This window comes from Lacerta agilis, chromosome 15 (genome assembly GCF_009819535.1).
Source record: "Lacerta agilis isolate rLacAgi1 chromosome 15, rLacAgi1.pri, whole genome shotgun sequence".
In the NCBI taxonomy this organism is placed as follows: Eukaryota; Metazoa; Chordata; class Lepidosauria; order Squamata; family Lacertidae; genus Lacerta; species Lacerta agilis.
In genome coordinates this window covers 19,440,293-19,542,671 of record NC_046326.1, presented here as the reverse complement: position 1 = coordinate 19,542,671, position 102,379 = coordinate 19,440,293, and the positions used below count along the sequence as shown (strand labels likewise).

At 46.7% G+C, this 102,379-nt stretch overlaps 4 protein-coding genes across 7 annotated transcripts; 1 reads left to right on the top strand and 3 right to left on the bottom strand.

Annotated features, from left to right (window-relative positions):
• Window positions 1-2,614: 2,614 nt before the first annotated feature.
• On the top strand, window positions 2,615-12,198 carry CCDC153 (coiled-coil domain containing 153). Of its 2 annotated transcripts, XM_033172028.1 has the most exons (6): window positions 2,615-2,726; window positions 3,452-3,508; window positions 6,123-6,242; window positions 10,180-10,272; window positions 10,965-11,095; window positions 11,595-11,972. In XM_033172028.1, exons 1-6 carry the CDS (start codon window positions 2,615-2,617, stop codon window positions 11,721-11,723), a joined length of 642 nt encoding a protein of 213 aa, XP_033027919.1. In that variant the 3' UTR covers window positions 11,724-11,972. The 2 variants fall into 2 exon arrangements, with proteins under 2 accessions (XP_033027919.1, XP_033027920.1); XM_033172029.1 differs by lacking the exon at window positions 10,180-10,272 and having other exon boundaries at window positions 11,595-12,198.
• Window positions 12,199-12,224: 26 nt separating this feature from the next.
• Window positions 12,225-28,014, bottom strand: PDZD3 (PDZ domain containing 3). The gene is made up of 10 exons (XM_033172021.1): window positions 27,968-28,014; window positions 24,587-24,614; window positions 24,150-24,214; window positions 22,795-23,006; window positions 21,357-21,543; window positions 19,913-20,049; window positions 19,504-19,708; window positions 18,173-18,369; window positions 16,707-16,913; window positions 12,225-12,325 (listed from the first exon to the last, which is right to left on the bottom strand). Coding segments are annotated over exons 2-10 (1,242 nt in total). The 5' UTR covers window positions 24,589-24,614; window positions 27,968-28,014; the 3' UTR covers window positions 12,225-12,295.
• A 3,802-nt stretch (window positions 28,015-31,816) lies between these two features.
• On the bottom strand, window positions 31,817-51,172 carry NLRX1 (NLR family member X1). 2 transcript variants are annotated; one of them, XM_033171933.1, is made up of 9 exons: window positions 50,909-51,172; window positions 43,210-43,359; window positions 42,079-42,160; window positions 40,048-40,145; window positions 38,352-38,968; window positions 36,139-37,559; window positions 34,080-34,166; window positions 33,278-33,529; window positions 31,817-32,162 (listed from the first exon to the last, which is right to left on the bottom strand). In XM_033171933.1, exons 1-9 carry the CDS (start codon window positions 50,943-50,945, stop codon window positions 31,844-31,846), a joined length of 3,063 nt encoding a protein of 1,020 aa, XP_033027824.1. In that variant the 5' UTR covers window positions 50,946-51,172; the 3' UTR covers window positions 31,817-31,843. The 2 variants fall into 2 exon arrangements, with proteins under 2 accessions (XP_033027824.1, XP_033027825.1); XM_033171934.1 differs by lacking the exon at window positions 50,909-51,172 and adding an exon at window positions 45,610-45,865.
• Window positions 51,173-61,586: 10,414 nt separating this feature from the next.
• Window positions 61,587-99,944, bottom strand: ABCG4 (ATP binding cassette subfamily G member 4). 2 transcript variants are annotated; one of them, XM_033172299.1, is made up of 14 exons: window positions 99,710-99,944; window positions 84,424-84,541; window positions 83,645-83,777; window positions 81,925-81,975; window positions 81,605-81,750; window positions 79,613-79,736; window positions 78,549-78,663; window positions 77,999-78,138; window positions 76,731-76,829; window positions 67,539-67,707; window positions 66,274-66,374; window positions 65,540-65,698; window positions 64,491-64,609; window positions 61,587-62,105 (listed from the first exon to the last, which is right to left on the bottom strand). In XM_033172299.1, the coding sequence occupies exons 1-14, from the start codon at window positions 99,936-99,938 to the stop codon at window positions 61,880-61,882; spliced, it is 1,929 nt and encodes a 642-aa protein (XP_033028190.1). In that variant the 5' UTR covers window positions 99,939-99,944; the 3' UTR covers window positions 61,587-61,879. The 2 variants fall into 2 exon arrangements, with proteins under 2 accessions (XP_033028190.1, XP_033028191.1); XM_033172300.1 differs by having other exon boundaries at window positions 61,991-62,105; window positions 64,550-64,609.
• Window positions 99,945-102,379: the final 2,435 nt, after the last annotated feature.

Below are 102,379 nucleotides of genomic sequence, written 5' to 3'. Positions count from 1 at the left end.
AGAAGCACTTTATGGATGCTATAGAGGCATATGCAAAGTTATGCAAATTTCATAAAAGCAAGGATTGATGCCTCGGTTCTTGAAGGAAGCCTAGCTGGCGAACCTGAGCCAGCTGGCAGACTACCTCATGAGGAAGTGAATGCCCAGCATCGGAAGGGAGAGATTTGGACAGGCATGCAAATAAAAGATGCAAAGGGTGGTTTGCTGGGACCCCTTTGTCTTAAACTCCTTAAAGCTGCATGCAGTTACAACACCATGCATGTGAAATCGATTTTTTTTGCAAAGTTGTGAAAACCTAACTAAGAGTATTTGTGCCAAGGAAGGGGAGGGACTTGGGAGTAGTAAAGGGCCCTGTTCCACAGTAGATAAGGGAACTAAAAACACTCTTTTAAACAGGAAAGCAGAAATGGAGAGAAGCCTTTTTATTTTGAACTAAGTGAGTCATTAACGTTACCAACAACTAAGAGGAATCAATCCAACAGAAGATCCTGTTTAGATTCCTACCCCGCAGGAAGAGGGTGAGGAAGAAGACTGTTCTGTGGCAAAGGAGGGAAACTCCCACGACCCATAGCCTTAAATTGCAGAACCTCAGCATAACCTCAGGGGTCAGAGATCAGCCCTAAAATGCAGCACCCAACTGTTGAAACATCACAAGCTCAGGAATCTTTTCATGAATTGGAGCTGTAGCACCAAGTGGAACAGCCTATTTGGATCCTGCAGCTTTGGCAGGGATCATGCCCTTTCTCACTGAGCCTTTGTGGTCCTCACCCCACATCTGAACCTGAGACCCCACTGGAAGCAAACAACAAAACAAATCCCATGTGGCAAGTTCAAAAGGGAGCAGACAGGCACTTTCCTTTTCTCCTGTAGCCGCATCAATGTGCTGTTTTTGCCTAACCATGAGTCCACATTGGCTATGTCATGCTTTCTAGCTGTGATCTTAGCTGCTAAGTGTGTGGACCTAGCCTGGTCTGATCTTCAGGAGTTTTGGTGAGTGGAAGATAGCTGCAGAGTCCTTCCTGAGCCAAACTAGTGGTTCATCTAACCCAGTATTATCTGCTCTGACTGGCAGCTGCTCTCAAGCATCACAGGATGCATACAGTCATGACTGGCAACTGTGTGCAGTGTGGGAATTGCCTCCAAACCCTACTTGAGCCTCCCTTAACTTTCTAAAGCAGAGGCTGGCAATGCAGGACTCTACTCATGTATCAGACCATTAGCCATGAGGGCTGCTGCTAGTGTGAATTGTAGTCCAACAATATCCAGGGGGCATATCCCGAAAACAACTAGACAGAAGTATCATAGATACTAATAGCAAATTCATTTGCTGAGTGGTAAGCTTTGTACACACATTTATTCATTATATTTATGTAGCCAAATCAACAACAACCACGCACAAAAGGAAGAAATCGGCAGTCTTGGGGGAACCTGCAGGTGTGCAGAAAAATGGGGCAAGTAAAAGGGAAAAGATCCCCCCCCCCCAAAAAAACCAGTCCAATGAAGACTGAATATGATCAGTGTGCATGGGATGCTGGCTGTTAGAGTGGGGAACTGGGAACAGAATAGAGGGCCATACAAGAAGACATGGCTGACTGCATCTGTTTGAACAGGAGCAAACTACATTGCAACATTAATTGTACTGTTTTATCACGGATGTGTTTGCTTCCATGGGCTCCTTTGGGAGGAAGGGGAGGCTATTAAATATAATAACAACAACAACATTTAGTTGCAGGGGCCACTTGGGTGACATATAATAATAAAATATAGAACTGCAACATGAGGGGTAACATAAAAAGCAAAATCATAAGAAACCCACAACCCTCCCCAAATGATCCCTGCCCCAAAGATCCTCCAATTTAAACTTCAGCAGCGGAAGAGAACAAGAGGGGAAATCAGCAATGCACATGTGGAAATCTTGTTCTATGTACTCAGCCTTCAGTTGTAAATGAGGACCTGGGTGTCAAAGCTGAGCCAAATGTTTTATGGGGGGAAATGGGTTTGCTCTAAGAAGCTCTGTGCATAAGAGAATTTGGGGCCTATTTGATTCTTACTCCCTCCCCACCCCTTTCTGTTTCTGCAAAAGAAGTTTTGAACATGGGCCTGAAAATCCTCCAACCTTTCTTCTTTCAGGCCAATGGATACAACTTTGCAGACCTCCTTTGCTGGAGCACTGGTGTGTCTGCCAAGCTTCCTTTGGTCACCATGGCAGCGAAGAAGGACGGTTGCCTAGCGACACAAGGAGCCCCAACCTGTGCCAGCTGGGATAGGCTTGCCGAAAAGCCAGCGCCTCTTCCCCCTCCTTGCGCATTGGCTGCTTGGAATGACACTCGTGCAAAGAGTGTTTAGTTAACTGCCCACAGATTAACTTGTGAGAACCTGGGAAGGCAGAAGAAGCATTTTGCTCCCAGGTATGTTTGCCTCCACCTTTCTCTTCCACCATACAAACGGTTGTTCACTTGTCCACCCAAACAGCAGAGACCACCCTCACTCCGCTGCCAAGCAATGTATGCCTCATGTATAAAGATGGCCCTCCGGAATCCCCCCATCAGTACCAGTTTTAAGATCCAGCTCTTTTTGGAACGTCAGGAGTTGGAATGCACCAAAAAATATTACAATGTTCGTTCATCTTCTCCCTTTTGCAGTCTGTGGAGAACGCGCAAGGATGGCCCCCGCCAAAAAAGGGAAGGGGGCGAAAGCAGCAAAGCAGAAGAAAAACACTGGGCCAGGTAAGGCTTTGTGCAGCATGCAGGAGATTCCAGCAGCCCCACGCCTTGCAAATTCCTGTTTCCAAGTGCCTTGCATCTCTTGGGATTTGAGACTTGCTTTTACATACGCCATTGTTTCAACTGTTTTTGTACCTATGCAACTGCTTTTTTGTCAAAACGAAATAAAAAATTCCTTCCAGTAGCACCTTAGAGACCAACTAAGTTTGTTCTTGGTATGAGCTTTTGTGTGCATGCACACTTCTTCAGATACACCGAAACAGAAGTCACCAGACCCTTATATATAGTGAGAGAGTGGGAAGGGGTATTACTCAGAAGGGTGACTTCTGTTTCAGTGTATCTGAAGAAGTGTGCATGCACACAAAAGCTCATGCCAAGAACAAACTTAGTTGGTCTCTAAGGTGCTACTGGAAGGATTTTTTTTGTTTGTTTGTTTGTTTTGACTATGGCAGACCAACACGGCTACCTACCTGTAACTGCTTTTTGTGTTTATCTGCGCAATTGTTTGACTTTTTATATGTGCAATATTTTTATCTGTTTGTCATTGTTTTGTGAAAGTGCTTCGAGTTGCTTCATAGGAAACAATTCACAAATGAAATAAATAATAAGGATGGCATTGATCAGGAGGCCTTGGTATCAGAGGCGATTAGTACCCAGTCGAAGTCTTTCAATTTCTCTCTCTCTCTCTCTCTCTCTCTCTCTCTTTCCCTCTTTCCTTCTCCCCGCAGATGAGGAAAGGTACAGAAAAGCAGTGCTGGAGGTTGATACCCTAAAGCAGCACCTTGGTGAGGAGATTTTGTTGATATTGTGTAAGGGCCTTAAGAGATTGCAGCAGAGGCGGCATTTTTGGAAGGGTCAGGTAGAAGGACTGCCAAGCTTTCTATGCTAATCTTATAGGAACCTAGGAAGCTGCCTTATACCACTTCAGAAGGTTGGTCCATCTTACTGTGTACATGCTAGGACTTGGAGACCAGGGTTCAAACAGCCTTGAAGCTCACTAAGTGACCTTGGAAGCCAGTCACTGCCTCTCAGCCTAGCCTACCTCAAAGGGTTGCTGTGAGCATTAAACAAGAATGGGGAGAACCCTGTACACCACCTCAAGCTGTGTGGAGAAAAATGGTGGGATACAAATACAGTATAATACAATATACTGGCTGGCAGTGGCTCTCCAGGGTTTCAAGTAAGGAGTCTCTCTAAGCCCTAACTGGAAATTCCAGGGATTGAGCATGCCAAGCAGGTGCTCTTCCACTGAGCTATGACCCTTCCCTGAACAAAGGTGCAAAGGGTTTGCCAGCATGGCTGCCTGGACCAGACTAGTAGCAGGACTGCTGTCCCTTTCTGATCCACCCTCTCCTCAGATGACCAATCCAAACATTTTCATGGAGAAGTGAAAATGGGAAGTATATTTACGCTCCATAAGACGCACTTTTTCCCTCCTAAAATGGAAGGGAAAATCGCTGTGCGCCTTATGGAGCGAATGCTTCGCTCCAACTGCCTCCCCACATCCCCTGCCACGTTCGGCGGGAGGTGGGGGGAGGCAGCAGCGATGTTGCTGGATCATGCCAGCACCTCCGTTCACCGAAAGAAGCTTCTTTCGGCGAGCGGAGCTGCTAGCACGATCCAGCAACATCTCCGCTGCTTCCCCCGACCTCCCACCGAACGCGACGGGAGATGGGGGGAGGCGGCCAGGAGCGAAGGGGATGTTGGTGGATCGTGCCAGCAGCTCCGTGAACGGAGCTGCTGGCACGATCCACCAACACCTCCGCCGCCTCCCCCCACGTCCCGCCGAACGCGACGGGAGATGGGGGGAGGCGGCCAGGAGCGAAGGGGATGTTGGTGGATCGTGCCAGCAGCTCCGTGAACGGAGCTGCTGGCACGATCCACCAACACCTCCGCCGCCTCCCCCCACGTCCCGCCGAACGCGACGGGAGATGGGGGGAGGCGGCCAGGAGCGAAGGGGATGTTGGTGGATCGTGCCAGCAGCTCCGTGAACGGAGCTGCTGGCACGATCCACCAACACCTCCGCCGCCTCCCCCCACGTCCCGCCGAACGCGACGGGAGATGGGGGGAGGCGGCCAGGAGCGAAGGGGATGTTGGTGGATCGTGCCAGCAGCTCCGTGAACGGAGCTGCTAGTACGAACCCCCAACATCTCTGCTGCCTCCCCCCATCCCCCGCCGTATTCGGCGGGAGGTGGGGGGAGGCAGCTGCGATGCCTGCTTTTGGGATCGGTGGGCGGCAGGGAGGTTGGTAGAGGATTTCCTCCACCACCCCACGAGCTGCCCTCCAATCCCAAAAGCAGGCTTTTGGGATCGGTGCAAGGCATGGGATGGTGGAGGAAACAGCGGGGATGCTGCTGCTTTCTCCACCACCCTGCGCCCCAACGCCAAAAGCAGGCTTATCCCCTGTTTCTTTAAAGGGACATGGGGAGGAGGGGAGAAACCTTCTCCCCTCGTCCCCATGTCCCTTTAAGGAAGCGGGGATGAGCCGCTGTGAAGGGAGAAGGGGCTTCCCCTCCAGCGCTCCCCCCCCCCCGTGTTTTTTAGAGGAGGAAAACCAGGAAAATATTTTTTCCTGGTTTTTCCCCTTTAAAAAACAAGTGCGTCTTGTGGTCCGGAGCGCCTTATGGACCGAAAAATACGGTAGTTTCCAAGTGCATTGCGAAGCAAAGTGATTGCTACACAGTCCCTTTAATAAAGGACTCCAAAATGAGTCTCTAATCTGCTGGGAGTAATTTTTAAATACTTTGCATTATAATTGCGGCAGACGCAGCTAAGCAGAGCACATGCAAAACATGGGCAACCACTACACATACTAAACCACTGGGAGTCAGAAACTCTTGCCTACATCCTGAAAATTACCCAGGTATTGGTCAGTGGATCTCAGCATCTGCCCACTCCTGACCTAGACCAAGGGGTAAGCTTTCTATATTTACATAGACCCGGGATTCCCTATTTGTGGGAGTTGCCTTTCCCCCATTCTATCGCATGAAGAGCTCTGTGTAACGCAAAAGCTTGCATGCTCAAACACTGAGATCATTAGCAGGAGTGTCATTGGCTGTGTCTCAAGTCCAAGAGGCTCACTTGTTCACAACAAGAAATGGAGCCTTTAGTGTCACCAGCCAAGTATTTTGGAATAATCAGCCAACAGGCACTTTCAGCAGGCACCCTCCTTTTCAAAACCTTTCTCTTGCATGGCCCCTGCGAATGGAGTATATAAGTATTCATATAGATAAATAAAGCAGCCAGTCCAGGAAAGGTACACCTTTTAGTTGTTTTGCCCTCTCCGATAAGGAGATAATCATTTGCACAAAGGGTCTGGGGTGCCAAATGAGAAAATAGGCATTAAGCCTTGATTGGATAAATTTGCATGTTTGCTGTGTTTATCCTTCTGACCTGCAGTTCTCCGGAGGGATATCGCCAGGCAGGCAATGGCTGACAGTGAAGGACTCAAGCAGAGGCTGCTAGATCTGGAGAAAGAACTGGAGGAGGCTCGAGGGGACAAAAAAGATATTTATGAAGGTGGGGGGCTTTTCCAGATGACCTCTTCATTGAGTATTGGTGTACATGCCCCAATCTCTGAGCAACAAGACACTCCAGGGATGCTTTCACCTTTCCAGAGTTTGGCTGCCTTGGAATGAAGGCCAATGGAAACATTGGTATCTTTAGGACATATTGTTTTATTTACACATATGTGCAACTTGATCTTTCCTCCCCTTCAGGTTCTCTGGGAGATTCCCCAAGCCATAACTTTGGGTCCAGAACACAGCAAGACAAGTCTCTTATGTCTCTAGCTTCTAACATCAGCCAGAATATATGCATACACAGAACCCCTTGGGCTATTCTCCCTCCTAGGACGATGTGGCATCCAGCCAGGTGAGGTGGGAAAAGGTCCACCCACTTGTCTCTATGGCAGCAGGCAACCTCTTTGGACATGCAAATGGCAGTACTTAACTGGCCAGCCAAGGCCATTACCTTAACAAAGGAACCGGTTGGGTTGGTTCAGCTGGTTTCCTCTTATGGATTCTCACAGATACAGGATCACAGGTCTGGAAGGGACCCACAGGCACCATCCAGACTGACCCCCTAAACCTATAACAGTACTCACCCTGATTTGTTTGCAGGGAGATTAGGTGACGTTGTGTCAAAGCAAGCATTACCCCACACTTCCCAGTGCATCTTCCTATCACTTCCCTTATCACAAAACTCTGGTCTTTGGGGGAAGCGGGTTTCTTGTGCAACACTTTCCAATCAACCTGAATTGTGCAACTTGCAATGCGCTGCTATGTGACTGAATTCCACCCCCCAAATAGTAACTTTCTGAAAGTGCAATGTGTCTGTAGTTGAGTGCCGTGCCCAGACCCTGCAATGAAGAAAAGAGCTTCAACAGAAGATTCGAAGCAGCATTCAAGGGTCGATTTTGACCCTTAAGGGGCTCAGTAGTTTTTTAATTACCTTATTTTGATTTTCCTCTTTGGGCATCAAACCCTTTACTCTTGTTGTTGTTCAGTCGTTCAGTCGTGTCCGACTCTTCGTGACCCCATGGACCAGAGCACGCCAGGCACGCCTATCCTTCACTGCCTCCCGCAGTTTGGCCAAACTCATGTTAGTAGCTTCGAGAATACTGTCCAACCATCTCATCCTTTGTCGTCCCCTTCTCCTTGTGCCCTCCATCTTTCCCAACATCAGGGTCTTTTCCAGGGAGTCTTCTCTTCTCATGAGGTGGCCAAAGTACTGGAGCCTCAACTTCAGGATCTGTCCTTCTAGTGAGCACTCAGGGCCGATTTCCTTGAGAATGGATAGGTTTGATCTTCTTGCAGTCCATGGGACTCTCAAGAGTCTCCTCCAGCACCATAATTCAAAAGCATCAATTCTTCGGCGATCAGCCTTCTTGATGGTCCAGCTCTCACTTCCGTACATTACTACTGGGAAAACCATAGCTTTAACTATACGGACCTTTGTTGGCAAGGTGATGTCTTTGCTTTTTAAGATGCTGTCTAGGTTTGTCATTGCTTTTCTCCCAAGAAGCAGGCGTCTTCTAATTTCGTGACTGCTGTCACCATCTGCAGTGATCATGGAACCCAAGAAAGTGAAATCTCTCACTGCCTCCATTTCTTCCCCTTCTATTTGCCAGGAGGTGATGGGACCTGTGGCCATGATCTTAGTTTTTTTGATGTTGAGCTTCAGACCATATTTTGCACTCTCCTCTTTCACCCTCATTAAAAGGTTCTTCAATTCCTCCTCACTTTCTGCCATCAAGGTTGTATCATCAGCATATCTGAGGTTGTTGATATTTTTTCCGGCAATCTTAATTCCGGTTTGGGATTCATCCAGCCCAGCCTTTCGCATGATGAATTCTGCATATAAGTTAAATAAGCAGGGAGACAATATACAGCCTTGTCGTACTCCTTTCCCAATTTTGAACCAATCAGTTATTCCATATCCAGTTCTAACTCTAGCTTCTTGTCCCAAATAGAGATTTCTCAGGAGACAGATGAGGTGATCCGGCACTCCCATTTCTTTAAGAACTTTCCATAGTTTGCTGTGGTCGACACAGTCAAATGCTTTTGCGTAGTCAATGAAGCAGAAGTAGATGTTTTTCTGGAACTCTCTAGCTTTCTCCATAATCCAGCGCATGTTTGCAATTTGGTCTCTGGTTCCTCTGCCCCTTCGAAATCCAGCTTGCACTTCTGGGAGTTCTCGGTCCACGTACTGCTTAAGCCTGCCTTGTAGAATTTTAAGCATAACCTTGCTAGCGTGTGAAATGAGTGCAATTGTGCGGTAGTTAGAGCATTCTTTGGCACTGCCCTTCTTTGGGATTGGGATGTAAACTGATCTTCTCCAATCCTCTGGCCACTGCTGAGTTTTCCAAACTTGTTGGCATATTGAGTGTAGCACCTTAACAGCATCATCTTTTAGGATTTTAAATAGTTCAGCTGGAATATCATCACTTCCACTGGCCTTGTTGTTAGCAAGGCTTTCTAAGGCCCATTTGACTTCACTCTCCAGGATGTCTGGCTCAAGGTCAGCAACCACACTACCTGGGGTGCATGAGACCTCTATATCTTTCTGGTATAGTTCCTCTGTGTATTCTTGCCACCTCTTCTTGATGTCTTCTGCTTCTGTTAGGTCCTTTCCACTTTTGTCCTTAATTGTGGTAATCTTTGTACGAAATGTTCCTTTCAAATCTCCAATTTTCTTGAACAGATCTCTGGTTTTTCCCATTCTGTTATTTTCCTCTATTTCTTTGCATTGCTCGTTTAGAAAGGCCCTCTTGTCTCTCCTTGCTATTCTTTGGAAATCTGCATTCAATTTCCTGTATCTTTCACTATCTCCCTCGCATTTTGCTTGCCTTCTCTCCCCCGCTATTTTTAAGGCCTCGTTGGACCCTTTACTCAGCGGTTCCCTTTTCACTTGACTGGTGCAGTCATGAGATTTTCTGCAAATCAGCAGTATTGCCTTTCCAAGGGGGTCTCTGGCATCTACCTGCCACTTTACTCAACCTCCAAAGGCTACATTCGCATGGCCTTGGGGTATGGGGGATGCTTCCTATTAGTAGGGAGAGGATCGTTCATTTTTCGTACCCCAATTATCAGCACACATTCCTGCCCCGCTTAACTCCCTGCTCCATGACTTGTTTTGTTCTCCATTGCACCTTCACGATGTACAGTGGTACCTTGGTACTCAAACAGCTTGGCTTCCAAACAAATCGGCTCCTGAACGCTGCAAACCCGGAAGTGAGTGTTCCGGTTTGCAAATGTTTTTTGGAAGCCAAACATCCAACACAACTTCCGCTTAAGTGCAGGAAGCTCCTGCAGCCAATCGGAAGCTGCGCCTTGGTTTTCAAACGGTTTCGGGAGTCGAACGGACTCCCAGGACGGATTAAGTTCAAGAACCAAGGTACCACTGTACGTGCCTGTGTGCATCGCTTTCTCTTTCCACTTCATTCATCGGATGCAGGCAAAAGAAGTTCATGACGCAGTAAGCCAGTTGGTCTTCACAAGACGCTTCCTCAGGAAAATGCAATCACAGGATGTTGGCTTTGAAAAGTTCAGATGAAGGCAGCGTTTCCCTCCGCATCTAACACTGTGGTATATCATTCTGCACACAGACCCTTTGCGACTCTTATCTGCTTTTCCCCCCCCTCCCCCCTGCCCGGTAAAACTTCTCTTGTAAGCATATAGAGGCAGGGATTTCCCCCCCCTCCTGTTTACCTTCTGTTACACCAGATAGACTACAAATCAGCCGGGATGGAGGAACCTGCCCCCCCCCCAAGAGATTTCCCGTCGTTGCCCATCTTCCTTTGCCATCAGCCATGTTGACTGGGTCTGATGCAAGTGGGAATCCAACAATGTCTGGAGGTTCCTCCATCCTGGCTATAAATCTTAGTTAGGTCTGTTAATGAAGGGTGAGGGTGTTGGACGGGGCGATCATTTTCTTCTCCCATCTTGCGTTCCAGAGATGATCCGCAAGTACCAGCAGCTTCAGCACCAGACTGATACCCGGATCCATCGTTTAGAAGCGGAGACGCAGAACTTGCAGGCACAACTTGGTATTTCGCACACACACACACACACACACACACACCCTTGGCCTTGGAGATGATCACACATGGATATGTATGGTTGTAGCAACTGTTCTTTGCCCATGTTCATCTTTCAGTTAAGGACTTGGAGAGTGTTTTGCAAACTCTGTCTCTCTCTCTTTGCACCTGGAATCTGTGTGGGGGGTGGGTGGAGTGAGGATGAATCTTAACCCTCCAAACCTTGAGATGGAAATCAGTTTGCCTAATTCTGTTACAAGCCCTACTAAGCTTGCGTTAAGGGAATAGATTCTGGCACATTTTGCTACAGGTGAAGTTGGAGTGCAAGGCCACTTAGAAGCAGTAGAAAATAGATGTTCTCAAGCCCCATCACATGCCACCCCCCGAACTTCTTAGTGCTCTGTCCTGAGATGTTTGTCGCCTGTTACCGTAAGAAACGGCCTTATAACAAGTCAGGCCACTGATCCATCGAGATCAGCATTGCTACACTGACTGGCAGCAGCTCTCCAGAGCTTCAGCCAGGGCTTTCTTCTAGCTAGCTCAACCTGGAGATGCCGGGGATTGACTTTGGGGGCTTTTGTGTGCGTAGTCAGAGCTCCACCACTTAGCTGGAGGCCTTGGAAGGTCCTCTCTGTGCTTTTCCTTCCCACACATATTTGTCTCCTCTTTCTCCTTGCCCAACACTTTCTGCTGCCCTGCAGCTGCCTGCCAAGGTGATCTGCTACAAAGCCAGCTGGACAAGGCAAGGATGCTGGAAGAGAAGGACAAGGCCGTGGCCGAGATGCAGCGCAAGGTTGACGAGATGGAGACAGAATATGAAAAAATCCTGCATGTGAGTTTGGGTGGGTGGCAGGTCATAGATTGCAAAGAAGAGATCATGGGTTCAGCATGTGGGCCATTATTTAAAGAGGGAGTGTCTTATTCCCACAGGTGTGAAGCTCCAGGTGCCATGCATCCCTTCTGTGGCTCATGGCCTGCTTTCAAACACAGATACTGCAGGGTAGTGCCTCTTTGATCTGTTGCCAGCTATTGAAATAGAGCCACCTTTTAGAAATAAAATGGTAAAAAATAATAATGGTTTGCTCTGAAACATGCCCGATGAAGTGTTCTGTGCAACTCAGAAGCTTGCTTCCAGCATTCTGAGTGTTGTTGTGTCCAAACATGAAATTCCTGGGTGCACATTCCTACGTTCTCGCTGTTCTGCGGCAGCAGCTGTTCAGTCATGTGCAGCTACAGAACTGGAAGGATGCCACACTTTTGGTTGCCATCCCTTGGCGCCACACACACACACACACACCCCTCACCCTGCCTCTGACTTCTCCTTCCTGCAGGGTAGCCTGGACTGCGTCCTCTCCAAACTGCAAAGTGCCAAGCTCACCTGGGAGAAGGAGGCTACTGTCATCCACATGGACTCTAAGCACCAGCTGAAGGACTTTGGTCTTAATCCATTGCACATCTGAAGGGAGAGGTCATCAGAGCATGTGCCACCCTCCTCCTACCTAATTCTCAACTCGCTTTGATATTGTGACTTAAGCTGCTATCAGCCCCCGAACATGTGGAAGAATAATAAAGTGTGTGTCTGAGCACATGCAGAGTGCCTTTCTGTCACTAACCTTTTCTGATGTAGTGGGGGAAGGTCTACCCTTAGCAGCAGTCATTCTAAACAGAGGTTAATTTTAACACGAATCTTCCGGCTTCTTCTGTTCACAAAGTCACACCCCAAAGCAGGCAAAAAACGCAGTCTCTTGTTTGATTCTTGCGGGGGTTCAGAGGTGTCCCAGAGCTTCTTCCTCTAATCAGCATGCCTTGCTTCGAGACCGCAGCGCCCGCTTGTCCAAATCCACAGGAAGCATTTTCAGGGGTTGGAGAGACAGATTGCTCAACAAGGCAGCGGTGCGATAGGGGAAAGCCAGGCCATGTGGGAGAGAGGCTCAAACTGCAGTGCTAGCATCTGTGCAACTCCACAAACAGGAGTTCAGCTCCCTGCAGAGCCAGGCTGAAGTTGTGCTCGGTGATAATGGCCTGGCAGCTTCTAGAATGCATGGCTCAATGCATCTTGGCCCTGTGTACAAAACAAAGAGAATGCTGATCAAACCAAACCTATGATTTGAAGGCTGGGATATGCTTAAAAAGAGTGGTGAGAAATAGCTGGTCCCAGGTGATCAGGCACAAAAAGCTTGGGGGAGACACAGAGTTAATTCCATTTTCAGTCTGACAGTATACACTCCAAATGGCCATAATGCATAATTGTGTTGTGGGAAGACAAGCGATCTAGAAACGTTTGTATGGTTATTGCAGGGTTGACGTAGGGTGCCAATGTACATTTGTGAGAGCCAGCACAGAGGCTGGTCTGCCATGAGACGGGACAGGGAGGGTTCCCCCTTCGGCAACAGCTTTTCACTAAGAGATGGGCAGCTCAGAGTGAGGTGTGGAGTACCAAGGAGGAAGGTGTCTTCTGCAAGCTCAAAACAGGCAGGAGCTGTGCAAGGAGCGATGTAGAACAGTACATGCACCTTAATTCTTGTAACCTAGGTGGATCATGAGTCCTAGGGATTGTCTAATCTGTCATTTTCCTTTTCTTTCCATTTATCATTTCTCCAAACTTAAGTTTAGTATGCATCATTTTGCAAATTCTCTTTTTAAGATTCCTCACCAGCATTTTAGTGCAAATTTATCCCAATATACACAATTCTGTGTGCAAAGTACACATTTCTGAAAGCAAATTTCCTTAACGTGACACATTTTTGTACATTATGTTTACTAATATAGGCATTTCCAGCCATGTGCACTTTGCCCTAGTATATGCATTTTTGAACACATTTCTTGGCTGGAGAGTGGAATTACAAAATTTGAAGAAGTGTGGGTTTCAAAAGATGGCTGTGTTTTCAGTTTGTGTATTGTTTCAAAAAGCGCAAATTAGATTGAATCAAATGCAAACTGACTTCCGGCGAGGTCGCCATCGCGGGCGGTCGTGGGTTGCCTCGGCAGCGAGGCGACCCAGTCCAGCCCGGGGGTTGGAGCCCTGCTACCGCTAAGCGGGGCTCCGGTGAGGCGCGGGAAGAGCGTCCCGCGCCTCGGGCTCCCCGGCGGGCCCACTAGGCTCCGTACCCTTCCCTCGTTCCCCCTGTAAAGGGGGAGTGGGGGTGAAGGGACTGCGGAGCTGGGCCATTAGGGGACATGCCCCAACCGGGCGGAAAAGCGGCGGTCGCTGCCCGCGACGAGCGACAACGTTCTCCCTCTAGAAGATGAAAGGAAAAGAAGCCCGGTGGCTGTGAGTACTTGATTGGATTAATCTGTGGACTTAACGATCCGGGAGGTTTCAGGGAAAGGAAGCCTGCCTCCCTCCCTTCGGTGGCAAGAAAATAACGGTTTTTGATAGACTGCTGCTACAATGATGGTTACAATGTTTTGATTTTTTGACAAGTGAGACTATTTAGATTCCCCTTCGGGGAGGAAGATGATGGAGAATATCCCTTTTTAAAGTTGTGGTCTTTACGCCCTGGTTTCAGGGAAAATGGCTGCGAAAATCTGAGTTGGAGTGGAAAACTACTGGCATTAAGATGGAGAAACACTGAAATAGAAACTGAAATTTGACACCTATGCCCGCTTCTACCATGTTGGGCTTTGTTTTCGAACTTGTTTTGAACTCTGGATTAACCGATGAACAAAGGATTACTTTTCTGAAACTGGAACTGCTTAACCTGAAACTGATGGTCTTGAACTGGGACATGAAGAAAAATGTGCTTCCCACAGAGGAGACCTTTCAGGTTATTGATACTATGGAAGAGAGCCTTGGCAAAGAGCTGAAGGGGATGATTGAAGAACAGAGAGAGATGGCTTGGCGACTCCGGGAAAAAGAAACGTCCTTTGGGGGTGGCAGACCCGGGACGGTGAAGATTGTTATATCCAGCCCTCGAGGTGAGAGCTCGGGAGTGATGGGCAAAAAATTAAGATGTATACAAATAGAAGAAGAATGCAGCATTGAACCGGAGAAGCTGGAAGAAGATGAACTGTGTACCCTGATGCTCGAGGCAAGGACTGTTGTGGACTATGTCTGGATCTGTGGACTTATAAGAAAAGAGGACAATTTGAGGAGTGGTTCCGAAGTAAGGTGGAGAAGGACAACGGTTAGAGGGGGGATAGGGTGAACTGTATTAAGCGTAAAATATAAATGGTTTGTTATGGTAACCTGAAATCGGTGTGTCAAGATATTAAGTCTTTTTAAATAAGAAAAGGGATATTTTGAATTTTTTGTTATTAGCAACAGTTTAAGGGAAAGAAGAGGTTTGTTTTGATTTGATATAAGAATAATATGTTAAGATATAAAGTTTTGTTACTAATTATTATGAAGTTACAATATGATTTGATTTTATCCAAGATAAAAGTGAGATATTATTGTAAATTGAAAATAAGAACTTAAGAGGATTGTTTAGATTTGAATTTTTTTAAATGAATTTAATTTTTAGAGAGGTGAAGTTATTAAAGTAGAATTTGGATTTGAAACCGAAGGAGAGAAGGCAGGGGAAGTCAATTGTAAAGATTCGGAACAAGAATTTTGTGTGTGTGTGTGTGTGTATGTAAACAAGAAGAAGAATCTTGGTTATGTTTGTATTTGTTTTGTATAATTGTGGGTGGGTGATTGTTTGGGTAGATGTAGGTGTGGGTGTGGGATTATTCTTTGTTATGAAAAATACCAATAAATTCTCTATAAAAAAAAAGAATCAAATGCAAACTGAATTGAATTTCTCCCCCTATCCCTAATCATGAATTGAAAAGCACTTCCCATCTCTGCCATGCTTCTTAGACAGGTAAGGCCTTTTTTCATCACAGGAGTGTTCCATATTTAAAACCGGTAACCATGAACTCCAGAACCAGCTTGCAAATGCAGTTGTACCTTGGATCCTGAACGCCTTGCAAGTCGGAACGTTTCGGCTCCCAAACGCCGCATACCTGGAAGTGAGTGTTCTGGTTTGCAAATGTTCTTTGGAACCCGAATGTTTGACGCAGCTTCTGATTGGCTGCAGGAGCTTCCTGCAGCCAATCAGAAGCTACACCTTGGTTTCCAAATGTTTTGGAATTTGAACGGACTTCCGGAACGGATTCCATTTGACTTCCAAGGTACGACTGTATATTACTTTAGACTGAAGTTGGGGGGAAATTATGAAATGCTTCTCCCAACACAAAGATCATGCTTTTCGAAAGCTAGATATTTAAAAGAGGGATTCCGGTCTGTCTTTCTTAGAATCACAGAATCATAGAGTTGGAAGGGATCACGAGGTCCAAACCGCTGTGATGCAGGAATCTTTCCCCCCAATATGAGGTGTATACCCAAGACCCTGAGATTAAGTGTCTCATGCTCTACTCGACTGAGCTATGGGTAAGCTTGTTGTGTGAATAGTGTCATTCTATGGTTTAGCTAGCTTTTGCCAATATGGTGCCCTCTAGATGATTTTGACCACAGCCCCTGCCCCGTCTGAAGGGCACTCAATTGGCGAAGGCTGATTTATTCACTAAAAGGCACCAGACATTGGCCAAGGAGCAGGGCCGTCTTAAGGAGATTGGTCGCTGTGGCGCAGTGATCCCTCCGGCGCCCCCGGTGTACCGCCTCTCCACTGCCTCCCTCCCGCGCTTGTCGCCCCTTGAGAGGGGGGGTGGGTGAGCAGGGGATGAGGGGCGTGGCGCTGGAGCGGCGCGGGGCTCTGCGCGCCCTTCCAGTGCTCCCAGGACAGGAGGCGAGGGCGGCCGGCTCGCAGCCCGCCAGGGACTGACTGGCATGGGCGGCAGCGGCTGCACCGCTGGCACGCGAGCGCCCGGCCGACAGCCCGCCCTCGGGGGCGGGTTGGGTAGGGGGGCGGCCAGTATGCCGGTGGGCTCGATCCTTCCAGCGCCCCATGCATCCGGGGGAGAGCGCTGGCGGCGCAAGCACCCGGCTGCCCGTGGGGGCGGGGGGAGGCTGCCGGCGGGGCCGTGCTACTCCCCCCCCACTTGCTGCACTCGAAGACGGGGCTGTGCCGTCAGCGCGTGAGCGCCTGCCTGCCCACCTGCCCGTGGGGTCAGGTTGGAGAGGGGGCGTCCAGTATGCCGGCGGGCTCGCGGGGGCGCCCCTGGGGGCCCGGTGCCCTGGTGCGCTGCGCCACCAGTCCAAATGGACGAGACGGCCCTGGTCAGGAGTTTCCAGTTGCTGTTGGGAGAGAGGGAGAACAACATTCTAGCTTCCTGACTGGTGTGTCCTTCGAGCTTTCCATGACACTTGTGATGGTGAGGAGGATGATCAAAATGATATCTTTAATTATGTGGTCCCTCACTTGAAGCGATACAGTCCAGAAACAATATTACCACGTGGTCCACACTCTTTGCAGCGCAAAAGGCGGGAAAGGTTTAACCGAGGTGTTCAAAATGGCTGTAAGCAACCATACAGTGTCCCTATAGTTAGGCATCGTTACCTCTTTTGCGAAGGCTGACGAGCTGCTGCCAGACTGCTCCGGATGCAGTCTGTTCTCATGGAGGTCCGTTCTCGGGTGACAGAGGCAGGGCGCGAAGGCAGCGTTGCTATTTTCCTGGGGCATGCTGGGAGAGGGGGAGGCATGAACGACGTGCAAGCCCGATGGGGGCTCATGGTCATCGTAGAAAAGGAGAGGTGATAACCCAACCTGGGAAAGCAAAAACAGACCCGCAAACATCACGATTAGGGTATTGTCAGCAAACCCAACAGAACCCTTCCAATGCATGGAAGGGGTTCACGTTACCGTTTGACACCCGAAAATTACTTAGGACCCAAGAAAGATATGAAACACTTGTCTCCATTCCTACAGACCCTCTCAGGTGTTAAGACCTCCAGGAGGGTGGGGTGCTCTCTTGACAGCTCAGCTGTCGACAGAAGTGCAGGGAATGGCTGCCCAGGGTTTTCTCCATGGCTACCCCTAAATTATGGAATTCCCTCTCCTCAGAGGTACATCTTCTTTGCTGCATAGATTTTGCTGTATGCTGAAGATGCACCTTTTTGCCATAGCCTGTGACTGCTAACTCACCTCTTTCCTGCCGAGTATATACTTCTCTGCTCCATTTGGGATGACTTTGGTTGTTTTATAATCCTGCTGGTTTTATCTGTTTTTATAACTATATCTAATATTGTTGTAACCCGTCCTGGGACTTTATGATGAAGGACACCTAAGAAATGCATATCTAAATACAATTAACTTCTAAGCTCTCTCTTGCCCCCCCCCCCCCGAATGTTACAGAATCATGGAAGGAAACCAACTAATCCTCTTCCCCCCCCCCCCACCATGCACCAAGACAAAGGAATCAAAGCATTCTTGACGGTACACAAATGGCATGTGCAACACCAGCTACTGCCAACCTGGTGCCCTCCAGATGTTAGGGAGTAACACTCCCATAAGCCCCAGCATCGTACAGTCATTCTGGCTGGGGCTGATGGGAATTGTAGTCCAAAATGTCTGAAGGGCACCAGGTTGGCAATGGCTGTGCTAGGTGCTCTGAGCTATAAAGTATGTAGGTACACTCCATTGTCTTAAGTTTTATGCCAGTTTAACTGTCATGGCTTCCACCAAAGAATCCTGGGAGATGTAGTTTTTAGCACAAGTGCAGAGAATTATCTGAGATCCCACTTCCGGCCTCCAAATCTGTAGATCCCCCGAGGGAGATCTATTCAGCTAGTTTCTCTGCAGCGAGCAGGTGCTCAGAGATACGGAAGGGAATCCCACCTCGGAGCATCTTCGCCCAATTCAATAACTTTATTATTGTATAATATCTTTGGCCCATTGTGTAAGTTCATTATAAATGGTTATCTTTTCCCCAATAAGTTTGTGGTCTTTATGGTAGAGGGGAAACCTTTCTATAGGATCCCACCGCAATCTCCTTGGTGCTCTCTCATTCTCAAACTGCTGCATACCGAGTCGTAGAACTTGCTTCCTTCTGCGTCAATAACCAACAGGGCCACCCGGCTGCTGTCGGCCCGTATCCTCAGCACCACCTCCTGGTGGTCCAGGTCCTCAGTGCCCTCACCGTTCACAGCCAGGAGACGGTCGCCATCTCTCATCCCTGCCTTCTCAGCTGGCAACCCGGACTCGACCTCCCTCAGAAACTGACCTGCAAGTCATAGATGGGCGAGACAAAAGCAGCGGCGTTGATTATCCCAGTGGCTGCGCCCTGCTTCCTTTACGTTTATGAGCATTTTACGTGGCGTGTGTGTCTTACATGTGCTCCTCTAGTGAAGTCGCTATAGGCGAATAAGCAAAGCTCTCTTCTGTCCTATTTGCTATAGAACAAGGAGCTGCAGTTCAGTGGAAGAGCAAAATGCAGGAGTTCATCCCTGGCATCTCCATGTAGGTCTGGGAAAGCTTCAGTTTTAAACCCTGGAGAGCTGCCATCTCTCAGTGTAGACCAGCATTGGGGACTGACCAGGCCATGGACCTATTTAGTTCTAGCACTGGTCCTAATTTGGCACGAGAGGACATTTTCCCTAAGCCACACAGACCTGGTTTAGCCTCTGTTAAGATGGTGAATTTTAAAAAAAAGCCAGCCCACACCTTATGCAAAATTCCATTAAGTTTGTCCTGAATGGGTGTTTTTTTTAAAAAAACAAAACAAAAAACAACAACAACAACCCAAAGATGCAAAACATCCAAATGATATCTGTGAAGTTAAATAGATGACTGGCAGTGAGAGGAGTTGCTCAACCCTACCCCCCATATTTGAATATTCAAAATGTATTTATTTATCAAGACTTGCATACTGCTTAAGCATCAAAATCTCGAGGCAGTTTATATAAAACATACCTTAAAATTACCAATAAAGTCAGAAGTTAAAGACAAGCCAGCCTAACATATGTCAAAGAAAATCAGCCTTGCTTAAACAAAAACAAAAACAAAAAGAGTCCATTGGTGGACACTGAAAACAGTGCAGCGAAGGGCCCTGCCTATCAAGGGGCAGGGAGTTCCAATGTGTCAGTGCAGCTATGGTGAAATATAGATTCCTTGAAAATGTCTGTTTCCTCTCAAATCATCCCTTCAAAGTACAGGGGGAAAGATGTTGGGTCCTCCTTTTTTTCCCTTGGGGAGAAACGCAGCTGGGTGGGAGGAAACATTTTGTCTGGATGAAAGGGGGAAAGCTCAAGCAGTCCTCTGTCTTACCTCAAAGCCACCTACTCTGCTCTCGAATTTAAATACCGTGGAGCGACGTGCTGTGTGCAGTCTGGCTCTTTTCCCAGGCGAGGGGCCTCACCTCTTTCTCCTGAGCAACGTTTTTCTTCTTTCAACAAGAATCCGTATCCATCTTGGCCTCTCACCATCTGCAGCTTCCTCACCTCAAAAGGAACCCAGGAAGCGTCAGCCATGGCGGCTGTTACCTTAACGCCGCGTTGCCGGTAAAACTCCTCTGATTTGGCGTCGATCACCAGCAGCCCCATTGGGTTGCTGCTGTGCTTGATCTGGAATCGAAAATTTGGGTACGTAAGCCAAACCCAGGGAGGATACAGTGCGCTGCTCAGAGTTTTCCCTCTAGCTAGGATTGAAATTCTCAGGCAGGGAGGGGCCTTCCATAGGAAGGTGTTCCTGGATGTGACCTGGTCCCCAAGCTGTTCAGTCAGTTGGCTAAAGCCAACATTTCTGTCATCGAGTGACAGCCCTGGTACCTTTTTGTGAAGCTGTGCAAAAGTCCAACTCTCCACACAAGCACCGTTGAGCTCCAGGAGCCACGAACCATCTGGCACCCCTGCCTTGTGAGCTGGCCCGTCCTTTGGCACAGACAGTCGGAATGTGCCCTTCACCCCTGCAAAGCAAAGGATATGAAAACAGGAGAATGAGAAGGGGGGAAACTAGCATTTATCAGCCAGGACCCCTCTTTTTGCCTTCACCTACTCCAGTGTTTCCCAAACTTGGGTCTCCAGCTGTTTTCAAACTACAACTCCCATCATCCCTAGCTGGCAAGACCAGTGGTCAGGGATGACGGTTAGCCAAGACAGAATGTGGCTCTCAAGATGGAGAAGTTTGCCACCCTGTTGTCCATGTTGATTTTCACTACCAGTGAAATCAAAATCCTGCCAATGTTTCTATCTGCTTACAGTGGTCTCTTATATAACTTATAAATTTTTCCCATCAGTTTGGTTTGCCATTCCTCTCCGATAGGGACCTTATGGTTTGATATAAAAGTTAGAGGTCGGAAGAAGATGCAGTTTTAAATGTTTAAAATGGGACTCCATGGAGTGGGTGGGGTGGGGTGGGGTGGAAGTCCTGAGATTTGGAGAAATCTCTGTATATGGATATATATTTGGTTTTTTTATAACTTTGTATTGATAAAATCAAATAAAAATTATTTCAAAAAGAAGAAGTTGGGCACCTTGGATTTAGAACAATGAAAGGGGATGAAGTGTTCCAAATTTGGGGGGGGGAGGCATAATTATGTGTCAAAAAATCTGAGCTCAATTATAAATTGTGTTATTCCACCTTTTTTTAAAAAAGTGATTGTTATATATTTTTAGTGATGTTCCACTTTTTACTATTTTGTACAACTGATAGTCTTTAAATATTAGTCTGTTTGGTGAAGTGTCGATCCTAGAGACTCAAAACTGGTTTTGAAGCCCTCTCATTTTTGCAGGGTGTTCTGGGGGACCAAGAATCTCAAACAGAGATTTCAAAGGAACTTTACAAAAACTACAATTCTTGGGAATCTTTTTTTTTTTTTTTTTTGCGGCCGCCGCGCCCCCCCCCCCCGGCAACCATTAGTTAAACTGATTTAAACCCTGATGATAAGTTTGTTCTGTAAATATACCCTTAGAATCAAGTTTGGGAACAGTTTCCTGCAGTGGGTATATATTTTCCCCACTCAGAAACAGCAACCTCTTTGTTCTTCTGTTCTCCTCTATTATCCCTTGCAATAAAAACTAATAACAAACAATACCCCTTGCAATAAATCTGGGCAGCAAAATAAACAATGGGTGGGGGGGGGGGAAACCAGTGTGTGCAAAGTGTCTTGGATTTGCACAGTGTAATCTGACGGTAAAATTCTGGTTTTCCTCCTGGCAGAATTTGGTTACTCGTGGTGAAAAACACAACAAACTGCAGTGCGGGTTTCGCTACCTTCTGGAGCTGAAACACTGAAGCCGAAGCCACTTTGGTCCTTGTTGACGCAGCACAGCCGTGGCCTGTTGTGATGGGGCAAGAGCTGGCCAATGTCCCGGTCGAGGGCATTTGCCAACTCATAGGATGTCCCATCCAGGACGGTGAGAGAGACTTGCTTCCCGCTGCTCTTGATCTTCCAAACCACCTGCCGAGAAAGAGAGAAAGACATAACAGCAGAACTCCTGGGCATCCAATGAAGCTGAGTGTTGCAAAGACAGATGAAAGGAAGTCCTTCTTCACACGGCGCATAGTTCAACTATGGAACTCACTTCTGCAGGAGGCAGGGATTTGAAAGGTTTAAAAGAGGGTCAGACAAATTCATGGAGGAGAGGACTACCAGGATGCCTATGCTCTGAACATACAATCAGAGGCAGTGATGCTTCTGAATGCCAGTTGCTGGAAACCACAGGAGGGGACAGTGCTCCTGCTTGAGCTTTTCCCATAGGCTGAGAGAACAGGATGCTGAACTAGATCGGCTATTGTTATAAAAATTAGGTGCAACCCCAGAAGGGAGTCCACGAACCCGGGGGAGAGCCTTAGTAGGGCTCCCCTCCTCTCAGGAGCACTTATGAATAAATAGAGACGATACAGAATCTCCCAAAGCAAGGCGATAGCCCTTTATTAGAAACTGCTGCAGCAGGGTGTCTTGCAAGCAAAAGACCTCGAACAAAGGCGCGCAAGCTCCTATATAGACTTTTGGAATTGCCCCCCTCCAGCTCAATACCACCCCTCCATACATCAGAATTACATCACAAATTGGGAGGGTCTGGTAGCAGTGATCTGAGCATCTTGGACCCTGCCCCCATGTCTCCTCTTGCCCTCCACCAAAAACCCATCAAGTGAAACAAAAGATATTTACATTTCCCTATATCCCAGCCAAGTTAATCACACCCTTTTGTCTGGCACTCAGGTATCAGGATACCAGAGATTATCACTCAGGCAGAGGGCTGCTGAGTAGCTGGAGGGGCAACCCCCCCCCTTTGTTCCTGAGACAAAGAAATACTTGGTCAGTTGGGAGTCAAAAATGGAGTGAGGCCTGTCTTCCTGTGCTGTTTTTCAGACATGTGGCCTTATTTGTTTTGGTACATTAATAACAATTATTATATATATAATAATTCTTATGGTCATAAGTTCTTAATGAGCAGTGACCCCCAATTTCCTCCTACCCCCCTGGACCACTTGAAATTTTTTAAGGGCCTTGATGGATCGCATAAGAATTTTTCTTCCTGTTACAGCAATTGCGATGCACTGTGCTAGGTGCTGGATTGTTTTAATTTGGATTTTTCATCGCTCCTTTCTTGCGTTGCATTCTGTTGTATTAATATTTGAATTCTATGGGGGAGGAAGCCCACCTTAAATGGGAAACAGGGAGCCACCATTCCCAGCCAAACCTCACCCTGAAGTGCTCCAGGCCTTCGACATAAGCCCCGTTCACCTCTAAGATCCGGTCTCCATCCTGCAGGCCTCTGCGGTGAGCCACACCCCCTGGCGTCACCTGTCGCACGATGTGCCCGTTGTTGGCCGCCTCCTGCCGTAGCCAGAACCCAAAGCTCTCCCCGTCCTCTTTCTTCAGGAAGCAGAAGCGCACCTGAGCGCCTCCCTCTGGCTCTGTGGGAAACAAGATCAGACCCGGGGTCCCCAACGCAGCACTCGTGGGCAACAAAACATCCTCAGACACAGCTCTGCACCCACCCAGCCTTCTGACATTGCCCAATTTTTAATTTTAATTGGATTTTTTGGCATGTTGTTCTGGAAAGTCACCTGCTTCTGCTGCTGCTTCTCTCTCTCTCTCTCTCTCTCTCTCTCTCTCTCTCGCTCTCTCTCTCTCTCTCTCTCTCTCTCTCTCTCTCTCTCTCTCTCTCTCTGCTTTAGGGTGCAAGTAGATGTTTTGACTGGTGTGCACCAGCTAATGACATCCTTCCCATCCAGGTTGACCCAGGCCTTTACATCACTTAAATGCAGCCTTCCTGCCCCCCAACCCCACCCACTGATCCTGGATGTTTGGATAAAACCCACATATAAACAGGGAAGGCCCGGGACAAGACTGGGACAGGGGTGTCAATTTGAATAAAATATGGGGGGGCAGGTAAGCCCCACTCCACATAATCAATCACATGACACGGCACACACACACCATTTGAGTGGCAATGCCCATCAACTGGGGAGAGGGCTGTCCCCTCTAATATTTTATGGGGGAGGGTGAAGAGACTTCGTCCCCTATGAGTGGCTCCTATGGATAGGGAAAATATCATGTGGATACATTAATGAGGAGACAGAGCAGTGTGAAGGCACATTTTTTTCAGTATGGACAAGCCCTGGGTGGTGGTATTATTTCTGAAAAGCTTTTTGGCTGTGGAACAGGCATTTTGTGGTATGTGTGACAGTCCCTTGGTTGTCGAATGTACCAAAGAGCAGGCGTTGACACACTCAAAGATGCAAATGATGTATAATTATTGTAAATCATGCGCATTTACCTCCCAACCCTGAACAGTGATAGTTAACTGTGTTTTTGTTTTTTGTTTCGTAAATAAACAAACATAGTTTGGCAAATTAAGTGCAAATTAAGTCGATTTACATCAAAATGCGTGCCCCACTGAATGTGCTATCTAAAGGACTAGGTGGTAAACAGCTCTCAGGTCCTTGACATGGAAGAAGAAGCAACCCTCCCTCTTTGCAAGCACCAAGAGGGAAACAGCTGGTCCTTCCTCTGCCACCCACGCAGCAGCCCCAGATGCCGCTCCCCATTGTTACCAGAATCCTCTGCCAGTGACAGGGCTGGGTTATCGATCCCATCTCTGGGGTTAAATTCAAATTTCCTGTAACACCAAGAAGGAGAAGGAAGTGTCAGCCACAGCTTGGAGGCAGTCAAGGGTTCTCAGGCTCGTGAGAACCTACGTCAGGCAAAGGCAGTCCAACCAGCCCTGGCAACCCATTCACAGCCTGCATTTTTAATATGTTTCATGAGTGGGTTAAATTTAAATATGTTTGTGCCCCAAACCTCAGTACAGGAGCATTTGGCTGTGTGCTTCCAGTTTCAACCCACCATGCTAATCTGATTGTGTAAAGTGCCCCTCCCTGTGTGTGCGTGTGTGTGTGTGTGTGTGTGCGTGTGTGCCCTCGACCTGGTGTCCAAGGGATGCCAGGAATGACCACTTGTTTTCAGTGGAGTAGCTCAACTTGGCACTTACATAGTTAACTCTGCAGTGTCCCTGGGCCCTGCAAAAAAAGAAAGATTTGGGGGTTAATGAAATGCATCATACTCACTCCTGAAAGGCAGATACCCTCCTTCATCCCAAAAGGGTTGCATATCCTCTTCCCCTTTGATGAAGATACATATGTTTTACCTTTAGGAGTAACTCAGGGTAGCTACATCTTCCCATTTACTCCAGCTCCAATGCGTTCCAACTACTGGTGAAGCCAAGGACAAAACCCATAGGTATCTTGTAGGATCTTGGAAAATGCTCATGTTCGATGTGCTTTCCCTCAAACCAGCAAGCCACATTTATGGCTGCCGTGTGTGCCGTTGAAACAGCCATTGCACATGTGTTCATGGGAGAGCACAGCCCCCCCCCCCAATGCACATCTTTTGGGGATGTAATCTTGCAGGAGCCAGGTGACTCATACAAAAGCATGTCCCTGCAAACTGCCTAAATCAGGAAGAAGAAGAAGAAGAAGAAGAAGAAGAAGAAGAAGAAGAAGAAGAAGAAGAAGAAGAAGAAGAGTTTGGATTTGATATCCTGCTTTCCACTACCCGAAGGAGTCTCAATGCAGCTAACATTCTCCTTTCCCTTCCTCCCCCACAACAAACACTCTGTGAGGTGAGTGGGGCTGAGAGACTTCAGAGAAGTGTGACTAGCCCAAGGTCACCCAGCAGCTGCATGTGGAGGAGCGGAGACACGAACCCGGTTCCCCAGATTATGAGTCTACCGCTCTTAACCACTACACCACACTGGCTGGTTGAGGGGTATGAGCCACTGGTTTAAAGTGACACGATACTGCTTTGAATGTATAGTGCAGATGGGGCCCATGCTAGAGATGGTGAAGCTGGAGCCGCCAAATGTCGTTTGATTCCAACAGCCCTGGGAAGGGAGACGGTGTGGCTTTCCCCCTGGCCTGAGTGGTCACATGAAGAAGCCTACGAGCCCAGAAGCCGTATCACAAGTGAAAGAGGATATGGTCGCAGCTTCTCCTTACTGGTTTCTCTTCTGCAAGTTCCTCTTTGCTTACCCCCCCCTCCCTGACTTGCCATGAGAGCAAAATGAAAATTCTCCTGCTGGATCAACCTTTCTCCAACTGGCAGCCCACCAGGCAATTGGGGCTGCAACTCCCAACAACCCCAGGCAGAAACATAGGGCTGTGGTGGCGGGGACTCAGTCATGGGGCTTGCAGCCCCAGCGATCTGGTGGGCAGCAGGTTGGGGAAAACTGAGCTAGTTTGTGGAGGGACGGAATGGAAAGAAGTGAAGCTGAGAACTGGCTGCTTGACAGTGACCAGTTCTTTGCCTTTCTGTATAGTGCAGACTTGCAAAAGCAAGTTCTGTGTCAGATGACCAGCAGCAGAACTGAAAAGCGGCAATCCCTAGATCCCAGGGACATAGGAAGATGCTTTATCTTGTGGTCCACCTAGCAAAGAATTTTCTACATCAGGAATGGGGAGCCAGTGGCCCTCCGGATATTGTTGGACTCCAGCTCTCAGCATTTCTGACCATTGGCTACACAACAGGAGTTGGAGTATAACAATATCTTGAAGGCAACAGGTTCACTGTCCTTGGTCTACACCAGTGTTTTTCAACCACTGTTCCGCGGCACACTAGTGTGCCGCGAGATGTTGCCTGGTGTGCCGTGGGGAAAATTGAAAAATTCAAGATAATTACTTTATATATAGTCAATATAGGCACAGAGTTAAAATTTTTTAACATTTTCTAATGGTGGTGTGCCTCGTGATTTTTTTCATGAAACAAGTGTGCCTTTGCCCAAAAAAGGTTGAAAAACACTGGTCTACACAGTATTGATTCTGCAGGATGAGGAATCTGTGGCCCTCCAGATTTTGTTGGAATCCAAGTACCATCAGTCTAAGCAATCATGGCCAATTGTAGGGAAGATGGAAGCTGTAGTTCAGCAACCTCTGGAGGGCCAATTCCCCCCACACACCCACACACCCCTGTCCTATGCTGTCTGGCAGCAGCTCTTGAGGGTTTCAGGCAGGGGACTTTCCCTGTCCTTCCTAGAGTTGCTGGTGATTGAATCAAGCTGTATCCCCTTCTTCTCCTGACCCAGTCCTGGAAGAGTCATCATCAGAAGATGCGGAAGAATGAGGAAGAATGAGGAAGGGTGTTTGTGTTTTGAGCATTTGCAGAGGGCTGTTCTGCAGCTGTGGTTAAGCACAGTCAAAGGCAAACTATTTGAATTTTCATTTAACAGGGCACGGGGAGCAATTCCGGCCACACAGTTGCAGCAGATTGGAAGCTCTTGCACAAGCAATCTTCTGCTTCTCCAAGAGGTAAGACTTATTAAGATAATGAAAGTGATAGGAAAATGCACCAGAAGTTGGGGGTTAGATGCAACGTCATCTAACCTGTCATCTAACCGCAAACAAATAAGAATGAATACTCAACAGATAGGTTGTCTGCAAGCAACCTTAAACAGAGAGACAGGATTCCAAACAAAAGTCCAAAGGTGAGATGTGAGATACGTATCTCCAAACTCAAATCCAAGCAGTGGGTTGTCTTAAGAGCATTTGCCACAGTTAACTTTTGACGCTTCAGAGTTAATATGGTAAGACATTCCTCCCCTGCTTTTCAAATAAAGGGAAAGTGGGTATAAAGTAGGACATTGATCTCTTGTACAGTGGACTCACCTTCTCTCTCACTCTCTGGCTTTGTACACACCATACTTTTAAAGCACATTTAAAGTACACACACCCCAAGAATCCCAGGAACCACAGTTTGTTGTTAAGGTTGCTGGAAATTGTGACTCTGTGGGGGGGTAAACCACAGCTACAAGGATTCCTTTGGGGGGGTTGCTTTAAATATATTCAGCTTCTTTCCCCACCTTGCAAAGGCACCCGTGCTTTGCCTTAAAGAAAGCGAGGAGCATCATGACCTGGGAATACCCCAATGCAGAAAGCTCCACCTGTGGAACTGCAGCTGCTAAAGGCATAGGAGCCTGCTAGAGCAAAAGGGCAGCACCATGGTGTTTGTTTTTTTGATCTCTCTAACCTGCGAATAGCAGCCAGGAGGGCCACACACAGTCACAACCCCATCTACCTCTTGAGCTGAGTTGTTGCCGATGCTTCGTAGCCATCAATGCCATCAAAATGCTTCGTCTTAAAGGAGCGTCCCGATTTGCACAGTGTAAGCCCCGGAAAGAAGCAGCTGTTCACACATGGAAGCCAAACTCAACGGAGAAAGCGTTACTTTATAATGGTGGCCAACAGTCCCATTGGTTAAGATGCTGCCTGCTTACCACCCCCACCCTAGAGCCCATGAAAACTCTACACACCCCTTCCTTGGGGAACCCAAAGATACCACTTTAAGGGTGCCCCCCAGCCAGTCACCTCTATCAGCTCACCTTCCTTTCCTCCTGCTTCACGACTGCTTGAGTGTGTGAAGGTCCAAGGTCCGGCCTGAAGTGGCAAGTGAATCTGGGGACCCCGCCTTTTTAAAGAGATCACCAGAGTTTAATGTTTAAACTGGGCAGGAGTCTTCACTGCAACTGTGCTTACTTATTTCCACCTCTTCTCAGGAGCTGATCAAGGAAAGGAAGGCTATTCTTTCATTCCTGGGGAGGGAGTTGCAGGGGGGACGAAGACGACGATGACGACACCCAAACATTTCCAGGCTGTTGCTATTTTCAGGTGGCGTTCAGTGCCACACCGGCAAATCCAGGTTGCACAATTGAAGTTGACCTCACGCTCTTAAACACAACACACCCACTTCCCTCCAAAATCAGCCTTTTTGCTATAAGGGAGGTGATGGCGGAATGGCCTGGAAAGTGTGGAATAACAATTGCTTGGTGCAATGTGTGCTATAGCTTTAAGGCACATCCGCAGTGCATCCTTTCCCTCAAGGAATTCTGGACACTGTAGTTTGCCCTTCACAGAGTTACAATTCCCAGCAACCAATAACAAACCACAATGCCCAGAATTCTTTGAGGGAAGGAACATGCTTTGAATGTGCTAGCGAGATAGATAGGCCTATATGTGTAGCAAAGGATGAGCACACAGCACATGCTCAGAGGACCTGGTTTTGTTTCTTTGTTTTTTACCATTACACATTGATCGCGTGCCACCCTGTCCATTTTGACAGGGCTGTGACTAAGCGTGATTAGTAAAATATATAAGCAACAATCAACATGTTCCAGGGCAGGTTTCATTTCCCCTGCAGATTTCCAGATCTTTTAGCTTACAGTTGCTTTATAGCATAGATTAATATTATAATTTCACATTGTGTTGTTTACTTTTTACAAATCTTTTAACAAGAAGGGATTTAAAAAATTGCTTGAATTTTATTTTAATGAAGAAAGCTTTTATATCTTTTTACTGCCTGGAGCCCAATAGGATTGGAGTGGGAAATTTAAGTTTAAATAAATGAGGCTACTTTCCTACGGATACTTACACTGAACAAAGTGGCACTTACTTATTGAGTGAACGTATGCACAAGAGCAGTCTTGCAAAAGTCTAGCTCAGGGGAACCTTTGGCCCTCCAGATGTTGCTGAACTACAACTCCCAACATCCCTAGTCATTGGCCATGCTTTCTCGGGCTGATGGGAGTTGTAGTTCATCAGCACCTGGTGCCCCACACCTGAACTACCTAATCCAGCATCCCATTTCCTTCAATGCTCAACCAGATGTTTCCTGAAAACTCATAATACAGACATGAAGACCCACAGTCCTTTTTTCCCCCATTCCCCAGCCAATTCCAAGGTATATTGCCTCTGGCTTTGGAGGCTCTCTGTAGCTTTCATAGCAAAGAGCTGCTGGTTCCTGTCTGCCATAACCTAACCCTTTGAAAAGCTGTTTGGGCCACTAGCCATTCCTGCATCTTGCGGTATTGAGATCCGCCAGCTCATTATGTGTTATGCGAAATAGAACTTCCTTTTGTCTGTCTAACCAGCTCTCACCCCATAGCTGCTGGACTCCATACCTGCAGATAAAGCAAACCCCCCAACCCCCCCAAACCTATTTAGAATTTTTTTGATGACAGTATCAAAAAGAGGCACAGAAACCAGATGTGTTCTGTTGAAACAAAGTGCTTTTATTTTTAAGGAGGCACAATGGCGAAACAACTGTGAATAATAATAATAATAATAATAATAATAATAATAATAATAATATTTACTAGTTGCTTCCCACACAGGAAAGCGAACTCAAAGCAATTTACAGATACAAACATAACAAAGAAGAGCCCCCCACTCCACAAAAACCCACCTCGGCCCTTTTTCATGTTTGCTGCTTCCACCCCCAAGGACACAATCCGAACCCCAGCCTAGAAGCTTGGCATGAGATGAACAACAGAGCCAAGGCAATTGCTCCTTTCGATTCTTCAAAAGAATCAATCCAGTGGGTGGGAATGACTCACATGCTGCATAGCTATAGGCCAGCCACAGCGAGCAAAAGGAAGTAGCTCCAGCAGGGCTAGGAACTACCAGATTCTGCATGCTGCTAGTCCTCAGTGATAAAAAAAGAATGAACCATTTTAGTCCTTGGCCCCAAAAACGACTGGCGGATTCCATGTGTGAAGTTGTGAATCTTTGAAAAGCTGAGGAGCTGCTCCACTGAGGGGAAGAAAGCGTGGCTCATGAGGTATTTGTGTTTAGAATTGATGGCAGAGGTTGGAGAGAAGCAGTGTCACTTGGAAGGCTGTGTTCCTTCAGGCAACACAGAAGCACCCCCTCACTTTGATCACGCAAAAGCCAGCTTTGCCAGTGCACAGCTCACTGTGGTCCTCAGCTCAGCCTTTCCCTGAAAATCAGCAACTCATATTCATAGCGGGTGGAGATGCTGAGAACAGTTTCATTCAGCATCACCTCCCTTTGCTGAGCAGTCAGAAAGAGGGTTCCCTGTAGAGTCTGTATCTATACGGCTGCACTCAATGTCTTATCGGAGAGTGGGATCAGTCTGGAATTGACCCACTGCATGCTGTTCAGTTTTCTCTTCCGGGCGACCAAGCTCTGGGTAAAAATCAGTTCTGCAGCTTTTTAGCAACACTGCACAGAACAGATTGGCATATATGCCTGTGGCATCACAAACACAGCTCCCCACCTGCCTGGGAGCAATGTTTTGACTTCGAAATTCTCTTCTGCATTATTGAATTAAAAACGAAACACCAATAAGGTAGCAAATAAACATTTAAATGAATATGCATAGATGAAATACATATATATACACACACACACCGTATTTTTCTGTGTATAAGACGCCCTCATGTATAAGACGACCCCTAATTTTTTTAACCCAAAATTAAGAAATTTAATTGTTTAGCTTTTTTGGGGGGGGGGTGAGGTCACTTCCGCCAATCGCTCACCTGCCTGCCCGCCACTGCCGATCGCTTGCCACAGCCACTGCCGATCGCACATGTCGCTGCAGCCGCCAATCGCCTGCCCAATTGCTGCTGCCAATCTCCTGCTTGCTGCATTCACTATCCGTGTATAGGACGACACCCAATTTTTGCCTCTTTTTAATAGCAAAAAGCATCATCTTATACACAGAAAAATACGGTATACAGTGGTACCTCGGGTTAATAACTTAATTCATTCTGGAGGTCCGTTCTTAATCTGACACTGTTCTTAACCTGAAGCACCACTTTAGCTAATGGGGCCTCCCGCTGCTGCTGCGCCGCCAGAGCACGATTTCTGTTCTTATCCTGAAGTGTTATTTCTGGGTTAGCAGAGTCCTTAACCTGAAGCATCTGTAACCCAAGGTACCACTGTATGTTAAGGCACGCAGCTTATCCGAAATATGAGAGAGATGTGGGAGACGGACCATGGAATCAGAGTTCAAATGGTGGTATTATATCTGCCACATGCATTGTGAAGGTGGAAGGAAGCCAGGCTGCTAAGAACATCAGAAGATCCCTTTTGTAACAGGCCAAAGGTCCATGTAGCCCAGAAACTTATTCTCACAGTGGCCAATCAGATGACTCCAGGAAGCTCCCAGGCAGAGCATGAAGGCAGCAGCCCTGCTTGACTATTGCTCATCAGAAGATCCCTGTCGGAACAGACCAAAGGTCTATGTAGCCCAGCATCCTGTATCCTACAGCGGCCATTCAGGCGGCTCCGGGAAGCTCACAAGGCAAGGCATGGAGGCAGTCACTCAACCCGGATGAATCTGCTGTGTAACGACTTGTTTGTACCCACCCTGGGTACCCACATTCCCCTGGTGTTTGCCTTTTCCAAACTGGCACAAGCACACCCTTTCCCCAGGAGTCTCCAGCAGGAACGGAGCACTAGGAAGTGCCCTGCTGAAGGTCTCCCAGCATCCGCTTGACTTCGTTCTCCACGCGGATGAACTTGGCCTTCTTCCAAGGATTGGCCGTTTCCCGGCGGCTGCACCGCAAGTCCTCCAGGAGCAGGCCGAGGTGCTGCCGCACCCGGTCGCGGTCCCAGACGGGCAAGTTCTTCTGTACTACGTTCAGGATGACGGCCCAGTAGTCGGAGACGTCGGCCCCCATCGTCAGGAAGATGAGCACCTTGATGCCGTCGCGTTCCTTGCGCAGCGCATGGAGGGCTCGCTTGCCTTCCTCGCTGATCTCGTTGAAGTACAAGCTGGAGGGAAGGAAAGGGGGAAAGCTGAAGCAGGCGGGAAAGGCCTCTGTGCCCAAGAAGAAACAGCCAATTGGAGGAGCCGCCATGTTGAGGCAGTAACCAATGCCGGCAGCAGAATGTGGTGCTAACAGGGTGGAGTTTTAGAATGGGCTGCACCATTTCAGCCCACAAGAGGTAGAGGGGTGGGAGGGAGGGAGGGAGTCACATTTCTGAACAACTATTTATGTCGAAACGTCCCTGCAAATAGAAAGCCAGCTCAGCAGGCAAAGGGCTATAACCTCTCACTTTGAGATATTAGCTTTCTATATGCAGGAAAATGGTAAAAAGATAAAAAAAGACCAGAGAAGTATCCGAAAGGAGTGCCCCCTCACCTGCAGTCCAAAATGGTCCAGTCTTTTCTCCCAACCACATGCATGGACCCAGACTTAGGCAGTTAGCTAGAACGTAGATGTGCATCAACTTCTGACAAATTTGGGAGAGGAAATCCCCACCACCATTTAAAAAGCTACACCCACTTATCCTGTCCCCCCCCCCAAAAAAAGTTTGGGATTTTTAACACTGAAAATTCATGGCACATTTTATTGCAAATTTCTCCTAATATAAATGTTTGCATGTACCTTTGTGTAATAAGCACATCTTTGCAAAGCATTTTCCCCTAATATAAAGCGTATCACCATGCTATGTTTATAAGCAGAAATGTTATTTTTAGGCAAACTTTACCCTACCATATTAATTTCTCTACACACTGCTCTGCTAGACAGCCACACTGCAAAATTCAGAGAACTCTGGATTTCAAAGGAAGTTGGACAACATGACCCTTCCAACTCTACAATTCTACGATTCTATAAAGGATGTCTGCATTTCAGCTCATGTACTGCACCAGAAGGTGCAGATTCAGTAAGCTCATCTTTAAATGAGAACTGAATTGGATGCCTCCCCCATCCCTAGTAATGGAACCTAAGATCTTTTTGCCAAGGCATTGGCTGAGCAGACCGTTCAAAATATGGCCCCTGTGGAAAGTCATTCGCTACCCAGGGGCTTATTCCCCTCCCTCTGTGCCTGCGTACATAAGTATATTAAGCTAGGAAGCGGCAGGAAGGAATGCTGAGACTCACTGGACCGTTTCCAGCGTGGCGTGCCTCTTGGCCTCCTCCACCAAGGCGAGGGCAGTTGCGTCGGAGACCGAATTGTAGGCCACGTCGAGTTCCTGCAGGTGCTGGTTTTGCGCCAAGTGCTGGGTGATCACCTCCACGCCCCGGTTCCCCAGCGAGGTGTGCAGCAGCGACAGGTGGGTCAAAGAAGTGTTGCCAGCAAGGCCTTCAGCGAGGTATTGGGCACCCTGCTCTGTCAGGGGGTTGTCCGCCAGCCTGCAAAAATGAGGAAGAGCAGACAGTGTAAGTCGGGTTAGGGAAAGTTGTGACCCTACAGATAGGGTCCATCAACAGTGTCCAGCTGTTTGAGGATGAATCAATGTCACATTTCCTACCCGCAGTCTAAAACAGTCATTTTCAAAGTGGGTTTTCCAGAAGTTTTATTTTTTGCCCTAATTTATTCATCATATATTTATTGTTCAGGCTTTGTGACTTTGAAAGGAGCACGCTGGGCATCTCAACTCAAGCACCTTTGGCCCTGGAACTAGTTTCTTCTTAAGTTTTTCTTGGTTAAAAGTGTATTGTTTTATAGGTGTGTTTCCTGCTGCTCTGGGCTTCCTTACTAAAGGTTGGATAGAATAATAATAATAATAATAATAATAATAATAATAATAATAATAATAATATCTGATTCACCAGCTTTATTTGGATGAGAATTCTTTTCGTTTTGCTCTACCAAACTGTTGGGGGCGGGGTTGGGAGAGATTTAGGGACAGAGCGCACCCCCTCCTCTCTGTGGGACTTGCAGTCTCCTGTTCACACTCACCTTAGGGTGCTCACCCCGCATTTCTCGTGCAACAGCAGGTCCCTGATCTCCTTGCATGCTTCTGGCCCCAGGCTGTTAAGCTGCAAGCTGAGGGAAGACACAAACACACACACAAATCAGTTGGCTTTTTCCCTTCCTCTTTTCCCTTCCCAATCACAGTTTGCCACCCTCTGGTGAAAGGCAAGAATGCATACCCTCCGACATTTCTCCAATGAAAATAGGGACGTCTCATTCCACAATGATAATTTTACTATTTATACCCCGCCCATCTTTCTGGGTTACCCCAACCACTCTGGGCAGCTTCCAACATATATTAAAACATAATAAAACATTAAACATTTATTTAAAAATATTCTGTATACAGGATTGTCTCCAGATGGCTTGGGGGTCAGATAACTCCATACCATCCAACATTTCTACTATGAAAATAGAGACATCCAAAGGAAAAGCGGGACATTCTGGGATCAAATCAGAAACTGGGATGGCTTCTCTAAATCAGGGACACCCCTGGAAAATAGGGGCACTAGGAGGGTCTGTGATTCAAAGCTTGGAGAAACGTCCTTCTTGTGGTCTTCTCCCAGGTGGGCTGATGGAGGAGTAATGGAGCAGTCCATTCATCCTCTGGCAGCCTGCATGATATTCCATGCGTTCGCCTGCATGCAATTCCTGGTCGCCTGTGGTGACCTTGCGGCAGGAAGACACATTACAAAGAACCTGACAAATTGTTGAAGTGCCTAGGGCATGGGACTGTACCCAGCCAAGTCATACTCAGAGTAGACCCACTGAAAACAAGGAGGGGTCCTCCATAGCTCAGAGGCAGAACACATGAAGAAAATCTGCCGTCGCCAATTTCTAAGATCGCAGGAAGCAAGGGTTGGGAAAGAGCTTTCTCTGCCTGAAACCCTGGCAAGCCTCTGCAAGTCAGAATAGAAGATACTGGGCTGGACGGTACAAAGGAACTTGCTATGTTTCTACAACATGAGCTTGTCTTTGAGCAACAGCTTGGTCATGTGAGCTTGTGAACAAAGTGCTAAGTCACTCTGGAACATTCTGGGCGGTATCTAACTAATTCATTCCATCTGTGAAAGGATTTATGCTTGAGCAACATTTAATTTTTTTACTCCTCTCCCTGACTCATGCCCTGCAAAATCAGTCCTAGGGGTCCCTCCAGTCCTTCTGAGTATATGTAGGGAGGATACAGGGCATGTGTGGGGAGTGAAGGGCAAATTCCATGATGCAAACTTTAAATCCTCACCTTGACATAACAAGCTCCTTAGGGGCAATGTTGGAGAGAATCCATCATCCAACCATCTCGGACCCTATGATCAGCAGAGGGGGGCTTCTTTGGTGGTGCCAACACTAGGGTGTGCCCAGTTGGTACTGACTCATGGCAGGGCCTTTTCAGTGATGGTTCCCCAGTTGTGGAATGCCCTCCCTACTGGGACACACCTGCCTCCATCATTATTAGCTTTCAGGAGGAATTTGAAAACATTCCTGCTTACTCAGGCATTTGGTTAGCTGGGACGTATGTTTCTAACTATAATTGCTTTAATAATAATTATTATTATTTATTATTTATACCCCACCCATCTGGCTGGGTTTTCCCAATCACTCTGGGCAGCTTCCAACACAATATTAAAAATACGATAAAACATCAAACATTAAAAACTTCCCTAAACAAGGCTGCCTTCAGGTGTCTACTAAAAGATAGTTGTTTATTTCCTTGACACCTGATAGGAGAGCGTTCCACAGGGCGGGTGCCACCACCGAGAAGGCCCTCTGCCTGGTTCCCTGTAACCTCATGTCTAGCAGTGAAGGAACCACCAGAAGGCCCTCGGAGCTGGACCTCAGTGTCTGGGCTGAATGATGGGGGTGGAGACGCTCCTCCAGGTATACTGGGCCAAGGCTGTTTAGGGCTTTAAAGGTCAGCAAAGTTTAGTTTAGAAAGTTCTAAACTATTTTAGAATGTTTTTGCTGTGCTTTTGTTTCTAAATTGTCTGTTTGGGTTCCTTGGGGAGGAAAGGCAGGATGTAAATTCAATAAACCAACCAACACTCACTGGAGTTTTTTGCACCGCAGCAAGACGGGGAAGAGAATCTTCAGGCTGTTGATGTCGAGGTGGCAAGAAGCCAAGTTCAGCTCCTCTACTTCATGACTGGTGGTGCCCACGACAGATGCCACGACGGAGCACTTGAGAGGGGTCATCTTGACAGAGGAGAGGTTGATGGTCCTCAAGGACTGGACAGCCTCGGCCGTGAAGCGCTCATTCTGGAACTCGTGCAGGAAGAAGAGGTAGTCCATGAGCTCGGACGGTGGCAAGCCCTTGCGGCTGTTGCGGATGACCGTCTTCTTCATGGCCTTGGCAATCTCAAAGGCTGCCAGGTTCTTGATGGAGCAGCCGAGCTGGTCCAGGATGGCCCGGTTGCGCCGTGACAGCAGCCCTCCCATGAAGATGGGGAAGAGCTCGAAGACCTCGTCGTCCGAAGCCTCGTCTGGGTGGCGCATGGGACCTTCCACTCCGAGGATGCTGAAGTTGATCTGGTCCAATACGTCGTCGTTGAAGTAGTCCTCCTCCTTGAACATCTCCACTGCCATGGTGCGGGCGATGGTGTCGCGGTCCTTGCTGGTGAACCGGCCGAAGTAGCGGGGGAAGACCTTGATGAGGCTGAAGAGCACCGGCAGGACGCGCAGAGGCAAGACTTTGGAGACAATGCTGAGGACCACAGTCACATCTTCACTCACCTTGCCAATGATCTCGGAGACCTCCTTGCCCACCCGTTGCCCCAGGGTCTTCTTCTCGCCCAGGACCACGTAGAGGGCCGCCAGGTACTCCTGCATGGCAGGGATGGTGAAGACAAAGGTGTGCTCCTTGCCCGACTGCACGCTGGGCGTCAGGAAGAAGCTGAAGACGTCTCTGCGGAAAACATTCAGGAGGTTGAGCTCACTCTCCGTCTTCATCTCCAGCTCAAAGCAGCGGTGCAGGTCCTCTTCCGAGAAGGAGGTCTGCCGGGACATCACCCCCTTGTAGGCCAGCTTGCCCACTGTTTTGGACACGTATTTCATCATGGAGATGTCAGAGGGGTCCGTGCTGTCCAGCACCTCCCCACTGAAGTTGAGCCGCAGGAAGCTGGTGTAGATCCCGGTGAGGGTTTGAGTGGGGGGCACCGACTTGGTGAAGTAAAGGAAGTGCAACGTGGTGCACACTAGCCAGCAGTAGGATGGCAGGAAGCAGGCGGCCGCAATCTGGTTGTGCCGCTCCAAGTTCCTGGAAAGCATCTCCACCAAGTTGTCCTGCTCGTTTGCTTCCTCCGCCGTTGGAGGGCCAGAGGCCCCGAGGCACTCAGGCCTACGCAGGCGCAAATGGAAATAGAGCTTCTGGAGGTTGATGTCGGAGAAGCCACAGACCTCGACGTAGCGGCCCACGAACTTGCTGGGGATGCGGCGCACCGCCGAGGGCCGTGTGGTGACGATGATGCTCGCCTGGAGAGACAGGAGACATGGGTTGGTCAACGAAATCCAAGGTCAGAACACAAGACATAGAACCTAGGGAGCTACCTTATACCAAGGCAGAACACTCTCCCATCTAGCTCAGTACTGCTGACACTGACAGTCAGTTGAGAACATAATGATAGTTTTCTACCCCTGGGTTCTGAGTCAGACCATTGGTCTATCCAGCTCAGTATTGTCTATGCCAGAGAATGGGGAACCTTCTGGCACTCCAGATGTGTAGGACTTCAACTTCCAGCTGCCTTGGCCACCAGCATGGTCAATGGTCAGGGATGAAGGGAGTTGGAGTTTGACAACATATGGAGGGCCACAGGCTCCTCAGCTGTATTTTAACTTAATGGACCACCATTAAATGGGTTTATGTTTGCTGAAGGCGACTGCATTCTGCTGCTGATTCTCTCTCTAAGCATCTACCATTTGTGGATCTCAAGGGAAAGAGGTGAGTGGTCTCACTCAGGGAGCCACCTGTCCCACCAGCATGAAAGATGGGAAGCTGAGCTCAATCCATCAGCTTTGCCGAAGGCATCAAACCCCATCGGATGCCTCCTGCCCCTGAATTGTGCCAGCCAGTCATTATAAGAACAATTGTTTAAGTAAGAATTGGTGCCCGAGTTCGATTTCCCCCCTCTTCCCTCCCTAGCCCCCTTTCCTTGTGTGTTGTGTATGTTTTAGATTGTAGGGAATGGCTTGTTTAATTGACACTCTGGGAGCCTTTTGGGTGGAACAGCAGGTCCAAAGGCTCTAAATACATAAAATAACACAAACCTCTGGCATCATGTATTTCCTCAGCAGGTTGACCACAATGGCGGACGGAGGAATCGGCTCGTTGGGGTCGCAGCAGAGTTCTGTGTGTGCCAGGTGGAAGTCTAGATTGAGGCGGTCCAGGCCATTGAGGATGAAGAGCACCTTGAGGTGGGTGGAGCCCAAGGCGGGCACCAGCTCCCGGAGGTGAAGGTATTTCTTGGTGATCATGCGCCGCAAGGAGATGGGTGCGCTGCTCTGGGAGAGGTCCTCACAGGAGAATGGGATGAGCAGCTCGAAGCGTGGGAGGCGGCCGTGACACCAGTCCATCACCATCTTCTTGATAAGGGTGCTCTTCCCGGTGCCCACTGTGCCATAGAGGACCACATTCTTCACCTGATTCCCGCAGGCGTCCACGTCAAAGAGGTTCTGGAGGCCAATGGTGTGGCTACGGGAGGCCTGCAGCTGGTTCTGGATGGTCATCTCAGGAGAAGGCTTCAGGATCTCCTCCAGGGAGCTCTCCCGGATCACAGGGTCCACGTGGGTTGTGTCTAGTGAGAACGACGGGCCAAACTGACGCTCCTCGTTTGGCTGTTGGCGGAACCAGTCAGAGAGGTTTTTGCGGTGTTTCTGGATGGCTTCTGCGGAGAAGAAAAGTGAGAGTTAGGGCTCCTGGGCGACCTATTTATTACACATTGGTTCCGATTTGCTAGCACAACACTTATAGAGAGGTTAGATTAGATCCAGGGTTATTGAGCATTCGTTTCAATTTGTTTGCACATCAATGAACATTCCTCCTGCATTCATCCTGATTTGCTTGTGGGATGTTTACACATCCTCCCCGTCAGCCATACACAATGTCAATGCAGGTAAGCGCACAGTTTGCTCCTTTGCTGGAGCAAGCCACGTTCCTATTTGCTCATGCAGGAAAAAGCAGTTTCCACTGGAAAACTGTATGTTCAAAGGGCTGTTTGAAAGCAGTTTCCCAAACAGCCCTGCACTGCTTTTTAAATCTCCAATTTTCAGGGGATTAATAAGCAGCGCAATGATGTTAGGGGAAAGACTTTCAATCAGCCCTTTGCTAACATTCCTCCACTGCTCTTTTCTGATTTTTGGAGGTTCAAAGAGCAGCACGGGGGTGTCCGAAAGTCCTTTGTTAACATCCCTTTGCTGCTCCTTAACTTCAAAGAATCTGTAAACCAAAGGATCACCATGAGATGTTTACAAAAGGCTGTTTGAAAGCCCTGTGCTGTGCTTTGAAGTCCTGACACGCGGGGCTTCAAAGCACAGCATCACCTGATGTCACTATGGCATCCCTAGTCATTTGTCGGAACCAACCCGTCAGGGGTTGGAGAGATTAAGATCTGCCCCCGCCCCCAGCCAGAAAATGCTCTCCGTCTCAGCTTTCAAGCATCCCTTCTTATTCATCAGAAATAGAAACCTGCTTTTAAATATTAAAAATAACCAAAGCTAAGGTTCCCAAGCTGCTCCTGTCTACACCTCAATATCAAATTGCACGTTTGAATGTAATTGCAGAATTGCATAAATCTCTTGCGCATGGCTAAAAAGAGAAAACCACGAAGGGTTTTCGCCCAGACCCCAATGGCAGTGGTAGACATGTCCCACTCCACCCCCACCAGGCAATCTAGTTGTGTTCCCTGGTCCAGATTAGTGATCAGCAGCAGCATCGCTCCTTGGAAACATAAAGTAGTGGATTTACCAGAGGTTGGCACATTCTTCAGGGCTGGCTGGCTTGGTCTGGGGGAGGTTGGCTGAGATGGGAACCCCTGGGGTCCTCCCAGATGACAGACAAAGTCCCTGTAAGAGAGAGAGGAAAGAAAATGTGAGGTATTTGGCCCCGGGTGGCTAAGAAAAAGGGAACCCCCATCAGGCTGGCAGCTTTGGTTTTTTGCAAATACAAATGCATTCCAGAGTTTGAAAAAAACAAACAAAAATGCATTCAGTTGTTTCCAGAAAGAACAGAATGTGGACAGCTTCCCATGTCTGGATAGAGAGACAGACAGGTAAACAGACTGACAGATCTTCAACATAATTTTATGGCTAGCAAAATAGCAAGGGATGATAAAAGTAAATATGGAGGAAGGCAGATACAGTCGTACCTTGGAAGTCAAACGGAATCTGTTCCGGAAGTCCGTTCGACTTCCAAAACGTTCGGAAACCAAAGTGCAGCTTCCGATTGGCTGCAGGAAGCTCCTGCAGCCAATCGGAAGCCGCAGAAGCCCCGCTGGACGTTCGGCTTCTGGAAGAACGTTCGAAAACTGGAACACTCACTTCTGGTTTTCGATCGTTCGGGAGCCGGAACGCTTGACTCCCAAGGCGTTCGGGAGCCGAGGTATGACTGTATCAAAGTAATATAGCACTTTTGAATGTTCAAAAAGGCTTCCCTTGCATTGTCTCAGTGGTTCCCAATTGGTGGTCCGTGGACTCCAGGGGGTCCACATAACCCATCCAGGGGGTTGGCCGTGTCTTGAACAAGATTGTAGCACCCCAAACTGCACATTTCTTGGGCACCGTGCTCTCAAAAAGGTCACATCACTGGGACATGTTGGAGGGCATGATGGCACCATCCACATAACAAAAACTACCACAGGGGTAGTGGGTTCGTGGGTTGGCTTTTGAAAAACAGGGCGTCTACAGTACTTTGCTAATTGGGAACCACTTCTTTATCTAATCAAGGAAGGGGTGGCTAACCAGATGTTGTTGGACTCTAACTCTAATCAGCCCCAGCAGCCAGATTGACCAATGGTCAAGGACCCTGGGCATTGTAGTCCAACCAAAGAGGGCCCCTTTGTACAGCAGGCTAGCCTCTGCACCCAATCGCGGACCTCTCTCTAACCTCCGCCCAGAAAAGCAAGAGGCATTCTCAGAGATCAAGGACACCTTCCAGCCAGTCAAAAACACTTACCGTATTTTTCGTTCCATAAGATGCACTTTTCCCCTCCTAAAAAGTAAGGGGAAATACCTGTGCGTCTTATGGAGCGAATGGTGGTCCCTGGAGCTGAATTGCCCAGGGGCCAAAAGCAGATTGTGCTTTTTATTTTACAAAGAGAAAAGGGAGTGTTGAACGTACCCCGCTCAGCAGCTGATCAGCAAGAGATCGGGAGAGAGATAAGAGTCCCAGCTCCCTTTCAGCCCCGCCCTCCTTTGTTGAATGTGCTGCAGAGGGAGGTTGTTTGTTTCCCCAGGACATGTGACTGGCTGATTAGATTATCAGTCTGGAAACAGTACAAATGGCTCCCTTTCCTTAAGATTTTTCAGAAATGTGAGTTAAACCCCATAAAAATGGGGCTTTTCCTCTTTGCTTTTTCCCCCTTTGCAAAAGGAGCTTTGCTTTTCCCCCTTTGCAAAAAAAGCTGCAAAACATTTAGCTGATCCTCAAAAACAAAAAACAAAAACCAACCAGGGCTTTTCCCTTTGCAAAACAGCTGCAAAACTTTTAGCTGATCCTCAAAAAAACAAAAAACAACAGGGCTTTTAGAGGAGGAAAACCAGAAAAATATTTTTTTCTTGTTTCCTCCTCTAAAAATGAGGTACGCCCTATGGTCCGGTGCGTCCTATGGAGCGAAAAATACGGTACATGCATAGCAGGGCATATAAGGGGTGTGGCCTGATTAAAGTTCCAATGGCTGGATAGAGAAGGCTGGAGGGCTCCATTTGGACCCTAGGCCTGTGGCTCCCCACTCATGTTCTAGGTTGCCAAGTGTTCAGTACCCCAGCAGGGCATCCTTACCTGACAGGAGATGCTGATCTTAAGAAGAACAAGGTCCGGTCCACACGCAGGATCCTCTTGAGGACCAGGCGGTTCCCAGCGCCTTCAAAGAGAGATTCCAGGACAAAGTTATTACAGCATTGGTTTATGTTATATTATTTACACATTATTACTTATTATTTAGCTATTATAAACGCAACTTGAGAAACAAAGCCACAGAACCACACATAAGGTAGCTTGATCCAGACTAAATTGGCTGAACTTAGTTCTCTTAGCTGAAATGAGCAGGTTGTTGATTTCAATGGGACCCAAGTTCAGTCCTTAGGGATATGGAAGGAGGAAGGTCTCTGCCCCAAGGAGCATGCACTTGGGCTTAATTTCAGTGACAGATGAGGTTGAAGGGGACATGTCAAGGGCTTCACAGGTGGGTTTTAAGGAAAGCCTTAAAGGAAAAGTAGGGAGAGGGAAGGCTCAAGTTTAGTTTCTCTGCTTCTAATTTTTCCAGTCTTAAATTCAGTTCTCTATATTTCCATATCAGTTTGCATTAAAAAAAAAAGTTGACATGAAAATTCGTCAGCATCTTAGTGTAATTTTTTCTCCTAATATACATATTTTAATGTAATATTACCTAATACATGAATTATTTTTTATAGTTATGTATCGCTTTTTAAACTTAAGTGTCTCAAAGCGTCTTACAGAATAAAAATAGGAACAACAAAAAATGTTTAAACCAAATATAAAAACAGCAATGATAGAAGACTCCAAAGTGCAGATCTATCTATCTATCTATCTATCTATCACAAAAACAAATCCTGCCCAACCCACTTAAAAGGATGAGTGGAACATAAAGATCACAAACATAACCAGCTACCCTCCAAATTAAGGTTCAAAGGAGTGAGAAGATTATTTTTAACAAATTTTTAAAAAACAGACAGCAATGGTGCCAGGTGCGTTTCTCTGGGGAAAGCATTCCGCAAAAGGGGAGCCATCACCTCTGCACCCCCTAGGAATTGAGAAAGGGAGTTTTTAAGGATAAGGAGCAGGAAGGAAAGACACCCTGCCCAGAGGACAAACATGCTCAGAGGCACTCTTACTGCTTCAGCCATTTCCAGACTCTGAACGCAGGGCCCTGGAGAATGAACTCTGCCTTACCTAGCGCCGAGTGCAGGTGCATCGCGGAAGCTACAACGCCTCTGCCGGCCTTCTGCTTGGGCTCTATTTGCTTCAGCCTGCTCCAGCTGCTCCCCGCCTGGCACGGCCATCTCCTGAACGGCATGGTGGCGGCAGGAACCTGCCTTTCAACTGGAAGACACACGTAAAAAGGTCAGAAAGCAGAGCTGGAATTTCCACCACCACCCTGTCCCCCAAAATCTGATAATCAAAATCTGCAAAAATCTCGTCACTGAGGCAGACATAGCTTAGAGGCCAGGGGCCACAGCAGCTCCTCCTGAGCAAGCCTGCCTCAGTCACTATATCTATTTTATACTATATATTTTCTCTCTCTTTTCTTTCAGATAATTCCCTTCCTCAAAACAGCTCACATCAATACTGTAGGGTCACTTCCGGACAAGCCATTTAATGACCATTTAGCATGATTTGATTGCAGATAAGTGTTATGCTTTAATGAGCATTCATCTTGATTTGATCAAGGAGCAATCAGACAGTGTTGCATCAAACAAGCATTATCTCCTAGAGCAAATTACCTGTCACTTTCCTTACAGCAAACAATCTGACCTTTGGGGGATGGGGAGAGGAGCATGCTTGCTGCACAATAGTGCAAAATCAGCGTTAATTGAGCAACCTGAATTTGCCGATTCAGAGCCCACTGCAGATTGGGAAATGGTGGGGTGACTGGGCAGCTAATGGCAGGTGGAACCAGAGGTCTCACAGATGGTTCTGATTTTATTGTTTATTTTATTTATTAAATTTATATGCCACCCTTCATCTGAGGATTACAGTTTCCTCCCCATCCTCCTTGGTAGACCTGGGTTTCACACGCACACATTCTAGGAGTCTCACAAATTAGGAACTTCAGACAGCGGCGATAGCAGGTTTTATCTAGAAACTTGCACTCACACAGATCTTAGAATGGGGAGAATGTTCACGGCGCACACAGAAAGAATCAAATATACACATAACCCTTCCACGGGGAACAGCTCAGCAAACAGTACATTTCTATTATGGGGAACGACTCAAGAGAACGGTTTGGGAGAATTAGCTAATTCTAACCACAGGGACATAGGAAGTTGCCTTGTACCAAATCAAACAACCAAGCTACAGTATTATATACCAGAGGTCCCCAAACTGTGGTCCACAGCATGCCTGCATTAAATACCCGTGTTTGTTTCTAATTGTAATTTTATTGGTTCTTTTATATTGCAGTTCATTGCAGGGCTGGGTAATATCTGGTTTTCAACATCATGATATAATTGCCTGCTAAACATCGCAATATACTGATATAGCACAATGTCTGAAATAAGGATGGAGCTATGTAGAGGCATTGGCTGGCTCGTTTTTCCTGCTTTGTGATTTTTTGCATAACACACACACACACACACACACACACACAATTTGTGATATATTGCCAGGTCAAATATTATGAAACCGATATCATGATATGGACTGCAAACTGGTTTTGGGTGTTATATTGATATATCACCCAGCCGCAATTCATTGTATTACAAATAGAATTCTAATTAGAAATTGCACAGCATCCAGCACAGCACATTACAATAGCTACAACAGGTAGAAAATATCATTAAGTGGTCTGCCAGGAGCATCATCTATTTTCAAGTGGTCGAGGGTGGGGGTGGGGGCAAAGTTGGTCAACACTAACTGATGCTTTGGAATTATGGTGCTGGAGGAGACTCTTGAGAGTCCATGGACTGCAAGACGATCAAACCTATCCATTCTTAAAGAAATCAGCCCTGAGTGCTCACTAGAAGGACAGATCCTGAGGTTGAGGCTCCAGTACTTTGGCCACCTCATGAGAAGAGAAGACTCCCTAGAAAAGACCCTGATGTTGGGAAAGATGGAGGGCACAAGGAGAAGGGGGCGACAGAGGATGAGGTGGTTGGACAGTGTTCACGAAGCGTCTGGCATGAGTTTGGCCAAACTGCGGGAGGCAGTGAAGGATAGGCATGCCTGGCGTGCTCTGGTCCATGGGGTCACGAAGAGTCGGACACGACTGAACGACTGAACAAACAACAACAACAACCTGATAGGGACTCTAAGATTTTAGGCATGTAAGTCTCTCCTCCAGCCCTACCTGGTGACGTTGCCAGGGATTGAACGTAGGACCTTCTGCATGCAAGGCAGATGACCTACCCCTGAGCCCTTCCCTGGCTAAACATGCCCAAGAAGGAGCAAGCCCACAGAGGCCAAGAGGTGATGGAAGAGGGTGGTTTCCAAAACACACATGCACTACTGGTAGGAAGCCAAAAACAGATCTAAACACACAGTCACACATTCTCAGAGACAGGAAAGAAGGAGCAAGTTTGGAGGCTACCATTTGTTGTGAAAACTGAAAACAGGGGAGGAAGCCAAAGGTACCTTTTCAGTCCCTGTGGACAATCGCAAAGAAGGAGTCCTGGAGCTTGTCGAAAGTCCTAGGTCAGGCTGGAAACAGCAAGGGCTGCAGCAGTGCAGCAAGGACTTCCGCTTCACCAAGTAGAGACCCAGGGAAGCAGGAGACTGGAGGCAGTGGAGGAAAAGCAGGGGCGAGAATGTAGCACTAGACACCAGGGTTTCGTCCAAGGCAAAGCAATTCGGCAAGAAGGACTTCAGGCAGCCAGTGGAGGCCAGCAAAAAAGGAGCCAAGAGTGGGTTCGGGAGCCTGGTTTTTATACTGCGGGGGACAAAAGCTTCAAAGCGAATTCCAAAGTTGATTGGATCAGTGACGTGTTGTTGCTGGCCAGTCCTTTTGGTTCATGGCAATGTGGGGTGGGTCCCCACCTTAATAGGATTATCTTTGGTATCTGAAGAAGTGTGCATGCACATGAAAGCTCATACCAAGAACAAACTTAGTTGGTCTCTAAGGTGCTACTGGAAGGATTTTTTTAAAAATTTTGTTTTGACTATGGCAGACCAACACGGCTACCTACCTGTAACTGGGATTATCTTTGGTTATCTTTTTTGGCATAGTCACACCTTAGCTAGCATGATTGGATTTTAGACTAGGTGGGCTTAGAAGTGCACATTGTGAGGGTGGCTAATTTGGTTGCACTGCCTGAGGTGCAAATGGTTGTGCACGGAACAACATTACCCAGTCTGGATTATTCCCAAATTTCATTTTAGAAAATTCCCACCTCCCATTCCATGCTTGCTTCAACCCCTCTCTCCCACCTTCTTTAACCTTACAATAATCCACGCAACTGTCTCTTCTCCGCAGCCCTCTGAACACAAGCCCTAAACATGGTTCGTTATACTTTTCCACTACGAAGTAAGGAAAAAATATAACTATAAAGAAAAACAGGCAACACATTTAGTCCCAGTAACCTTACATGCGCTTTCTTGAGAGCAAGTCCCACTAAAACGAACTTTTCAGGAAACATGCATCAGACCAAGCTACATACAGTATTGTCATTCTGGGAGACCCCCAATTTGATGAGCTTCACCTGTTGACTTCTGCCTGCTGTATGTATGTAAAAGCATGTATGTAAAAGTTGCATGCAGCCATAGTACACAAGGGGCAACACTAGCTGTGCCAATGAGGAGGGGAGAAGAAAGAGAGAAAGGCCTTTGGAAGGAAGGGGGAAACAGAGGAAAGAAGAGGACCTGGAAAGAAGGTGAATAGAAGAGGGGGTCCTTTTTGTAAAATTCACACATGCACCTTGGGGGAGAATTAGCAGGTCTTTCTCACTTCATTCTCTGCCATCTCCATCGGCTGCACATCACCACAGTGCCAGCCTGTTTGTGGCTCTGCTGTGTGCCTTTCTGCTGTCACTGACAGCCAGCTGAAATGATAATCCCTCCTCCTCTCTCTCCCCTTAAAGCAGCAGGCCTCACTAAAGGACTTCACCAAGCCAGCAAAGACTGACACATTTATAGCCGGCTTTACCGCAGAGGCCTGGCCTGGAACTTGCCAGGCTGGGCACGGAAGGGCGCCTAGCAATTCCTGGTGCAGAGGCCAGCTCAGAACATTGTGCCGTTAGAAAGCTGGGGGGGGGGGAATGAAATTTGAGCTCTGAGGCGAGGCAGCTTAAAACGTTGCTCTCAGAATTCATGGTACAAATCAGTCGCAAATAAGCAAAAGAGGGAGAGAGGAGGCATGGATTTCCCCCGAGGAAATGCATGCAAAGATGGGCTCAATTTTGCAGAACCGGCTGCATCCCCATGTGCGTCCAGGGGTTTGCAACTGATCAGGAATAAATCAGCCTGGCCTTCTCTTGCGCTTTTAATGGTAGCTTTTATGTGCAGAAATCGATAGGCGGAAAAAAATACAATTGCTGTACAACCACCTCCTGCTAAAGTGAAAACTCCAATGGACACCTGAGAAGCTAAAACAAATGCACATGCTGGCAGCCCTGTGGCTATAGCTTAGCTCAGGGGTCATCAGCAACCTTTTTCAGTTGTGGGCCAGTCCACCGTCCCTCAGAACATGTGGTGGGCCGGACTATTTTTTTTGGGGGGGGGGGAAATGAACGAATTCCTGTGCCCCACAAATAACGCAGAGATGCATTTTAAATAAAAGCACACATTCTACTCATGTAAAAACACGCTGATTCCCGGACCGTCTGAGGGCCGGATTGAGAAGGCGATTGGGCCGCATCCAGCCCCCGGGCCTTAGGTTGCCTACCCTTGGCTTAGCTGGTAACAGAATCCTAGAGACTGTAGGGCTCAGCCACTGCATCTTAAGTTGAGCTACAGAGTCTGGAATCTTGGCTAAAGTTACGCAGCTGAGTCCATCATGGCAGGCACCAAAGAGTTAAGATGAGAGGCTCTCTAAAAAGCACCAGAGAGTGTGCCTGTTCACACCTGTCATTACCTGTAAATCCAGGCCTGTCTCTAAGGAATTGTGTCTGCTGCTGTTCTTTGGTTACCTTGAGATGTGTGTGTTTTCAAAGGCAAGGCAAACAGCAAGGGGAGAGGGGCAAGTAAGCTGTTGTTCCTCAGCCCAACTGAACAACACACAAGCAAACTGGGATGAATGTTCATTGTTGTACAACACCCCTCTGCAAACAAATCAGGGTGAATGTGCAATAAAGGCCACACATCACCTAACCACTGCACATACATTGTTCAAACAAATGATGAATGCTGAATAAATGGGTTATCTGGAGGAGCCTCTCATTTTTAATGCTGGGGTGTATTGCTACTGTTTCATTTCCAATAAATTTGTTTTATTGTAGATTTGCTTTACTACAAGTGTTTGAAAAGTGGGGTATACAAAGCTTTAATATGAAATTAATCTAAAGCTATTGGTTCATTTCTAAAGGAGAGATACTGGGGTTCAGACTTCTGGGAGCTACCGGTACATTCTGGGCTTAGGTTTTGTTTCTGATGCATGAAGAGGAAAATTAACTTTGTACATGCCTTCGGGTATCCTGAACTCTGATCAAACATTTGTTGCAGATGTTATAAGAATTTACCATTCTTTTATATATATATATATATATTATTGTTATTAATTTTCCAAGCAAACAGGCCACATGTCTGAGGCAGACAAGTCTCACACCATTTTGACTCTCAAAATGACCAAATGTTTACCAAATGGGTCTCTGCAAGGAAGGAGGGGTGAGGGATTTAATTGTTCCAGGAATTAAAGAAGATTAACATCTCAAAGGAATGGCCAGGCTACTGAGAAGAGACATCAGAAGGGGGGAAATCTGGGCGGCTCTGCCGCTTTTACCTGGCCCTTGACCCCGCCCCCGGCCTCTGTCCTTTGTCCCATCCTGGCTGGAGGCAGATCAAGGGCTGACCTGACCCAAGGGGAGTGGAACCTGCCCAGGTGATCCCGCCCGGTGCTGCAAACACCGCCCACCTGGGAAGGGAGGGCGAGAATTAACATCTCAAAGGAATGGCCAGGCTACTGAGAAGAGACATCAGATAACGCCTTTTTGTGCGGTGTAGGTGTGATGCATCTGGGTGATGAGTTGGTTACACCTCTTCTGTGATTGATGTTTCTGGGGGTGGGCTAGACTCCAGGAGGGATTTTGAAATGTCTTTATAAGAGCATGCGGGCTTTGTTCTGGGTCTTTCCCCTGAAAACACCGTTGTTGCAACAGCTTCAATAAAGATCAAGCTTACTAGCTGCTTTGCTTCTCAGTTTTCTCTGGTTGGCCTCTGTTTTTTACTCCTACCAATGGAGAACCTGCAGAGGACTTTGCAAGGGCTCTTGTGTACCCCATAAGGGAATAAGGGCAGATTTTTTCTTACAACACAGATATATAGATATAGGTATTTTATATATACAGGTAGGCAGTGGAGGATAGGGGTGCCTGGTGTGCTCTGGTCCATGGGGTCATGAAGAGTCGGCCACGACTGAACAACATTTTATTGTATTGTGAGAACTTTAATAAAAAATTTGGGAATTCTGATCAAACACTGAACTCTGTCATGCTGGGTTGAGTCCCAGCTCGAATTCAGCCCAGCTTCCAGCACTCCCCACCCACCTCAAAGTTTAGCAGAGAGATTGACCAAAGAGTGCACATCTGAATGGCAATTAAAAGCAAAACACTTCTGCAACACACCTGTAACTCACTTTCCTCAAAATTTCAGTTAGGTAGAACATTTGTGTTCTTTTAAAATTCGTAATCAGTTAACAGTGGAAACAGTTTAATGTGTATCACATAATGGGGCCAGTGATACTTAATAGCTTGGGATTGCTCTCTAGCCTTGGAAATGAATGAATTCTGGCCATTCAAAGCTAGTACAAACAAGAAGTTATAGCAACACTTCGGCAAGACTCTGGGGGTTCCCCGATCTCCATGGGGCTGTCAACCACCCCTGCATTTCCCCATAACGATAATGGCCTGAAGAACTTGGGTGCTCAGAGAATATAGCCAAGGTGTTTGAGCTGATCTTAAATATCGCAATAGGGAGGGATTTGTTAAATCTCCAGGAATATAGAGAGTAGGTATACTGTATAGGGAGCTAGCTTTTTGCACCTCCCTTTACTCTTTGGAGAAAAAAACCTGACAGGATTATAGTATGTTTTTGTTTTGTTGTCTGTGGGCGTTTCCAGGCTCTTGTTATCTTTTGATGAAATTCAATCACATACCGGCAAATTCAAGATAATTTGGCGCTTTTGTGCAACAAACCTGCTCCCCTCCCCCAACCTGCTCCAGACTTTTTGCAATAAGAAAAGTGACAGAGAAATGCAAAGGAAAATGTGGGACAACATTTGCTTGAAGCAACATCGTATAACCTCCCAGGAAACATAGGAGCCAACTCCTGGGGGCTGAGGGCCCTTTGTTCCCCCATAAAATATTTGAGGGGGCCTGCCCCCCACAGCTGATGGGCATTGCCATTAAAATTGTATGCGTGCTCTATGTCTTACGATCAATTATATGGGGCAGGGCTTACCCCTCAATATTTTATTTAAGTTGGCACCTCTGCCAGGAAACAAATCAGAATGAATAGTGACACCTTCCAGCCTCCCCTAAAACTTTGTGAAGCAAATCAGAACACATGCTCCATAAACAGATTTGTCTGGGACACACCTGCTGTGATCCCGGAAAACTGGAAGGGAATCGGGGCAGCTGGGATCACTTTACTGCTTCCCTTACCAACCCTCCCTTGTGCTCATTCCCCGCTGCTACAGCAACCAAAGTCCTCCGAGAAGAGCAGGAAAGCGGCTCAAAGTTGGTCCTGTGCCGACGTGACCCCTCTGACCTCCCGCGAAATTTACCTCTGGCGAAGGATCTTCCAAGCGGATGGCCGATCATGCGCCCGTGCCCTTTGTTCCATTAGGGTCTTTCTGTCGTCTGCCGTGTGTCTGTGTTTGTCTGCTTCTTCAATAGGCCTCTGGGAGGTTCGCGTTGCATTCAGAACAAGCTTCTCTTCGCCTCTCCGGCGGTTTATTTTTGTCTCTGTGAAGGCTCCTGCCCTCTCTGTCAGTTTGTTTGCAGCCGTAACTTCCTGCAACGAAAGCCCTTCCCACTTGGCCTTACAAACTGCTTCTCTCACAGCTGGCAGAGCTTCCAAAAGGAAAGAAAAAAACCAGGAAGGGGAAGATTGAGCAGAGAAGGCGAGCTGGATTACTACAGAGTGCATTTGTTTTATGGCACACGCAGAACGGCTGGCTTCCTGCCCCACTGGATTTGCTTCAGATGCAGCCACCTCTATGCAGAATTGCGCAAACGTGGAGATATCCACTCCTGTGACTCTGCATCCCCTTTGCTGGAAACAAGCGCCTGTGGGATTTCTGTCTATCCTAAACCTTCTCGAGATGTGCAAGGCATGTTGCTGGGGTTTGGAAACCCATTGGCAACTGTCTTCTTATTTCTTGGGTGTTACATCAAGGCTCAGCTGTTTGCAAAGAACCCTGGAATGTGAGAAGCAATGCTAAACAAGTGTCCCTCTGAGCATGGGCAGAGTGCTTTCTGCCTGAATATGGAGGTTCTGTTCTCTGCCCGCTAATACTAAATGGCTGTTGCTCAGTCTGAGTAGCCTCCTCTGTCTAGCACAGCTAGAGAGAAGAGTAGAGGCCTTGGGAAAACGGAAAGAACGACACGGCAGATTTTAATTTCAGTTGCATTTGTGTGTGTGTGTGGCGGGGTGGTGGTGGTGGTGGTGGTGATTGAAACAGGAACATAGAAAGCTAACTTATACCCAGCCAGATCCTTGGGTGCATCTAGTTCAGTATTGTCCACACTGACTGGCAGCAGCTCTCTAGGGCTGCAACCAGGGAAATCTTTCCCAGCCCTATCTGGAGATGTCGGAGATCAAGCCTGGGCCCTTCTGCATACAAGGCAGATATTCCATCCGCTGAGCTACATCTCTTCCTAACAAATCAGAATGTCAGGTCCACGTGTCACGGGAAGCCGAGCAGAACAGTGGCTTCCTGGCATGTTTTAACCACCCGCACAAAAAGGAAGTGCAGAGAGAATGTGGCATTGTGCTGCTCGATCAGGAATCCTTGCCTACTGCGATGAGCAAATGTCACCAGTCTAATCGGCAGTGTTTGCCCCTTGATGTGGCTCAGCACATCGGTTTCAGCTCAGCATCCCTCACCACCCACCCATGTGCCTGGCCAGAATTTGCAACACTGGTTTAAGCTGCAGCACCACTCCCTGTGAAACCAGAAATGATGGCGTTCCAGCCCTTCTGGTTTGGCCTCTTAGTCAAGCCGCCTTCATCAGCAGCTAAGGGTGGTGTTGGCTGCTGGCAGGAAGGGAGTCATTCCAGGTGCTCAGGCTGCCTCCCGAATCCATGGCAGCTTCTCCACTAGTGAAAAGCTTTTCGTCTCTCATCCGCCAAGGAAATGCAGGGCATCAAATGAGTTCATCCTTTCTTTGCCTAATGTAAAATGGATGCAGTTCGATGGGAGTATGCAACCTGAACTAACCTCTGTAGCTGCTTAAATAAGTTGAGCTTGGACCCATTTCTTACACATGGAGGTTTCTGAATACCAGTTGACGGAAACTGCAGGTGCCCTCAGGTCCTGCTTGTGGGTTTTCCATATGCATCTGCTTGGCCACTGTAAGAACAGGATACTGGGTGAGACAGGCCGCTGGCATGATCCAGAAGGCTCTTCTCATGTCCTTACCTAAATTCATGGAGATTGAATGGTCTGTGGGAGAATTATATATTTAGTCAGCCTAATGTTTCAGTACCATATTCTTTTAGAACTGTCGGATAGACGTGGATGGGAGAATTGCACCTGACTGGCGCGTAATTTACTTCCTCTATTAAGACAATATTTGATAGGCAGGTGTCTTGGAATGTATGCAACTTTTTGAACAAGTTTAAACAAGATTGAGAACTCTCAAACCCAAGTCTGGTGTAGCGGCAGAGTATTGGACTAAGACCCAGGAGACCAGGGTGCTAATCCCCACTCTTCCACTAACCCTCCTGGGTGACCTTGGGCAAGTTGCTGTCTCTTAGCCTACCTCACAGGGTTGTTGTGAGGATAAAATGGGGAGGGAGGAAAACCACGTATGCCACCTTAAGCACTTTGGAGGAAAGGTGGGATATAAACCAAACAAATAAACCAGTCTCTCTTCACTTTATTTCATGGAAAATCAATAACGATTTTTTTCCTGCAATGTGAACTGGAGGATTTAAAAATTATTTATTTATTTATTTATGGTACAGTCTTTGCGAAATAGAATGTTTGTATACAGTTTGTACCTTTTTAATATATTTTAATATTGTTTAGAAACGGGGTGGGGGGGAACAGCCCACTTACTACGACCAACACCAAAAGGTGTGTTTGTATGTGTGTTGACCTGATAATGTAAATATCGCCAAGGCGCGCCCTTTGATGACTCATTGCATCCACAGGTTCAATGTTTTTCCTGGGATATGACTAATTGTAATCCAGCATCTCATCCGTGCTTTTTGGTTTGACTCAGTCCTGCAATTTCAGAATAATAAAAACCCCTCTGTGTTACGTCTCTCGCTGCCCACCTCACTTTCCTCATGCTTTGTGTCACTTATGGTGATTTTGTAGTACTTTGTTGTCTGTGTTTTTTGCGAAAAATGTTCAACAAAAACTTTTTTTAAAAAAACAAACCAACAACACCCAAATTACCATCCAGGAATAGGTATGATATGTATTTTCAGATAATAAACATTCAAACTGAAGGGCCACCTGAGGTTTTCAAATATATTTACAGTGGTAGCTTGGTTCCCAAACTCCTTGTACTCAAACAACTTGGAACCCAAACACTGCAAGCCTGGAAGTCAGCGTTCCAGTTTGCAAACTTTTTTCGGAAGCCAAATGTGCTCCGTTTTGAGTGTTACGCTTCCAATTTGAATGCCACACTTCGGTTTTGAGTGTTATGCTGAGGTCTGTCTGTTTTTGCTATTTATTTTGCGTTTTTGTTTTGCGGATCTTTTTGTTTTGTTTTTGTGTCTGTGTGGAACCCAGTTCAGCTACTGCAATACATTGTTTATTGCTTTCATTTTATAGATCAGTGGTCTCGTTGGATAGTAAAATTCATGTTAAACTGCTCTTTTACGGGTTGTTTTTAAAAGTCTGGAATGGATTGATCCATTTTGCATTACGGTACTTTCCCATAGGAAAACACGCCTTGGTTTTGGAACGCTTTGGTTTTGGAAGGGACTTCAGGAATGGATTAAGTTTGAGAACCAAGGTTTTTACCCATAGGAGTGTAGGAAGCTGCCTTATACTGAGTCAGACCACTGGCCCATCAAGCTCAGTATTCTTGACACTGACTGGCAGCAACTTTCCTCATCTACATTCTCTCTGCCAGTCGCCCAACACCCTTAAGCAGTGTTGGGTCTTGGACCGAAGGGAGGGAATCTTATTGAGAAGTGACTAAGAAGAGTTTTTCCAGCTTTTCCAGTTCCCTGGGCCTGCATGAATGAATGAATGAACAGGGCAGAAATACATTATTCCTCCCTCCTTTCATAAATAAGGTTCTTATGCAAATCTCCACTACCACACAAACACCCATGGTTCTCTTCTGCTTTTTAAAATAAAAATCATAAGAATGTAAGGAAAGCAGTAATTAAAGCCTGCCCATCCCATAATGGGAACAGCATCAGACTAATTAAAGGAAATTAAGTGACAATTATTCACTAAATTGTGCCCCCCCTCCCCGTTTCTCTTAGTCCTTTAAAGCTGCAGTATACTTTAAGCTTTCTCCCTTATTGTGTTTTCACCTGCTATTTTATTATTTCTGATTCTTATTGATCAGCTTGTTACATTGTTTGTCTCTTGTCATGATAAACTGCCATTAGAACTTCTATCCAGAAGGTTACAAATTACAAATTTAAGAGGATGGTCTTAAACAGGAAGCAGTAAAAGGGTGGGCGGAAGCTACAAAACAGGAAGCTTTTACTCAAAGGCACAGTAGCCCTTGGAACCTCAATAGTATCTTGCCTCTGCACATGACACAGAATGGTACCACAATTGCTGTAAGAGGCTGCTTGAAATGCATATCTTTAGAACCCACCTTGTTTCTGTATTGGAAGTTGTTTTTAATGTTGCGTTTTATTTGTTAGACATTAGGGTGAAGGGCAAGTAAATAACAAGTTCCTCTCTGTTCCCCATGAAATGCCGCAGAAATTGGGATGCCAAAACCATGCATCTCGGAACACAGAAGCAGGCCTCCTTCTACCCTCATGCAGTTTTCACAGATCCTCCAGAAATGAGAGAGAACGTTACCGTATAAATATAGGTTTTATTAATGTGTGAAATCCAACAGTTTACTGGAGGCCTCCACATGTACACTTGAAACAAACAAGCCATGTCAGCAACTCTTGCAGGCCAACCTGTCCCTACATTTAAGACTCAGCTTTGGAGATCTGGAGTTCCCTGTCTGTTTGCTTTAGTGGCCTTTGAGCTGGCTCCCCACCTTGCGTGAACATGGAGAGCTCTCAGTGCTGAGAGAGACTGGATTTTCCTCCCAGTGTGGTAGTAGTTTTCTCAAGACAGACAGAGTGGCGGGGGGGGGGTGTGGAATGCTTAAGAGCCCTTCCACTGAACTCAGCAACCTTCCTTGAACTAGGCTCAAAATGGAAACCAGCAAAAAACAACAACAACCCGGCACTTTTTGGAAGTGGCTGAGCAACGCTAAGAGGGCTGTTGTGTCAAAGCCAATGTTACCCACACTTCCCACTGCTTTGCCCTGAAACTTTTCCTTATCGCAGAAAGTCTGACCTTTGGGGGAAGCCGGTTTGTTGCGTAAGACCTCCCAGTCTTTGCCAGCGTGTGACTGAAATCCCACTGGAAAATAGCAACAGTCTAGATGTTCCCTTACTCGGGAATGAGACCCATTGAACACAGCTGGACTCAATTCTGAGTCAACATGCCTAAGGTATTGTGCTGTCTTTGAATCTTTTAATCATCAATAGTAGGTGTTTCCAGTTTGGGTGTGAGCTCCTTGAGTTCCCTTAATTATTATTTTTTAAATGGCAGAAATCTCTTGCAATCAAGGTCCAGTGGATCCTTAAATTTCAGGGCTTTTTTTTTCCAGCCGGAACTTGCCAGAATTCAGTCCTGGCCCCTCTCAAGCGGGAGTCATTGCCATTATAAGAGAACAAGGGAGGTGTTTGTGGTGAATTCCGGCACCTCTTTTTTCCAGAAAAACAGCACTGTTAAATTATTTGCTTTAGTACCATCAAAGCTGAATGTACAAAGTCCCATAAAGGATTCCACCCACAAAAAAACACCACCACACTGAGAGGAAAGACAAAAAGGGAAAGCAAGGAAGGGAACCACGCATTCCCCCACCCCAGATTTCCATGGTTAAGAAAAGGATACCGTGAAGCTCACAGCGATCAAAATGTCTAGGAAGACACACACACCCCTTCCAAGGCTTGAAGCAGAATTGCTCCAAGTCTACGCAGGATGGAGAACAAAACCCCTTAAAAAAAATTATTGCCTGACTTCGGAGGAGGGAGGAATGAGTGAGTGGGCCACTTGGCCTCCTTCCCTTCTTGCATCTCATCTTCCATCCTCAGTCTCTTAGCACCAACGGGTTTGGTTGCAAATCTGCTTTCTTCTGAAAGTGTGTGCGTGTTAAACAGCATCGCCATGCAGGGGCTGCCTTTTGCATTTATTCGCCTGCCGTTTGGGTAGGGGAGGGTCGCAGTGCAAGGGAAGCTTCTTGTAAAGGCTGTCCCCATTTCAGAACTTCTTCCGGCAGCCACAGGCCTTCAGAAGCCCAATGTATTTTGCCGCCTGAGGCAAAGGACAAGATGACACGCCCACCCCTACTCTTCACAATTCCATGTATGAAAGCCGACCAGAAGGACAGCTCGGTTTTTCTTCCACACTGGCAATGAGACAGTGGCCTTCACTGAAACCGAAAGCCACAGGCTGGTTTAGGAGGCACATACCAGGTCTCATGGTATACACAGCACCTGCTGCCCGAAATGGCTGTCTCGCTCTGCCTAATGGTAGGACCACCCCTACTACAGGCAGCTTGGGGGCAGGTCTCCAATAAACCATAGATTCCCCAAACAATTCGCTCAGAACATGGGCACAATACACCCTTAACAGAGTACTGCTACCCCATAAAGGTAAAGGTAAAGGACCCCTGGATGGTTAAGTCCAGTCAAAGGCAACTATGGGGTTGTGGCGCTCATCTCACTTTCAGGCTGAGGGAGCCGGTGTTTGTCCATAGAGAGCTTTCCAGGTCATGTGGCCAGCATGACTAAACTGCTTCTGGCACAACGGATCACCATGACGGAAACCAGAGCTCACAGAAACACCATTTACCTTCCTGCCGCAGCGGTACCTATTTATCTACTTGCACTGGCATGCTTTTGAACTGCTAGGTTGGCAGGAGCTGGGACAGAGCAACGGGAGCTCACTCCGTCACAGGGATTCGAACTGCCAACCTTCTGATCGGCAAGCCCAAGAGGCTCAGTGGTTTAGACCACAGCGCCACCCGCATCCCTACTGCTACCCCATAGCACCTTTGAACCACAACTTTTGGATACATCCAGAGCTGGCCAAAGGCAAAGGGCAAGATGGCGTCCCTCCTGTTCCACGAACATAAGCTGATTAGACTGGCAGTTAAATCTCACTTCAACAATGGCAATGGGATTGTACCTGAGGGCAGTGGGCTAGCTTACAGGGGGCATGATGGGTCAAGTGGCACATACACAGCTCTGATCTCCAACAGGGGGATGGACAAGGGGCTGGCTGAGGAGGCACAACTGGGTTCTGTCGCTGCTGCCCTCCAGCATTTGCTGCTGGAGGCGATTGTCCTACTTTGCCTAATGGCAGGGCTGGCTCTGGGTACCTCACATTTCCACTCCATGTTTGTGTACTGTTTTTGGCTCCTGTCCCAGCAGCAATACTTATAAAAGGACATACACTTAATGAAGGAGGAAGTTAAAGGGCAGGCTTTCCCCCTATCCATGCATTCATAAGGTTTGTCTTGCTGGATTAGACCAGGTCTCTAGCACTGGCTGGGAATGCAGGTTTGAAACTGGAAGGGGTAATCTTTCTGGATTTGCTCATGGAGAATGCAACATTGCACACAGCGCAAAGTTAAAGTCACCTAGCGATATCCTTGCTCCGCTGGCTAAGTGCCGGCAGAACATTGTTGCGCAGCAGAATGATTAAGCAGGACGCTAGCAACTTTCTCGCACAACAGATTGTGCCGTCTGTTGCACAACGAGTTTCTGCTAGGGCAACTGTTATGTTGGATTCCTCCGTTGTGCAACATTAAAATTCCCTGGTTGGATAGTGCAAAGAGCCTTTGCACCAGTAGACAGAGAACACTGGATGCAGCCCTCAGTTTCAAGATCTGTAAAATAGGAATAATAGTGGCATGCTATTAAAATAATAAATGGGATGAGGAAATGATGCTCACCATCTCAGCATTAAATCTCTGTTAAAAATGGAAAGCTGTATCTCTGCAGATGCAGTGGGCAGCTTAGTTCCTGAAAGGTGGTGCTTAGGACAGCACATGATTGCATTAAAGTGCTGCAGCAGATTGCAAAACATCCACCCTAGCTGCCTGCTTTTTTGTTTGTTTGTTTGTTTAAAAAGAAAGAACCCCTTCCAAAATCTGCTTTACAGATAGAATTTATTCATTTCTAGCAGCTGGAAGTGCAAAGAGATAGGTCTGCACAAGATCAGGATGAAAACCACTGTGATTTCTACCTGCTCTTTCATGACTAGGGACAGAGGAGAAATCTGACTTGGTCCACATTTTAAGGGAAACCTACCTAATTCATACTTCTGGAAACAATTTGTGAATCAAAACACAGCTGCCCCTTGAAATTTACACTTCTCTGAATTTTGCAAAGTAGTTCTCTAACCAAATAATGTATGCAAAATAATAATAATAATAATAATAATAATAATAATAATAATAATAACAACCCACCCAGCATACATTGGAGGGAAGTGTGCATTAATATGCATGTACAGTATTTGTGAAAATAACAAATGCATTATAGTTCAGAAATTGTCTTGCAAAATGTGTGCATTAGGAGAAATGTGTACTAAAATGCTGATAAATTTTCATGAACACTTTTGAAAACAAAGAAACTCACAAACTGCTGCAGAAATGTGGTGGATTGAACTTGGAAAAAAGAGAAATGGGGGGAAACAAAATTGAGTCATCTCTTTCTCCCCTTTCCAAGAACTGGGCTCTCTTAAAAGGCATCACAACTAACCATCCTGATCTGGAATAAAACACAGCATTGAGATGCCTTGACATAGACACTCTCACTCTTTGGCTCACGTATCACTACCTTATCTTCCTATATAAATAAAAATGTAAGGCTGTCGTCATGCTGCAGTTTGCATGGCTGCTAATAGGTGGTTGCACCAACTCCAGTGTGATGAATGGCAGGCAGGCAAGCACTCTTAGAAGGTGACCTCCTGTTTAACAGAGGGGAGAGAGGAGCTTCACACACTGATTAAGCAAGTTAGCAGGGTTTGGCGAGTTGAGTGAGCGAGGGCAGCAGCCCCTGGTAACTATACTCAAAGCCAAAGACTTTAGTGGCCTTTGTCAAAGGGGGTACACTTCATGGGAAAGATGAACCAAGTTACCTATAAAAAAAACCATAGTAAGGGATGTTATTGCTACTACAGATGGCAATGAGCTGTGCACCCCTGCCCCTTCCTCACCCATGAGGAACACAGACAAGGTGGGAGAGCTACAGATTGGGGCATCCTCTTGACAAGGGACTACCCTCTTCCCAAGTGCAAGAGCTAGTGAAGGAAGAATCGGAGCCCAAAATGGTTCTTTGTCATCCCAGTGGCCCATCACCACCAAAGGCTCAGAGAAAGGCAAAAGCATCCTTGAGTCTGCCAATTTTTTTGTAGAGCCTGCTACAGACAAACAGTTTCTGCAAATGTAAGATTGCTAGAAAGGTAAACAGGCAGCAGGGACAGGGAAGGAACAGAAAAGAGAGGAAATAACAATTAGGTGATACACTATTGATTGTCTCAATATTTAAGATTGTATTCCAGCAAAAGAATGGTAAAGAACCTTGGCTGCACCTTGGCTTCATCGTGTTATAGGTGGCAATCCAAGAAGGACTGGGAATATGCAAAAGTTCTAGACCAGCACTTTTCCCTCTATAGCTGCATCTAGATTATGGCTTTATCAGTCAGTTGAAAGTGGCATAACAGAGCTATCATTGCTCATGGTGCGTAGTCCTTTATTTACCCCAGTTTTCTCTGGTCAAACAGGCCATCTGAGTTCATGTTGTGCTTCAGAAAAAACCCCTCTGAAACCTGCTTGACCAAAGACAACAAGGAAACAAGAGAGGAGCGCCCATGCCATGTGCATTGATGGTTCTATGGCACCAGTATTAATTCTCACTTGAGTCTGTCTCCAGCCTACAAGGGCACCAAAGTTTTGTGAAACCCAATCCTATGCATGCCTACTTAGAAGTAAGACCCAATCAGGTCCAATGGGACACTAAGTAAAATTCTGCGCCAAGTAAAAGCTAGGATTCTGCAACCTGCATACCTGAATGCAAAATTGCTCCATTTGCATATCTGATCTCATGTTGCAGAATTCTTATTCTGCAGTTTTCATTATTCTGTATTGTTTATTCCTCTCTTGGCGATCGCAGAGACGGTGAAAGAGCTATGCAGGCCTTCATAACTGAGGTACATCAAGGAGTTGGATTCTGTAGCTAGCACACAACATTCCGTGCTCATACGGAATCATGGCATAAACACAGCCCTGACTACATTCTCCAGCCCAAGAGAGGCTGTGGGTGTTCTGACACGCTCCTATGAAGTTTAAGCCTCACCACACCCTACAAACGAGGCCCACTAATCCTGCAGAATCCTCTCGGAGCCGGTTGCTCTGATCTCCTGTTCTAGGCCTGCCTGTGACTCTTGCAAAAATTGCTCACGGATTGTAATTTGGTTTTCTTGGAAAGAAAGAAGAAACGGAGATATTGGGACGGGGGGAGGAGGAGGAAAATACAAAAAATAAAATAAAATTCCCCATTGCTACAGTTATGGTAAACATTTAAAGCCTTGTGCGACACACACACACACACACACACACACTCACACACCCCTAGTAGAAGTCTTCCAGTTTCTTAATATTGATACACATGCTAGTTATGTCCACAAGCGAGCAAGTAAAAAAAAACGGCACAAAAAACGGCGGCGCTACAAAACTGTGCTTTGCAGAGGACGTGGTCGCCTGTAGCAAAACCCTCATCTTGCCCCTCGCCCACCCCACCCCACCCCACCCCTGCTTCCCACCCCTCGTCTCCTTTTCCCAACCCCACAGGGTCCTGCCCAAATTGATTCCACCATTTCCCTATCCACCTTCCATTTCTCCTCCCGGTGGAGCAGAAACCAGGTTTCTTCCAACTGCTTTGCTTTGCTTTGCTAGGGAAGGGAGTTGGGGATCCTAATGAGGGCAGCTGATATTCCCCTCCAGCTGATATTGCTCTGGGAAGAGAGTTTTGACACATTCCAGAATTTTACCCCAAAAAAGGGAGGAGGGGGGAGAGATGAAAGACCATTTTGCAAATGAAGAGAATGCCTGGAAATATTAAAACAGTTCCGAGATGTCTCATCAACTCTTCTCGACTGAGGTGACGTGGGCCACCAGCTACGCAACAACATCAACCCTCTCTGAGTCCACGGCGCACAGATTTCCCCCGTGTCCTTTGGAAAGTATGTTCGTGGGGCAGTCAATAGCATCCGCCAAAGGGCATTGGGGATTTTTCCCGAGTCCCCTTTTTATCTTTCGGACTTCACCTTGTACTTCAGGGTGAGGTAAGCCATGAGCCTGAGAATGACAAAAAAAATCCCTAGGACGATGAAGTCAAGGTAGAGCTTAGCTTCCTCCACGTCCAATTCCTGGAGTATCTTTATCGGGTCCTTGAAGGGACAATCGGGCACCTTACATTCCAGTTCTTCCCGCTCCAAGGAGTAGATGGTGAGGATCACACCTTCAAAGCCGTACCTGTATGTCAAGATACAAAACGGTGTTGTAAATATACCGTATTTTTCGCTCCATAAGACACACTTTTTTCCTCCCTGGAGATGAATTGCCCAGGGGCCAAAAGCAGATTGTGCTTTTTATTTTACAAAGAGAAAAGGGAGTGTTGAAAGGACCCCACCCAGCAGCTGATCAGCAAGAGATGGGGAGAGAGATAAGAGTCCCAGCTCCCTTTCAGCCCCGCCCTCCTTTGTTGAATGTGCTGCAGAGGGAGGTTGTTTGTTTCCCCAGGACATGTGACTGGCTGATTAGATTATCTGTCTGGAAACAGTAGAAACGGCTCCCTTTCCTTAAGATTTTTCAGAAATGTGAGTTAAACCCCATAAAAATGGGGCTTTTCCTCTTTGCTTTTTCCCCTTTGCAAAAAAAGCTGCAAAACCTTTAGCTGATCCTCAAAAACAAACCAAAAAAACAAACAAACCAGGGCTTTTCCCTTTGTAAAAAAAGCTGCAAAACTTTTAGCTGATCCTCAAAAAAGCCAGGGCTTTTCCCTTTGCAAAAAAGCTGCAAAACTTTTAGCTGATCCTTAAAAAAAAAACCCAAAAAAAAAACCCAGGGCCTTTAGAGGAGGAAAACCAGAAAAATATTTTTTTTCCTTGTTTCCTCCTCTAAAAATGAGGTGCGTCCTATGAAGCGAAAATACGGTAATAGCAATGCATATTCGGAGATCCCTGAACTTTTAGGCGACTTCCAAATGAAAGCTAAAAAACCTGGGGTGTTCACAGGATGGTATTCACCTCTGGTCCTACTCAGAGCAGATCGACTAAAGTTTATGGACACTACTAACTTAGCTTCATTAATTTCAATGGGTCTACTCTGAGCAGGACTAAGCTGAATGCAACCTGAAGATACTCCAATGACTTGTGAAAGTTTAGAATGGGACATATTTTTACATCCCCCTTTTTCAAGAACTGCTGATTGTAGCCAACCAAATCCTACTCAGAATAGACCCATTAAAACGAATAAGCCTAAATTAGCACTGACTTCAGGGGATCTACTCTGAGTAGGACTAGCATTGCTAGAACCCCATGAGTCTTGCGTGACGTGGTGCATCAACGTTGCTCAAGAAACCTAGAACGTAGTTCATATGTTTTGGGAATTTCTAATGTTGTTTTGTTGGTTTGTTAAACTGGATTAAAATATACTATTTTGAAATGTGTTTGATATTTTGACCTGGTTCGCATGACATAGTAAGGCAAACCATGGTTTCCTGTTACTGCTCAAATGTGCCTTCCTTTGCTCTTCCCTAGTCCTTTTCACTGCCACACCAGGCTGAGCTAAAACCAAGGTTTTTGTGCTCCCTTCATAGCCAAGAACAGCACGTTTCTTTAATAAAGTTTATGTCTGGTTGTAACAAAAGAAAAAAACAAAAAACCTTGAAGTGGTTTACAAAAAGAACACTGAAATTATCATTCTCTAACACTTAAAAGCAACAACTGAAAACCTGCAAAAAATAATTAGAACCCAAGATCAGCTAAAAAGCAAATTAAAATGCATGTCAACACTCTACATGTCTGAATAAAAGGTAAAGGTAAAGGACCCCTGACAGTTAAGTCCAGTCGCAGACGACTCTGGGGTTGCGGCGCTCATCTCACTTTACAGGCCGAGGGAGCCGGCGTACAGCTTCCGGGTCATGTGGCCAGCATGAATAAGCCACTTCTGGCGCGACGGAACACCAAAACCAGAGCAGTGCACGAAAACACTGTTTACCTTCCCGCTAGAGCGGTACCTATTTATCTACTTGCACTTTTGGGCATGCTTTTGAACTGCTAGGTTGGCAGGAGCTGGGACCGAACGATGGGAGCTCACTCTGTCACAGACCTTCTGATCGGCAAGCCCAAGAGGCTCAGTGGTTTAGACCACAGCGCCACCCGCTGCCTAAACAAAAATGTTTTTAGCAGGAGACAATAATAGTTCAGTGAAGGCACCTGCCTGGTGTCAATGAGCAGGTTTGATGCTGCCACACTGAAAGAATGATTTCTTACAAATGCGGAACGGGTATTATGCAGCACCTGCAACATTGCCAGTTCTGCAGATCCTGGTCCCAAGCTTGCAAGAGCTTTATATACCAAGAGTAACACCTTGAACTTGGCCCGGTAGCTAATGGGCAACTGGTACAAGCATCTGAGCAGAAGTTTCCCTCCTGTCAACAACCCTGGTGCAGCGTTCTGCACTAGCCGGATTTTCCGGGTCAAGTTCAAGAGGAGTCTTGGATTGAGCACATTGCAACAATCCCATCTTGAAGCAACCGATGCCTAAGCTACTGTGCATGACGAACATCCCCGGCCAGATTGCATTGCAGAGCCTTGGAATGCAGCAAGGTGCGCTTATGCGCGCTAGGAGCCCCACCTGACATAAGAGACATACGAACTCCACTGCAGGTAGGTAGGGATGGTCTTGAAACTCACAAAGAAGCCCGAAAAGAGGAGGACCGGGATGGCTGTGACAGGACCCACAAAGGTGGCCACCTGGAAGACAAAGGAGGGAAGGGAGAAAGAGGCACACAAGTTAAAGAGGACTTCCAGACAAGGACTTTATGCCACCAAATTCAACAGCGTTTTTCGGTGCAACTGTCTCCCAAATATACGTACATAGTTTTGCATGCGGCTTTGACTAATGTTCACACGTTTTTGCCAAGCAGTTTCTCCCCAATAGAACGCATTTTTCGTTTGTTGTTTTCACTCCTCTCTGTGGTTTCATGCACACTTTACCTTAGTATAGGCATTTTTGCCCACAACAAGTGTTTGGATTTGGATTTGATATCCCGCTTTATCACTACCCGAAGGCTAACATTCTCCTTTCCCTTCCTCCCCCACAACTAACACTCTGTGAAGTGAGTGGGGCTGAGAGACTTCAAAGAAGTGTGACTAGCCCAAGGTCACCCAGCAGCTGCATGTGGAGGAGTGGGGAAGCGAACCCGGTTCACCAGATTACGAGTCTACCACACTTAACCACTACACCACACTGGCTCTCAACACTTGGCTGTGATTCCTGCATTGCAGGAGACGGGACTAGATGACCCTTGGGTTCCCTTCCAACTCTACAATTCTATGATTATATGGAGAACTGCATTGCAGGATGGCTGCGTTTCAATTTCAGAAAGTGTGAATTAAATAGGTTCACCTTTAAATGAGAACGGAATTGAATCCCCCCCCCCCAATCCCTACAATTGGCACTCACACGCTCCACCTTTTAATCTTAATTCCCACCCACCCACCCAGATATCCCATGCACTGTTATCTATTCAACAGCAGAGGGCAGTTCTTCATGGGAAGTTTCCATGCTGTGTATTCTAAGTCCCAGCCCCATGACCACTACTTTCCCTTGTCCTCTTACAGGACTTCATCCCTGTGCTGAAAACCCAAAGCACCACCAGCTCCTTCCCTCCCTGGCCTTACTTGTAAGGAGGTGGATGCTGCTCCAATCATGAGCCCCAAGGACTGGGCCACCAGGGCGGTGGAAGTGGCCAGAGCAGAAAAGAGCAGAAATCGGGTGGCTTCCGGAGGCTGGCCCGTCATCCAGTACACAATACTGCAGTAAGTCATGGGGCATATTACCTGCAGGGGGCAGCAGGGAGCAGGTTAGCACTACTTTTTAAGTGCAGGGTTTCTCTCCACCACCCAGGGCCGGCCCACCCATGAGGCAGACTGAGGCAGCTGCCTTCCTTGGCAGAATCTTGTGGAGCAGTGCCTCCGCAGGTGCCCCAACTGCCCCTTCTGGCAAGATCCTGCAGGAATCTTGCGAGATCTCACCGGAAGCCACCGCCAGAGGACGTTTGTAAGCAAGGTTTCAGAGGCAGTGGGGTGGGCATCTTGCTGTTTCGCCTCGGGTTACCCACCCCTGGTGTAAATGGCAGCTAGCTGGGGGGAGGCAAACGTCACTGGGAGCAGAAACAGGCACAGTCTAGAATCCCCTGTGGGAGGGAGCTGAACCTGTTGAACTTCTGTTTGCCACGCAGCAATTAAGCTCTGGGTGGGAGGGAGATGGAGTCCAGCAACCTCTGGAAGGCTACAAGTTCCCCATTCATGGGTTAAAGGCACAGAGCTTCTGTTGGGGGCGGGAAATGTGGCATCCCTGGACGGGAACGTGGGCATAGGAGAATGACATGAGTACAGAAGAAGCCTAAGCTTACCTGAAAAGGAATATCCGCCATCGTTTTAGCTAGAAAATAAGCCTTCAGGCTGTACCAGTAGTTCAGATGCTCTCTCAGAAACACAGACATCTCTAGCGGGACTGGAGGAACAAGGAGACACAGCAGAGCACAGCGTCACACTTGTGGGTTCAGTATACTTCCCTACAGGAGGCCCCGGTTTCAGTGCCTGGGCAGCTCAGCTACTAGGCTTGGAAAATAGTTATCTCCCTGAGAACCTGGTGGTCTTGACCCAGGCACCCATACTCAGGCTAGATCTAAGTGTCTGACTCTTCGTGCCACTGTGGCAATTGCCCCTGGCTTGCTTGGGCGGCCCCCTTCTGTCTGGCCTAAAAATACAGAGGCACCAGTACAGCATGCAGATTCTGCAGCCTGGGAATGTGCCCATGGCGTAAGGAGCTGTCCCTCCCCAAACCACCAGCCCAAGAAGGGAGGCTGTTTCTTGGCCAGAGCAGGGTTGGGGAAGAGGCTGTCAATTGCCTGTCAGTCACCATGACAATAGGTGGCTTCACTTCAAAGCAAGGAATTGGGAGCACATTTTAAGACCTAATTCTCCCCTCTCTTCCTTTGCAGCCTGGCATGGACTGAACTGGACTGCAGGGGAAGATCTGTGCCGAAAGCGGGGCCTGTGGGTCGTTGGTTGGGGGCACTTGTGAACCCAACTCTGGCAGGGATGGGCTCCACTCAGGAGCTTCCAAGTGGAGCCACTCTTGGTGGAGCTTGGAGCTGATGCCAAACTTAAAAGCCCCACTTGCCGAGGAGGAATCAAGAGTGTGCTTTAAGGCTTATAATGGTTCCTTTGATCCTTTGCAGCTGTGCCTCTACCTGCTCCACATCTGACATTATATATGATGTGAGGTTTGGGGCACGTCAGTGTGGTTTGGGGGAAACTGCCTTACGGGCCAAACTGGGAACCCTGTCAAGCTGTATTAGACCCATGGGCTGGAGGTCCCCCACCTCTGAGCGAGAGGAAGTTGGTTCTACAACAGCTGCTGAGATCTTCCTTGGGGAAGGGATGTTGCTCAGTGGGAGAGCATGCGGTGCCAGTCAGTGTGAATTAGATGGACCAACAGTCTGACTCTCTACTTTCTCTGCTTCTTAAGTCAGGAGTTGGAAGCCACAGCAGAGGATGAGCTGCCAAGAAGGACTTGAGAGCTCCAGCCCTCCCCACACCCGTCTAAATCTGACCACCGCAACGCCATTATGTTGGGTATCGCTTCTCTTTCATCTGGGGACAGAGCGCTTACACGTGAGGACTGTGGGCATCAGGGCAGCAAACATGAGGAACAGCATGGAGAAGAAGAGGAAGCCGGTGTTGTTGAAGACCTTGGCGGCGTCATTGCCAATGTGCAGGTAGAGCAGTCCAATCAGCACACCGATGCAGATGTGAGACATGAACCGCAGGTGGGTTAGCACCTGTGTGCAAAGTGAGATGCGGCAAGTTTAGCACGACCGACCTCGCCCTTTGCGCAAAGCCTTTATAAACATCTGCAAGGTGCTTCACAGTCTTAAAGCCATAATAATAATAATAATAATAATAATAATAATAATAATAATTTATTTGTACCCCAGCCACTCTGGGTGGCTTCCAACAGAGATTAAAAATACATTAAAACATCAATCATTAAAAACTTCCCTAAACAGGGCTGCCTTCAGATGTCTTCTAAACGTCAAGTGGTTGTTTATCTCTTTGACATCTGATGGGAGGGCGTTCCACAGGGTGGGCGCCACTACCGAAAGGGCCCTCTGCTTGGTTCCCTGTAACTTGGCTTCTCGCAGTGAGGAAACCATCAGAAGACCCTTGGAGGAGGACCTCAGTGTCCAGGCAGAACGATGGGGGTGGAGATGCTCCTTCAAGTACACTTCAGCTATGTTTGTCACTCCTTTTCCCATTTCACAGATGGATCACTGAGGCTGACTGATAGCAAGGTGGCCACACAAGAAGTCCATAGCACTGGCAGGACTTGAGGCCAAGATGCTCCTACCTACATTTCTCTCCGCCTGATCAAGCCATGACTCGGCTTCGCTGCTGGACTTGGAGTGAGGCCCCTTCATTTCCCAGCTGTTGTTGCCCCCTATCAGCACACATTGATGGGAGGAAAGAAAGAAGCAGAAAACTGGAGGGCAGGAGCAGGACTCCTGATTGGCTGGAGGTAGTCACATGACAACCTCTTGCCTGCCTATAAATACTTCCTGGGTTGTCCTCTCCTCTTCAGTCTGAGCCACCAGAAGACTCCTGACTGCTGTCTGTCACACATCATTCCTGCTGAACCAGCTTCATATTGTCTTGTCTGTTGCCCAAATTCCATAAGACAGAACTGAAATACCCCATTTTTGTAGCAAAATATCCTGTATCAGTCAAGTAAGGGGTAAGGAGAGCTTGGCACGCACATCAGGAGTAGAGGTGAAGAAAAAAGTGCTACTCAACTGTTGCCTCTTTCCACTCTGTATTTTGGCTTCGAATCTGGTCCTAAGTAAAGATCTGTTTTAAACTACCGTAACTTCCTTGATTCTGCATTAAGGCTGGGGCACGCCATCCCTTTAAAGGGCATTAAAAGTCTAAGGACTTAATTTCACATTTGCAAACCATCACTGGATGTGGGGGTGGGGTGGGGAGATAACCTGAACTTACAGCATGATATATAACAATTCGTGCTTTGGCAATAATTACACGTAGAACCCGGTTTATGCAAGGAAAAGAGAAACCGCATTCATTTTATGCCACCCGGCAGAACTGAATTACATACGCAGCCAGAAAATACTTAAAATACGTAACCACTGCAGTTATGAACATTTGGCAACATTAATGCACCGTAATTTTCGCACCATAAGACGCACTTTTTCCTCCTAAAAAGTAAGGGGAAATACCTGTGCGTTTTATGGAGCGAATGGTGGTCCCTGGAGATGAATTGCCCAGGGGCCAAAAGCAGATTGTGCTTTTTATTTTACAAAGAGAAAAGGGAGTGTTGAAAGGACCCCGCTCAGCAGCTGATCAGCAAGAGATCGGGAGAGAGATAAGAGTCCCAACTCCCTTTCAGCCCTGCCCTCCTTTGTTGAATGTGCTGCAGAGGGAGGTTGTTTGTTTCCCCAGGACATGTGACTGGCTGATTAGATTATCGGTCTGGAAACTGTAGAAATGGCTCCCTTTCCTTAAGATTTTTCAGAAATGTGAGTTAAACCCCATAAAAATGGGGCTTTTCCTCTTTGCTTTTCCCCCTTTGCAAAAGGAGCTTTGCTTTTCCCCCTTTGCAAAAAAAGCTGCAAAACCTTTAGCTGATCCTAAAAAAAAACCACACAAAAAACCCCAGGGCTTTTGCCTTTGCAAAAACAGCTGCAAAACTTTTAGCTGATCCTAAAAAAAACCCAAAAAAAAAAAAAAACCCAGGGCTTTTAGAGGAGGAAAACCAGAAAAAAAAATCTCTGACTTCCGGTTAGGTGCCGAGTCAATGGCGGACGGGAGTCCGACGGCTCCGTCCTCCGTTAGGCGATAGGGAGCTCCGTGCCTGCGCCACGGGTCCCTTAAAGCCACGGGAAGAGCGTCCCGTGGACCGACGGCTTCATGGGTCCCAGACGTGCTGTCTCCGCTCCTGATTTACCCTCGTAAGGGGGAGAATCGGGCGAGCGGAGCCCCAGCACGGGACTGAAGAAGCGGCTGCCTGCGGAGGATCAAAGCAGCGATCCCGCCAGACCTGAGCACCCGGCACTTCCTACATAGAAACTTCCAAAGAAACTCTGTAAGTCAAAAATTTGGATTATTTTACAAGTTTAAAGAGCACTGCTTGCAGAGGAAACTCCAAAAGGAAGCCTGTTCCCTTTGAACTGTTTGCGCGAGCTTGGTAGCGCTAAAGGATCAAAGCCGCGGCTAACGGGAAAGTTTTGCGAACTCTGCCAAACTTTTTAAAAGTGATTTTAAAGTTGTTTAAAGTTTGTTTAAAGATCCAAAAACAGTTGATATGGCAAAAGAAGAAGCCCCTCACCCTCTGGATTAGGATTCCGGGTCAGTAGCGGGCTGGGATATATTGTTGCCATTTTTTCTTTGTTGGTGTTCCAGTGTTACAGTGACTGTTTACCAGTGGAGATACTTTGACTCTTTTACAGCCAGATACAAGTTACTTTAAAGACTTGGTGGTTACACTGCAAGTGAGAAGACAGTTACTGGCTTGGGCTATTTAAAATAGACTCTTCTTGGCTTTAAGGAATTTACAATTCTGAAAAATCTGAACTCTTTGCCTAAAAGTTGGATTAATGGACTATTGTGGACTCCTGGCTCAGCTGCCTCTTTGTTCTCGGAAAGCTAGCTGCAGGCCACCTGGTGTTTACTTTTGGGACTGTTGGTCTTCTGCTGTGAATGTCTGAGATTGTTACTATAGCAACTGGAGTGACCTTGAGATTACAGTTACAGAGCCCACAAGGAATGGAACTTAGATCAAAAGGAACTGGCTCTGAAAAAAGGAAAGGCTCTGTTTCCTTAACTCTTCAGGAACAAATGGAGAAATTGGCTGCAAGTGTGGCAGAAATTGCAGAAGGCCTGAAAAGTGTCACCGAAGGGTTGAAGCAAACACAAGAATCGGTGAATGCTATTGGTGCATCAGTGAATACAACAGTTAACTCTGCAATAGAAAAGCTCCAAGTGGATATTAAGGCCGACATTAAAGCCTCCACCCAAACGTTAGAAAAATCGATTGGCCAAATTGAGGAAAACGTAAGAAAGAACAGAGACGAAATTAATAAAATTGGGCAGGAGGTGACCACGTTAAAAAAGGATTCGGAGGAAATTAAAGTGGTCAGAGAAAAAATAAAAAAGGTGGAGGAAAAATTGGACAATTTAGATTTGGAGCAGATCGAAAATATTGGAACACGACAGAGGACTGTGGAAGAGTCTCTTGCTTTTCTGCAACTACATCAGAGAGAAGGAAACCTAAGAATAAGGGGTCTTCCAGAATTGGAGGGGGAAGACCTGAAAGCCTATATTGTGGAACTATTTTCGACTTTTTGGGAGTTAGAAGAGGTAAACGTCTCAGCACGCATAGTGAAGGCCTTCAGATTTGGACCAAGAGGTTCCAGAGGAAAGAAAAGCACTAAAACAGTCAGTGACTGTTTGATTGTGCTACACGATAGACACGACAGAGATTACTTTCTGGATTTACACTACAGAAACAACCTGGTGGTACAGCAGAATAAAGTAATTTTTTACAAGGATATCCCCAGATTCTTTTTAGATAAAAGAGCTCCCTATAACGACCTGGTGACGGAGCTAAGAAGAAGAAAAATCTCCTTCAGTTGGGAATTTCCAGAAGGCCTGGCATTCACGTTTGAAGGGAAAAAGATAAGGATAAGGTCCTTGGCGGATAAGCAAAAGTTTTTGGACAAGCATCTGGAACATTTCAAAGGAACCCCATTGGATCCAGCTCAGCTTTACAAGTTTCCAGAAGTATTTCCACCACCGCCGGGACCACCAGGACCAAGCCAAGATCCAGAACAAGATAAGAAAGGACAGGCAACTGGAGGAGAGGAATAAACAAAGAAATGGCGCTCAAGTTAATGACTTGGAACGTTCGGGGATTAAATCAGAGACCAAAGAGACGCAGAGTGTTTTACAGCATAGAAAAGAAGAATTTGGATATAATATGTCTACAGGAAACCCACATAGTTCGGCGTCACAGAAGATTGCTACAGAACAAAAAATTAGGCCAAGAGTTCATATCATCGGATAAGGTCAAGAAGAGAGGAGTAGTGATTTATGCAAAGGAGAAATATAGCCCAAGACAGCTATTTAAAGATGAAGAAGGGAGATACATCGCAATTGAAATTAACGTACAAGGCGAAAAATTTTTGATTCTGGGACTTTATGCACCGAATGATGGAAAGTCGATTTTTTACAAAAAAATCCATGATTTGCTGTTGGATTATTTGGATTATAAGGTAGTTTGCCTTGGAGACTTTAATGGGGCAGTTTCCACATTAATGGACAGATCTCAAAGAACAAAATTAACAAATGATGGGAAACTCCCAAAGACTTTTTTTGAAATGGTGGACAATTTGAATTTGGTAGATTCTTGGAGATTAAAAAACCCCACAGAAACAGAGGCAACGTACTTCAGCGAATCTCAGCAGTCATGGTCGAGGATAGATTACATCTGGATCTCGAATGAATTGGCTCCAAAATTACAAAAAGCAGAAATCGGTCCAAAAACGCTTTCAGACCATAATCCGGTACAGGTAAACCTAAAAATGATTTCCAAGGATTCTTTCAGGTGGAGAATGGATGATGCATTGATGAGAGATACCAAGCTAGTAGAAAGAGCGGCGAAAAAGATGAAAGAATACTTTCAAATTAATTGGAATTCAGATGTGGAGAAAAGGATTGCCTGGGATGCAAGCAAGGCGGTAATGAGAGGATTCCTCATTAGTGAAAAGGCAAAAAAGAAGAAACAACAAAGTGCAGAGATGGAGAGACTGTTGAAATTAATCAAAGAAAAGGAAAAAGAACTAAGAGGACATCCCAGATGTGTTAAAATCCAAAAAGAAATCAAATACTTGCAATCCCAATACGCGAATATCATGAATCAAGACATCGAATGGAAAGTGAAAATGATGAAACAAAGAACATTTGAATCTGCAAATAAATGTGGAAAACTACTAGCTTGGCAATTAAAGAAAAGACAAAAGGCAAATGTCATCAGTAAATTGGTAGTTAATGGAAAAAATGTAGAGAAACCGGAGGAAATCAGATGGTGCTTTCAGAGATTCTATAAACAACTGTACAAGGAGGAGAAGATAGATGAAGTAGAGATAGACCGATTTCTGGAGAAGAATGGATTGCAAAAGGTCCCAGAGGAAAAACTAACAATTCTCAACCACCCAATAACGACACAAGAAATAGAAGATGCAATAAACAACATGCAACTGGGGAAGGCTCCAGGACCGGATGGATTAACAGCAAAATATTATAAGACATTGAAAGACTGGCTATCACAGCCGTTAAGAGAAATTTGCAATAGAATACTAGAAGGAGATAGGGCACCAGAGACGTGGAAAGAAGCCTTTATCACACTGATCTTAAAACCAGATACTGATAAGACTCTAATGAAAAACTATCGTCCAATATCCCTTTTGAATGTGGATTATAAAATCTTTGCAAATGTTTTGGCTACAAGGTTGAAAAGAGTGTTGAAAGATTATATACATAGAGACCAAGCAGGTTTCTTGCCAGGAAGGCAAATAAGTAATAATACGAGAATCATTGTGGACATTTTAGAAAAATTGGAAAGAGACATAAACACAGATGCAGCACTACTGTTTGTTGATGCAGAGAAAGCTTTTGATAAAGTATCCTGGACATTTATGAAAAAGAATTTGGAAAAGATGGGAGTTGGAGAAAAATTCTTAAATGGCATTAAGGCCATTTACACAGAACAAAGAGCAAAAGTTATTGTAAACAGTGTGATATCGGAGGAGATTGAAGTAGAGAAAGGAACAAGACAAGGGTGCCCTATCTCCCCTTTACTTTTTATTACGGTCCTGGAAGTCCTTCTGAATATGATTCGGAAAGATAAACAGACAAAAGGAATTAAAGTGGGAGAGAAGGAATACAAATTACGTGCCTTCGCGGATGATTTGATGCTATCCCTGCAAGAACCAGAAGGCAGTGTCCCCAGAGCCTTGGAATTAATTGAACAATTCGGACTTGTAGCTGGCTTTAAATTAAATAAGCAGAAAACCAAAGTTTTAGGCAAAAATCTGAGTGCAGAACAGATCCAAAGAATTCAAGAAGCCACAGGCCTCAATTTTGTCAAATCTGTAAAATACCTAGGTATCAATCTCACAAGCAAGAACTTGAACCTGTATAAGGACAACTATGAAAAATTGTGGATGGAGATAAAAAAAGATATGGAGATCTGGACAAGACTTAAACTGTCGTTAATGGGAAGAATAGCAGTGGTTAAAATGAATGTCCTACCAAGGATGCTGTTTTTATTCCAAGCCATACCAATTTTGGACAAACTAGACTGTTTTAAAAAATGGCAAAAGGACCTATCGAAATTTATATGGCAGGGCAAAAAGCCAAGAATAAAATTCAAGATTTTAACAGACTCTAAAGACAGAGGAGGCTTTGCCCTGCCGGACTTAAGGCTTTATTTTGAAGCTGCGGCCTTTTGCTGGTTAAAGGATTGGTTTAAACTAGAGAATGTTGATGTGTTGGACTTGGAGGGACATGATAACATGTTTGGTTGGCATGCATACCTTTGGTATGACAAGGTTAAAATCCACAGAACTTTTAAGTCTCATATTGTGAGAAAATCCTTATATCAGGTTTGGACTAGATACAAAGACTTGTTAGAGAGAAAGACTCCTAGATGGATCTCTCCAGTGGAGGCCAAGGCATATAAGAGACCGAATATGTCTGCAAACTGGTTAAGATATATGGACATATTGCAGCAGGAAGGGGACTCCTTTAAGCTAAAAAGCTATGATCAAGTAAAAAGTCAGGTCCCCGACTGGCTGCACTACTATCAGGTTTATGAAACATTTAAAATGGACAAAAAAGTTGGTTTTCAAGTAGAAAAATCAAAACTGGAAACAGAACTGATAGAATCGAACTTCAAAAACCTTTCCAAAATGTATAACCTTCTGCTAGAGTGGCATACAAAAGATGAACTGGTTAAATCCTCAATGATAGATTGGGCAAAAGATGTAGGACATAATATCATGATGGATGACTGGGAGAGATTGTGGCAAAAAGGTATCAAATTTACTGCTTGTCATGGTTTAAGAGAAAATATAATGAAAATGGTTTATAGATGGTACTTGACACCAGTTAAGATTGCTAAGATGAATACCAAAATGTCAGATGTATGTTGGAAATGTAAACATGCGAAAGGTACCTTTTTTCATATGTGGTGGTTGTGCCCAGCGGTAAGCGCTTTCTGGGATAAGATTTACAATGAGCTTAAGAAGGTAATGAAAGTTACCTTTTGTAAGAAACCAGAGGCATTTCTCCTGAGCATAACCAATGAAGAGATACCCAGTCAGGATAGAGTGTTTTTCATGTATGCCACAACAGCAGCTAGAATTTTATTGGCGAGAACATGGAAAGGTGAAGAGATACCAACGGTGGAGGAATGGCAGATGAAGATGATGGAATACATGGAACTCGCAGAACTGACCGTCAGAGTCCGAGACCAGAGGGAGGGGAAGGCGGCGCAGGAGTGGAAAAAATTTAAAGACTATTTAGTTAAATCAGTCAAATTGAATATTTGAGCAGAATTAAATAGAATATCGGCTTTGGTAGATATGTGTTAGATATGAATGGTAAGAGGAATTGTTGTTATGTGAAAGATGTAAGTGTCAAAATATGTTAAGATAGGTTATTAAGATAGGATACATAGTTATTGAGATATTTGACTAAGTAAAAGTTAAGTATATTAAAATTTGGGTAAAAGTGAATTGAATAATATATAAAGCTACCTTGAAGAAGTATATGTTTTTTGAAGACAGTGGAGGGAACGGGGGAAGTCCCCAAACAGAGAAGTTAGAAACAAGAAATATTCAAAGAAAGATATTGGTTAAGGTTTGCATATGTTATTTTTATGTTTTTATTGTTGTTATTGTTTTGAATGTTGATTATGTTTATTGTTGATTATGTTTAATGTTTATTGTGGTTTTATTGATGTTTATGTTATGTGTTGATGTTGTATTTTGTTTTCCTTTTCTTCTATTGGAAAATAATAAAATCTTATAAAAAAAAAAAAAAATCTCGTTTCCTCCTCTAAAAATGAGGTGCGCCCTATGGTCCAGTGCGTCCTATGGCGCAAAAAATATGGTATGTAACATGAACTCGGGAACTTTCTATTCTTTGTGGAGGTCACGATGCGCCTTGCACCAGTTGTTGCTCCCCTTTTCCCAGTGTTTTAATATTGCATTGTTTTTCTTTTGAATAAATAAACCTTTAAAAAAAGAATTCCTAGCACTGTAGCTTGTTAAGGGTTGCTGGGAATTGTAAGTCTGCGGGGGGCAAAGTACAGCTCCCAGAATTCTTTATGTTTTGATTGTGCTTCAAAGATAGGGTATACACAGGCTTAAGTCTGTGATTCTGGCCCTCCTGGTGAGATCTGTCTTGACTTTGGGGGCTATAGCTCAGTGGTAGAGCGCGTGCCTTGCATGCAGAAGGACCCAGATTCAACACAAACCATCTCCTCATTGCTCTGATTCTGGAGTTCCTAAAATAATGCATCTGTTCCATGTGCAGAATACCTCTCTTTATCACAGCGAGATCCCAAAAACCTGGGAAGGTCTCTGCGATCCCCTGCACATAACTCTTAAAACAACAACATCCCCAAAACAAGCTGCATCATCCACCCCATACCCCATGTCCCACCCCACATCCCTCCTCCTCCCACAACTCAAGCTCCTCCCTCTCCCAGCTTGTCCCTCCTCACCGTGTCTCTCATAATAGACAGGAACGTTCTCTTGAAGAGGATGCAGAATTGGGTCATGGTGCTGGTGGCAAAAGTATGGCTCTCGATGTGGTCCAAATCCTGAGAGTGACACAGGGCCAAAAAAAGAGAAAAGGGGTGGGGAGAAGGAGGTTAGTGGAACTGTCATGATTTGGGTGGTGAACAAGTGTGTTTTTTATCATTATTTATTTTATTACCCGGCCTTTACATCAAACTGAAATGCAAGGCAGTCCACAAAAATTATAAACTAACACAGAAATAAGTGATATAAGTCAGAGTCACCTCTGAGTGTCAGGGGTGCACACTCATCCTGCAGTAGGAACCAGGCTTTTAGTGTTGCAGCTCCAGCTCTCTGGAATCTGTTGCCAGCCCATATCAGAAAGGCGCCTACTGTCATGGTGTCTTAGGTGCTTACTGAATACTTTTGTTTTTTGGCTTAGGGCGGCTTTCCCAGTCATTTATGGATGATCCAATTTACATCTGAGGAAATTGCCTGGTGGTTTTTAAAGTTTGCATGGGTGGTTTTATTGTTTTCACGTTTGTGTTTCCGTGTTTTGTCCTGTTTTTAGCCGTGTGCACTGTCTCAAGGGCTTTATGCTTTGAAGCGATCCATAAATTAGTTTACTCAATAAAATAAATAAATAGGTTCATACCTTCAACCATCTTACATATACACATTTATTCTCACCTATCTTGCAGTACTTCATATCATGCAGCCTCTAAACTTCCAATTATCCTTTTTGTATTTTTTGTATTTAATTTCTTTAACATAACGTACAGTTGTGATTCTCTTTCTTTATTCTTACAGTCTTCTCGTACAGTCTTCTCGTATGAACGTAATGTAATGTAATGTAATGTATGTATGCTATTATGTAATGTATGTATGCAATTATGTTGATTAATGTTTGATGATGGTTGTTTTGCTATGATTTTAAAGAATAAAGAGATATCTCAAAAAAATAAAATAAATAAATAGGTAAGTAAATAAGTCAATAAATAAAAAAGTAAGTAAGTAAGTAAGTAAGTATTACTAATGGCAAATTTATTCTCTGTAGATTTTATTGTTATTGTTATTGTTATTTCGGCTACCTGCCCTTCACCAGCATGCGTATTGCTGCTAATGATGGTGCTCTGATGTGGAGTGAGGAACGGAAAAAATAGTCCCTAGGTCTGAGTGTGTACACTGGGATTCTTGAGTCATAAAACAAGCAGCCAGAACCAACCCCCTTCCCCGCCCCGCCCCAGCTTACTGCCACGCAGTGTCCTGGACAAGAGGAATCCGCTTTGGTCGGACTGCTCTTCTTCTCCTCCATGGCGCAGAGCCCGTTCTGGACCGCTTGGAACAGTAGTGGGTTTAGGTCGCCGTATTCTCCCGAGGCAACTTCGATAACTGCAAAGGAGAAAAGAGTAGCAGTAGCTTATTGAGCAATTTATCCTGATCTGTTTGCACAACCTTTGCAGGGAAGTCAGACAGCTGTTGGCTATTCGCTAAGCAATTGTTCTGGATGGCTTGTGGGGAATTTATACGCTGTTGTATGAAGCGAGCCTTATTGCTTTCCGGTTCATTTTGCACATCACTTTCCTTACTGCAAAAAGTCAGATTCTGGGCAGAGGGAGGGAGGGAGGTCGGAAAGGGGTGTGCGTAAAGCCAGCCTGCTGCATGAAGGTAAAATGTATGCTCATTGCTACACCCACATTTGCCTCTGGACCTTCCTACCACTGGCTTGTGGCCTTCAAAAGAAAATGCAGCCCTCGGGCTCCATGAAATTGTCTATTTATTTTTTTAAAGCCATCACTTACTGAAATCAGCTGGGTTGTGGTAGGTGGGGCAATGCAAGCCCAGCCCTTTCAGGTATGGGATGAGGTTGGGTACTGCTCCTTTGAAGATACACTGACCTTGGCTCAGGATATAAAGCTGGAAGAAAGAGAGAGAGAGAGAGGAAAAAACATTTACGAGGACTAACATATTGGGATGGCCCTATCGTTGAGCAGAGTGAGGCGGCTACCTCAGACAGCTGATTTTGGGTGTCATGAAAGGGCAGCAAATAGTTAATTCTTTAATTCATTCTTCTTGCCTTTTTACTCCCAGGGAGAAGCGCTTGTGGGGTGTTCGGGATCACATGCCAAAACGGCTTGGCTGGCCTTGGGTTATGCGCACCTCAAGATGTGGTGTCGGGTGCGCCGTTTGCCGTTCTGACTCACACAGCTGGCAAGGCTGTGTGTATGCCACAATTCAGAGAAAGCGAAATGTGGTAGCAGCTTCCTGAATGCCTCAGCTTTCTTTCCTTGTCGTCAACCCAGGCATCTAGCCCTTATGGCTGAGGATATACCCCTGAAATCTAGAAGCCAGTCAGAAGCGGCCTAATGAGATATTCCAGGGTTGCGGACAGAGTAACAGTGTCCTTATCTATCCCTCCTGTGACTTGGCAAAAAACAATGCAAACCAAACCAAAACTGCAGAACAAATCCTGCAACTTTTGGGAAATTATGCTCGACTTGCATCATTTTCCGCAGGGCACACAATTCCCTTTCTCCCTGGCACCGAATTTTGCTTGACTGTGCACAGAATTCTGTTCTTTTTAGACTGCATTGCCCTGACTGACGGGGGCACAGAGGATTAAAAAAAGAAAAAGAAAACCAAAGGCAGCTTTGGTGAGAGGATGGACAGGCAACAAAAGGATCCTAAAGCCTGCCTCTCCAACCAGGAGCAGGGTAGTGCAGCAGGGGCTCTGAGACCCCGCACACAGCCCTGTGCCACAATGGCACCAGTAGCGCCACACCAGGCTGCAGGCTGGATCCTGCAGAATTTACTGAGCCACGGCAATAACCCGGTTCGGAGGCAGACGGCGCACAGAGACCCTCACCTTATCAAACTTTTCAAAGAGCTTCGCGCTGGGCTGGTGGATGGTACAGATGATGGTGCGACCGCCCTGGGCCAGCGATTTCAACAGCGAGACCACCTGGAAGCAGGAGGAACTATCCAGTCCGCTGCAGAGCAAGGGAAAGAGAGAAAATGCTGGAGTTAAAGACGGCGGAAGGAGGAGAATGGATAGTAGGCCTGGTTTGCACGACACAGTAAGCCAAGCTATGGTTTACCAGCTGTGTGCAAACACATCATGGCACCTGTGAAGGCTTCAAGTGGTGACTCTGGGCAGGTGCCCCAAACTCTGAGCTTTCATTTTTTAAAAAAGAAAATAAGTCTCCAGCCCTCCTGGAAAGAAAGTTGTGTGTGTGTGTGTGTGTGTGTGTGTGTGTGTGATTGTACAGGTGAAACTCGAAAAATTAGAATATCGTGGAAAGGTTCATTTCTTTCAGTAATTCAACTTAAAAGGTGAAACTAATATATGAGATAGACTCATGACATGCAAAGCGAGATATGTCAAGCCTTTATTTGTTATAATTGTGATGATTATGGCGTACAGCTGATGAGAACCCCAAATTAACAATTTCAACTTTGGGGTTTTCATCAGCTGTGCACCATAATCATCACAATTATAACAAACAAAGGCTTGACATATCTCGCTTTGCATGTCATGAGTCTATCTCATATATTAAACTCCAGTAGCTAATGAAAACAATTGCTTACATAAATGGACTTTTCCACGATATTCTAATTTTTCGAGTTTCACCTGTAGAAATGTGCAGGTACCTTCTGAGTGGTTTCTGTTAAATGAGAGTGGTATGTCTACCTTGTGTGTTTTCCCTGGTACTGTTGTTATTAGAAGGCAACACCATCAGTGTGTGTTTTCTCTCCATGATCGGCACCAGCAGGGCATAGCTGAAGTTGTTTTTCGGGGGACAGTACCCCTTATTCCCCTCGCAGAGCTGCAGTTGCTTTAACAATCAATCCCTCTTCATGGGTAACTCTGGGAATTGTAGCTCTGGGAAAGGAGTCGGGGGTGTGTGTGTCTCCTAACAACTCTCAGGACCCGTAACAAACTACAGCTCCCAGAATTCTTTGGGGGAAGAAGCCATGGCTATTTAAAGGGGCACCACACTGCTTTAGATGTATGGTGTGAATATGGCCTAAGGAGAAGGGAGCAGACAGAAATGGCTGAAAGTAAGAAGGCAGATGGACTTGGAGGAATCAAGACTGAGATTGGGGGAGAAGCTCCCGAGTGCCATAATGGGCTAGACTCCACTTGCCCCATCGTGGGGTTTGGGTGGTGATTTCTCTCTTTCCCCCCTCCTGCCTTCTGGGCTGCGGGGCACCTAGACTTCACCCCCAGGTTCCAGCCTTAAATGCACCATTGCTTGCCCAGTGGAGAGCCCCTTCCTACCATTGCCTCCTGCCCTCTCCACCAGAATTGACACCAAGGCTAAATGAGGTCTATGGAATTGTTAGTATTTCACCCCCTCCCTTTGTGAGAATCGTGTGACTTATGGTCTGAGAGAAGGGGGAGGGAACTGAGTCTTTGATCTCTTAATTAACTTCTCTGTGTCAGACAGAATGTGACCTTCACTGTGTGTGTTAGACAGGGTTTGTTCTGGAGATAAGATGTGTGGAAGAAACCTAGCCACACAAGCTGTATAGTTATGTATATATTGTAGCTTGTAGAAAATAAAAGAAGAACTGTTTCAAGTTAATATAGCCAGCGCTTTATTCAACCTCTGAGGAAGTGAGGGTGCTCATGACAGACAGTCTTGAGTCCAGATATTATGATTGAGCTGTAGGTGTTCCAGTCTTATCGCCTGGCCCAGTCGGGGCACGAAGTGGGGCACAAGACCTGGATAGATCCTGGCTTAAATCAACAGGAATCTCTGCAACATCCACTGGATGCTAGCTGAGTCCTGCTGCCTTTCCCCCAGGTGACGTTCAAGGGATAGGGAAGCCTGGAAACGCCTTGGCGTCTTACCTGGTGGGTTCGTCGAAAAACATGACCGGGGGATTGTTGACCAGCTCCAGGGCGATGGCAAGGCGCTTGCGCTGCCCTCCGGACAGGGACATCGTGCGGGTGTAAGAACACTCCAAAAGACTCAGAGCTGTCAAGATCTCCTCCACCTGGACCCCACAGAGGGAGAGAGGGGGGAATGGACAGATTTAGTTGCCACAGGGCAGCCCGAAATGTGGGCTCTTGCCATCATTACTTGATGAGGCCCAGTGTGTGTGTGTGTGTGGGGGGGGAATCACACACACAACTCTCGGTTTTCAAATGTGGGAAATACGCAAACTCACCAGCTCCTTCTTGACTTCCTGCTTCTCGTTCAACTTCAGGTTGGCAGAAACCTGAGTAGGGAAGTGAAAATGTTTTACTTAGGAAGTTATCCGAGCAGGTTAATGCACATCCGGCAGCCTAACGGAGTCTAGTTTGCTGGGGTTCCTGCAAATGGTTGTTGGCATGAGTAAAACCAAGTCATTTGATGTCGGGTGATTGAAAAGCAGGTGCCCCTGTCCAGCTGTGGGTGTGAGGGGGGAGGAATCCCTTCTACCACCACCCCTGGAGTTTTACATGCTCAAATTAGAGCAGCTAGCTTCAGAATAGCCCAGGTCAGGGCCAGATTTAAGTTTGATGAGGCCCTAAGCTACTGAAGGCAATGGGGCCCTTTATATGTCCAGCTGTCCTTTGTCAACAACAAATTGTCGCTGTTTTTTGTGTTGAATATATGCTATATGGTAATTTATGGACCTAATAGGCATCTAAAGCCATTTGCACACACAGAATATAGGCACCCTATATATAGAAATGAGTAAACCAGTGATATTTTAGGGAGCAGGCTAGCAGGCACCCTATATATAGCAGGCACCCTATATATAGAAATGAGTAAACCAGTGATATTTTAGGGAGCAGGCTAGCAGGCGGGGCCCATTACTTACATCATAGGAGCCTACACAACACAAAACACTGTTGCTGTCTGTAGGTTTTATTTTATTTGTTTTTTATCTTATATTTTGGAAATGTACACCCAGTTTTTCCCCTTTAAATCTTTTTGGGGGCCCTAAGCTATAGCTTGTTTAGCTTATACATAAATCCGGCACTGGCCCAGGTTTAAAAAAATGAGAACTGCCATAACTGCGCCAGAGACATTAGAGCTGAGCTACACGAGAAATCAAAACCACATGGTGTTTTCCTGAACTGTGGAAGCATCATATCTTTCAGGGATTCTCCCATATGAAGTAAATAAAAAAACCCATCTCCCCACACTCAAAGTGGACGGTTCTAAACAGGCTTTCTCCCTGACACAAGAGGTGGCCAAACCAGTTTCCAACCCTTGTTAGTGTGGTATATGTTTCTTCATAAGTTTATTCCATATTAATTTGCATTTACAATTTTTTCGGATGAAAATTCATTTATAAATAAGTATTTTAACTGCAAGAGATACATTTAGGAACATAAAATAGGCATTTATAAGACGTACTTCTTGTTTTCCATCAAGAACTATATCACTTTTTTTAATTAAAAAAAGAGAAAGCAAAACCTGGAGTATCATGGCATTCTGATCTGTACCTTACGCCAGGAGAAGCACATCAGGGGACTTTGCTTTGAAATTCACAGAAATCAAATTCCTGACAGAGCCTACTCTGAGGTACAGACAGTGACTGTTTGGTTAAATATGGGGCAAAATATTTAAATATTCCACCACAGAACCATGTCCCCGCTTAAAAACAACAAAACTGTAGTCCTCTGCAGTTTGAGGAGGAATGAGGCAGGAGGTAGTGTACCAATAGGATCCTGACAATAATCTTCTCGCAGGCTATAAGCTCCATAATGTGGAATCCATGAGGTGAAGTGGGTTGGGAAGAGAACCTTTGCTGTTGCCACCAGGGCGTGATTCTCATCCATCTTGACCTCTGCACTTCTCTGGAAATCCAGATTCCTCCTAGGTTTCTCCTGGCACAACCCCCACCCCCACACTATCACCCAAATGTTTCTGGGACCCGTTTCTCCCCTGCTCACCATCATAGCCTCGCGCACGGTGAGATGCGGCAAGAGCATGTCGTCCTGCATGATGTAGCAAGACATCTTCCGGAAGGTGCGGAGCTCCCTTTGCCGCCCATTGACGAGGATCTGCCCCTTCATGCCCGTCTCCCTGTAAATGACAACAGTGATCTGGGATGTTGGGAGTTGTGATTTGGAAACATCTGGAAAGCCAGAGGCTCACCGCCACTTGAGCTACATACATGGAGCTGGAAAACCTGCATTGATCTCAGTGTTCCCAGCTTGAAGGAAGGGAGAAGTCAAGGGCTGGGATAGATCTAGATGGGCTTTCCTCAACTTGGCATTCGCTCTTGAGAACTGGCGCCAACAGTCGACGTGGTTGGGCATTTGCCAATGACCCACACTCAAATAGGGGCCACACCGACAAGACCCACTACAGTGAAGATGTGGGGTCAGTGTTGGAGGAGGTCCGTGAAGGGTAAATTGGCCAGGGTCCTTCAAAACATGGAGCCACCACCCACTCCAGTCACCCCAAACCATTGGCTAGGCTGGCTGAGGATCTGCCTACTGGTCAAATTTGGCCCATGATGGGCAGGTCAGATATAGGAAAAATGGTTCCCCACCCTGTTCTGGAAAAGATGATCCGTGTTCATCACGTGACATAAAACATCATGTGATATATGCTCATTACAGGACATAAATCTGACAGTGCAACAGCAGTTAAAGCAGGAGCTGTAAGGATCCCAATCCCTTCAGTTAAAAACATGCCTCCCTATGAGGAAAGGGCATTGGCTCACCGGTAACCAGCCAGGAGGTTCATGAGGGTTGATTTCCCAGCTCCGGAAGGGCCCATGATCCCGATAAGCTCGCGGCGGCAAAACTTCCCAGACAGACATTTCAGCAGCGTCTTGTATCCTGAAAGAGAGGGAGGAAGGTGGGCAGGTTGCGAGGGCTGCCCCAGAAGTCAGAGAGCAGGAGTGGGGAACCTGAGGGTCACCCAATGCTGTGGGACTCCATCTCCCCCCAGCCCCAGCCAACATGAAGGGAGCTGGTGTCCAAAAACATGCAGGGAAGACCTCAAGTTCCCCACCCATGTCTGAGACAGTGGAGGACACACCTGTCAGCATCTGGTGCATAATTTGAGATTGAGCAAGTTATGTGGCTTCAAACCTCCTTTATTACAATACCAAGTGACATCATTACACTCCATGGATGGGACTCGCGTGGTGCTGTGGTCTAAACCACAGAAGGTCGGCAGTTCAAATTCCCGCAACGGGGTGAGCTCCCATTGCTCTGTCCCAGCTTCAGCCAACCTAGCAGTTTGAAAGCACAACAGTGCAAGTAGATAAATAGTTACCGATGTGGTGGGAAGGTAAACTGCACCTTTTCCTCCAAGAAGATTAAGGTGGCATGCATGGTTCTTCTGCACATTTAATCCTCACAACAACCTTGTGGGGTAGGTTAGATTGAGAGTGGTGGTGACTGGTCGCCCAGTGAGCTTTTTGGCCGAGTGGGAATTTGAACCCTGGTTTCTCAGGTCCTCATCTGACATTCTAACCACTGCATTCGCAACGGCTAACCCTGGTTGCCAAGAGTGAGCCTCGAGAAAGTGTGAGGCAGCGATAAGCAGGAATACCTTTTAAGCTTCAGTTTCCCTGCCCAAACTAATGACTAGCAGAAACCATGTCCCAGTCACCACCCCATCCCAGCTCTGCGCAAAGGAATTCGCACGGTGACATTGTTTGCCAGCGCTACTGAGAAAGAGTTTAAAAAGAGAGGGGGAGCGAGATCTATGTCGCGAGGATCAGTGTCTGCCTCCAGCTTTGTCTGTTCTTGCTCAAATTTGCTCATCGTTCTCAACTCCTGCAACCCTTCACCCAACTTATCTCCTGGTATGTGCTTTATCGGAAGATGGACAGGCCACGCACAGATCCCATCAACCAAACAGCTGCCTCCCTGTCAGCAGATGGGGCAAGAAGCAGAATCTATTGGGAAAGCAAGGTGGAGGGAACCACAAGGCGTTTTGGGAAAGGGGCGGGGGATGAGGCAGAGTTTGCAAAAGTTCTGAGTTCAGAAGGCGTGTGTGTTGGGGCAACTCTGCGAGAACTCGGGGCCGTCCAAGGAAGCTGAATGTGGGAAGATTTAGGAGAGATAAAAAAAAAAGACTTCTTCCTGCAGCACGGAGTTAAGCCACGGAGCTCCCTTACCCACAGGAGGCAGTGATTAGGGCCAGGCAACATCTGGTTTTCAACGTCACGATATATCACCAGCTAAACATTGTGATATACTGATATATCGCAATATCTGAAATAAGGGCAGAGGCATTGGCTGGCTTCACGGTTTCCCCCACATTGTGATTTATGCGTAGCACACAAAAATCACGATTCACAATATTTTGCCAGGTCAAAAATTATAAAACCAATATCATGATATGGACTTGAAACCAGTTTTGGACGATATATCGCCCAGCCCTAACACACATCACGATTCGCAATATATTGCCAGGTCAAAAACTATCAAACCAGTATCACAGTATGGACTTCAAACTGGTTTGGGATGATATATTGATATATGCCACTAACTTGGATAGCATCTGAAGAAGTGTGCATGCACACGAAAGCTCATACCTAGAACAAACTCAGTTGGTCTCTAAGGTGCCACTGGAAAGAATTTTTTATTTTGTTTCGACTATGGCAGACCAACACGGCTACCCACCTGTAATTGGATGGCTTTAGAAGAGGATGAGACAAATTTGTGGAGAAGAGGGCTATAGATAGTTTCTAGCCACAATGGCTATGCTCTGCCTCCATGATCAGAGGCAGTCATGTTTCTGAACACCAGTTGCTGGAAGCCACAGGAGAGGGAAATGCTCTTACTTTCAAATCCTGCTTGCAGTCTTCCCACAGGCATTTGGGTGGCCCCTGTGAGAACAGGATGCTGGACTAAGATGCGCCACCAGCCAGACCCACCAGCAGGACTTTTCTTATGTTCTTAGTCCCAAGCAAAGCTCCTTTGCATCACCACCACCACCAGATTCTTGGGTAGGGGTCATGTCCCTTTCTTCACCCCTCCTCTGTTTTAGTCCCTGTGCTTTTATACACCTGCCTAACAGGGATGCAGGAATTCAACCCATGGTGTCCTTCTCCAAACATGATAGGAAGCTGCCTTTGGTTCATCTAGCTTAGTACCTGTATTGGCTGCACACTAACTGGCAGCAGCCTCCAGGGTTTCAGGGAAGGACTTTCACAGTCCTGCCTGGAGATGCTGGGCATTGAACCTGGGGCCTACTGCATGCAGAGCAAGTGCTTCAGACTTTTCCACCATTGCATCCTCTCCTTACTCGGAGGAAAGCTTTACCTGTTGAACTACTGCTGCTGGCAAAGCAGCTGTTGTCTGGAATCATTCTCACCACAGGAATTCCTTGGGATTAACAGAGGCTGCATGCACACCACATGCCTAATCATAATAATAATAATAATAATAATAATAATAATAGTTGTTGTTGTTATTATTATTGGTGCACATGGCTTCCCCCAAATAGTTTTGGGAGCTGTAGTTCACCGCTCACAGAGCTACAATTCCTAGCACCCTTAGACTACCGTTTCCCAGGCTCCTTTGCAGAAAACCACATGCTTTAAAATGAACCCTAGCTTTAAAATTAAATTTAAAATTTAAATGTAGAGTGTGTCCACAGCCTAGCTCAGAAGACAAAGGCGTGATCTTTGGTACAGGGAGTAAGGGAGCACATGCTGGTTCCTAGTCTAGTTCACCAACTGCTGCTTCCTGTCTTGAAGCAGTCCAGACCAGGCATAGCGAGGAGGTGTGCAGTGCTTCAGGGAACGCCCAGCCCCTAAACGGAGAACTTGAATCAATTTTGGATGCTTTGCTGAGTTCCAGGAAGGGAGCCGAGGTCAGCAGGGCCCATCTCCCTCCCGCAGATGGACGGCAGATTTTGGCAGAATTTCAAGATGACCTGATTCTTACTGGCAACCGCTGTGATGCCAACCGCAATATGGAAAGCAAAACAGGGGGATGGATGAGACGGACAGAGCAAGCGGCTGGAACACAAGGAAGCTGCCTTGTACTGAGTCAGGCCGCTGGACCATCTAGCTTAGTCTTATCTACACCGACCGGCAGTAGCTCTCCAGGATTTCGCACGCACTACTGAGCATGTGGCCCCCTCTCAGATACTTGGCCAAGGGCAAATATGGCCCTTGGGTCAAACAGAGTTAGCCGCCCCTGGTGTAAACACTTAGGCTGTGTACCCGCAATGCTTTAAAGTACATTCTTTCTCTCAAAGGACTCTGGGTACTGTAGTTTACCCCTCACAGAGCTCCAGTTCCCAGCAACCCTTAACCCACACTTCCCAGAAACCTTTGAGGGAAAGAGCGTCCTTCGAATGTGTTTTAAATGTACAACATGTAGGTTGACTTGGTGAGTTTCACCCCATGGCTCACGATTCTTACAGCTTCCGGGAGATGCGCCTGGCACCATCGCTGCCAGTCTTTAGGTGCCAGGCTGAGGCCTTTTTGCCTACTCAGGCCTTTGTTTAATTAATATTGCCTCCTATGGTGGGGACTGTCTTTTAGTGGGCTGGGTAGGAGAACTTGTCTTCACCGATACGTTACTGGATGAACTTTTAAGGTCTTTTGCATTGTTTGTTGTTTTCAAACGTTTTCACGGTTTTAAATTGCTTCCGTGCGTTGCAGTTTACCTCGTCAAATCACTCTGAGATTTTTTTTAAATTTTATTTCGTAGAAGGCAATGTATACGTGTTAATAACAATAATAATTAAAAACACCGGTGCCACACTACAGAATGAATAAAAGAATATAAACTGAATAAGGACCAAAGAGAGACGGAGGCTGCGTTATTCATACGTCTCCTGTGGATTTTGTTTTGCTAATTAGCAGCCCAACTGAGCCACTTCGAGGATTGGGGACGGCTGCTTTGGGAAAAGGTGATTAATCTTTTATTCTCCTGCCCTCCCCCCTGCGCACATTGCCCCTGATTCTGCAACTAGATGTGTGAGGAGGGGAAACATAAGAAGATCACAAGATCCCTGCTGTATCAGACCAATGACCCATCTAGTCCAGCATCCTGTTCTCACAGCCACCACCAAGATGTCTTTGGGAAGCAGGCAAGCAGGACCTGAGCGCAAGAGCCGTCTCCCCTTCTGTGGCTTCCAGAAACAGATATTCAGAACCACTGCTGCCTCCAGCTTTGGAGGCTGGGCAAGTCCAATAGCCTTTGACAGGAAGAGATAAGGCACTTGATGAAGGGCCCTTGCAGAATCCAGCCAGGGGGAGCTGGATTTTGTCAGACTCACTCGATCCTCGCTTAGACTCCTATCTACTGCAGACACATGCACAGATGAAGACATCGTTGAACAGCTTGGCTACTTTGCAATGTGCTTAAAATAAATAAATCAGCAGCTGTGAAGTTAGTACCACCGCTAGAGGGCTCCACAGCACCACAACTCTATTCATCTTTGGTTTGCCCTCCAGAAGGTTTTCTATTTTGCAGGAGGGATATTGGAACTTCTGAGTTTGCACAGTTAAAGTGGATTGACACGCTCTGTCCCTCTAGTGCAACAAGTCCACTTAGAAAACGAACAAACGAAAGAATGTGACAGAGAAATGTACTGGGAAATGTGGGCTGAATGAACGATTAAAGGAAGATTCGTGAACACCCTGCAAGCAAATCAGGATATATCCTTCTTGTCATATAACCACCCTGTAAACAAATCAGAACAAATGCTCAATGAAGAATGGACACAATCTAACCCTTGCATGAACTTTGTGCAAGTGAAAAAGAACAAAGGCTCAATAAATTGGACATCTGAAGAGAACCTCAAAAGGGTTAGGGCAGATCTGCAACATTCATTCGAAGCACATTCAAAGCACCCTCACATTAATACTGTTCACCTGGGTGAAAACTATCTGGCCAGCCTTTTCTTTGTTTAAGAAATTATTTGAAACTTCTGTTGTCTCTCCTAATCCTATTTGGCTTTGTGGGTTTGACTTCTCTTCCTAGACAATTAAATCTCTCTCCCTCCCTCTCTCTCTCCCCCCCCCCAACATGGTGTTAAGCTTTCTCTTCTCCTTTTGTCTCAGACTGATGTGTCTTCTCAATTCCTGTACAGCGCCTGGCACATATAAGGTGTTTTACAATTAATATGTGAGCTCAGTTAGGCTCTACCTCTGAGCCATTAAACCTACCCAGCTCTGTCTGTCTCCTGGCCCACCAAGGCTTCCTCCCTTCACTAAGCTCCACCCACACACTGAGAGACTCCACCCACACCTCCCCAGGCTCCTCCCCTGAGTCTCAGAAGACCTGGCAAAGTCACTCCTACTTGCACCCACCAGATCAATGGCCGACAGTGACCTGCTTAGTATACACACAGCAACATGCAGAGAGCAGCTGCTGATGGTGCTTAGCATTACTAAGGGCTTAAGTGTCCAATTGGCATTAGCTTTCTTCTTCCTTTTTTTGCTTGCTGGAGAAGTTTAATGACATGTGACTAGCAGCAGGCTGTCACTCCAGAGAAGTCATCCCTTTAGAGTGAGAGTCTGTACTCTGTAGCATGAAGGAACTGAGGAAGAGACATGGGTCAGTAGTACAACATCTGCCTAGCATGCAGAAGGTCCCAGTTCAATCCCTGGCATCATCTCTAGTGAGGGCAGGGAAGTACCCACTCTGAAGCCTTAAGAGAGCTGCTGCCAGTCAGTGTAGACAATATTGAGCTTGGTGGACCCAGGGGTTTGGTCCATACAGCAGCTTTCTATAATCCAAACTGGTAGTTTAGCGGGGGAGGTGAATGCTTATTGAGAAGACAGAGGTTTAGGGAAGAGTACAAACCATTGCATTGTTACTCAGAATATTCCATAGTAAATGTGTTTAGGACTCTCTATTAAAAGAGAGTGACAGGCAGACATTCCTATCATGGGCGTAGCCAGGGTTTTTGTTGGTGGGGGCAGGCTTTTGTTAGGGGGACAGAACCTCAGATTTGTATTGATTTGGGTGGGGGGCAGCTGCCCCCCTTGGCTACACCCATGATTCCTATCAATCCTGTTGCTATTACAATGAATATACCTGTGAATTTAGGACCTCCAGTGAGTCATTCCAGCTCACAAGTCCCTGTTCTCCAAGACAGCTAAGCAGGTGCCTTACTCTGCTGGGCCGACATTTTGCCAGCGCAAAGAGCGTGGAAGCTACGCAGAGCTCCTCAGCAGGCCTACCATGTTCCTGCCTGACAAAGAGTCCTGTTGGATTCCAAAGCTTTCGTCTTCTCCTTTCTCAACTCCAGATGGATTAGTCAAAGGTTATGACCTAACTCTCTGTGGGGCCAAGAAGGTAGCAACTGTGTGTATTCTCAATGAATATTGCCTTCATTGATCAAACAACATTTCCTTCCACACTTGGCATTTTGTCTGGAATTGCTATCCTGAACTTACTGACTTTTTATTAACAACCAGAGGGCTTAAAGACTTAACTTGCAAACAGGCCGTTAGCAACAATTTATTTAATTGTCAGATTTCACCAGGAAAGGGTAAATCTGGATTAGATGGGGATATGTGTGAAATACAGACAAGTGTTTTTATGCCAAACATGCCATAAGGATGATGCAAAAAATAAATAAATGCACATCTGAGGATCAACCACCCCATAATAGAGCCCCTCTGTTGTTGCCGGTCTGTTGTACAGTATTTCAGGTTCTTCTTGTGTGACTCCCTTCTCCCCAACCCCACAACTTGATTTATGGCAATTAATTCGCAAATGAAGCACAACTGCAGCATCAGCCTGTCCACTGTGGTCAGGCAAAACTCTACTGAGGTTTCAAAGGTCCCCTAGTGTAGTAACGTCCTGATTGCCCCTTCTGCCCTGTTGATTGCTTCCTTTCAGGGTGGCTGGGGATTAATCAATTGCCCCTTAATTAATCAGTTCTTGTTCCCTGTGGGGAGGAAACTTTAATTACTGATGTCATCCTCCCCACCCTTTCAATGGCAAAGTTAAGTTGACAAATGAAATAGCAGGATTTTACAATCAAAAGGGGGAGGGATGAAAAACGAGAGGAAATCAGAAATAAACGCTCCCCCGAATGGTGAACAGAAACTGACGAATTATGTGGCAATTAGGGAGCATTAAGATGCAATCAATCATTTATCCCATTCCCTGCACGGAAGGGAAGCTGATAAAAGTAACAGAAGCTGAAAGGAGGAAGCTTCTAATTAAGTTCTTTGGAGACTTTGCTGAACGCAACTTATTTCTGAGCAAACATGAGAGATGGACCTTGGCAGAAGCTCTGCTGTAGAAAATAGTGCTATATTAAGTGCATTGCAAAACCAGCCATTTAATTCCACTTCTAGTCGATGGTGGAAGTGCAATGCATCAGCAGCACCAAAGTATGTAACGTGGAAGCCACCAACTAACTGCGCTAGGGGACAAGAAGGAAATTCATGCCTTTTCCTCCCTTTATGTGACTTGGCTCACTGCCGTGAGTTAGCTCAAGTTATTTCCTATGGAAGCAACTTTCTGCAGTGCGCCAACTCTGGGTGGTGTGCTGTGGTCGGGGCTGTGTTATGCGGCCCTACAGTTGCCTAGCAACTCGGATATGATTTCCCACAACCCCTTGCAAGTGGCAAAATGGCTGCCCAGGGAAACAGCACAGGTGGAAGACGTGTGGGGAGGAGAGAGGATGATGCAGGCAGAGGGGCCCAAGTATAAGGGGTGAGGGAGTAAGAGCACAGTTGCAGGATGAGGTACACAGCCGCAAGGCGGGTGAATGAAGAGATGGCAACTCAGACTCCATCTAGGTTGTTCTGGTGGCTGAGGCCGGCCCTGACACTGGGAAATATTTGCCCCAGCGCTTTTGTTGTCATGCAAAACGAACCCTAAACCACAGGCATCACTGGGAATAAAGAATAAGTTTGCCAATTCCAGCAAATACCAAGCATGGCTCTCCTGCCTTTGACCTATTTTGAAAAGAAGATGTTCCCTATGGGAGGGCTGAATTAAAAAAATAACATGAAATTTAGGGTTTCCACCCATCCAACCAAAATGCTATACAGTGGTACCTCGGGTTACATACGCTTCAGGTTACATACTCGGCTAACCCAGAAATAACGCTTCAGGTTAAGAACTTTGCTTCAGGATAAGAACAGAAATCGTTTTCTGGCGGCGCAGTGGCAGCAGGAGGTCCCATTAGCTAAAGTGGTGCTTCAAGGTTAAGAACAGTTTCAGGTTAAGAACGGACCTCTGGAACGAATTAAGTACGTAACCAGAGGTACCACTGTAAAGAGAGACCCTTAACCCCCACCTGAGGCATTTAAGGGGTATGGAATGCTGAAACCCAGGACTGGAGGAAAACACTATCAAGGATACAACCCCAAATATTTTCATGTTTTCATAATCATTGTTATATCAGGTTTATTAACAGTCACCCATCTGGTCACCTGGGGCGAGTAAAGCTTGTTGCAGGGGAACAGGCTGGAAATGGATGTATTAGACTATTCTAGGTGTTTGCCTAGGAAAGCTTTCCTTCCCAGACAGAGCCTGTTCCACGTTTGAAATGGTATCTGGAATTTTAACAGCTGAACATGAACAACTTTCAATGAGAAACCGTATCAGTAGTGGGTTGGGCGCCTCTGCACAAGGAGCTGTACTCGGTGAGAAGACATGCCACCTAACAGGGAGGAAGGAGGATTTGAGCACAAATATCCCTGCCAGCATTTGCTAGGAAAGTCCAGTAGGTTAGGAGGATGGCAGATTTATAATCCACCTAATCTGATCTCTCTTTTGCAGATCCTATCCCCTGCATTCTAAAACCTCTTTCTCTGCCTCGCTAATCTTGACTTCTGAAGTGATCCTGGCACAGTAACCCTGCGAAAACAAGCTGGGGAAATTTCCACCCAAGCCATTCTCATATGCAGAGAACGTAGAGGTGAAAAACAGATAATAATAATTTTTTAAAAATCAGTGAAATTGGATTTGAAGAAGAGAAGAAGTGTTTGGATTTGATATCCCGCTTTATCACTACCCGAAGGAGTCTCAAAGCGGCTAACATTCTCCTTTCCCTTCCTCCCCCACAACAAACACTCTGTGAGGTGAGTGGGGCTGAGAGACTTCAGAGAAGTGTGACTAGCCCAAGGTCACCCAGCAGCTGCATGTGGAGGAGTGGGGACCGCGAACCCGGTTCACCAGATTACGAGACTACTGCTCTTAACCACTACACCACACTGGCTCTGAAGTGTGTGTGTGTGTGTGTGTGTGTGTGTGTGTCTGTGTCTGTGTCTGTGTCTGGAAATCTGAATCCGTATTTATTTCCATTCTGAATCAAGGCACTTCAAGGGGAAGTAAGAATTTCACTTCATTATCACTTCATTTCATGGTAGCTCTACAATACAATAAAAATTATTTCTCTCTCTCTCTCTCTCTCTGTCTCTCTCTCTGTGTGTGTGTGTGTGTGTGTAACTGCTTGCTGCATATATTGCAGCCATGAGCCTTCTAAACAGATTTGTCACCTGGCCAAAAGCCTGCCCCAAATCCTCTTTTCTGACAACCCCCCAGATGTCTGTCGCTATGCAGTGCCATAAGGAAACTGCTCTGCACATCCTCAAAGAAAGCTCTTCCTTCCTCCCAGCCCCCATTCCTCAGCAAAGCTGAGCCCCGACACTGAAAACAGGTTCTGGGGCAAAACCCCATACTTCAGACTAAACCCCAGAGCTTAGACACAGAACCACTGAGCTACATGCATGCAGGCAATGCCTCTTTTTGGTTTGAAGAGAGGGAAGGGGAAGAGAGGTGGGCTGGGGGGAGGGGTAAACAACAAACCAGTAGATTTTAATCTGCGAGCGATTGCAAGAAAATCCAGGGGAAAAATAGGAAGGACTCTCCGCCCCCACCCCCCACCCCGCAGCATGAGAGAGATGCCGCTGGCCTGCCACTCAGACACGATTGCGGCGCAGAGCAGTGTGGTTACTCGAGTTCATTGACTGCCAGTAACCTCCGCCTGCCTTGAGCTCAGCTGCTGCAAATCTAACTCCGCTCAGGCAGCACCAGTGAGGGCATCCTTCTCGGCAAGGTTTGCTTCCTCTTCTTCCTTTCAACCAAGACCAGGGTCTGGATGATGGGGCCTGATCCCCCAGAAAGAGCACCCTCCAAACCTTTCACAGGCTCGCTCTGCACTAATCCAGGCAAGGGTCTTTCCTCGCAGCTGGGGAAATCTGCCATCAGTGCAACTCAGACGTTCTGCACGCATACTGCAGTGTGCAGGAATCGCAATCTCAGGAGAAGGGTTGAAGCTGCATGCAAAAAATTCCAGGTTCAATCCTCAGCATCTCCAGGGAGGGTCGGGAATTCTCCCTGCCTGAGACCCTAGAAAGCCACTGCTGGTCAGTGCAGACACTACAGAGCCAGATGGAGCAATGGTCTGAGTCAAGATATAAGGCGACCTCCTAAGTGCTTGAGGAGAATGTGTTGCAGCAGTGCTTGAATCATAGAATTGTAGAGTTGGAAAGGACCACAAGGGCCATCTAGTCCATCCCTCTGCCATGCAGGAATCCTTTGCCCAACATGGGGCTCGAACCCATGACCCTGAGATTGAGAGTCTTCTGCTCTACTTACTGAGCTACCAGGGCGCAGTCAGTGGACTTCTCCTAGGAACGTAGGAACTTATCCCGATTCAAGCCCACTAAGTTCAGTATTGTCTGCACTAACCGGCATCATCTCTCCAGGGTTTCTGACCAGGGAGTCTCTCCCCAGCCCTAACGCAGGGATTGAACCTGCGACCTTCTCCATACAAACCAGATGCTCTACCGCTGAGCTATGGCCTTTGCCCTAAAAAGCAACACAGCACAGCATGGACAAGGGGGGGTCATACAACTGTCAATGCAAGCACAGGCAAGCTTTTTACGCAAAATGTAAATTATTCCCTCCAGCCTTCTCGCCTTAGGGATGGCGTGCAGCAAGGGGTCAAATCTCTCCCAGGTATCTTGACCCGGGCTAGGTGGAGAGAGGGGACCCAACTGATGATTAGCGTTTATCAGGGACAGTGGAGGAAGCTTCTTCTTCAAGGGCTCCACAAAGTCAATCCCATGTAGGATTAACCTGGATCTTACTGGCTTAAAGCAGAGCAAAACTCCTTTGGGCTCAGCAGATAGAGAACTGGCCGCTGTCTATCTACCGACCCCTTCCCTCTTCCCTAAAGCTGAAGCAATGGGATAAACATTCGTGGACAGGGAGGGGGGAACCACTGACTGCAGGATTGCACAAGCTGTGACCTGCCAAGCCAAAGGCAGCCTGTCATTGTCAGCCACTGGGGCAACTTCCTTACTGCCCTATTGTCTGCAGTCCTGGATGAGTGGCCAAGCCAGGAGGGCGATCAAAGCCCTGGTTGGGGTACCGTGCGTGGTTAGCAAGCGCATTTGACGGGGTTGCCTGCTTCTGAATAGAATGTGCACGCACATGCTCACTTTGGACACTTCCCTGGTGGTGCTACCCTGCTCTTTAGTGTTGAATTGGAGTAAACGGCAACTGGGTTTTCCATGGATTGCTGTGTGTTCCGATTAAGCGCCATAGAGCAGGCTTTCGGGGGGGGGGGAACAGCGGGGAAAACACAAAACTGCTTGGACCTGTGCTTTTTAAGCATGGGACAAGCAGAAGTGTTGACGAATCCTCAGTGGCAGACCATCTGCTTGGCATTCAGAAGATGCCAGCATGGCTGAAACCCTGGAAAGTCGCTGTCGGGTCTGCATAGATAATACCGAGCTAGATGGAACAATGGTCTGACTCTGGTTGCATTTGCCCCATACATTCAAAGCACAAGGCTTCAACCCCCCCCCCCAAAAAAAAGAATCATGGGAACTACAGTTTGCCCCGTGGAGCTTTGATTCCCACCCCCTGGCAAACTACGGTTCCCAGGATTCTTTGTGAGAAATCATGCGCTTTTAATGTACAGTGTGGATGTGACTTCCGTATAAGTCAGCTTCCTATGCTCCCAATGATCCCTTCCTTGGGCTCAGCACAATTTGGCGCTGCCCCGTGCTGGTGTGCTCTCAACCTTATGCTTTCCAAAGAAAATGCTTTCTTTTGGGGGCCTTGCTTTCAGGGGTGGGGTGGGGCTGGTGATTGGCATTCCATGCAGGGAGCTAATTAAGGCAGGCCACCACCTCCCACCTGCCATAACCCTCCCCCGGCTTTCTGCAGCACTGATTTATATGCGCCGAGCGATGGTGCCGCCTACGCAGGATCAGGCTCCCCAGAGAGCTCAGAGAAAGAGAGGGAAAGATGCCCGTGGCTGGGGCAGGAAACAGATGCTAAATTTATCTCCTTATCATCACGTGTTCTTGCCTGGCATCAAGGCCTCGGATCTTCGGGGAGACTGAGCAGAACAAGGCATGCCTTCAGGTGGGGAGTCCCCACCCCAGAGGCAGCATTCCTGCCTCTGGAACTTCATGGGATGTGGGACCTCTCACTATTGTGGGTTGTGCAAAAATACCAGGGCCCTGTGTGGGAACATGGGTCAGGTGGATCAAGGGCTGGGGACCTGCAGCGCTCCATCTCTGTTCATGGAGGAGAAGGCCATTGGTGGCTACTAGCCAGGATGGCGATGCTCTGAATACTAGTTGATGGGATTCTCAGGTCCTGCTTGCGGGTTTCCCAGCACCCTTAACAGACTACAGCTCCCAGGATCCTTTGGGCAAAAGCCATAGCTTTTAAAGTGGCATCATGGTTCTTTAAATGTGCAATGTACATGGAGTGTGGCTTCTTTTAACAAGGCACACCAAGGATTGAATTCGGGGACCTCCTGCATGCAAAACAAGGGTCTCTGCTCCCAAACGATAGGCTAAATGGCAAAGGAGGAGCAAGCTGACAGTTTTGGACTTGGACACATGAGAACATTAGACGAGACCTGTAGCAGGATCAAACCAAAGGGGGCCATTTAAGGGAAGGGTGATGGCTCAATGGTAGACCACCTGCCTTGGGCACAGAAGGTGCCAGGTTCAATCCCCTGCATCTCCAGGCAGGTATGGGAAAGACCCCTGTCTGAATGCCTGGAGAGCTGCTGCCAGTCAGTGTAGGCAACACTGAGGTAGATGGACCAATGGCCTGATAGGCAGTGTCCTATGTTCCTCATAGAGCATTCTCTCCCCCCCGCCCCAAATGGTCAACCAAGTATTTCTGGCAAGCCCGTAAGCAGAATATGAGTTCAACTGTCCTCTCCAACGATTGCTGTTCATAGAATCATAGAATTGTAGAGTTAGAAGGGGCCCTGAGGATCATCTAGTCCAACCCCTGCAAGGCACGAACCCGGCCCACAGCCATCCCTGACTGGGCTCGAACCACCAACCTTCCAGTTGACAGCCAGATGCGCTGACCCATTGTGCCACAGGAGGGCATGGTGCTTCTAATACTAGAGGCGATGCAGCCGCCGTTGGTCATTATTGATAGCCTTACCCTCCATGAATTTGTCTAATTCCCCTTTAAAATTATCCACCACCCCCCTTGAAAGCTATCCCACATTGACAGCCATCACTACATCTTGGGGTAGCAAATTCTGCAGCTTCCCTATGCGCTGAGAGAAGAAGGCCTTCCTTTAGTCTGTCCTGAGTCTCCCATCCTTCGGTTTCATTAGATGGACCCCATTGTATTTTATCTTCATCATCTCACCCTTCACCCTGAGGTCCCTCGGGTACCGGCAGGTTACAAGATGAAAAGTGCTATGCACTGAACCAGCCATTTCAGCTACTGGATAGGTTACAGTCCAATCCTATGATTTGATTTACTTAGTAGTAAGTCTCACTGCGTTCAGTGGGATTTATTCCCAAGTTAGGACACGACTGAACGACTGAACAACAACAAAGTGTGCACAAGATGGCAGCTTTAATTGCCAACAACCTTTTTTTACCAAAGCTAATATATACACTGGAGTTGGCAAGCAAGTGAGAGCTAAGGTCTTGTAAGGCTTGCTTGCAAAACTTTAGATTCAGGCTATCAACCAAATCCATCAAAGTGTCTAAATTCTCTCATCGCCTATGTTGCTGTCTCCTTTCCCAGAAAGCCGGGCAAGAGACGAGCGGGTTTTACAAGGGAGAATAATGTCTCTAATTGCTGTTGAACCTTCACAAAGATCTCCTTTCTCGGAGGGTTCCAAAAGTGAGCAGCTGTGCTTTTTCCAATTTCCCTCCTGCCTCACCATCCTCAGTTTCTAGTCCCTTCTCTTTCCATTGCACATAAGGACCCACCCCTCAATTTCAGAAGTTCGGGTGCAAGTGCTGATGCTCATGTAGCCAAAAATGGCACCACCCATGCTCAAGTGGTTTAAAGAAAAAACAAGATTTGAAAAAAAGCAAACAAACCCACAATAAAACTGTAAGGCAGGCATGTCCAAATCTGTCCCGCTGATCAGTTTAATCTGGCCCCTGTGGCAGTTTATTCCCTGGGGTGAAATCCTAAAAAAATATCCCTAAACAACCTCAAAAAGGTCAAAAACTTTGGTCGGCCCCCATGGCCCTTCACTTCATCAAATCTGGCCCTCTTTGAAAAAAGGAGACCTCAAGGCAGGAACCCCAAAACAGCAGTCCAATGAGGACTTAGCATGTTTGGTGGGCATGAAACGCTGGCTGACTTATGGGGCGGGGGGGTGGTGGAAGGGAGTGTCATGGAGCACAACTAATGGGAACACTCCATGCTGCAACATTTTGTTGCAGGTCTTCTTTCCCATATCATTTAAGCAAACACTGAAGCATCCCAGTTTGCATTCAGGAAGAAAGAGAAGACAAGAAATATGTCCTGACTAGCCAGTAAGCAGGCCAGGCTGTTCCTGTGACTCAGAAGCAGATGTAGCTTAGTTTGGTACATTAGTCACAATTCTCCACATGCTTCTTCCCATTATATTCCTGCTTAAGAGGGACACCAGCAAATCACATCTATGCACACACATGCACACGTGCAGATGTGTGCATGTGTGTGCATAGATGTTTGCATGCGCAGAGCCACGCAGGGCCATGGAAGGAGAGACTTAGAGGGAAAGCAGCGGGCCCCGATTCACACGTGTGCACAAATGCCAGGAGGGCATCCTACCTCTCTTCCGCCACCAGGAGCCCTCCCGGACGGAATACGACAGGTCGGCAAACTCAATGTCCACAGCCGAGCGCTTGGGCAAGTGGGAGAACCGCTGGGCTTCCGTGATGTGGTTCTCCACCTTCTTCAGGTGGGTGGTCAGGAGGGGAGCATCCTGCGAGCCGGAATTGCACACCGTGTCCTCCAGGGCGATGGAGACGCATGCGGGGTCAAGGCTCTTCTCAGCCATCACCACTGAACTGCAGAAAAAGGGATGGAGGGATCAGGAAGCAGTTGGGCTAGAAGTGTCTCACTCACTCTCTTACGAAATCCAGAATGTGAGCCCATAAGAGGAGCCTGGCTTCTGGATCAGGCTAACAGCCCATCTAGTCCAGCATCCTGTTCTCACAGTGGCCACTCAGATGCCCATGGGAAGCACACAAGAAGGCCCTGAGTGCAACAGCGCTCTCCCCTAGCCAGCTATAAATATTTCACAGTAATAGCCAGGTAATGAATAAGTCTGTTGGGTTGGGTACTTCCATGCTGTGTTGGTTCATTCTTGTTCCCACCTCCTGTTCTTAGATAGACAACCTAACTCTTGACCGCTCTTCATCCCTGGATTCTACATCTACATAAGAAGAATGTAGAAAAGAGGAAACTGAGAGGAGAGATGGTAGCCACCTTCAAATATCTACAAGGCTGTCGCATGGAGACGGAGTGAGCTTGTTTTCTCCTGCTCTGGAGGGTAGGACCCAAAGTAAAGGATTCAAGTTACAAGAAAGGAGATTCTGAATTTTTCTTCAAAGCTGCCCAAGTTAGTGACCATTGCTGCCCCTTGTGGAAGCGACTTCCACAGTTTAACCGTGTGCTGTGTGGACAAAGGCTTCCTCCTGTCTCTCCAGCATTCAGTTTCGATGGATGTTCCTGACATATTTGTGACCAGAGATGGCAAAGACTTGCACCCCTGAGCTATGGGCCATCTTTCCTCCCTGCACAGAGACACCTGCTTGCTCCTACGGCCTCCCCCGCCCCCCCCATCCCTTGGAGCACCAGAGGTCTGAAAGCCAGCAATCACTTACTTTGTTTTTCAATAATGCATAGACCTCCTATTATTATTCATTCTTCTGCCTCCTGGGCCCAGCTCCTAGGCTGAGGCAGCAGAACAGAAATGGTCTCCTGCTTCCCATTGTGTCCCCAATTCCCCCCTGACCCCCCCCCCCTACACATCAGAATCTCCTCTCTGCCAACTAGGGAAAAGAACAAGAGGAGAGCTCCGGCCATTTCTTTGCAGAGAAATAACCAAGAGAGTATGCTGTGGTCTACCAAAGGTCCCAAGGAAGTCCATACCTCTCCCTAGATTTCCATCCTTATTGCTTTGAAAACAGCTTGCCCGTGACACAGAGGCAGGGCTTGTCCTAAATCAGGGTGGGAAATGCAGCTATCCTAGCCTCTTTGCCTGGTCCTTGGGGTATTCCCCTTTCCCCAGGCACAACCCACCCTGGCCTGACTTCACATAACCCAGATAACAAACTGGCAAAAGGCAGGGCAAAAACTAGACATTTCAACGATTCCATACCCTCCAACATTTCTCTGATGAAAATAGGGACATCCCATTCCATATTGATAATTTTACTACGTTTATACCCCACACATCTTACTGGGTTGCCCCAGCTACTCTGGGCAGCTTCCAACATATATAAGAAATAATGAAACATTAAACATAAAAAACCAGACAGGTCGGTGGGTCAGATAACTCCATACCCTCCAAAATTTATCCAATGAAAATAGGAACATCCTACCATACCCTCTAACATTTCTCCAATGAAAAGAGGGACATACTAAGGAAAAGTGGGACATTCCAGGATCAAATCAGAAACCGGGGTGGCTTTTCTAAATCAGGGATGTCCCTGGAAAATAGGGGCACTTGGAGGGTCTGTGATTCAAAGCTTGGGGGAAACGTCCTTCTTCTTGTGGGCTTCTCCCAAGTGGGCTGGTGGAAGAGTAACGGAGCAGTCCATTCTTCCTCTGGCAGCGTGCATGAAATTCCATGCGTTCACCTGCATGCATTTCCTGGTCGCCTGTGGTGACCAAGTGAGCTGTTAGATCTAAGGCTGGCATAAGGCGAGGAGCACAGCGATCATTTGTATTAGAAGCAGAGTGTTGCAAAGGTGCACCTATTTTTTATTTTTCAAAATTGATATACCGCTTAACCGGGGGGGGGGGGAGAGATCTGTAAGTGGTTTACATAAAACGGCATAAAATATTCATTAAAAAAAAGACTTTAAAGCAGCAAACACAACGAAACGATCAATATATAGATTAAAATTGACATTAACGAAATAAACAAACGTAGGTAATGAAGTTGCACGTCTAAACCAAAAAGGGTTTTAGCAGGTGTCAAAATCAATGAAGCAAAGGCACTTGCCTCATATCAATTGGCAGGGAGTTCCAAAGAACTGGTGCTGCCACATTAAAGTACTGATTTGATATTGGTTGGCATCTGAGAACCACTGAGTGGAGGAGCCCCAGTCAACGCCCAGCTGCACAAGAGAGGCCCAGGTGCCTGAAAGATCATTCCACTGCCAGGCTGTTGTGCAATTGCGTCTAGAGTCTGCAAGAGTATGACCAATAGGCTCCCCAGCCTTCGCCCTTCGTTCCCACCACTCTCCCTGTTCCCTCCAGCACCCTAGA

Excerpts from the sequence above, each read along its gene's own strand:
- ABCG4 (XM_033172299.1), bottom strand. The coding sequence starts at position 99,938 with ATGGCTGAGAAGAGCCTTGACCCCGCATGCGTCTCCATCGCCCTGGAG. Across the intron at positions 81,976-83,644 it reads CCGTGCGCGAGGCTATGATG|GTTTCTGCCAACCTGAAGTT; the intron begins GTGAGCAGGGGA and ends TTCCCTACTCAG. Across the intron at positions 79,737-81,604 it reads TTTTTCGACGAACCCACCAG|CGGACTGGATAGTTCCTCCT; the intron begins GTAAGACGCCAA and ends CTTGCTCTGCAG.
- CCDC153 (XM_033172028.1), top strand. The coding sequence starts at position 2,615 with ATGTTCGTTCATCTTCTCCCTTTTGCAGTCTGTGGAGAACGCGCAAGG. Across the intron at positions 2,727-3,451 it reads GAAGAAAAACACTGGGCCAG|ATGAGGAAAGGTACAGAAAA; the intron begins GTAAGGCTTTGT and ends TTCTCCCCGCAG. Across the intron at positions 6,243-10,179 it reads CAAAAAAGATATTTATGAAG|AGATGATCCGCAAGTACCAG; the intron begins GTGGGGGGCTTT and ends CTTGCGTTCCAG.
- PDZD3 (XM_033172021.1), bottom strand. Across the intron at positions 23,007-24,149 it reads GTCACTGGCAGAGGATTCTG|AGCCAGAGGGAGGCGCTCAG; the intron begins GTAACAATGGGG and ends TGTTTCCCACAG. Across the intron at positions 21,544-22,794 it reads AAGGCCTGGAGCACTTCAGG|GTGGTTTGGAAGATCAAGAG; the intron begins GTGAGGTTTGGC and ends CTTTCTCGGCAG.
- NLRX1 (XM_033171933.1), bottom strand. The coding sequence starts at position 50,945 with ATGATCGGCCATCCGCTTGGAAGATCCTTCGCCAGAG. Across the intron at positions 34,167-36,138 it reads CTGCGGTGCAAAAAACTCCA|CTTGCAGCTTAACAGCCTGG; the intron begins GTGAGTGTTGGT and ends GTCTTCCCTCAG. Across the intron at positions 33,530-34,079 it reads TGCGGGGTGAGCACCCTAAG|GCTGGCGGACAACCCCCTGA; the intron begins GTGAGTGTGAAC and ends TCATTTTTGCAG.